At 46.4% G+C, this 141,576-nt stretch overlaps 5 protein-coding genes and 2 long non-coding RNA genes across 19 annotated transcripts in view; 3 read left to right on the top strand and 4 right to left on the bottom strand.

Moving 5' to 3' along the window:
* Positions 1 to 5,011, bottom strand: part of Fetub (fetuin B) — a 16,798-nt gene extending 11,787 nt beyond the window's left edge. Inside the window, exon 1 of one of the 4 annotated variants that reach the window (XM_042259089.2) lies at positions 4,580 to 5,011. The gene's annotated coding sequence lies outside the window, so the exon portion shown is untranslated. Of the gene's footprint in view, positions 1 to 871; positions 891 to 941; positions 1,399 to 4,579 lie in introns of those variants that run through there. The other 3 variants (XM_016003627.3, XM_006985058.4, XM_076548623.1) reach the window with 3 other exon arrangements.
* A 4,264-nt stretch (positions 5,012 to 9,275) lies between these two features.
* On the top strand, positions 9,276 to 17,178 carry LOC121821674 (uncharacterized). 2 transcript variants are annotated; one of them, XR_006062456.2, is made up of 4 exons: positions 9,276 to 9,476; positions 9,890 to 9,971; positions 10,327 to 10,473; positions 14,137 to 17,178. It is a non-coding gene; the product is annotated as an uncharacterized LOC121821674 (long non-coding RNA). The 2 variants fall into 2 exon arrangements; XR_006062455.2 differs by having other exon boundaries at positions 9,827 to 9,971.
* LOC143268094 (uncharacterized) lies at positions 10,217 to 12,070 on the bottom strand. The gene is made up of 2 exons (XR_013043680.1): positions 11,905 to 12,070; positions 10,217 to 10,471 (listed from the first exon to the last, which is right to left on the bottom strand). It is a non-coding gene; the product is annotated as an uncharacterized LOC143268094 (long non-coding RNA).
* A 7,657-nt stretch (positions 17,179 to 24,835) lies between the features above and the next one.
* Positions 24,836 to 31,933, bottom strand: Ahsg (alpha 2-HS glycoprotein). Its single transcript, XM_006985057.4, has 7 exons — positions 31,648 to 31,933; positions 29,953 to 30,063; positions 29,535 to 29,619; positions 29,056 to 29,219; positions 27,834 to 27,935; positions 26,386 to 26,469; positions 24,836 to 25,465 (listed from the first exon to the last, which is right to left on the bottom strand). Exons 1-7 carry the CDS (start codon positions 31,849 to 31,851, stop codon positions 25,187 to 25,189), a joined length of 1,029 nt encoding a protein of 342 aa, XP_006985119.1. The 5' UTR covers positions 31,852 to 31,933; the 3' UTR covers positions 24,836 to 25,186.
* Positions 31,934 to 52,136: 20,203 nt separating this feature from the next.
* On the bottom strand, positions 52,137 to 68,407 carry Dnajb11 (DnaJ heat shock protein family (Hsp40) member B11). The gene is made up of 10 exons (XM_006985053.4): positions 68,029 to 68,407; positions 62,447 to 62,603; positions 59,441 to 59,538; positions 57,966 to 58,098; positions 55,582 to 55,724; positions 55,113 to 55,195; positions 54,847 to 54,904; positions 53,875 to 53,986; positions 53,464 to 53,623; positions 52,137 to 52,817 (listed from the first exon to the last, which is right to left on the bottom strand). Exons 1-10 carry the CDS (start codon positions 68,094 to 68,096, stop codon positions 52,753 to 52,755), a joined length of 1,077 nt encoding a protein of 358 aa, XP_006985115.1. The 5' UTR covers positions 68,097 to 68,407; the 3' UTR covers positions 52,137 to 52,752.
* Positions 68,408 to 68,437: 30 nt separating this feature from the next.
* Positions 68,438 to 119,789, top strand: Tbccd1 (TBCC domain containing 1). Of its 9 annotated transcripts, none has more exons than XM_006985054.4 (8): positions 68,438 to 68,844; positions 90,838 to 91,216; positions 99,789 to 99,944; positions 110,340 to 110,706; positions 113,741 to 113,927; positions 114,236 to 114,733; positions 115,735 to 115,884; positions 119,149 to 119,789. In XM_006985054.4, the coding sequence occupies exons 2-7, from the start codon at positions 90,881 to 90,883 to the stop codon at positions 115,862 to 115,864; spliced, it is 1,674 nt and encodes a 557-aa protein (XP_006985116.1). In that variant the 5' UTR covers positions 68,438 to 68,844; positions 90,838 to 90,880; the 3' UTR covers positions 115,865 to 115,884; positions 119,149 to 119,789. The 9 variants fall into 9 exon arrangements, with proteins under 9 accessions (XP_006985116.1, XP_042115021.1, XP_076404736.1 ...); XM_042259087.2 differs by having other exon boundaries at positions 68,445 to 68,592; XM_076548620.1 differs by lacking the exon at positions 68,438 to 68,844 and adding an exon at positions 87,424 to 87,520.
* A 1,893-nt stretch (positions 119,790 to 121,682) lies between these two features.
* Crygs (crystallin gamma S) lies at positions 121,683 to 127,423 on the top strand. Its single transcript, XM_006985052.4, has 3 exons — positions 121,683 to 121,789; positions 126,188 to 126,430; positions 127,054 to 127,423. Exons 1-3 carry the CDS (start codon positions 121,769 to 121,771, stop codon positions 127,324 to 127,326), a joined length of 537 nt encoding a protein of 178 aa, XP_006985114.1. The 5' UTR covers positions 121,683 to 121,768; the 3' UTR covers positions 127,327 to 127,423.
* The last annotated feature ends 14,153 nt before the right edge of the window (positions 127,424 to 141,576 follow it).

The raw sequence follows: 141,576 nt of genomic DNA, 5'->3' as shown, positions 1-141,576 counted from the left end.
ACTGGAGCATATACAGGAGCTTTTCTGAATAGTGCTTACTTCTAATCCACAAATATACTTTGGGAATGTCTGTGTTCATAAATAAGGATTGCCAGTCTGTAAGGCTTTTTTCATGGGAACTTGGTGAGAGGGACCAAAAATTTTAACTAGGAGTGAGGTCTTCCAAGTGGCTAGACAGAAATGTCCTTCTAGTCTGGATAGAAATCCAACACGTAGTGAGCTGTGGCTGACCATGGTGAACTAAGTAAAAGGAGGCTGTTAATGCTACTCAAGTATCCAAATTCACTTAAAACTTTGATTTCTTACTAAACCTAAATATAACATCCTGACATGTTTTTAACTAACACTACTGTTACTGAGAAAAAATTAATTTTATGATGTTTACCAAATAACTTAAATTTACTATGATAAATTTAATTGCATCATAGTTGAGCAGAAAACAGATTTTTTTTTCCTTTTGATAGCCACCGACAGATAACCAGGTAATGGCATTTGCTCCCTGACTCAGTGGTGGTACAGACAACACTCACTGAACACTCTAGAGACAACTTAGCTAGTCCAGACAGGTGAGAAAATCGGAGTTCAGAACGGGTAAAAGTCCTGACTGAATCAAGGCAAGAACCGACCTCGGAGCCTTCCCTTTTAGCACTTTTTCATCAAGGCTGGTGAGATGATGGCTCAGCCAGGAAGGGTGCTGGCTGCCAAGCCCGATGCCCCGAGTTCAATTCCCGGGACCCTCACGGTGAAAGGAGAGAACTGACTTCTGAAAGTTGCCCTCTGACCTCCCACATGTGAGCATGCATGTGGCGCATGCACCACCCCCGCCATGCACACACACAAACGAAAGAGTGGAAAAGTATTCTTTTCATACCAGTGATGAGAGCAGTGACTGAACTGTACCCTTTCAGTTCCCAACCAGCGGAGGTGGGGAAGCCACTCACCTGCTGTGAGCCAGGCCGGGCGAATCTGTCAAATGTGCTTGCTAATCACGACCCTGCATCAGAAATCATCCGTGCAGGAGGAGGCCAGAACAGTGGCTGGCACGTTGCGAGGCGTTGCGTAATGCGGTTCCTAAGTTCTTATTGTGCCGTTTTGCACAATACCAGGAATTGAGGTAGGCAATTGTTTGCAGTCAAGAGGTGGTAAGACTGACGTGGCTTGAGCACACGTCCCCAAGGCCCAGAGGTGGGAAAAGCAAATCACCTGTTGAACCCAGTGGAGAGGTGGTACCTTTAAGGAGGAGATTAAGTCCCACGGGCTCTGTCCTCGTGAGTGGAAAACGTCCATGTCAAGTGAGTGATTTGTTATTCCGAGAGTCCTCCTCTTGCCTTCCGAGGGAGTGTGACACAGCCAGAGGGCTGTCCCCAGTGGGCGTCCCAGGCTCCAGAATGGTGAGCGGGATTCTGGGACAGTGGCACAGGATGGACCATGCTAATGCCACGCAGAGCCCAATAATTTTTTTTTCTTTCTTTTCTTTTTTTTTTAAGTGAACAAGTTGTTAGTAAAGACTGACTTGCAAAGCCAAATCTGAAGATCACAGTTCTACAGAAATGGGCTCTGGGCTGTGCTTTCAAACAGGAATAACATGAGAAAATGGTTACTTTAAGAAAGGGCAACACAAATTGGGAGCCCATTAGACTGGCGGCGGGGGGGTGGGGTGGGGGGTGGGGGGGTGGGGGGTGGGGTCTGGAATTTAAACCCCTACAAAACAAAAGAGAACAAAACCAAAGGCAAACAAAGCCCAGGGTAAACTCCGGAGACTAGAAAACAACACCTGTACTCTAGGCAGGAACTTTCTACTCTAACCAGAAAAAAATCATTTTGCTTCTCTTGTTTCTGCAATTATCTTTTATAAGTTTACCCTCTCACAGTCCTGGACTCATGAACTGATGAATTTAAAAAAATTGTTTTAAGTTTAAATGTGCTGAAGCTTTCCTTTATCAATTCAAAAATCAGATATTCAAATTCTGAGGTTCAACGACAGAGATTTGGGGTCAGCCAGCAGTGGACACGGGTTTGTGGGGTTCTCTCTGCCGGTGTGTATGAGGCCTGAGGAAATGTCCTCAATACATCCAGTTTAGTGAAAGGCAGATGCAAACACGATGATAAGGCCCTAACCATATGGCAAACGCTGTGTCAGCCCTCGTCTGTATGAGCTGGGCTATTGGGATAACCGTTTTCAAGCCCACTTTTCCTCATCTATGTGGGGCTTTGAACCATGCAATTGCTAAGGGCCCTTTAGGTCCAAAGGGATGGTGTCCTGCCTCTCTCTGCACTGAATGCCGTTCCATCTCCAGCGGCTGCTCTCACCGTCTTTAGGATGGAGCTTGTTTACCACCATCCGGGCTGTGGGTTCCATTATACCTGGCATTATTCCTGGGCCCGACCTCCTTCCAAGTTGCAGCTTATGGAAGCCCTGGGAGGGATAGCATAGGCCAGACTAGTTGTCCTACTTAAGGGTGGTCTCTAGAGCTCATCGATCCGCTCCTTTCTCTCTCTTTCTCACCCTTATCTTTCCTTCCTTCCACAAACACTGAACGAATTCGCTAAATATTGTTTTGTTTTGTTTTTTCTGATCCAGGGACTTAGATGGTACAATGATTCCTATTGTACAGGAAAGGTTAGACAGCTTACCCAAGGTTTACAGTGGGATTACGGAATTTTGAGTTCCGGCTCTTAAGGATCGACACCAGACAAGCACAGGGGAGACCTTCCTGCACCAGGCGGCATTCAGCCAGAGACTGGAGCCACGGTCCAGAGTGTGCCTGATGGGCAAGTGGGGAGGATGTGCCAGGGATGAGGGTCAGGGAAGGGCTGTGTTGCCATGTCCTTGCACTCGAAACCTGCCCTCCTGGAATTTGAAGGGAGGCTTATAAGGCCTGGGAAGCTTAGGAGGCTTAGGAAGTTCACAAAGTTACAAGCCTCACAAGGCCACTCCCCACAGTCACTGCTAAGGTCAGAGGAAACTCTGAAGTGAAGTTTGCTCAGTTTCTGAGGGGAGATGATAGAGCTTTTGTGAGCCAGATCAGAAAGGACAAATGATAGGCCATGAGGAAGAACAGGAGCCCTCAGGCTGGAGTCACCAGCCAGGAAGCAAGAATTTCAACATAATGAACACTTGCTGTGAATGTTGCTAACACAGGGAGAATATTTCTTTCATATATTTCATATCAAAATAGCAATGAACCGGAGGTAAAGCCATGTCCTTGGGCTAGGCCTACTCTGGAAGGTTAACGTTATTTACAGTAGTAACATCTCTCCTTCCTTCAGCTGTAACCTAGACTTTTACCTCACCAGGTGTAATCCTATCAAGTTGCCAGGAACCAGCCCTTGACCTCACCGAGGCTCACTAGCCACCCTTTGAAGACAGCAGCGTCTATATCGACGGAGCCGACTACTGTTAAAACAGTGAAGCGTTTCTGAGAAGTCCACACTCTCTTAGGGACATCTTGCTTTCTTCTCAAATCTTTCCTATTAACCTTTGTATTTAAAAACCGTATCAAATATCTCTATCAAATCCTGGCTGCTTCACAATGGCTTGCTCTGAAATTCTTTTCTGCATCAAAGCCAAGGAACTGGTTCTACCTGAGCCAAGGGATACTTGAACTCTAAAAGACCAGGGGAAGTCCTCAGGTTACTGCAGGAAACAGTGGCCCCCTCCACTGACAATCCCTCATGCTGGGGTGCTGATTTTCAGTGTAGCAGCCTTTGAGTCAGCCATGCTTTAGTGAGTAACTTCCCACCCAGGCATCCTAGACACAAAGAGACCCTGTGAAATGGTTTCTTTGGTCTGTCCTTGATGCACACTATCTGGGGTGAGAATATATTTCTTGATGTCTACGCAGAAATGGTCACACACAAGCAATTAAAGAAAGAAGTGGATCATTATATCTGCAGGAAGATGGACCCATATGGAAATCATTATGAGAAGCAAAACAAGTCAGACTCAGAAAGACAAATACAACATGTTTTCTTTTCAGTGTGGAATCCAGATTTAAAATTGTGTGTCTGTGTGTGTGTGTGTGTCTGTATATGTGTGTGTGTCTGTGTGTGTGTGTGTCTGTATGCATGTGTCTCTGTGTGTGTGTGTTTGTTATGCTTTCCCTAATCCATCTCGGCTTGCTTTCTAGAAACCAGATGCTATTTATTGCCCCCAACCCACCCAGCCCAAGGCCACATCTTGCCATTCTGTCTTAGGTCCCTCCTCCTAGAACTCGGCTCTCTCTAACTTTAATCACATTTAGACACTCTGGAAAAATTGAGACTGTTTAAAGCACATTTTCCTGTCGATGGTGCTTGCAGGGAAAGAATGCCTGCTGCATTGCAAGTGGGATTTCCTGTCAAAGTCCTTGCTGTGGAGAGGCCAGCAGTACAGACACTGTGTTCAATCCGGTGGAGGTTGAATTCCAGTTCCGTACTCGCCAACGGGAACCCAGGAAGTTTTTTCCACACCACCTAGGCTAGGTGTGAGGACCAGTGAAAAACAGTGCTTGGCTATGGGCTTGACCTCTGTAACTTCACCAAAAAAGATCCTAAATAGTAAGGAAAGGGCAGGGAGGTATCCACCCACATCACATACTCACAGTCCTGAAGAGAGATGCCTTCACAGGGAAGCAGCTTTCAAGATGGGGCTCAGTCTTGCAGCTCTCACAGCCAGGCTTTCCTGAAGACCAGGTGGGGTCACTGAGGCCAGGGGACCAACTCACAATGAGCCACTGGTGTGTAAACCAGAAGGCCGTTTGTTAATTTACGAGCCAGAGGGGTCCTCTCCCGGTGTTCCCAATAGAGCTGGAGAGATGCTGGCAGGCTCTCCCTCCGATTGTCTTTTTATAGCCTGCAGAGTGCAGCCATCACTTCAGAACCCAGGGAACAATGCACTGCTTAACCGGGTTTCGGGGCTGGCATACACCCTGGGTACGCACTAGAGGCAAGGTCTTAGACAGAATAGCCTCTAATTAGGTTTCATGTCTGTCTAAGGAACCACCCAGCACTTGTTCCCACCTGGGCTTTTCCCAGTGTGCCTCACCGGCCCTTTTACAATTCCACACACAGGGTGTGGCCGTCTTGCCGACGTCCTTCTCCACCCATAGAGAAGCTGGTTCCCATAGGTCTCACTCAGGAGGTGGCTTTATTGCCAAAATCCACCATAATCAGTACTGTACAAACACTGACCCAGAAAGGCCGGCGGCAGCGGCAGCATGCCAGGCATGGGTAAGTGAGGGCGCTCACATGGAATGGCAAGGCGCGAGTCTGTGTCAAAGGTCTTGTCATCCCCTGGGATGTTACCACGCAGCAGGTGCCTTTTCTAATACATACAGCTGTGAAAGCAGCAGAAGCAAGGTCTGACCTCAGCCCCCTCCCCGCCTCTCATGCTCAAGGAAGTCTCCGGCTCTGGCACACTTCCGGTGGAAGCTCGGCTCATTTGCTTGTTTGGGAAATGAAGAAATGCAAGTATAGGGTAGAGTTTGGGAAATGAAGAAAAGAAAAGTACAGGGTAGAGTTTGGAGAATGAAGAAATGCAAGTATAGGTCAAGCAGAGTTTAGGGAAGGTGGGGAGTTTATGGCCGTGGGAAGCCCAGCAAATCCTGTTGGAGCCGGGTATTCCTAGCAGTGATTCGAAGAAAATTCAAAGCACAAATAAACAAAATCAATTCCTCAAAATATCACTATTTTCAGGGTATTCCTTTCCATATAGTCTTGAACTTTAGGGCACTTGCTAATGTTTTCCATGTCCAGAACTGTAAAATTAACAAACAAAACTGAGTGGGGGGAAGAATGAAATCCAAACGACCAAGAGCGAGCTTGTGTTCCAGATGAGTGCTGGGCATGCAGGGCGGGGGGGGGGGGGGGGGGGGGGGGGGGGGACAGCTGGCCCTGCTGACACAGCTGCTTTTGAGCGCGGTTCTTTGATCCTATAACAGCCTTAAAAGGGAAATGTGAAGTGGACTGGACGTAGCGGGTCTAAAAACTATTTGCATGGATCGTGATGCTGAGAAACTGCACTGGGAACCAAGACTGTGACAGAAGACTCGGAAAGCCTGGGGCTTTGGTTAGGTACCAGAGGCCTCTAGTGAATTCAGATTTTGACACAGACCCTTCTGAGATGATTGATCTCTTCTACCCTGTCAGCTGTAAAGGCCTACAACCAAGGAGACTTTACTTCCAGTCTTTTTCTTTTCTTTCTTCTTTTTCTTTTCTTTTCTTTTTTTTTTTTTTCAAGACAGGGTTTCCCTGGCTGTCCTAGAACTCTCTCTGTAGACCAGGCTGGTCTTGAACTCACAGAGATTTGCCTGTCCCTGCCTCCTGAGTCCTGGGATTAAAGGCGTTTGTCCCCACACCCAGCTCAACCCCAGTCTTTATTAGAAACCCAAGCTCTTTGACACAGTCGATTCCGGGGAAATGGAGAGTGGAAGCCGACCTTACGTAGAAAGTATAACGAACTCAAAGAGAAAGTTTCTGTAAAAGCAAGCATTTGCAGGGAAGCCGTTGTCAACTCTTGGACAACCCGCACATAAAAATAAATAATGACAGTAATCTATTAAACTGACAAAATAGTGACCCATAGATCCTCCAGTATGTAGTCGATGGCATTTCAAAGTCACTGCTTTGCATCCACCGTTGTAATAACCAATCCAGGCAAGCATCATCCACATGTGTAAAACAAAGTGAGCAAAAGCTTGATGTAGAACAGGTTGCCTACAGTCTCCTAAGTATCTCCTCATAGATAAATCCTTTTTTTTTTTTTTTTTTTTTTTTTTTTTTTTTTTTTGTGTGTGTGTGTGTGTGTGTGTGTGTGTGTGTGTGTGAGTATAGTGCCCTTGGAGGCCAGAAGAGGGCATCAGATCTCCTAGAACTGGAGTTACATGCAGTTGCGAGCCGTCCGAAGCAGGGGTTAGGAATGGAACTCTGGTTCTCTGCATTACTTGCTCTTAACTGCTGACTCACACAGATTATAATTTTAATGGGGAAAATGCAATTATAGAACAGAGAAATCTGAAAGATACCACATTAATCAAATGTTAAAATAAGGGCACTGATATTGGGAGAAACTGATTTTATATGCTTCCTCTAAGATAGAACGCATCGACAAGAACATGACATCATTTTTGTGGTACTATGGGAAAGGTGATTGGTTTGAAGGACATTCTATGAAATAAAGATATATTATTGTGCATCCACACATATATGTGGCTTATACATGTACATGCATAAGGGTACATGTATTCATTACCATGTTGCCATGACCAAAAGTGACTTATGGAAGAAAGAGTTTATTTCAGGGGCATAAGAATCCATCATGGGAGGGAGGGAGGAAGCTAAGAGCTCACATCTGCAAACATGAAACAAGACCATGCCTCCTAAACCTCCTCAAACAGTGCCACCAACTGGGGAACAAGTGTTCAAATACACAAGCCTATGCAGGACATTTTATTCAAACTACTATAACACAAGTGTGTGTGTGTGTGTGTGTGTGTGTGTGTGTGTGTGTGTGTGTGTGTTTGAGCTATGTTATGAGAGCGTAGAGGAAAGACAAGAGTAAGTGTAGATGGGAAGATGTAAGGCAAGAGGTAACAACCCAGGGTGGGTTGACAGAGAAGATGAAAAGTGGGAGATTCCTAGACAGAGTGGGTGAGCTCTTTGCATTTCCTGCCCTTCCTTGTCACGGAATATTTCTTTACACTGTAAAGATGTGTCTCTGCCCAAGGAGCCTTCTGATTGGTTTAATAAAGAGCTAAATGGCCAATAGCTAGGCAGAAGAGAATAGGTGGGACTTCCAGGCAGAGAGAGAAAAACTGAGAGGAGGATTCTAGGCACGTGATTTCACCCCCAGACTGGGAGCAAGTTGGATGTGCCGTACTAAGAGCCAAATGGCAGAACATAGATCTGAAAAATACAGGTCAATTAAGTTATAAGAGCCAGTTAGGAAAAGGCCTAAGCTAAGTTCAAGCTTTCATAATTAATAATAAGTCTCTGGGCCATTATTTGCAGACTGGCAGTCCAAAGATAGTATGACAAGAAAATCTACTACACTTCCCTCACCACTATTCAGTAACTTTTAGTTAGTGGAAACCGAGAAACTTTCATTTTTGAAGTTGCAACCTTCCTACTTCTCAATGTTCATGAAATGCGTTTAATATCCTTCACTTTCCTTCACAATTGAGACATACGTTGACGTCCAGATTCTCAGAGCACACAGAGAGTAGAGTCTGTAAGAGATTTGTGGTTGGAGACAGCGCTCTGCAACCCTCAGAGTTTATTTTGGGTGAACTAAATAAAGAATAAGCATCAGGAAACGCTCCTTTCTGGAGCTGGAGAGATGGCTGCGAGCTTAAGAGCACTGACTGCTCTTCCAGAGGGTCTGGGTTCAAGTCTCAGCACCCACATGGTGCCTCACAATTGTCTGCAACTCCAGTTGGAGGGGATCTGACACCCTCTTCTGGCCTCGATGAGCACTGCACACACATGGTACACAGATATATATGCAGGCAAAACATCCATACACATTAAAAAAATAGAAAGAAAATTAAAATAGGAATAAATTAAAGTAGAAAGAAATGCCCCCTTAGGGGCTTTGATTTTTCCAACTCCTGAGCCAGGCTAAAGGCTCTGTAGCCGAGCCAAGCAGACTCCTGTGATTCTGGCCTAGAAGGCAATGTGCCAGCCTTCAGTCTCTTTGTCAGAGAAAGTATTAACTTACCCTTCATAAATTTCCTAGGAAACAGAGATACACTCATCATCGTTTAAAGATATGTGTGGTGGTGGTGGTGGGGAGAGATCATTGAGATTGCATGAAGGAAGCTACTCCAAAGTCTGAGAAATCCTTTCTTTCTGAGAACCAGTGTCCTCCTCTTGGGTATGAGAACATCTGCCTCCCTCTGAAGGTGGGTGGGTGACAGGAGACCTTTGGGACGTTAGACAGGCATGCCTCCAGCCCTCTGACTTCACACCTGCAATCTGATCTACATTGGATCAGAATCATAAGGTTAGAGATCAACAGGCCCCCAGAGAGGCTGTCAACCAAAGCTTTCTGTCTTGAAATGGCACAAAGTTCCGGGAAATCAGACATCTACCTAAGAGCACACACCCAGCCACGAAGTCAGCGAATCCCCAAACTCCCAACCTTGTGTGCTCTCCAGCCAGTACACGATGTTTGTTGTTCTTGGCCATCATGGGTCTCGTTGGGCCAATCCTCAGACAAACACACGATTATCCTTTAACTCCAGGGCAAACTCCCCTCGGCTTTGATCTGATTTCCTGGATGCAGGGATCACTGGCCTCTGGTGGGCTTACATCAGAGGAGGATGAGCTCAGGCTCTGGTTTGTTTTCACCCTTATCGGCACTGGGGCTGGCCTAGACCAGAGGCCCCTCAGTGGGAGGAGGGTACCTGGAGGGGTGCTCTGTTGGGACGGACAGAGCCAGACTTATACATGGTCGACCTGTTGGATGGAATTTGTGACTAGCTGAGTGACTTCAGGTACAGGTATCCCTCCCCCCCCCCCCTTGATATCAGTTTTCTCAATGAAAATGTAGAGGCTGGTGAGACGGTCCAGTGGGTAGAGGTGATGCTCCCAAGTCTGACAGACACATGTTGTCCTCTGAATGACACACCCAGCCATGTGCATGTCCTCTCCCACCCCCAGGCACTCATGCACACTAAACAAATAAGTAAAACTGTAATTTAAGAAAAATTAAGTTAAAAATAAAGATGACATTCATATTTACACGAGACCATGCAGACAGCACATGCCTAGTGAATAGTGATGTTTAATAATTGTTTTTTTTCTTTTTTGTTCTCTGTCCAAAAATATCTATGCCTATGAATAGAGCTGGGCCTAGAGGGCTTAAATAAAATCCACTCCAAGCCATTCAAACTTTTCTTCTCATTAGAAGATTATCCCCAGTGGGAGCCATGTGCTGCCAGAAAACCTGCGAGCAGCTGGGAAACAAGCCTGCTCCATTACCCTGCTTAGTAAGTAATTGTTCAATATCTGAGATTTTCTTCTGTGCATATACCACACCCATTTAATATGAAAGTAATATAATACCATAATTCTACATTGTAGCTTGATTTTAAAATCCAACAGTAGATTGTTAATAACCAACATATAAACAATCCCATTTCTATAGTTTAATTTTTAATTACTACATGGAAGCTTTTGGACAGTTGATGCAGTTATCCAAACCAGAATTCTCTCTGTAAGATGTTTAGATTGTTTCTATTTTTTTTCTTTTTCTTTTTTTGCTATGGTAAGCATTGCTTCAGTTAACATTCCTGTGGGTAAATCTGTTTAATTGTTGTTTCGGTATCTTCATTATTGTCTTAGTATAAATGACTCAAAGGAGGAGCCATTGGGTCCAAGGCAATCTCAGATGTGAACTCTTTTGCTATGAATGCTCACCAGCCACACTGGAATGACGGAGTCTGCAACAGCAGTGAGTGAGTCACCACCAAGGAGCTTCCTGGGAATGCTGTAAGCACAGTAAACAGAAACCTTTCTCATGAAAGGGCAGGGAGGGGCTGGGGAGCCTTGCAGGGCTCATCCTTGGGCGATGGATCTGGATTCTGAGGAATAAGAAGGACATTCCTCCACGTGAGTAATGCCCCAAGCTTTTCTCCAGTTAAGAAAACCCACAGCATTGTGCAGGCACCTAGCTAGGTGCTGAGGATGCAGAACTGGAAAAGCTTATCCAGCTGGCAAGATGGCTCAGTGAGCAGCGCGCTTGCTGCGTGACCTGGATGAACATACACCAAGGTGGCAGGAGAGAAATGATTCTGAAAGTCACTCTCTGACCTTCATGTGCCCTGGCCTGCAGGCCTGCGCTCACACATAGTACACACAAAATAATAATAAGATGGTTTTTGTTTTTTAAAAAGCTTTAGGCTGGGTAGCGGCGCACGCCTTTTATCCCAGCACTTGGGAGGCAGAGGCAGGTGGATCTCTTTGAGTTTGAGGCCAGACTGGTCTATAAAGTGAGTTCCAGGATAGTCAGGGCTACACAGAGAAACCTTGTCTCGAAAAACAAAAACAAAAACGAAGCAGAAATGATAAACTTGGAATCTAACCACAAAAGAAAATCTAAAGGTTAGACCCTGATTCAGACATGGTGGGTAGGGGCTTAGCAAGGACTCCTGGGGGACTTGGAATCTGAGACAAGCTTTGAAGAATGAACAGGAGTTAGTTCCACAAAAGCCCAGGGAGTTCAGACAGATCACATGGTCAAGGCCTCACAGCAAAGACAAGTATTATAGACTCATGAAAACTAGACCCAGAAGTCTGGGAATCCAGATCCAAAACTTCATTCAGAAAGTCTCTTTAGGTTCCAGGAAGATGGCTCAAATGGCTTGTTTTGAAAGCATGAAGAGCCAAGTTCAAATCCTCAACACTCATGTAAGAAACCGGACATGGCTGCAGGTGCCCCTATAATGGGTGTTATGGGGAGGGTGGGGGAGACGGGAGGATCCTGGAAGCTCATTGGCCATCCAGCCAAAAAGCTGGTTCAGTGGGAGACTCTATGAATAAGGTGGAGAGCAATAGAGGCGGATACCCACTTTCTTCTGGTTCCTTCTGCATGCATGCAAGCATGGGCACCTACATACAGCACACACACACAGTCATATACACACATATGCATATAACACACACATACTTACACATGCACATACTCACACACACATATGCACATACTCACACATAGAGCACAAACACTCATATACACATGTACACACACACACACACACACACACACACACACACACACATCCATCCTTCTAAATGGATGCTTGAATTTCAACCCATTCCATGGTAAGAGCTAAAGGTCACTTGCTCCTGTGCCTTGTGGAGCATCACAGACACCACAGGACCACAAATGACCAGTTAGGGATGAAAGAAAAGACAGCCTACCTTGTGAGAACAGGAGGATGCTCTTAGTAATGAGGCCCCTTGTACTGGGGCACCTGGCTTGTAGCATGACTTATGGCAGTTCTTAGCCTCTGTATGTCCAGCAAGTACCAACATCATTTTTAAAGTGTTCTTTTTGGAGTTAAGATACCTACATTTGGAAAAATAAGTAATTGTGACTAATTAGTCTCCAAATAGCATAAGTAATTTTGTTGTTTTGTTACCAGGGGTTAGGACTCAGGGCCTGGCACCAAGTAGGTGAATCACTCCACCCCTAAGCTATAAGCTCGCCGAGATCCAGCCGGATGTTTTCTGTTGTGTTTGTAGAGTTGGGGATTTAATCCAGGGCCTTGCACATGCTCAGTCGGTGCCCTACCGCTGAAACTACTCACTAGCAAAACTGATCGACAGGCAGGAACCTGGGGGCCTTCTGGACTTCAACGATTTGCATAGGCCCATTAGGCTTAAAGGTCACCAAGGTCATGGTCAATGAAACAGGCACAGGTGTCTGTGGAGCCTGTGAACTTCAGCTCACACTCATGGCTTCCAGCCTGCTCTCAATTCCTCTGTTCCATGTGCATCTGTCTGATTGAACGGCCATTCTGGACTTCACATTCCACCATGCGGCCTGGAGGCAGCTTCCCAGTGAGCATACGTCTAGGCCCCACAACTAGATAATGCAGTTCCTTGTAACGCCTCTCACTACATTTGCTAAGTCTGATGGAGCCCTGACGGACACAGCCACGAGGGAGGGAAATCTGTAGCAGAGATGGAAATAACCGTGGGACAGAAGGGATGACTCTGAGCTATTTTGAAGATTCAAGCAATCCAGTCTAAGTGAACAATCCAATATGGCGGCAACGAAGGAGGGCTTGAGAACGACCCCAAACACCTGAGGGTCTGTGACTGTGTCAAGGCCTTTTGTTGCCAATGCCAGAGTGTTACAGAGGGTGGCTGTCTGGACCAACTGTGTCCAATTATTTGATGTCTTAGCCAAAAGACTGGAGATGCACACACAGACTGCATGGTGGCGAGGAAAATGTATTTAGATTCAGCAAAGCGATAGTGTGGATCAGATATGCTGTAAGTGAGCAAGAGGCTCCCTGGGTTAGACTACTCAAGGGCCCCGGGGTTACTGTTTGGGTACTTAATGATGTCTAGGAGGAGGAGCTACTTGCTAAGGGTGTAGCTAGGGTAGTTTTCTAGTCTCCTGAAAGACTTGAGTTACATCAGCAGTTCTGCTGAGCATGTCCTTTTCCCACAATGCATGTGGTTTTAATCAAATGTATGCTGACATATAATCATAGGCATAAGATCATAAATAGATTCACCCTACAAGTTCATTCAGAGGACACAGTTTGCCACATTGCACATGCATCCGGAGCGGCGTTACTGACCTCACTTGTCCATCCCTCACATGGTTTCAGGATGTGATTCAGGATGTGTCCAAATAGAAACAGGAAGTTAGGAGGCTATCAAGGGATTACTAGAAGGAGTAAATTATTTCCATTGTTTAAGTAAGTATGTGCACAGCCTGATACAGGTAAGGGTTCAAGTTGCAAACAGGTTGTTATGTGTATTGCTAGGAAGAGGTTATGTTTATTGCTCAAGCCAAATGAATCCTGGGGGATTAGTGCTAAGCTGTTCCTGTGATTGCCTACCTCAGGAGTTGAACTAAATTAAGAGGGAGAGGTATGAAGATCAGAGTTTTAGGCTTAAGTTTAAAGGGCCTGAGGAATGCCTAAATGGCCTATTTGGAGATTTAGAATTGATGTTGGCTTCATGGATCTGAAGCCTTGTTTGTTTCTGGCAGGATATCATATATCCCAGGCTGGCCTGGAACTCACCATATAGCTGAAGATGACCTGGACCCCCTGATCTTCCAGGTCCTACCCACAGAGAGCTGCCATTGTAGGTGTGCATCACCAGGTCTAGTGTGGAGCTGAAGTTTAATGAGAATGAACAGCAGCAGCAACAGAGTCCTCAGGGACTAGGACATGGGCTCCCTCTGCAGCAACAGAAACAGGACTCTGGGAAAGCTCGTGCTTAAAGGGAAAACAGAGGAAGATGGGCTACTGAAAGATTTAGGATGAAAGGCCCACAGGAAAAAGCCTGGACCCAAAGGCAAGGAGGGATCAGATCCATACAGAAAAGGGGGTGGAAAGGGGTCCGAGGGTGAGATGCCATAGAGAACTAGACCCAAAGCAGGAATTAAAATGTATCCATTGCTTTCAGGGCCCAGGAGGTGCCTGGAGACCGACCCTGGTGGATCTTCAGAGGAGTGGAGAGGGCGAAGGCCAGGTTGTAGTGGGATGGTGAGAGGGAGTTCGGGCCTTGAACAGGTCACGCGTAGACAGTTTCTTTTAAGCCTGGCTGTAAGGAGAGCGACACTCGAGAGGGGATATGAGGCTGGCGAAAGGCTCCAGCACTGAGAAGAGACATGTGCACACTTTACCCACTCCCCACCCTCCACCCCCCCAACCCCCCACCCCCGCTGTGCACGCGGCTCACGTGTGCAGCACGTGGCCTCAGCTGGTGGCACTGTCTTGGGAGGTCATGGAAACTTCAGGAGGTAGGTGTGCCTCTGAAGAGTAGAGCTGGTTCCCTCCCCCCCCCCCCCCTGGATCCTGTCTACCATAAGGGGAGACCACGAATTTCAAGGAGAGTGGGAGGGTTTGAAGGGAAGACTGGGAAGGGAGAGATGTTGTAATTAAATTATAATCTTAAGATTAATGTGTGTGTGTGTGTGTGTGTGTGTGTGTGTGTGTGTGTGTGTGTGTACTCATGGAGGCCAGAAGGGCACACGAGGTTCTTTGGAACTAGAATTACAGGCAGTTGTGAGACATCTAATGTGAGTGCTGGGGTTTGAACTCTGGTCCTCAGCAATAAGCACTCTTAACTGCTGAGCCATCTCTCCAGCCCATATTCTCTATACTTAAAAAAAGCAAACAAGAATGTAGATGTCCTAGTTAGGGATTCCACTGCTGTGATGAACACTATGACCAAAAGCAGCTTGGGGAGGAAAGGGTTTAGTTGACTTACACATCCACAGCACTGTTCATCATGGAAGGAAGTCAGGACAGGAACTCAAACAGGACAGGAACCGGGACACAGGAGCTGATGCAGAGGTCATGGAGGGGTGCTGCTTACTGGCTTGCTCCACATGGCTTGCTCAGCCTGCTTTCTTATAGAACCCAGGACCACCAGCTCAGGGTTGGTACCACACACCATGAGCTGGGTCTCCCCTATAATCAATCACTAATTAAGAAAATGCCCTACAGACTTGCCTACAGTCCAAACTTATGGAGGCAGTTTTTTCAATTGAGGCTCCTCTCTGATGATTATAGCTGTGTCAAACTGATACAAAACTAGCCAGCACAGTAGCATTTATAAAAAAAAAATATTTTTAAAAACATTAAAAAAGAAAGACGTGTTGTCTAAAAGGATGGGGAGGAGCAGGAAATGTGTCCTGAGGGAAAAGCAGGGTCAAGGGAAGAGTAACTTCTCAGGATTGTCAGAAAGTGTTTATAGTAGGTGCAAAGAGAGAGGCTGATAGTAGACAGAAGGGAGATTGGGAAGGAAAAGCAGAATGATAGGATGCACAGATGCTGTGGTCAGTTATGGACCATGTATGACAATAGTCTTTTAAGATGATAGCAGGACAGGTGAGGTAATGGCACACACCTTTAACCCCAGCACTCGGAAGGCAGAGGCAGGTGGATCTCTGTGAGTTCAAGGCCAGTCTTGTCTATAGAGTGAGTTCCAGGACAGCTAGGGCTACACAGGAAAACCCTCTGTTGAAAAATAAAAAATTTAAAAAAAAAAAAAGATTCTAACAGAGCAGAAAAATTTTTTATCACTCAGTGACGTAACAGTTGGCACATCACAGAAATGCATCTCCCATGTTTTGTTGCTGATGCTAAATGGGCCGACAGAAGAGCCAGCCACGGCAGACTGACCCAGCAATAAGGCCCTGCTTGGCAGTGGATAATAAACAAGGGTTAGTTTGTGTATTGACCACACTACGCTTTTGTCATCATTCTAGAGTGCGGTCCTTACGCTCCTTAAGAAGTTTACTGTCAAAGAGAACGAGGCTACACCAGCCACGGCCAATCCGGCTTCTGTTTACTATGTCGCTAGACTGTATCAAGAGGCCTGTCTGAGTGACTGTGGGTTAAGTAACCTCTGTGATGTTTACTCTGTGAATCAGCTTTCTTCTCCAATCTGGACTTGGTAGAACGGCCCTGGCAAAGAAGCAGGGGGAAAGGGTGATGGAAAGAAGGGCCCTTCTGCCATCGATGAGGTGGTACCCCAAGAAAACATCCCCAGCATTCACAAGTGCTCCATAGAGTGGGCTTCAAGAAATATTTCCCTAGCCTGGCCTTTAATCCCAGCACTCAGGAGACAAGTAGATCTCTGTGAGTTCAAGGTCAGCTGGTCTACCTGTGAGTTCCAGGGCAGCCAGGGCTACATAGAGAGACCCTGTCTCAAGAAACCTAGAGATTTGCCATTAAGAAACTGGGCACTTCAGATGGGTGCACTGGTGCCCAGTTCAACCAAGTCCCTGAGCATGCCCCATGTTTTACCCATGTGTGTTTGTCAGGAAACAGACGCAGGATAAGGATTTAATGAACAAGCACTATATTTTGTGTGCTGGCTACTTTTATGTCAACTTGACACAAGCTAGAGTCATTAGGGAAGGGACCCTCAATCGGGAAAATGCCCCCACCAGACTGGCTTGTGGACAAGCCTGTGGGGCATTTTCTGAATTAGTGATTGATGTGGGAGGGTCAGGCTCACTTTGAGCAGAGCCACCCCTGAGCTGGTGGTCCTGGGAGCTATAAAAAAGCAACCTAAGCAAGCGATGGGGAGCAAGCAGTACACAGCAGCACCCCTCCATGGCCTCTGTATCAGTTCCACCTCCAGGTTCCCACCCTGCTTGGGTTACTCCCCTGTAGAAGTGTAAGCAAAGTAAACCTTTTCCTCCTTACCTTGTTTCTGGTCATGTTGGTTTTTGTTTTTTGTTTTGTTTTGTTTTTGCTTGTTTGTTTTGTTTTTGTTGTTGTTTTTGAGACAGAGTTTCTCTGTGTAGCCTTGGCTGTCCTGGAACTAGTTTTGTAGACCACACTGGCCTCAAACTCTCAGAGCTCCACTTTATCTCAGCAATAGAAACCCTAAAACACTTTGTAAGTTATATCTTCATCACCATATTAGAAAACTACATAGCTGGACAGTGGTGGCACATGCCTTTAATCCCGACACTCGGGAGGCAAAGGCAGGCGGATCTCTGTGAGTTCGAGGCCAGCCTGGTCTATAGAGCCGAGATCCAGGAAAGGTGCAAAGCTACACAGAGAAACCCTGTCTCAAAAAGCCAAAAAAAAAAAAAAGAAAGAAAAAAAAGAAAGAAAGAAAGAGAGAAAGAAAGAAAGAAAACTACAGATTGAAAACTACACATCAAGAAGGTGGATGAGAACTACTGAGTGTCAGATAAAGTTAGACAACTGCCAAGGAAGGAAGGAAGGAAGGAAAGAAGGAAGAAAAGAAGGAAGTCTCTGCTCCTCAGAACTCTTACCGCTGTCTGTGATACACAACTGTCATCAGGGAAGGCACAGGGAGAGGGTGCAACCTGAGGCAGATAAGGCTTAGAGCTGCAAAGAAGGCGAGACTGTGTGATTTGCAAACGAACCAGAGAGCGTTCTTAGCTGACAACACTCCATCTGTTGAGGGTTGAGACGTAGGCATGTGATCAGGGACTTGAGAGGGGCAAACATAGGTTAGCCATCCGAGGGACTGGGAGACAGTCACAGAGATGAAGAGCAAGCAGGAGGCCTTCCTGTGGCCCCATCTAAGGACAGGGAGCAACCTGTGTCAGCGCATCAAGAACAGAGGTAGGAAAACCCCACGGCGAGACCCTCAGGCTGGAAGCAGGGACGAGAGAAATTACAGGAAAGGCTGAGACCTGAAGAGGATGCTTGTGTGAGTGTCCCTCAGTAAGTGATGGGGACTGGAGCCCATAGACAAGGCCGTGAGGCCAGGAGGTGTCTAATAGATTGGACAATGTGGGGACAGAGGGACTGGCACTCGCCGTGAGGCTGAAAAACAAGTTGAGCTGATGAAAATGAGTGAGAGATGGACAGAAGGTGGGTGGCGAAAAAAGAAAGAGAGAAAAGTGAAGACAGAGTAAAGGTCAACCTTTGTGAGCAGGATGAGGACATCTGCTCTGTGAGGGTGTGACCGGGAAGAGGGTAGAAGAAGTAAAGCCGAGGTAGAGGAGACAAGATGGCGGGTGAGATTCAGGAGTTGGCTGTAGGCAGGGCATTGCAGGGGGCTGGGTAGGGAAGGAGAGTGGTCAGGGCCACCGGTGAACACCTGAGGATCAGACTCATTGAAGTGAGAATGATTATGGCAGCTGTCTTAGTTAGGAATTTCAATTGCTGTGAAGAGACACCATGACCACGGCAACTCTTATAAAGAACACATTTAATTGGGGTGGCTCGCTTACAGTTTCAGAGGTTCAGTGCATTATCATCTTGACTGAGAGTATGGCTGAGTGCAGGCAGACGTGGTGCTGGAGCAGCTGAGAGTCCTCCATCTTGCAGGCAACAGGAAGTTGGTTGATGTCACACTAAGGGAAGCTTGAGCAAAAGAGACCTCAGAGCCCGCCCCCACAGTGACACACTTCCTCCAATAAGACCACACCTCCTAATAGTGCCACCCCTTTTGGGGGCCATTTTCTTTCAAACCACAGAGGCAGCCTAATGTCAGCATGTGAGAACATGTCCCAGCATACCCCTCCCAGCCTCAGGGAGAATGTACAGACTGTTTCTCCCCTTTGCAAGGTGGAGGGAGAGGAGCATTGTTTTACTGTGGCTTTTTCAACAATTAAAGAAAAATGGAGCTTTTTTCTAAGTATAAGACCACGGGCTGTAGAGATGACTCAGAGGTTAAGAGCACTGGTTGCTCTTCCAGAGGTCCTGAGTTCAATTCCCAGCAACAACATGGTGGCTCACAGCCATCTATAAGAGATCTAGTGCCCTCTTCTGGCCTTCAGGTGTACATGCAGAACACATAATAAATAGATTAAAAAAAAAAAAAAAAAAAAGACCGAATCTTCAAAGAACAAGGAAAAATAACAGGAAGATGAATTAAAATGGATCAGACCAGATGCTGCATGTATGCTCAGAGAAATCAAAACAGGTCTGCAAGGGTTCTGTGCCATCAAACGGGTCCAGAAAAGGGGAAAGCTTTCTGAAGAGAAAGACGGTCTAGGACAGTGGCTCTCAACCTTCCTAATGCTGCCACCCTTTAACACAGTTCCTCATGGTGTGGTGACCCCAACCATGAAATTATTGTCCTTGCTACTTCATAACTGTAATTTTGCTACTGTTGTGAATCATAATATAGAGATCTGGTATTCGGGATGTTTGATATGTGTGATCCCTGTGAAAAGGCCATTCCAGCCCCGAAAGGGTCTCCACCCACAGGTTGAGAACCGCTGGTTTTGAAGTGGATGGGGTTGGAGGGTGGACAGGGCAAAGGAAGTTGCATGGAGACCATGTCTCGGGATGTGTTCAGGAGACTCCCCTGGCTGAATTTTGTTCTAGCGTAGAATGTGCTAGAAATAGAATAGAAAGGGGAACGAAGCCGATTCTGTAAGGACTGGAATGGCAGGATCAGGAGCATAGACTTCATTCATACGTTAAAAATCACCAATTACGCAGCCATAAATAAAATTTTTTTTTGCTTGTTTTCAGCACTGAGGATAGAACTCAGGACCTTGCTCAAGCTGGCGATTCTTCTATGGCTGTGCTACATCCCTAGCTCTAAATTCTTTAATTCACATTGCTAATATATGTATAACTATTACTTAGTTATATACTTGCTTATCAAGAATTTATATGCTGTTACAGCTTGTTGCTAAAGGCCACCAACGGTAATGCAGACAGTGTCATCTATTTAGAGCTGCAGTTCCCAACCTGTGGGTCACGATCCCTTTGAGGGTCAAATGACCCTTTGACAGAGGTCACCTCAGACTGTCAGAAAGCACAGATACTTATGTTATGATTCATAGCAGTAGCAAAATTACAGTTATGAAATAGCAACGAAAATGATTTCACCGTTGGGGGTCACCACTGTTATGGGATATTTTGATTGCACTCTGATACTCCTGAGACTACCAATAAAATTTACCTTGAATCGGAGGGCAGACCTAGCTACTAGCTGACTAAATTAGTCATAGAGGTTTTGGAAGACCCAGGACATATAGAGAGACACAGGAAGTAGTAGGGAGGGGCTTAGAGAGCTGCTTGGCCCTTTTGGATTGAGGAAGGAAAGAGAGGGGAGGTCACTGGTCACTTCTCTGCCACTTCTCAGGTTCTTATCCTGATATCTGAGTCCCGAGGTTTTGTTTGTTTGTTTGTTTTTTCGAGACAGGGTGTCTCTGTGTAGCTTTGTGCCTTTCCTGGAACTCACTCTGTAGACCAGGCTGGTCTCGAACTCACAGAGATCCGCCTGGCTCTGCCTCCCGAGTGCTGGGATTAAAGGTGTGCACCACCACCTGGCGAGCCCCAAGTTTTTATGGATAAAGAATAATTAGATAAACGCTTCACACCACCACATGAGGAACTGTCTTGAAGGGTCACAGCACTAGGAAGGTTGGGAATGACTGATTTAGAGGAAGTAGGAACCTCTTGTCTCTGGTGGACTCGGCTTCCTTTTTCTATTCACTGCCGCTTCTGACCCTCTGATCTCTCCCTCGCTGTTGACGGCCCTTAGCACTTAGCCTGTAGACCTGCCCTCAACTCCACACTGTCTTTATTCATGTGCACTTAGCACCCCACTTAGCACACCCTAGCCTTTGCCTTGTTTGACTGTCTGGACTCCTGAAGCGAGCACCCAGCTTCACAGGAGACTGCCCCAGCCTTTGACTACCCATCTTTCTCCTGACCCCATTTCCCCTTTTCTATGATTTGGGGCCATTTTTGAAAAAGCACCCAAAGGCCAGCTTCAGCTCTGTGCTAATTTTTTTTTTTTTCAAACACAAATCTAGTTGGAACCAGCCACACATTGATTATACCCTGTCCAAGCTGCCTCTATCTCCACAGGACTCAGCTGAACAGCTGAGGTAGAGACCAAGTGGCCTGTGGCCTGCCTGCCTCTGCCTCCTGAGTGCTGGGATTAAAGGTGTGCGCCACCACCGCCCGGCAGGGCATAGTATTTTATCACATGAATGGAAAGCAAACTGTGACAGATCTGTCAGTGTAGGTGATTGGCCGTGGTGGCACAGGCACTTAGAAATACACCTGAAACCCAGTGGAAAACAGTCATGACTACAAGGCCACTAGGAAGGCAAGTGAATGGGCTATATGTAACACTTTAATTTAGGAAGGAGCATTCTGCAAAATACTAGAGATGATGTTAAGAAAATATAAACTCAGTGGGTCACACATGCCTATAAGGCCAGTACTTGGGAGGCTGGGGCAGGAGGATGGAGAATTTGAATCCAGGCTGAGCTTCCTCATGAGTCTCGGGTCAGCCTAGGCTAAATAGTGCCCCCTAACAACAGCATATAGCCGGGAGGTGGTAGTGCACGCCTTTAATTCCAGCACTCGGGAGACAGAGCCAGGTGGATCTTTGTGAGTTCAAGGCCAGCCTGGTCTACAGAGTGAGATCCAGGAAAGGCGCAAAGCTACACAGAGAAACCCTGTCTCGAAGAAAAAAACAAAAACAAAAACAAAACAAAACAAAAAAAACCAGCATATAGAAAGTGCGGGGCCGCTTCTCTATGCAAGGACACTGTGAGAGAAGTGGTTCCGTAGTTTCCTAACTCATCCCCTACTATGGGTTTGTAACTGGGACGAAGTTATACTAAAACAACATACATTTTCAACAATGCTAGGACTCCAGCTAGCATTATTTACAGAGAATAATGGAAGCCTTTCTTGGTAGATTCAAGTGAGGAAATCCCGGAGGCACTGGAGGTGCCATGCTGGGTTCAGGAAGACATCTGAGCTGGAGCAAAACAGTGAAATTTATCTGTGTCTGACTAATAGTCATGAGAGAGGACGCACTTGCCAGATGGACAGCATAGATTTAGAGGAAGTCAAGAACTCAGCCTTCTGAAACCACCAAATTCTAAGCAAAGAAAGAGAAAGGCGAGAAAGCGGGAGGGAGAGAGGGGGAGGGGGAGAGAGAGCGTTTATGGTCTGCAAACCCAGCGGCGTCAGGAAGTACCATGTGTGCATTCATAGCATCCCCTCATCTTCACGCTCTGGTGCACCTGTCCACGTGAGGGCCCAAAGAGAAGGAAGGTGAGCTGTGTGGCCCAGTTCCTGAGGTCCATCTGGCTCTAACACCTCCTTGAAATTCATGAGGTAATTATACGGGTCAGCTAGACAGTAAAACTTCGAGGAGAGAGAATTCGAACTGAGTCAAGTGGAATGAACCACGTTCCCTACCCTGGCCATAGGTCTCCCTACCCAGCCCAATTTGCAAAGACACAGTTCCAGACCTTGTTGTTTTTTCATACTGCCACATCAAGTCCAACAGCAGGATCTGGGGGCCTTCGACCTCCATATTTGTATCATGTCTGCCGCCCACCAAGGCTGTAGTCCTGTGGCTTCAATGTACTTTCCATCAAGCAGCTTTGTAGGGGCCATTGGCACTCGGTTAATGACGAGACATCGATTAATCATTGTCAGGGTTGTTCTGCACGTTTTGGGAATGCTTGGCACCTGACCTCCAAACGGCAATGGCCTCCCAAGAAAATGCCCCCACTTCTGTATGAGTCTCAGAGGGTGTGGGGTGATTCTGCTTCACCGTACTCCATCCCATCCCCAGGCTGAGAGGCCTGGTGTATAAGTGATTTTATATTTTAAGTGTATTTGTATTGTATGTGTAGGGGTTTTTCTGCATATAGGCATTAATACCACATGTGTGCTTCCTACCCACAGAAGCCAGAAGAGGGCGTTGGATCTCTTGGAACTGGAGTGGCAGACCAGTGCTGGAGACTGAACCCAGGTCCTTTGCGAGAACAGCAAATGCCCCTAACTTCTGAACTATCTCTCCAGATACCCCCACCCCCCAATTTTTTAATGCAAAGTCGACGACATCACCCACCTCCGTCTGAAACCATTAGTGTTTTCAACTGGACTAACACCCCAATTCCTTCTGGGGGTGGCAGGGCTGCTCATGGCCTGGCTCTTGTCCCCTCCAGTCTTTCGTCCCTCTTCTTCAGCTCATCCTGTCTCTGTTCTTAACCACACCAATCTACGGCAGCTGCAGAGCCCCGGGGCCTGCTCTTCCGGCCCAGAACTCTCCATCCTTGGATGTCTTGGCTGGTCTTCCATCCAGGAGGGGGGGGTAGATGCAAGGCTGTTGGTGACTGCATTGAAGGGGGTGGAGGCAGGGAGAGAGGGGAGATATGGGGAATAAGTAGGGAAGAACCTGATGACATCCTTTGGACTCCTGGACCCAGCTGTTTCTTAGCAAAGACCAGCTCAATGAATAGCATTCTCCTTTTTACTTAATTCGGGTTGCACACTTGCCACCTGCCCTGGGGAACCTCTCATCCACAACCTTCTCTCTCACAGCCATTCCTATGTGTAGCGAGAGCGGAAAGTGGATAAATCTTCTGCAGTCCTGTGTGAGAAGTGTCGCCTTGGAACCCCTGGCAAGCTTCCTCAAAGACTAGAATTCTTACCTGCTAACACCCATCATCACTGTTCACTTCCTGACTTCTTCCACTGTTTCCCTAATGGCACTCGGAACCATTTTTCTTAGATGAGAAACCTTTCTTCCCATTGCTTACCCTTTTAGGTGATACTTGGTCTCTTGTACCCCTCATAATCTGCTTGACAGAGGGAACCTCGTCTGCCCTCTAGTTCCTCATCATGTCCCATTGGGCAACCTTGGACATTCAGGTTACCCCTCCTAGTGCAACCACACCAGCCAATGGTGACTGTAACCGCTCAGTCTTTATGCCCTCTGCTCTCCCTGTAGCACCCGGCACAGCTGCCCATGCCCTCTTCTTTATATCTGCATGCTGTCAGCCCTGTGATTTTCTTGCTTATCTGGACAGTCCTTCTTTCTCTGTCATGTTGACAAAACTTTGAGGCAGGTGACACGGAGCGTAGCAATGGCTGACCCGGTCTTCCTGGTTCAGTGTGGCCACTCAACTGGCCTTACTGTATTAAAACTCTATCTGGAAAGGCCCAAGAGTGAGGTAGCAGAATGACTTATGACAAATAAAAACTGACGCCGCTTAGGACTCCCCCTGCATGAGGAATGACTTAGCCCATCATGCCATCTGGTGCCTAAGAACGTCCACAGACATTTACAGGTCATCTTCCCAGACTCCCCTTCTGTACCTGTTTAACTGTTCTGACAGCAGACCTTTTATTCTGGTTTTAAAGTGGGTGAACTAGAAAGACCAACCCCTGCCCCCATCATACAATGAAGCGCACACAGTCCACACAGTCTTTGTGGAGGCGGATCTCTTTCCGGCTTCCTGTGGTTTCTGGGGGTTGGGGTCAGGTTACTGGGCTCACACAATGATCACCACCTCAATCAATAGGGACCTTCAACATGCATAATGAACCAATCCAATGAGAGTGAGAACCGTGTGTTAATTACCAGTCCCTCTTTCCCCTAGAGTTGAGAAAAGCCAACTTTGTTTTTACAAAGGCACTGGGACCTCCTTTGAGAATGTTTTCAGTCCTCCGTCAGTTAACAGAATTGTTTTCTCATTGCCTATGGGCTTCAAGCACATCTTGGTCTCATACTTTGCTGATTATGGCAACCCAGTAGATTTTTCTCCTGCGTCTCTGCTTCTATTCCAACGTAGACTTGGTAGAGTGGCATCCGTACACTTGTTGGACTGACAGGCCACACACATAAGGAGACTGGAAGGAGGCAGACAATGACCGTGACCACATTTTGGCTCAGAACCTTCTTATTTAAGAAAGGTCCTTCAGGCACTTTTATTTATGGGTAGATATAAGATTGGCAAGAGCACCTTTCAACGTCACGGTTGCAACCGTTTTTTTTATGAGGTCAGCGAGAAGGCAGAGAAACGACGGCGGCAGTTTGTCGTCACATAGGTGGCCGTGCTGCTGCCGGCCATCCCTTCTCTGCCCCTGTCCTCTGAGGGATGAAGAAAGCTGGAATTCAAGCTGTTAGACGGCACCTGTTCTGTCAGCGGACAAGCTCGCCAGCTTTGGGTCCAGTCTTGGACAAAATGGCGGCCGTGTCCTCTCTGCCAACACCTTACTTCACTGAGTCTAGCCTAGATCTTGAAGTGTCTCACCCTGCCTGGGCACAGCTGGACCGCTGGACCGGCAGCACCCACAATGCTAGGCTGGACCACCTTAGGTGGGCCAACAACTTCTCCTGAGGCTGACTCCACTGAGGCCACAGGTGAGAAGGCATGGCGCAGGTCATGGTGGGTTCCGTGGGCTGGAGGGGCTGCCACCATCATGGGTCCGACCACCAAAGACGAGGGTGGGCCAGCTGGTGGGGCTGCAGGTGCAGGGCCTGCTTCGGCGGCAACACTGGCTGGCTGGGGCTGTAGGGGCACAGGGAGAGAGAGGACCATTTTCTTAGGTAAGATTGTTGCTTCCTCCCAGAGAGGGCTGTCTATGAGTCTGGGTTGCACCCCTTCTCTCTTTCTTTCTTTCTTTCTTTCTTTCTTTCTTTCTTTCTTTCTTTCTTTCTTTCTTTCTTTCTTTCTTTCTTTCTTTCTTCCTCCCTCCCTCCCTCCCTCCCTCCCTCCCTCCCTCCCTCCCTCCCTCTCTGTCTCTCTCTCTCTCTTTCTTTCTTTCTTCAACACAGGGTTTCTCTGTGTAGTTTTGGTGCCTTTCCTGGATCTCGCTCTGTAGACCAGGCTGGCCTCGAACTCACAGAGATCCGCCTGGCTCTGCCTCCCGAGTGCTGGGATTAAAGGCGTGCGCCACCACTGCCCGGCCCCTCTCCATTCCTTCACAGTAATGATTGTTAGGGAAACATTGTTGGGAAGAATGTGGTTTAGAAGAACTGGTAAAATACTAAGGACCCTCGCAGGAAGGGGTGACTGGCCCGTGGGGCCGCAGTACTACCTCCACAAACACAGTCCCATGTACAAGCACCCCACCCACAGAGAGCCTTCCCCCTTTGCCAGGAGTACCTCCGAGCTGCCAGGCAGAGCAGCCCACTTGGTCTCTGTAACTAGGAAAAGCACTTCCATCTTTTGCAAATAACAAGGCGGCTTTGCCAACTCTACATGAGGACTGTTCCCACCCCCGACTCCCCATATCCCCCCCCCCCCCCCGTGAATGGGAGGGGAAGAAAGGCAGGCCTGAAACTCCTTCACCCAGTGGGTGAGTTCACACACGGTAGTGTTACATCCCACTTTGAGGCTTAGGACAAGACGGCCCGGTGTCCCATTATTACTGATCCGTTGCAGAGGTGCGAAGGGGTCACTGTTCTGAAGACGATCCACGGAGTTACCTGTTTCTGGAAGATTCTGCAGGCCACTGAGACCTCTTCCCCACCAAGCTTCTGGACAACACTCGCCTTGCAGAAACCGTATTGCTGTTCCCAGAAAGAAAAGCATCATTTTAAACGATACAAAAGTGCTTCTCCCCCAGTTTTAACTGTAGTATAACATATCGAAGCAAAGAAACTTAAATTTCTAACTCCTTTCTTTTGAATTTACCCCTTTTAAGATTATAATTTCTGGGCAACTCTCTCTTGAGAAGCCACACCCATGTCCTAGGTAATGAAAGTCAGTCCTACCCCCCACCTCTCTCCAGACACATATCCACTTAAATCTAAGATATCGCTTTCTTTTTTTAAAAAAACTTACATCTCACTTAGTAAACCCTAACTTTGCTTCAAATGAAACTTTTGGTTTTTTGCTTATAAAACATATGGCACACAGTTCTCCAAATAGCATTGAATGTACAGAAACGCCGTGAGAGGGAGAGCACTTGCCTGTCATCCCTGAGACGGTGCTGGCGTAGGGAGAGCTAATGCTAACACAGGTGTGGGTTTTTTAATCCTAAATAAGTTCTGCTAAATACAACTTAAACTGCGACTTGAGGTCACCGTGAATATGACTTTGGTGCCCTGTGTCTTCCAGTTACTCTAGAGATGCTTTTCTCACATCCGTCATTATCCCGCACAATTTTCTGTTCGCTCCTGTGCCACACATTGCTCAGTGACTCACTCTCCTTGAACACTGGGATCCCTCCACTGTGTTCCGCCATGAGTTATGGATGGTGCATCATCTTTACAAGTGTTTCTCAGTCCAACACCTCTGACGCCCTCTTGAAGCTAAATCTCCACACATGGATGGGACTGGCTCAAAGACTCCGTGCTTTCAAGTTTCAGAGGCTCATTTGGGAAATCTACTTCACGTGCTCCCAGCAGCCACGCACCCAGACTGCTTCAGGAACTGACCGCTGTCTTTCCCCTTACTTCATGCACTTCTCAGAGGTGAGATAGTTTGGTGACTACACGTGAAGGGGAAGGTGGGGCACCAGAGAAAGATCTGGCATGGCCCAGCCCCACAGCAAGTGGGTAAGTGGAGATGTTAAAAAAATTAAGATTTAATTTTATTATTTTTAATTATGTGTATGTGTGTGTGTGTGTGTGTGTGTGTGTGCATGTGTGTGTGTGCAGGTGCCTGCAAAGGTTAGAAGTGTCAAAACTGGAGTTAAAAGTGAGCCGCCTGACATGGGTGCTGGGAATTGACCTTGGGTCCTCTGGATGAACAGTAGTATGTGCCCTTAACTGCTGAGCCATTTCTCCAGGTTCCCAAGTGAGCATTTCACACTCCCCTCCCCCACCCACACTTTCTTCCTTCAGTCCCAAGAAGTGAACTAGAAAGAGATGTTTGTTCCACACAACCAGGTCTGCCTGGTGACAAGAACCCCAGGGTCTGGGCCACTCACCTTTTCTGCCAGCAGGTTGCATTTGGCTGGATCTGTGACCTCTTGAGCAGCGCAATCAGTAGCGGCTACCACAAACTCCACAAAAGTAGAAATTGGGAGAGGCTGAGAAGAAAAAGGAAAACACACGTGAGGCAAGATGAGCTGGATTTGAGAGGAGCAAGAAGTCGGAGAGAAGGGAGGGAGGGGGGAGAGAGGGGAAGGAGGGAAGGCCATACTCTGGCACACCTGAGAGAACACACATCCCACAGGCCATGTGTGTGGCCCTGGGCAGCTGAGGGGACTGTGTTCTGAATAGTTTGGGCTGTGGAGGTAGGAGCTGAGTCTTCTCGAAGGATTGGAAAGTGTTCATTGTCCATCACTCAGGGGAGAGGGAAGTTTTCAGAGAGGAAACAGGAAGTCAAAAGGCCAACTCTAGATGGGCAGGGATGGGAACCCAGCATCTCCTTGGCCCTCAACCATTGGAACCCGATGTTTGGGCCATTCTCGGCCGAAGGGAGAAGAGAAGAGATGGCCCCACACCGGTTTCATACACCAGGATTGAGTGAGAAACAACCGGGTGAGAGAATGGGAGTCATGACTTATTGCGTCCTTCCTCACAAGGCTTGGAGCCTCGCCAGCACAGCGCGTCTGTTAGTGGGTGTAGTATGGGATGGGTATTTTCCAGGAATTACAGATTTGCCACCTGTATTAATGTATTTGCAATTATGTCCTGGCTTACTTCCAGATTGCCAGCTTTCTAAAACATCACAGTTCTGCTGCAGGCAAACAGTTAAACTTGTGTTGTACAATTAGATGGGTCCCTCTCAACCCCGACATCGCTGGACTTGATGTCCAGATCAGGAAACTTCCATTAGCTGCCTGTCAGTCTGAGTAGCCCCAGACCTTTGTAAGTATTGATTTCCAGACTGCTGTGGATGTGGTGGTGGCGTGGTGATTGGCTGGCGTCCAGTGAATGTACTGTGTGTGAACAGAGAGTCCTCACGTAGTGGGGTGAGTAGAAGCAGGGGTGCCAGGTTCCTGCCTAGCTGCTCCTTATGGCTGATATATTGAAGTGGCTCAGCTCGGGACAGTGTTGCTGAGCGTTTGGGGTTCCTCACAGTCCCAGGAGCCCCCTTGCCAGCCTTTCAACCAATATCCCCTTGTCTTCTGCTTGTCATCCCCAAACATTCCCCAAGGGCCACCAAACTGCCCAAATCTACCAAAAGAGTCTTAGATATTTTACCACGTTTTGAGCGCGGGAAATCTCCACCAGTTTGAAATAGGTTCCGTTATTCTGTGCATTGAAGGCATCCATGGCAACATTGACGGCATGCACCACATTGCTGTCATTGCGTGAAGCCAGGAGTGGGCACTGTGGGCATATCTTACGCACGTCCTCTGCAGAGTCTGGGCAGAAAGATGAATGGGGTCTTAACTGCAGTTCTCCAAGGTACTCAACACCGTTTGCTTATTTAGAAAGGGCTCTGCACGCTCCAACCGTAACATGCCTTTTCTCTAAACCTTCAAGCAGCTGTATGAAGCTTCACCAAGTCATAGCCATAAGGGACAATGTTCACCCATGGGAACAAGCTCCTTTAAAAAAATGTGTTAGAACCCCAATACCCCGAATTCCTTGCCAATGAAGTGAGAACTATTTGAGTTCAAAATTACTGATTCCTTCCTCCTGCTACAAGATAAAAATAAGTAGAAGAACCATCTGACCTGGAGTGGAATGGCACTTTGCGTGTAACACAGAGAACTGGCCATCTTGTTTCAGAATGTGGAAGTCACAGTCTCCCTCCACCGCCTGGAAAAGAAACCCATGCTGAAGCCCAGGAGCACTGCATCATGGTGCAGAGCTGGGGAGCATCCTGGCAGGGCTGTGGGAGGTATCCCCCCAAGGTCATCTTCACAGTCCTTACAATTATAATTTGCCTTCAGGGAGGGCTTCAAGGAGAAAGCTCAAGTGTTGTGAAAATCGGCCTACTGGAAGGCGCCATCCAATAGCAGTTTTCGAAATTGTGCCCTGGCTAGCCAAGATGGCTGCCTTGAGTTGGCTAAGGCAACTGTTCTCTGTTGAACCACGGTGGCCAGGCTCCACCCACCCACCATAAGGTAGCACCCATTAACTGGTACTCACATGCTCGGCCACCTGCCTCACAGAACAGTTGGCCAGGGGAGTGGGGTCCAGAACATGGCAGGTGGTCTCCAGAGTGTCTACTTCCAACTCATACACCTCTCCGAAGGGCCGCTGTGGGGAGGGGAGGAGGAGGTGAGCAAGCGCCAGCCCATCCAATGTGTCCGCTGGCATGAAGCCCTGGTGGAACTTGGGTGAGGGTGAACTTTTGGGAGAAGTGAGAAGAGGCCCCACCGGTCCCAACCTCCTCTCTCTCCACACTGGCTTTTGGTTTTCATCTTTCACTATAGATGGGGCAGGCGTGAAACGGAGAAAGGAGGGTGGAGGGTGTGGCTGGCTGTGCGAGCCACAGTCCTTATTCTGAGCTCTCTTTAGCAAAGCAGAAGTGACACTGAGGGCTACTCTTCATTGTGAGCAGTTCAGTGTCTTGCTCTGTCTTTTCTACCCCTCGCTCCGCTTCACTCTCTCTAGTTGCCCACATCCCTCCTCTCCTTTCAGTTTTCCTTTCCTTAGAGGATTCTCGTGGCTTTTCCTATGGTCTAGCTCATCCGGCCTTGGGTGCACAGCGCGTTCCTGCTTCCTGCCTGTCCATTCTGAGGCTGGGAAACTGTCATCACTGGTATGGAAGCAATCTTGGAGTCTTGCAGGACCCTGTGAGGTTGTTCAGTTACTCTACCGGGTCATGTATCCCTTTTTTCACATCTTGAACCGTCCCAAAGTTTGGAAGAGTCTCAATCCGGCTCAGTTTACCTCTCCTTTCAGCTCTGCCTGAGACCTCAGTGCTGCCATGAGAAGGAGCACTGAGTTTTAGTGCAGGGGTGTCCCAAACGACTCCCTGCTTCCCGCTCCACCTGGGAGTCCTAAGGAAAGCAGCCCCCAATCTCTGCACTTGGTGCACAATGCTCTTTCGTGGCTTTCCCCGCTGACACGTATACTTCGTGTTCATCTGCACAGAGCTGGTCATTACGCCTTTCTGCTGCCGTGCCGTTAAAATGCACCCAGGAAAAGCCTGGTCTCCAATCAGCCGTCCCTTTATAATAACGGCTATCATCCCTCAGTCTGGGCCTCCTGATGTCTGTTTTCCTTTCCCTCCTAAATCACAAGTCTCTTGTGACACAAACATGTCCTTCCCATCTTTACGCTAAGCTGAACCATATGGAATTCCCCACGGTGCATGTCAAAAGCAGCCACCTATGGAGAGTTTGTGGTTTCCACCTGGGAGTGCCCACTGCATCTGCCATCTGCTGGACAACTGCATGGTTGCCATGCAGGGCTGCAACGGGGAAAGGGAGGGCTTCATGACACGATCTGTGCTACCGGGCTGTCGCACATGGGGGCTGGTCAAACGCCGCCGCTTTCCATTTTCATCAGAGACACACAGAAGCCAAAAAAGAGAAGTGATTTTCAAATCGGCAGAGAGGAGCCCAAGTTTTCCCAGCAAGTCCTGCCTTCCAGCTGTGGTCTGTGAACTATCCTTCAGAGTTCTTCCTGCTTCCTACATGGAGCATCGTCTGTGAGATGTGGTACTCTCACAGTACTGATGTGGCTTCTCCTGTTCCCCTCTTTCCCTGTCCTGTTTCTGGGAAGAGACCAGTCTCCGCCGCAGTTTCATCTACACTGGGAGATGCTAGCCTCTGAGGCACTGGGTTGTGCCCCAAACATAGATTCTTTCAGTTCAGTCATGGCAGGCTCACTTACCCGAAGAAACACCTTGACTTTGTCAACCTGATTCAAGGCGTGCCTGAATCCATAAAGCAGATGTTTATTGAGGTAGTCCACGGCCATCAAAGCTACGTGATCTACTTCTGGGTCATCACAAGCCAATTCTCTGAAACCCAGCCCTGGAGCTGATTGGCAGCCCCAGAGCTGAGTAAGACAAAGGAGCAGGACCAGGGACTTCATGGCTGCTCCAGAGAGGCAGTAGAAGATGGGCCGATGTGAGGACTAGCCCAGACGATCAGCTTGGAGAGCTAGACCAACGGAGGGCCAGAGGGCTTTATTTATCTGATAGAGCCTGCCAAAGGAATTGCATAAGGGCGTGGGATGAATTTTGTTCTGGTTCCAAACAATCCCTGCAAATACGAGCTCTGGAAAAGCAAATAGGTTAGGACATCAGACATCCCCAGTAAAATCTGCCAAAGTCAATGCTGCCGTGGGGGAAGATGTTCCAAAGTCTGCTTGGAACACAGTTCGAACAGCAGAGAGAGGAGGCAGCTGAGGGTGAAATGGACATGGCCAGCCCAGAGGGCAGCCGGCGTGACAGCATAGAGAGGGTCGTCTACCCGAATATGAGTATGCCGTGGCACCCATGAGGGGAGGGCGCTATGTAACAATCTGATAAATCTTTTAATGGTGTCGATTGATCCCCTTCAAGAAGAATCCTAGAGGGAGACTAAGGTCCACATACATAACAAAGGCACAGTGAGCCATGGGAAATGACAGTGTTTTGGGGAAGAAGAATGGAGGTGAAAGGAAGGAGTTCATATGGCAGGGAGGTATGACCAGCACAGCTGTGTGGATTTCCCTTCCTCGTTCTCTGTCCTGCAGACCTCACCGCCACCAGGCCCTGCAGGGAACCGCCGCCGTGGCAGGCCCTGCTCTGTGACTTCTGGGTGGCTGTTTGGCACCAGCGGCCCTCTGGTCCCAGCCAGGGCACACGTGCAGTGCAGTGGAGGTCTGGCCTACTGTGTGCCACTTGTTGGACACAGCTCTGGGTTGGGCGCCAGCATTCCGGGCAAGGGCGGCTATGAACACGCTCGTCTGCTCTGCTCTCTTTGCAGCCGCAATGGGACGATGGTGTGGCTGCGGCTTTTGACAGCCCCAGACACAACCTCCAGGGAGTGTGGGCAGGGTAGTGACAGGTTCCAGGAATGTCGTACAAGAACCCAGAGCAAAGCAGCCTCTTCCCATGGAGACCATTTCAAATACTGAAGATCATCGTGTTTGGGTGGATTTGTCCTGTGAATTAATATTGCTTCAAGGGGGAAAAAAGTACTTTATACAAAAAAAGGAGAAGGAGGAGGAAGAGGAGGAGGAGGAGGAGGAGGAGGAGAAGGAGGAGAAACTCCTGAAGGAAATCTTAATGGCATCAATGTGTAGCGGACAGATAGGGTGTGGGTAGTGGGGGAGGTGACGGGGCAGAGACGGTGGCCGCAAAGGCTCATATTTTATATTTTTCTTCCAGCTGTGCATGCATGTACAGAACTGAATGGGAACTCCGGGCTCTCTTGGGGAGGGGTCGTGACTCTCAGAGACAGCCTAGCTGCTCGTCTGGCAGAGTCAACGTCCCATTAACTGTGTGCCAATCCTATTTAAGGGCATGACATAGGAGCTCTTCGGGAGGGCTAAGCTTTTCTTTGAAAGCACTTAATCTGGACATTACTGAGTATTTGGAAACACTCGAGTGCTTCAGAAGTTACACGCTCAGGCATGGAAGCCACAACTTTACCCTTCATGGCTCAACTGAACTTTTGACTTGGAACTGTCTTTTTGAAAACCTAATCTACTCCCTTTCACATAACCCAGTTCTCAGACCCTTGGGTAGAGACCCATCCATCCTGTGTATGTCGCTTACTCCCCATTGGGGTTAGCATAAGCCCGAAGTGAAAAGGAATAATTTACAAGAAGTGCCCCTCGAGTCAAAGGTGGGAAGGTACGTACACCTGTGCTTGCTCTGTAGGAAGGAGCCTGTTCTGGAATCCTCTGCCTGGTAACCCGCATCATCCTTAGCCTGGACTCTCCACCCATGAGCAGCAGACTCCTTGTCTCTGCTTTGTCCCATAGCCAGACAGCCCTCCCGTCAGCTCCAGCTTGCTGGGGCTTCCTATCCCAGCCACGAGAGCCCTTCAGACCTTCTCTCACCTCCTCCTTTAAACCCGGAGGAATGGGGGGCTGCTCTGTCCATATGAAGGACGGGGAGTTCTAGCTACCAGCCTTCGTGCCCATCTCCATGGACACCCCCCAAGTCACAGCCCCTCCAGTGCTCTGGTGCCAGCCTGTCACTCGGGGGCATTGCCCAGGGCTGCACTTGCACAGCACTAAATTCTATTAAAATAAGGTTTTGCATGAAAAAAAAAAAAAGACGAGGTGGCAACGTACCAAACGGTAACACTGTTTTCAGCAGAAGCTGGCCGTTGGCTGTCTGTCACCCAGGGGTGCAGTGAGAGGAGAGAGAAATTGCTCTTAACCACGCACCTCATTTTCCTAGATCAAATAGAGTGGACAGACATTTATTTTTTTTCCATTTAGCACTGTATGAACGACTATTGCTCCATGTTACTAAAGAGACTTAAAACCATGTTTGTGAGGACAACACGTGATTCTGCTGTGTGCCTGTGTTATTTTAATGACTTCTGCGTGTTTCTCCCCCGCTCCTCCAGCACGCGTGTTGCTATGGGGCAGCAGTGCTCTGTACTCACACTAAATACAATGCAGTGTGGTAAAGCTTGCTGAGGGAATCTGGCCCTAAGTCTCAGGATCACAATTCCTAAGGTGGCAGCAGGATAGCAGGCAGAGCTAACGATGTCACAGACCTCAGGACAGAAGTTAGGAATGGCATCAGGGCCTCAGTGTGTCACCAGAGAGTCATTAGACCAGGTGATATGTTTGAATCATTCCAACACAGAGTTTACCATTTAAACTAGGCCTGGTGACCCAAGTCTGTTCATCTTAGTCTCAGCTACTAGGGATGCTGAGGAAGGAGGATCACACATTCAAGGTCAGCCTGGGCTACAGAGTGAGTTAAATGCCGCCCTGGTCAGCTTAATGTGATTCTCAGGGGGGAAGGAAAGGAGGGAGACCGGGCACTGAGTTCAGTGATAGAGCATTTGCTTAGCATGTGCAAGATCCTGGGTTCAGTCCCTTGTTGATAGAAGAGAGGGAGGAGGGAAGGTGAGAAGCATGCATGCTGGGGGGGGGGTAGGGGGGGGAGAGGATGGATGGATGAGAACTCAGTATTTCCAGCTGTGAAATGTGACCCAGGTCAATAGAAATTCGGGGCCAGAGTTTTCAGGGGCGGGCACTCTCTGTGACCCTGCCAGGGCAGCACTAGAAGGGGTGAAATTCCAAGCGAGGCAGGAATGATAGTTAGAAATACAGCTCCTCACAAACCAGAGCAGGAATGTGCGCATGCCAGCAAAAGCCAGAAGCAGATTGGCTGCCGTGGGGGAAGAAGAGCCTCAGTGTTAGGTTAATCACAGCCAGCTACCTGACTCTGCCCTTAGAGTTCCTAAAATGCCAAAGCCCCGGGAAGGCAGGCATTTAACTTCTGATTTATTTAACTTCATTCCTATGTTCAGAGAACAAACATTTTGGGGGGCATCTACTATCTGTGAAGTTAGGTGCCTGGACACAGAGAGAGGAGAAGACATCATGGGTCCTGAGGGCTCTCTCTCTCTTTTCTCTCTCTCTCTCTCTCTCTCTCTCTCTCTCTCTCTCTCTCTCTCTCTCTCTCTCTCTCTCTCTCTCTCATACTGGGCTCAGCAACATCTGATCTGCTAGAAACCCCAGATTATTGTACAAAACCATCGTGCCATTAGTGTACACATTGTCACAACACCCGTGGAGTGAGAGAAAACCTCAAGCAACAGAATGCCAGTTTGCCTTCATCCCAGGGTCCATCAGCCAGCTGGGGAAGGTAATTCCACATCAGCTGCCCCAGAAGACACTGCCCGGTTATGTGAAGAACCCTGTACACTCAGTGTCCGTACACCACAGTTGGATGACGGGCCTGACCACAGAGGCAAAGAGATTAAAGCCAGTGACCTGGTCCTAGTGATCACAGGCTGGTTCTAAATCCAAAAGACGGTGACATGCGGACATGTGAGGGGAAGAGCAGGGTCAGACGGAGCTGAGGCAAAGGAGACGTGAAGGTGCCAGGTTTAAGGAGGCGCCACCTCTGGGCTTGCCTGCCCCCGCCCCCTCCCAGTTCTGAGCTGAAGGCTTTTCCTTCCTGTCTGGCCTTGGTGAAGAGGCAGGAGGTGCACACAGAACAGAAGAAACCCCTGTGGCTCTCAGCAGATCTTCCTTCTTTTTCTCTCTTCTTTCCTCTTTTTCAAGGGACGTCTCCACACTGCTGCTGTTTTTATCCTTCGAGCTGGTGAGACGGGCCCCCCGGGAATACCGTGATTCGTGCAGCTGATTGTACTTGACCTCAGAAGAAACGACAGGAAGCCTTTCTCTTTTGTTTGGAAGAAGGCTTTCTATTAACGTGCTTCTCAGTGTAGCCTTGATGTCTAGCACATGCTCTGACTCGTAGGGGGAAAAAAAAATCAGTTTAGGGTCAGAGAAATGAGGCATGTGGCTGCGGAGGCCGGATTCACCTCCACAGGCAGCCAGCATCCTCTCTTCCCTAGTCTAGGAGATGTAGGAGCGAAGCATTGTTCCCACCCTCTCTCTCTTCTTTACGCCGCCGCCAGAGGGCGCGGAGGCTCAGGGAGGTTCTGGAACCTGACCTTGATGACACAGAGCCTAGATTTAGCCCATTCATGTTGCTTCTCTATTGATCCCAAGCCAGAAAGGCTCTAGAGCCCAAAGGAAGCTAGAACTTTGGTTCCTGGTCACTACTGATCAGCTAGCAACTTGTTAGCCTGGCTCGTTTGGGGGACCGGGGAGGCTAAAGGAATATAAACGTGGAATGAGTTTGGTTAACAGTGGAAAAGAGGTTGGGTTGGCCGGCATCATTTGAGTCAGTTAAAGAAAATGCTTAGAAATCATTTTTATTTCCTGACAAAAGCAGCCTCTGTAAACTTTAGTGATGACTTGGGTGATATTGACGTTATCTCAAATGCAGGTTAAAAAGGTAAATAAAAGGTGAATGATTACACTGTTTCTAGTTACATGTTTCTCAGGGACTTTCTAGCCAGTGAAGAGCATCACCCCCTCCCTCCTTGCTGGCTGCTTCACCAGCCTTGGCCATCTTCAAGGTGAGTGTCACTCTTTAACAGAAGAGAGGTGCGAACGAGCCAGGTCACGGGCTTGCTTGGGGGTTGGACATGAAGACTTCCGGAGGAGCCATGGCTACTGGCGCCAGGTCACCCATGGCACCCCGTTAAGTCTGGACATTGAACAGTCCATCCTGTGGACAGTTGAGGTTGCCACGGGGCTGTTCACCAGTGAGTCGATACTGAGGTTCTGTGAATCTGCTTGCTGACGTGCAGAGGATATTCTCTGGACACACACTAACTGACGTCAGAACTCTTTCTTCCTTCATCTGATGTGCCGTGTGCCAAGGAGACACCGCTGGAAGGTGTGGCCCTTTCTTCCAGTTGTTCCCTGCCGGGTGTGACAGCAAGGCTCTCTGATGCCGCTTGGGAGCCCCCAGAGAACGGGTTCCTGCCCTCAGCCTGAAACTCAGAAAAACACAGTCCCCGGAGTGGGCAGAGTTCGCTCTCCTATCCGGTCCTGTAACCACACAACCTGCCTGGTACCCAGCACAGAGGGGCTGCAGAACGGCCTCCCACCCGGGAGTCCCCTCCGGTGCCGGGACCCCGCTGGAGAAAGTTCAGACACAGGGGCTTCTCTTCCTCTCTGGCAGCCCGTCCTGTTCTGTTTCTAGCTGTGAACAAACAGCTTTTCCCTTTATACCAGCCTGATTTCAAGCCTCACCGGGGCACTCACATTTTCTCCCTCAGCAATTCTACATACTAAATGCCTGGTCTCAACATCGGGCTCTGGAAGATCCATGCTACACTCTGTTCCCCTTTCTAGGCTCCATTATCTCTCTTTTTTCAGTCACTGCTCACCTAAATCTGTGTTGAGAGAATCTGATCATTGGCGATCAGTTGGCAAGACTGACAGCAATGGTTAACAGTGAGATAAGTCATCTTGTGGTTATGAATCAACTAGTTATGTAGCTGAACATGGCTTGTGTCTTTGGAAGTGCATTGTTCAGTAATTAGTGCAGGGAAGCTGGTCAATAGCCATCCCAGAAAGGTTTCTCCTAGAGCCCAGAGCTTTACCTGGACTCTCGAAAGCATTAACAATGAAGTCAAAACAGAGGCATCCTTCTGTATGGATTGCCTTGGTTAGGCTTCTTAAACACGTACAGGGGAGATATAGACTGCAATGCTCGAGCTGTAAGATGGAGGGAGCCTCCACTGGTCTTTAATCTAGCAAGGCTCTAGGCTGGTAGTCTCTGGACGACACTTGGGAAGGTGGACCATCATTGCGGCCTGTGTTCTTATCAGATGCTGAACAGCAGCAGGACTCTGGAGAGACAACTTGTAGTGAAGGTGCAGATCACGGGGCCAGGGCAGCTTTCCCGCGTGCTGAGACTGTCCAACCAGAAGCCCAGTCGTCTGGTGGGCTCCGTGGCAGGCTGAGCCTCGGGACCTGGATTCTGACAGGGCCTCGGGCTGTGGCAGGGGCAGGAAGATGAGGAGGGCGATGGGATGGAGAGAGGGTTAGCTGTGAGAGGCATGGCTATGGGGCAGCTGAGCAGGATCACGAGCCTCCACGAGGAGTCAAAGGCCCAGCAAACTCTAAACCCTTCTGCCACTACCTGTCAGTTGAGCAAGACTAAGTCTTGCCAAGCCCCACTTTCTCCATCACTAAAACGTGGCACTAAAACCAGGCTAGGACAGATGACCCGAGGAGTTTATGAGGTGACATTAGCAGTGTGTTCATTGTGAAGCCTGGCACAGGGTTGGCTACCGACAAACAGCTCTTAATTGTCCCAGTGCTCCAGTGTGGAGAGCGCACAGAGAGCATGTGCGGAATGCTAAAGACAGGAGGTGGCCTTTGCCTTCCTGTAGCCCCTGTCCCAAGCAGGGTGGGCAATGATTACGGGGAAAATACTCTTTGGGTTTTATCCCCTTGGGGTCAAGTTGCTCAAACTTAGAGTCTCACTTTACCCATCTGTAAAAGGGGGTGATTACAGTAGCCCTATAGAAAAGAGATGGTTTTCATAGCACTAAAAAACAAGCATACACTTAGTACTCGTGGCAAGTACCGTCTATATTACCAATAGCAGAGAAGGGATATAATAGGCGAAAGTGATAGGCACTACATACGTGTTTTGTTGTTGTATCCATATGCTGTTCCAGAAGGGCCTTGTGTTGGTAACTTCTGGCAATGGAAGAATCAAGAAAGAAGGAAGACCGTGGTTTTATAAGAAAACAGTTGTTTTCCCACCCGAGGATGCCAGCAACAACGTGTGCAATAGGTGTCAGTGGCTGGTGCGGAGGCCAAAGAAGCAGGTGTTAGTGCCGGAGCCCAGAAACAAGGCATCGTAGGGACTCCCCTGGGAGGGCTGCCAATGGGCACCTAAAAGATGGTTGGCCTGGCGGTGCTCTCAGGTTCCCTTTGGAATCCACGAGTGCACTCAGGTCTGACCTTTCCAGCTGGCTGTCCGCTCTTGGGCACCAGGCCCTGCACTTAGAAGCAATCTGTGCTTGGTGGAATAATACTGCATTTGGGATGCCTTGAAATTTCAAGCATTCTTTTTCTCTAACAAGGGAACCTGGGCTTTTCATTTTCATGGGGCCACGCAAAGCATGTTGTAGCCCTGCCGGCCTCAAGTAGCGCATAAAAGGAACCGAGTGCATCAGGCATCTGTAGAGAAGGAGAGACTCATTTCTAGCAAAGAGAAGCAGGCGAGGGGAGAAGAATGAGGGGGCTGGATCAGACAAATGGAGGTCTGCCTGAGTTCCTCACAGCTTGGGTCCTCCATGCTCAGCTGGCCTTTTGAGGGGTATTTTTTTTTTTCATACACTTTCTTAGTCCTTTCCTCCAGATGCCATCGGCTAGCTGCCTGCACAACTAATAAATCAGTTCTGACCATGTTATTCAAAGCCATCTCCAAAGTAAGTGCCAACAGGGGGAGATAATTTTAAAAGCCAACAGGTTCTTAGTGAAAAATATGGTTACTGAAATAAAAACTAAAAATAATCACAGAAGGGTCAGGAATATAGCTCAGTTGTAGAGTTGCTTATCATGAGTGATGTGCTGAGTCCCATCCCCAGCACTATAAAAAAAATTAGGTTAGTCAAAGAATGGATCAGGCACAGACCAATAGGCAAGAGCCTCCATCCTCTAATTTGATGTCTCAGCTCCTTTCATGGCAATGGTTCCATGTGGGGATTGGCACAGCAGCCAGGTGATAACGGCAGAACTTTGACCGAGCTCTGTGTCCTCTGCCCCACACCGACACGGCTCCACTTCATGCCCAGGTGATGGATTTCCCACACAGAAACCTGGAGTGACCCAGCGGACAGTGTGCGTGTGTCAGCACGTTCACAGTGCCCGAAGTCATCCCCAGAGACTCAGTGAGAGAGAACAGAGATGAGGCAGTTTTCGTGAGAAAAACCTCACCATCCCCATTTTCAACACCTCTGTCCTGATAGTTGCATGTCAAGCACTGTTTGTGTGAAGCCGATCCAGACGCCATCGTTTCCGGTGTTACGACTTGTGACAAATGACAAGCCACAGGCATTTTGTTCTTTCCATGTGATCTGCACAATCATTCAACTTCAGTTATTCTTCAGACTTGGGGGTTTTTCTTGCCCTGTGACTTGTCAAGATTTGAGCTTTCCCCCGAGTGGGCCAGTGGCAGAGATAGCTTGACGTTCTCTGTGCTCTCGGGCCTCCGCCTCGTCTGTTCTCTGTAGACAATAAACAGTCGTATCTCTGGTTTCATAGGAGTGAGTTTATTACGTACGCAGCAAGCAGGTGTAAAATAATAAAACAGCAAGCAGCAAAGCCATAGTAGAGCCCCAGATCAGACCCTCACACCATCAGCAGAAACTGACCTGGGGAGCCCTGGGGGACCAGAACAACCAGCTGGAGCTTTTGATAGCTCGAGGGTCCCAGACAGAACAACCTTTCCAGTGTATGACTTCCAAGTGAAAAAAAAAAGCAAATAGCTACAGATAGAGACATCATCATCAAAGCTGGTGCTCCCAGCATCCAGCAGAAACAGATGGGGGAAGTCTGGGTAATTGTTTGGGCTTCGGGGTTGAGCTTTCTCTCCACAGATGAGTCTCCTGAGGCTGAGCTGTCAACTTCTCCTGCCTGCTGCAGGTGCTTCCTTCCAGTCACAGGATAAACGTTAGGATCCTCTGCTGGGAGTAGTTCTCCAGGGCATGGCTGTTTTTCTGTGTTTTCCTATCACAGGAACTAGGAGGACCAGCCTACCCTCAGATAAGGGATGTTGGAGGACATTTTAAGACAAATATGCTTGGGTCTGAAATAGGGGTAAGGGGTGCAGCCCTGCTCCCGAAGCCAGCTTTTCAGTGAGATCAAACAGGACGTGACAATTTACCAGTATAGTGTACGTGACACTCACCCCAGGCAGCATGGCTGCTTTCTGAGGACCAATGGAACAGACCATCTACTGGAAGGGGTGAGGAGCTGTGGTGTTTTGAATGAGAATGGTCCCCGTAGGTTCGTATTTTTGAATGCTTGGTGGCACTGCTTGGAAGGGATTGGAAGGTGTGGCCTTGTTGGAGTGGGTGTGGCCTTGTTGGAGGAAGTGTGTCACTGGGGGTGGGCTTTGAGGTTTCAGAAGCCCATGCCCGGCCCAGCGCTCTCTCTTTCTTCCTGCTGCCTGTGGGTCCAGATGTAGAACTCACAGCTCCTTCTCCAGGAGGCTCCCTTCTTGGGTAGAACATATCTCCTTGGACTAACAGGCTTATCCTGGTACGGGAGGCTCTGTAAACAACCGGAAAAAACACAACCGTACATGTCGCTTGGATTCATCTTCTGACACAAATATTTGAGTTCTGTTGTAAGAACTGAAGGGACACTGGCTTCAGTGGACTTCAGAAGTCCAAACACCTTCCTTTTGGTGTTCGTTGGCAGCTTGGGACAAAGGAAAACAAAGAGGCATTATCCCACTGTCTTACGATGCTGTGCGGCTCTAGTGTTCAAGACCTCAGCTGGAAGCGGAGCAGGCAAAGCTTCAGGAGAGTGCCTGGGGCAAAGGCCGCCAGGGCTTGGGGTAGGCAGCATGCCCAGCAGCATGCAGTGGCTGTTCAGCACCAGGCAGCAGTGTCCAGAGGCAGGCAGCTGTGCCAGGAAGCGGGGAAGCGCCTAGTTACCGGCAACAGTGCCCCCAGCCCAGCAGTGGTGTTTATGGCAGGCACCAGACTTGAGCAGAAAGTGTTCCGCAAGAGAAAGTGGTACCCAGGGCAGGCAGTAGTGCCCAGGAGATGACAGCCACGGCCGAGGTAGGCCAAAGTACTTTAAAGAGAACAAGCAGGGGTCCCAGGGCAAGCCAAGCGTCAAGAATCAGGCAGCGGTATCCAGGGGAATGCTTCGGTCCCCTATAGGAAGGAGTAGTCCCTAAAACCAAGCAGCAGTCACAGAGGACGATGCCAGGCAGCGGTCCCTGGGTGCAGATAGTGGCAGCCAAGGGATTGAGAAGTGTCCTGAGATAAGCTGTGATATCCACGACGACGAGGCACCAGTCTCCAAACTAAGGAAGAAGTATCTTGAAGAAGGGCAGAGAGCCGAGGGGTGGGCAGCTCTCTGCAGGGGCAGGCAGCAACACCCAGCAACAAGCCGTGGTGGCCGGGGACAGAGAACAATTCCTTAAAAAAGGGCGTGGTTCTCACGCGGACCCTGTGTGACTAGATCACTTTCAAATAATGTCTACTCATATAAATAGCTACTATGTAGCACATTTTGAGAAAGGAGCAGATTATAGGACATTTATCTAAAGAAGTTTGGGGACATCACGTTTCAGAAAGGACAGGAAATGGTTACTGGGAACATTTGAAACCCAGAAACTACATGTAGCAAGGGGATGGCTGCATTATCTCTTCTAGACAGTCCAAACTAACAGTTCAAGGCTAATTTACTTTGTGATGCAATGGAGCGCAAATCCACAGTCAGCTTGTTATTCATGTGTCCCCAAACACAAGGCCAGGGAAAAACTATTGACGCGGGAATCTTGGCAGGGAGTGAGGGTCACAGGTGACCCCAGTGGGTGGGCAGAGGTCAGCACTCTCTTCCTTCACTGTGAGTGAGTAATGTTTTCTCCATCCCATGTGAAATGTACCTTCACCACATCAGCTGTTAACCCATTTCCATCTCCTGTATCTTGACAGGGTAGAGATAACCCAGCAGCATCTCCAAGCCTATGCTTTCCTCCACCAGTGTTAGATGAGTTCTGAGTCTCCCACCACGGTGAGAACATCTATACTCACTGTGGAGAGAACACTCCCTTCCCCCAGACCCCCACGTGCTTTTCCTTTACAGGGAGGACCATCTTGGGATACAGAAAAACAGCACCAGGAGACCTGACACCCTGGAAATGGGCAACCCTCTTTGTCATGCCCTCACGAAGGCCAGATGCCAAGCCCAGAACCACAGAACCAAACATACACATCAGCCGCTCCATGTGCAAGGGTTCCTGTGGTTCTTGGTCTCTAGATAGGAAAATTCAAAGTATACTATGCTAGGATCTGGCTCAGGTCTTGTCAAGGTCTGTCTAGATTCAGTCATTCTAAGTGACCCTGTCCCTACGTACACACACACACACACACACACACACACACACACACACAGCCAATGTTGGTTATCAGACCTGGATTTTTCACTACTCAACTGCTCATTTTTTTCCTCAGCAAAAAGCATTTTTGTTTTGTTTTTGTTTTTTGAGACAGGGTTTCTCTGTGTAGCTTTGTGCCTTTCCTGGAACTCACTCTGTAGACCAGGCTGGTCTCGAACTCATAGAGATCTGCCTGGCTCTGCCTCCCGAGTGCTGGGATTAAGGCGTGCGCCACCACTGCCGGGCCGCAAAAAAGCATTTTGTTAACTATTTAAATAAGTGTGTTTTATAGCTGATTCCATTCTTATGCTTTCTATTCTGATAAATGAATAAATGGAGGTGGGGGTGGGGGTAATCATCTTTCAGAACTCATGTGACATGTTGCAGCAGCCCAGCTGGAACAGGACCTGCTTTTCCTGTCCTGAATGAAGGAGCCGGGATCTGGCTTGGGGCTATATATACCCAGGGGAGGTGCTGTGGACATTGCCAGAGAAGAAGGTGTGTGGAGGAGGAAGAAGGGGAGGAGGGAGGAAATGATAGAACCTAGACTCCAGGGGAGGCACACGACCTAACAACAGACCCAGCATGCCGGCGCGGGACCAGAGTCATCTTCAGCAAGGACTGGACCACATGGCCACATGGATCAGAAAGCCCTCACCCAACTCCATGAGCTGTCCTCTGGGAAGGTGTCCGAGTCCAGAGACCAGCTGTCAAGGGCATGGTGGAGTAAGGCTGCCCTCCACCACTCACTGGCTGGTCTCTGGACATCCTTGGTTCCCTGGTGCCTCTCAGTGATTCACCCAGCAGCAGATTCAAAATGCTCCGTGGATCACTAGAGTACAATGTTTTCATGCCAATTTCCCCAATGAGAAAGGCGTTCTTAGATTTTCCTACTAAAGAGCTAAAACCAGCTGTGCAAGAGAGAGTTCACACACTCACCTTGTCGTGTTTGGACACCCCCGCCCCCCACCACGAGCACGTGCGTGCGTGCATGCGTGTGTGTGTGTGTGTGTGTGTGTGTGTGTGTGTGTGTGTGTGTGTTTGTGCGCGCATATGAATGTGTGCCTGAGACCATGGGCTTTTATCTGCTAGAAAGAACACAGAGAACCCCTACCCGAGTCAAGAGGAAGGCAGGCACACAGACCTGGCTAGCAGAATTGACTTAATAAACATGGGAATGGACTCAAAGCCAGACAGGAAAGTTCCTGCCTGTGGCTGTATCTGCCCGAGTGTGTTAGTCCCTGTCCCCTAACCCTGCCATAGGCACCCTGGCTCCCCCGCCCTGCTCTCAGGAGGGTGGTCTTCATGGCCTAGGAGATGCTTCATGCTTCCAAGTTTCAGCTCCTTTTCCCAGGCTCTGGGCTATGTGGCTTTTCCGTTGCTGCCCTGTTGTCCTGCCTGCACCATCACCTCCTGTGAGAACCTCGGATTAATTTTCTTTTCAAACATGGCCGCAGCTTATGCTTGCAACTGGACATACTCTTTCAAGATTTAAAGGTTTTGGCTTTGTTTTTGTCAAAAGATCAAGCCAAATTTCTCTTCTCTCTGGCAGCCTCTGCGGCAGGATTGTAGCCGAGGAGGTTGCTGTGCGGTTGTGAAGCCAGATCGTGGAAAGGGACAAGGCTTCCTTCCACCCTGGTCTCTCTTCCTTTCGGGGCATGTGTCTTGAGACTGATTCACAGGGACTCTGTTCTAGAATCAGCGGTTGGACATATGAGAAGAGGGCCTTTAGATGACTCCAGTCCCTGGCTCCTGAGCTGCCACACTGACACCCAAGGAGAACAAGGCAGTCTCCATGAAGCCCAGCTGTAGTACGGGCTTAAGCGGGGTGGGGGTGGGTGGGTGGGGGTGGGGTGGGTGTTGCTATTTTTAGTCACTGTGTTGAGTAATTGGGTCCATAGTAACAGCAAGGGGGACACAACCCTGATAGTCTCATCCGCATGTCACCTGGCTCCCTGGAAGACCCTGACCTCTCTTCTATGGCAGCTGCGGAGCAGACTTAGAGGAAGTCCTCTGCTCCAGACTTTACCAAACCACAAATCGTGTGTGTGTGTGTGTGTGTGTGTGTGTGTGTGTGTGTGTGTGTGTGGTTTATTATAATGTGAAGCCTTACAGCTTCTTGTAGCCCCTGGTGTTAGACGTTTGTTCATCTGGCTCCTCGGTGAGTCTGCCCACCCACGCAGGACAAGCTTGCCTTTCACTGTGTCAGCAGACATCGATCCAGGGGAAAACTTGACATTGTTATTAAGCCATGCCTCTTCGCTGGCGCTGCTTGCCAGAGTCGTTTCTCTGCCCTGGAACATCAGACAAGCTTCCCTGGTGAGTGTCGATGGGCTCTGCCTCTCCCTGAGCTCTTTGGACTGGCAAGAGTTGTGAGAACTCCACCGCGTGCGTGTGCAGTCGGCATGAAGCTCTCTTGCTGAGATACTGAGCACCAATAACAATATCGAGCAGATCAGAACACAGCCCCTTTGTGCCGACAGACCCTGCTGCCTTCCTTCTGTGTTGGCTGAGCCAGGCACTTACCACAGCAGGTGCCACTGTAATTAGCAAGGTAGGACTCCAGCCATACGCCTCCCCAGAAACAGCCCAAGATGGATCTTCGCACGCTTCACAGAAAACTTGTCTGCTACATGCATTCCCTGTCCTCCCAGTTTATTTTAACGACCTACCTCAAAGAGGAGGCCACAGTTTTAACTAGTTACCTGCCTGTTCTTGACAACACCTTGGACAGTCCTTCCTAGGACTGTCATTCACCCATTCTCAGAAGTCGTCTGTGCTTTCAATATTATTGTTTTTATATTGGGCAGAATCAAGCTCCAAATGCAAACCCAGGCCATGTTGGGCCAGCAGGATGGCTCAGTGTGTTTAAGGTACTTGCTGCCAAGCCTGATGACCTGTTTCATCTCTGGGACCCACACCGTGGAAGGAGAGAACAGACTCCCACAGGTGGTCCTCTGACCTCCCCACATGTATGGTGGCACTCACACATGCACACAGCATGCACACACAGAAAAATGTATAACTAAACGTTAACAACAAAAAACCCAACCCACGGGGCATCTACCTTCTCTACACTAGCATTAAGGGAGGCGAAGGGGCGGGCAGGCACAGTCAGGGTGCATTATGTATTTGCATTTGCATTTAGATTATTATTTGCTTTGCTGAATAGCTTGATCTTTATTGGCAATCATCGGAAACGACTTGTAAAAAAATCCATTGCCCCAGGGCTGATCGTTACAGAGCCCACACCACTCTTTTAGCGCCATCTGGGGACAAACGATGCTTACTGCAGTGGGAAGAAACAGGAAAAACCAAAGCAAGCCAAACCCCCTCCCCCAAAACAAAAACCAAACTGAATCTTCCAAACAGATACAGACTTACTTCTTCTTGCCTGTCTGTCCCAAGAGAGGGACTCCAGTTGCGAATGTCTAAGTGTTCAGTAATTCTATGAAATGGGTGTTGTTAAGACCACCACTCACGCTACGATGGAGAAGTCAGGGCAGTTTTCGATAAGACTGGAGTGTGAACATACTGAATGTGAGTCTGGATACATACTCTCCCGTGATGGCGTGAAAACTTCCCATTTTACTTGCATCTTCTGTCCAAAGGAACCACGTCAGAAACACCCTCACAGAATGAACACCCGTAGGGAGAGATGCCGACTGGGGAAGCAGTGATCGGTAAGATAGCAGTACCTAACAGGTGGAAGAAAACCGTGTCTTCGGATGAGATCAGCTGTGTTCAGGGTGGAACCATTATCGACAAAGCATGTTGAGAAGGTTGCTAAACATGTCTGTGGCTTAAAGACATTCTGAAGAGAGGGCTGAAGACTGGAGGCGGCTAATCTCTCCTGATCGCCAGAAATTGTGAAGTCCTGACCCCAAGGCCCAACACAAGCTCCCGGGGAGTAAGCAGCTCAGCCAGGCTCATCTCCCGACAGTCTTGTGGTAATGGGATCACAGTGAGCTTTCCCCTACATCACTGACATCAGCGAAGGCGTGACAGAAATATGGCTGGCTGGAAATGACTTATTTTCATGGCAACTTTCTAGTGCTTGTCAATCTGCAGAATTTCCGTGACAAAATCCGTGAGGTGGTTTCAGTTCTTTGGCAGCAATTTCTTTGGTCTTAGATGAAAGTCTCTGCCCCAGCCAATACAGTATTCAGATTACAGTGCGGATGCAGAGATAAAATAATGGATTGCCCAGTTGGAGGACCCCAACAGTGTAACAGCCTGGAATGAGAGCCGCTAGATGTTAACAGCTCTTTCCTCCCCCGTTGACCCGGACAGCCTGGGTACAGACCCACTGTCAACAGAAATAGAGTGTGAACTACAAATGCACTTTACCAATTTGAAGAGTCACATTTCGAAAAGTTTTAAAAGAATCTTAGGGGAATTTTAATAGTGTGTTCTTTTTCATACTGTGTTTTACTTTACCTAATATATTCAAACAGTATATTGTAGTATATTTATAATATAAAAATGGAGATGTTTTACATCTTACAGTTAACTCTTCCAAATCCAGTGTGAAGAAGCAGGGGATATGGCTCATCTGTCAGAGTTCTGTAGCATGCCCAGAACCTGGGTTGACTTCTAGCACTAGAAACCTGGGCATGGTGGCACACACTGAAATCCTAACACTTGGGGGGTGGAAACCAGAGGTTCTTGTTCAAGGCCAGCCTGGGTTACATGGTGAGTTTGATGTCAGCTGGGCTATGTGAGACCCTGTCTCCAAAACAAAACGAAACAAAAAAATCCAGTGCACATGTTGTACATCATCATGGCACCTCTTGGACCACACATGACTCAGGCCTCCGGGGAAACTGTCTTAGTTACGTCATTCTTAGGCAGGCTGCTTTACTAGGGGGCATGTGCATAGTCAGAAGAATTTTGTCTTTCAGTGCTCTGGGGTATCTGCTTATGTCGTGGGGAAGGGTGTGTGCAAGGCTCTGTTGTGATCAGAGGGCAACTCAGAGGAACTGGTCCTCTCCTTCCACGGTGTGGGTCTCAGGGACCGGACTCAGGTTGTCAGGCTTGGCAGCAGGTGCCCATTACCCACTGAGCCATCCTTCTGGCTGGGCCTGGGCTTTTGACATGTAACATCCACACAGGAACTGGACTGATGCTCACTGTAGGCGACTTTATTCAATCCTTGATCACGAGTGCTGGGGCAGTTATGGTGGGGGAAATACTAGAAGCTAAGGAAGTGAACATGAGGGTATTTTTTTTCTTGCTTATTTCCTGGAGTCCTTGAACATATTTGCTTTTCAGGTCATCACTAGAACTAGAACCTAAAAAAAAAAAACAAACAAAAAAACCCAACAAAAACAAAAACAAAAAAACAAAAACAAAAATTTCTATTCCCATTTGTGGTAACACTAAAAACTTTTCAATTGGGGCTTAACTTATAAAAACATTGATTATAATTACTTTATGGTCTCTCTCTCTCTCTCTCTCTCTCTCTCTCTCTCTCTCTCTCTCTCTCTCTCTCTCTCTCTCTCTCTCTCTCTCTCTCTCTGTACACCTGCGTGTGCCATGGCACAGGTCTTGAGGCCAGAGGGCAACTTTTGAAAGTCCACTCTCCTTCCATCTTGTTCTGTCCTGCTTCGTTTTCCAGGGTAGCTGAGCTGCAGCCTTCCCTGGATGATTCTCCGGTCTCGCCTCCCACCTTGCGGTAGGCGTGTGTGAATACGAGAGACAAGCCACAGCAGCTGGCTGTGGAGGTGGGCTTTTGGTGGGCTCCGGAGGTGGAACTCAGGTCATGGGGTCTGTGCAGCAAGGCTTTTTTACCCACTGAGCTATCTCCATGCTTCTGAGCACTCACACCCACCTACATTAGGAATCTCACAGCGTAGCCAACAACTGAGGAGCAGGGAAGAAGTGTCTGAGTAGCCAAACCACATGCTGAGGAATGCATCGAAGCTCGTTAAAAACTCATACTTCTGCCCGGCAGTGGTGGCTTTAATCCCAGCACTCAGGAGGCAGAGACAGGTGGATCTCTGTGAGTTCAAGGCCAGCCTGGTCTACAGAGTTCCAGGACAGCCAGGGCTACACAGAGAAACCCTGTCTCAAAAAACAAAAACAAAACAAACAGCTCACCCTTCTTTCCCTTCATTGTACAGGTAACAAGGTTCACAGGGGTTAGCTGCCTTCCAGCATCCAAGGTAATCTGTTTCCAGGCTCGGTATCCATTCTGCATTCTAGAGCTCCCTCAAATGCCATTTTTCCTTGCAGATCTCAAGACAGCAGTTCTTCTCCCACCATCGTTACCTGGCGTGCATTCCCTGTTCTGGATTTATGATTGTTTATTTATCTTCTGTGTGTATGCACACATGCAACACAGTGCTCATGTGGAGGTCAGAAAACCACCTGCAGAAGTCTGTTCTCGCCGTCCACCATATGGGACCCAGGGATTGAATTCAGGTTGTGGGCTTGGTGGTGCCTTTATCCACTGAGCTGACTCTCCGGCCTCTACCACCTGTTTTCTAACAATATTCCTGTACTCACATAGCCACTGTACTAAGTACATTTTCAGGAGCAAATTGCCTAGATTCAAATTCTCTCCCAATTTAAAGCCATCTCCCAATTTAAAGCCATCTTCCGATTTAAAGCCAAGTCTATCCATATAAACCACTTGGAACACAGCCTAGCCTATGGTAGGCCCTTAACAGGCCTTTTTGCCCATGTCAATGAACAGAACAAGCTTGCACTGTTCATAAACTGTGGCCTGCTGTACAGCAGCTTCTCTCCCTGGTCCCTCCTCCAGAACCCAGGGCTCGAGATAAACAAAAGGCAGGTGTCGGGAGAAGTGGAAACTTGCAAGCTCCTCTCCCCGCCTGAGGAGTGAACAGCTGCTGGCTGGGGTGAGAGGCGGACAGCCTCAGGGTTCTTCCTCCTCAAACCATCCGGTCAAGCTGTCTGCAGGCTGCGCAGGCCTGGGGTTGCAGCTCTCCTGAACTGTCGCCGGTGCTGGGACGGGCTTCTGGTTATGCAGCTGGCTTTTTGGGTCACCCCTGCTGCCGTACCTCCTTACCCACATCCCTTAACACCACCAGTAAGAACTCAGGGGTTCACCAAGCTGGACTTTTGGTGCAATCATTATTTTGGACTGTTCTCTTTCTGGGGTGAGTAGACGTGTTGGTCTCCACAGGAAAGATCTCCCACAGAAGCACATGGAAATTTCTAGTGAAGGAAATTTCCATGTTGACTATTGAAAGGATGGGTCTCGGCTCAGGACCCCCAAGACCAAGTTCTCAGCACAAAGGAAATGTATTTGCCCCAGGGGGACAGAGGGCAGGAATAAGGGACAAAGACAGGAGATAGAGGAAGAGGGAGAAGGGAAAAGGAACAAGGGAGAGGGAAGGGGTATTTATTCCAGAGGCACAAAGGATCGCCTCTGGATAAAGAGGAGACAGACGTGGTCCATAGGAAAATGGCGGTTTATAAAGATATAACAGAAACCCCATGTTAGGATGAGGTGTTTAACTTTAATTAAACTTTAATTAAAAGGCATGTTAATTAGGTGAGCCAAAGGAGGCTTTTGATCGCTGGACTTCAGTACTTTGACAGCTGGACCTTGTATTAGCTTCAGGAGGAGGAAGTGGCCAAATAAGGGAAGAGACCTTGGGAGCTAGCCTTAAGAATGTAATCTAACAGCTTTTTAACAAGGCAGAGGGAATGGGGGAGAAGAGCAAGGCCAGAGCCGTGGTTGTCAGGCTTGGGCCAGCTAGAGTCCCTTCAGCTACTACAATCTCCTAGGCCTGGAGATCCCCTGCAATCTTGAGCAGATGGGTATCTTCATTACAGGTGGGAGCTTGCTGTCTCAGAGACCACAATGCTTTTGGAGCCTGGCATTACGATCTTTTCCACCATTCCCACATGACATATCACTGTAGTTTAACAAAGTCTACAGACCTCTGACATAAACCTTTCCAATGCACTTAAAGTGACCTAAAGCTCGGAGCCCAATGATGGAAGGAACTCCCTAAATCACAAGTCTAGGCAATGAATAAAAAGTGACAAAGACCCCAGTGACATTTCTTCACAGTGAGAGCAAGAGCTGGGTGGGATCTTCTGGCTGAAACCAGTACCTCAGCTCTGGGTGGACTGACTCCTGGAAACAGTACACTTGCAAGTATAAACACGACCAGGGTTCTCCTGGGCTACCATAGGCAGCCTTTGACAGAAAAAGTAGACACCCTACCGAACGTGCATGGTGTATAAATGCGTGTATAGACTGTGAAAGCCCACTGACCTGAATATGTGCTTACAAATGTGAACCAGAGCATGTGTGTACGATGTACAGAAAGCCAGACTGTCCATGCATGTCTCTGTGGTCTGCTGGGTTTCTGAGCGTCTCACATAGCAACGGCTGCTGCACAGCTGAGGGCAGTGAGGTGAACTACACTGTGGTTCAAAAGCAGCTCCCACACACTGCAACAGCAACCGCTCCACTGCCCTGAAACAGAGCAGATGCGGCAAGAAGTCCTAAGTCCTGGAGAAATGGGGGAGATTCACAAGTCAAGTACGCTCAAGCCTGGTAGCATCTGAATCGGGTACCACTAGAAGAAAAAACACTTGCGGTTCTAATATTTATTTTCTAGAGCCAGCCATCTTAGTTCCTAAACTAATAGGTTTCTGGTCATAAGGCCAACCGGGATGGATAGACAAAAGTAGTTTCTAAACAGTAAAATGCTCATATCAGATTTTATTATTATCGAAGAAAACGAGAAACTGTGTTCTCTCAGACAGTAGGTCTTTGTGTGACTTGAATTCGTGTAGCTCAGTCTCTGATCTATTAGGTTTCTTCCAGCTCGTTGCTATGAGACAGATACCGTGTGTTCAGTGGGGCCTGGGGTCATATGCTGTGTGTCCATCTTGCTTGATGGGAAGAACACCCATCCACTCACAGGAAAAAAAAACAGGAGTCCAGGAAAAAATAACAACAAGATGTATTTAAAAACAGACTTCTCCAGTTTGCATTTTGAAATAGCTAACAATTATCTCTAACCCCTCATCTGGTTTCCTGTGCTCTGGCATCCTGAGAGGTTTCTCCTTGGACCTCGGGCAGCAGCACCAGACATTATATCCCCAGAGGGAGAGGTATTAGTTAACCTTCTGCCGGCCATTCTTGTCTGAATGCAATAGACAGATTCTCAAACCTCTTATTCATGACATGACGATCATCAGGGAAAAAAAAAAAAAAGCCGAACTTGCATATTGAAAATAATGAAACACACACAAACCCCCTGCAGATAATAAATACCGCTGATCCACCTATTTCAACCAAAGTCCGATTTCTTTCACTCCTAATAGCCCTGCAGTCCGTTGTACACCTTCTGCACGGATCCTTGCTTGAGCAGATGCTTGACACCTGCAGAAGGATGAGTGAGTGACGAGTCAACAACAACGTGACTTCCCCAGGGTCTGCACAGGTGTCATGGAGAGGCCACACGGCTGGATGACAACCCCCCGTTTCCAACTTCACATGTGCACATCTCAAAACATACACACACACACACACACACACACACACACACACACACACACACACACACACACACACACACACACGAGCACTTGTTTGTCAAGGGCCATCCCCCAACCTCCTGAAGCTCCAGGAAAGGAGAACATGCAAAACAAGGGGACGAAATCCCTCCAGCTAATCTTCAGCTCCTTCTCTCCCGCTCTTCCGTCAGTTTCGCCCTTTACACTCACAGCAGGTGCAGCTTTCAGGTAGCACAGAGCAGCTCACCCCCAGCCTCCAATTCTCCTATATCTATCTCAGCTTCCTTTTTCACCTAAGTGACTGTCTCCCTTCCTTATTACTCCCTCCGTACACAGCCTTTAGTGAACAGTGACAGCAGGCTTTCTTAGAGCCTTTACAGAGCAAGGCCATGTCTCATGCCTCCAGAGGGTGTTGCTATTCTGCTTTCATATATTCAACCCACATGCATATGTGTACACACACACACACACACACACACACACACACACACACACACACACACACACACTACCTTCTTTTGCGTCCTCTGTCAGCTGTTCTTTTGGAAAATCCACATCAAAAGTGATTATCAAAGAGCCCTTGATGTTGTTGTTGTCAAAGTTGGGGAGCCCTTCCCCTTTCTTCCAGAGCTTGGCTCCTGGCCTGGTAATCTTATCCCGGGAAATATGTACCTGGAACGCAGAACGGAACCAAGTGGAGAGGGACAGGCACATCCTCAGTCCGTCACACAACTTCTAGTGAGCACTGGCGACAAGCTAATGTCACAGCTCAGCAGGCACAGAGAGACAGAAACACAGACGCTGCTGCTGACTGGTCAGTAGCAGGGCCAGGGGACAGCGGCAGAGGACCAGAAAGGAGCCTCTGGTTCCAGATAACCTAAACCCACCCCATGACCACAAAGCTGGAAGGCTGGCGTGTTTACCTTGTGACCATCCAAGTGAGTGATGTCCATTTCAAAGCCAACCAGAGCCTCAACTAGTGAGATTGTCACATTTGTGTACAAATCATCCCCTCTCCTCTCAAATATACGGTGCCTGAAGCGGAAAAAGGTAAAAAGTGCTTGAAAAATCTTACAAAAAGATGCACACAGTCAACATTTGACATGCCTTTGCATAGGGCAGTGGCTGAGATGATAGAGTTGTGGAAGTCATATGAACTCAACTTCTAAGGAGTGTACAATCAGCAGAAGTACATGAAGGTGAGGAAAACCATCAACCATTAGGTTATAGAAAAGAAAGACAATGCTTGGCTGGGAACCCAGTGGAAACAATGTTTTAGTCAAGCCTTAAACACAGACCTATCACTGGTTTCCAAGTAGTTAATGAGACAATAATAAACAAGAAAGCCTGAATCCTGGGCACAAGCCTGTTTAAGAAGGGACCACTGAACAGTAATGTGACTGCAGGGCCTTTTACGGAAAACAGCTGCTGCACCCCTCGATTTCCGACTGCCGAATGCCTCTCATTTACAGCTCCTTTCGTCTCTGGTTTTGAGACAAGATCTCGTGTGCCCCAGGCTGGAGGACCTAGAAATCCTGATCTGCCTCTCTACCACTGAACACTGGATTAAAGGAATGTGCCACCCAGCCTGGTTTATACAGTGCCAGGACCAAACCAGGGCTCTGCCCATGCTAGGCAAGTAGTCTACCAATGCCCAGCTCTCTTTCAATTCTTACCAAGTCTTTCTTCCAGCATCTTTTGACTTTTTAAGTCCTAAGGAAACAACTGGGGCTCAAGGCCAGCCCTCCCCTCCTGTCTTCAGGACTGTTGCAGAGTTAGAAATCATTACTTATGGTACAGGACGCATAAAACAGAAGAAAAAGTGTAGACACATTGTCTCATAATCACTCAGGGGAGAAGCAGGGGGAGAGGCGCCTCTCCCAGTGGATACCTACTTGACAACTTTGATTCGGAATCGTAAGTCTCCGGGTTCTCCGTCCACATGAGGCTCACCTAGTCGGAACAGTTCAAAGACCAGAAGTTACGCAAACCCAACATGTATTTATGTGGCACTTGAGTGATTTTTAAATCCACTGCCTCAGGCAGTCCTCTGTCGAGTCTGTCTGGGAAGGCAGTGTCTCCCTCCTCACACATTCCAGGTAGCCATTAAGATATGAGATAAGGCAGAAGTGAGTTAAGATAATAAACACCAGCGTCTCACCTTCTCCAATAAAGGGGTACTCCATGCCATCTCTCACGCCGGGCTCTATTTCTACTTCTAGTGTCCGTTCTTCATTCACTAATCTGAGACAGATGGAATTACAAAGGGAAAAGAAAATATTATCGAAGCCCCAGATGTAATCAGCTTTATCACTGTGCTGGGAGCCTTTTCTTGGACAGCCGCACTGTGCTGTTGGCCAAAGCTCTCTGGGCCTGTTTAGGGCTCCCAGATGCCAGCACTCAGAGCAGAGTCTGCGTCACACAGACATCAGGGTTGCTCTCAGTCAGAGCTGGAGGGAAGCAAACTCTGCCACAGGTAGCTCAGACATGAAAGGTGCTGCCTCGGAGCTTGGAGACATGCACTGCACTGCTCTCTCTTGATAGAACGTGGCGAGGGAGGGGACAGCCAGGTGGAGACAGTCAGAACACTCACGTGTTTGGAGGAGACCCACAGCGGGCCCCTCACTTACTTGACATTGGGGCACTCGTCACACACCACCTCCTGGGTCATCTGGAAGCGCCCCGGTCCCAGCTGTGTGGTTCGCATCTCCTGCCGACAGTTGCATTTCCGTTTGCCAGGAGCCTGCCTGGCTACAGGCTTGTTTCTAACTACCTAAGAATGCATGAAACAGCCTTTAGTTTCCTCAGTGGAGCAGTGCTCTGCACACATGCCTTCTCGGCCAGCTATTCCTCACAGAATCTGGAAGTTCACAGAACTCTGGGGGTACAAATGAAACCCAGCACAAGAACGAAGCAAACATATATTTAACGACTCCAATCTCAACTCAAAGCTGTAGGAGTAGAGAGAGGGTAATAAGAAGAGACTCCAAAACAAGGTAAAACACCAGCATTTCCAAGGCACACCCAGGGCCACTGAATGAAAGCAGCTCATGGGATTACTATGTTATTAAGAAATCTGAGTTGTGTAAAACATACCCCCCTACAGAACAATCACAGTGTTCAAACACTGCTGTGTGGCTACCATCCAGTTCTACGATTAATCTCCCCAAACCACCGTTTTCTGTTTTAGGCAACCTAGTCTAAGGCTAATCCCCAGTGCTATCACCATTCAGACACCAACATATAAGAGACGACAATCATCTCTATGTAGCTGTTTTCAAACATCAATCATATATATAAACATATACATAATATATATGTATATCTATAGGATTTATATATCTATATCTCCTTAACTACATAGGGAGTTTGTGACCTTGTGGCCAGTATGGACTGTGTGATACTTTGTCCCAAAAAAACAAAACCAAAAGGAACCTATTTTGGGGCTGGAGAGATGGTTCAGCAGTTAAAAGCACATATTGTTTCTGTAGAGTTTGATTTCCAGCATCTACATCTGATGCCCTGAACACCTACACTTGTGTGCACATGGCTCCACACAGACATACACCAAACTGAAAATAAAATAAACTTGAAAAAAAAGCCCCGCACTCTTGTGTCTGTGTAATTGCACGGCACTGTGCTCATGTAGCGAGGGGACACATGTCTGGAGAACCCCCTAGCAGTGCCGCAGACCCCTCCAGACATGCGCACACTCATCCCATCCCACAGTCTACAGTAGCTTGTCTTCTCACGCACAGTGAGGAAAGAGCAGCACCATGGTTAAGTAAATGACAGGGTTTCAAAGTATGCAGTCCAGCTGCAAAGTCCATTCCAAACTTCAAAGGAGACAACCTCAGGATGAAGATGGCAAACTTTAACAGAGAATAAAGGACAGCTTTCACGTTTTAGAGTAGATTTTTAAAATAGAAGACTCAAAAATTAACAATTACAGATCAGATTTTTTCACATTAAAATGAACACTTGTATTAATTAAAATAAATCTTAAGTATCGTATAAAGACAAGTTCTATTATAAATGGGTAGATGTATCTGTACTACAGCTAACAAAGACAGTACAAAAATGAAGCGATCTTACAAATCAACAAGAGAAAGAGAAAGCAGGGCATATGCAAAGGGTCACTTCACAGGAGGAACGGACAGGGCCACGAAGGGATGCTTGTCCTAGCTGGTAACTAAGACACACAGACCACAAGGAGATAACATGCCAGACCCATTCTAATAATTCCAAAGATTAGAAAGGGAGCAGGGAATATCCCATACAGGTAGGGTACCTGCCTAGCATGTGGGAAGCCTTAGGTTCAAGTCCCACAGCTCCAGAACTGGAGGGCGGGGGAGCAAATATCTATGAAGCCTCATGCACTGCCATGGCATGCTGAGTGCTGACACAATCTCAAACACACTATGGCATTTTCCTGTAAAGCATGAACATGTGCTAACACAGCCCAGTCTACTCTTACACTTATCTATGTAAGAGACGTCCTTGCTTATGTGTAACTAGACTATGTACTACAGGAATGTCCACGTAGAGGGCTCAGGGAGTTAAAAACCAAACCCAACCAAAGCCTCCTATTGATGGTCACAATGAGATTGTGTTCAGAGCCTGCAGCTGTAAGCAAACGACTCATGGTGACAAAAGTCTGTCTAGAAATGGATGGCATGCCATTTTCACAGACTCACAGACAACAGAAACACACTGGAGAGGTTCTTGTGTGTGTAACAGACCAGAAGAGCAACGGTAAAGTTATCCCTGCAGTGGGGCAGGGGATGGGATACGGAAGCAGCACACAGGCAGGTAAAGCATGGTACTGTGTCGCTGAGTTCTTGGGCTAGATAGTGAGTTCAGTTTGTGACCATTACGAATTAAGGATGATAACTGTGTGTCAGTCACTACCTCTTGTCCTCTAAAAGACAGAAAACACACTAAAATCTCTGACTTTCGGTCAAAAGTACAAGTTCTGCACGTCAGTCTGAGTAGGTGTGTTGTGGGAACTTACTTCCACAAAGTTTCCCGCGTAGACTTCTTCTAAAGTGACTTCTAGATCTACGATGATGTCACTTCCTCTTGGAATATTTCTGTCCTGCTGACGAGGGGTTCCTCCAAACATGAAGCCAAAATCTCCAAAGAAGCTGTAGATACACAGCAAATTCGTCAGCACAAAGAACTCAAATCCTATGTCTCACAATTATTTATTTTCTTCACATTAATAAAATACTGCTTCCTACCAGCACACTATATAAAACAGACATTTTTAATATGCCGGAGTCAAATATCATAAAAATTTTAATTTACATAATATTAGGTTGCCTCCTGCTATAAAAAACACTTACTCTTAATACAATATAATCCATACATAAGAGCAATATAGGAACACACAGTATGTCAGTGGATTCAATGTTGGACTCAATGAAATAATCCATTCAATACTGAGGAAAATCCAGACGTGACAGACTTACTGAAAAAAAGGGTTAATATATAAAATCCTGTGCAATTTGAACTTTCTGGTTAATTTAAGGATTTCTTTTCTTTTCTTTTCTTTTTCAAGACAGGATTTCACTGTGTAGCCCTGGATGTTCTGGAATTCTCTTTGCAGACCAGGCTGGCCTCAAACTCAGAGATGCACCTGCCTCTGCCTGGGATTAAAGGTGTGCACACTATACCTGGGCTAATTTAAGGAATTCGTTAAGGGTAATCCGGAACATTTTGCAGATTGCATGTGTCCACTACACGTGCTCTTAAGAGATTAACCTTGACAAAGAAGCTACCACTCTGTACAAAAGCCTTGGGCACTAGTTTAAAGTTGAAAGGCAAAGCCTCCACAGGAAGTCCTGGCCCGTACAAGGTAAAAATCAGTGCCTGGAGGTAAGAAGAACTACTTGGAGTTGGATAAAACAGTGTTTTTGAGTTGTTCTGGTGCGTGCTCTCCTAAGCCTTCAGCTGAAGAGGAAGGACTGAGTTGGAGAGGGGAGCTTCTCTTTCTGACATCCCCAGCGTCACTTCAGTGGTCAGGGGGAAGAGGCGCTTCCCTGACAGGCTCAACAGACAAGCTACCATCTGTAACTATTCTTACTTGAGGGGCAGGGTCACAGAATCTGAAGAAATGAACCTCACTCCATGCGAGTGCAGACTCAAACATTTTTCTATTTATAATTATAGAGCTGAACTTGGATTAGACCTCCTAGTATAAAACATCATGACATAAGGAGATTCAAATGTCAACAAGGAGGGGTTCAGTGAGGAGAAGTATTTGTTAGCATTCCAGGTATCCTGAATTCCCAGAAAGCCAAGTGCAATAGAAGATCAAGAGACCCTATGAATTCCTTCTCTGATGAGGACTGTCATAGCCACCCCTCTGTTGTCCACAGGATGAGACAGAGGCAACTCTGCCCTCTGCTTCCAAGAATAATTCATTTAGTGCCTAAGTGGTCCAGTCTCAGAGTGTAATACTTTGCAAATGGGCAAATAACTTACTGTGAAAAAATGTCCCCATGGGAGCTCTGGTGGCCATCTTTCAAGCCTTCTTCACCATAAGTGTCATACTGTTTTCGTTTTTCACTATCTGACAGAACCTGGGGATAAAGGCCAGTGGGGAAAGGGTTATACTCTGTACATCAGCTAAGGTATATTCATGTTTACGGCTGCTTTCCACTCTGACCTGGAGTTCCTAAATCTTTCCAGTGAGTGTAATTTTCATTATGTATGCTACTACGGCATATTTAAAGTCGTTATCTTTTGTCTGTTTTGGAGTTTTGAGATAAGGTCTTGCTATGTGTCTCAGGCTGGCCTAGACTTCCAAATGTAGCCCAGGCTGGCCTCAAACTCATGCTCAACCTGACTTAGTCCCTTGAGTTGGACTGCAGACATGTAGCACCACGTCTGGTAAGCTGTTTCAACAGACGGAATTCTTTGGTGCACTGTCTAGTCTACATTGCTCAGTTCATGCTTTTGACCACTAGTTAGCAAATCTGATTTAGTACTTTAAAAATGGTATTTAAGAAATGTGAGCCGGGCGTTGGTGGCGCACGCCTTTAATCCCAGCACTCGGGAGGCAGAGCCAGGTGGATCTCTGTGAGTTCGAGGCCAGCCTGGGCTACCAAGTGAGCTCCAGGAAAGGCGCAAAGCTATACAGAGAAACCCTGTCTCGAAAAACCAAAAAAAAAAAAAAAAAAAAAAGAAATGTGACTGTGAAGGTCGAGAAGGTATCAGGAAAGAGGGGAGATGGACTGCTCAGGCTAATTTTCTAGGCAATTTAATTCCAAGGCTTATTCTGTAAGCTCTGTGCTATACTATGTTGATAAACTGTAAACTAGAATATAACCATGACAGATTATCATGAGTGACAGATGCACTATGTCTTAAAAACACTACCCCACCCTGCAACGTACACTGCATATTAGAAGATTGACATGCCAAGAGAACTGAATCATGGGCCCTGAAGTTAAAATCCATAGCTATATTTTCATGCCTTGGTATGCATAGAAATCCATTTGTAGAAGAATGCTGTCTGCTTTAAAGTGTGTGTGTAAGTTTGTGACATCTTCAGGTCAAGAAATATTATTTGTTGAGAAATATATTGTTGAGAAAATATTAATGAACACTACTCTATGTTCCTTAGAGTCAATTTCACTGCCTGAGAGAACTTTGCTTAATATTTGTATGATCCAAAGGATGTAAGAAAAAAATTGCTTTCTAAGCATATAAAAATTTGCCTTTAACATGCAAGAAAAAAAATGTATATAGGGGATTGATGAAAACTAAGTATAAATATATGAAATTCCCACAATCAAATCCATTACTTTGTATGTTAATTTTAAAAAGGGCTGGAAAGATGGCTCAGCAGTTAATAGCATCTTTTGCTCCTGTAGAGGGCCTGGATTTGGTTCCTAGCACCCACATGGTGGGTCATAGCCATATGTAACTCCAGTTCCAGGGGATTCAATGCCCTCTTCTGATTTCCACAGGCAACAGGCATTCACAAAGTGTACCTACAGACAAGCAGGCAATAAATCCACCCACATAATTTTTTTAAAAGCTTATTAATTAAAAAAAGAAAAAAAGAGGGGGTGCTGAAGAGATAGATGGCTTATGGTTAAGAGCACATGCTGCTTTTGCAGAGGACCCACGTTTGATTCTTAGCAGCCATGCTGGGTGGCTCACAACCGTCACCACGGCTCCAGGGTTATCTGACGCCTCTGGCCTCTGTGGGCATCTTCTGTACTCATACGCACATACACATGTACAAATAATAAAAATAAAGGTTGAAAACAAAATATAAAAAAGGTCTTTCATTTTAGAAACCTGAAGCATATAAACACTTATGTACATTTGAAAATTAAAGAGCTTTAAATCTCCTTGGACACTGTAAACTGCTCACTGTATTGCTCAGGCTGGGCTTAACACCTGAGCTCAAGCGATACATTTAGCTCAGTTTTTAGGTAGCTAGAGTCATCACAGGTGCTTTTCACTATACTCAGCCTATTTTAAGTAAGGGGGTTGGGGGGAGTACTTGATTAGTCAACTAATATTCAGACTCTTAACTAGCTAAAATGCTAATGGTAATCAGCAGAGGGAAAAAAAAAGAACCCTTTGTTTGTTAATGAGTCTTTGAACTGTATTAACATTCTGATTTGTGCTCACTAATTTACCTGGGGGAAAGGCAAACAGGTATGAATGATACAAAGAAAAAGGGAAATCTGCAGTAATACCACAAAGGTTGTTAGGGTCAAATAAACTTCAATTTCACAAGTGAGATAGATATGTACGGCCTGCTCAGGTCATGGATAAAGAACACCGCAGATTCATTATCAAGAGTAGCACGAAGCCAGGTGTGGTGAGGCCAGCCTGGTTTACATAGTTCCAGGACAGCCTGAGCTACATAGCGAGACCTTATTGCAGAAAAAAAAAAGGTGTAAATCCAGCTTTCCTAGGAAGTATTTTTGAGCACTGGGTTCCTAGCAAATAATAATACTATTCCTGGGAGACAGTACAAAATGTGAAGTGTGTGTCTCACAAGAAACAAAACATTATGTGTCATTTTAGGGGTCACCAACCCTCTCAAATTTACACATGGGCCCAGGTTAAGAATTTCTGTCAGAGGGGCTGACAAGATGGTTCAGCCATTAAAAACATTTGATGTCCTTGCAGAGGACCGGAGTTTAGTTCCCAGTACCCACATTGGGCAGCTCACAATCACCTGTAACTCCAGGTCCAGGAGATCTGATACCTCTTCCAGCCTCTATGGGCCCTCACACATACCTGGCATACGTACACACAAACATATACAAATACATAAAAACAAACCTCTAAAAAGGCAGGAAATGGAATCTGTAGATAATGACTACAATCTGGGAGCACATACTATTTTCACTTTTATGTCCTACCTGTTTTCACACAGAAATGACCTGAGGGAGGCCTCTCTGCATTCTGGTCTTTCCCCTATCCACGGGTTCTGTTCTTATTTTTGTTTTCATGACTCACCTCATAAGCAGCACCCAGATCCTGGAATTTCTCCTGGGCTTGGGGGTCATCAGGGTTCCGGTCAGGATGAAGCTGCAGGGCCAGTTTCCTGTAGGCCTTCTTAATGTCCTTTATGGAGGCACTTCGAGGCACCCCCAAGATCTTATAGAAATCTCGCCTGAGAGGACGGGCAGACAAGACGTCACTAGAGAGCTCTGTATTACGTTTAAAAGTTACTTGTTTATTCTTTGACAACTTTATGTGTGTATACAATGTTCTCTGGTCATTCCCACCCGACTTCCTTATCATCTCTCACACCCCTCACTCACACCGAAACCTTCCTTCTTCCCAATAAGCCCCCCTTTTCTACTTTCACATATCTTATTTTTTTGTTTGCTTGTGGCCCACTGAGTTTAGTCAGGGAGACTCACATAAGTGTGGGCAGGGAGTATTTACTGGAGCCTGGGCACCTACCAGAGGCTGCATCCATAAAGAAAAATGACTCCCCTCACCCGGCAACCATTAACTGTCAATAGCTCTTCCCTGGGGGTGGGGTGGATGAATCACATTGTTTGTTTGTTTTTAAATTTATATGTTTGTCTGAGCCATCTCTCTAGCTCTTTATTACATTAAAAATTACGTGTATGTGTGTGTACCTGTCTGTCTATATGTGTACCACATGGAGGTGATGGCAGAGTGCAGAACCTTCACAGTTGTGGGCTGCCTGATGTGGGTGCTGGGAACTGAAACCCAGTCCTCTGTAAGAACAGAACAGCTCTTAATCACTCAATTATCTTTCCAGGCCCAGGGTGTCTTACATTTTTAAAAGTGGAAAGTATTTTTTCTCCCTTTACAGTACGGTCTACTTATAGAAGCATGTGAATATAAAGATGATGGTATATGTGATATGTGCACATACACAAAAAGAATGAATAAGAAAGGAATATGCTAGACTTTGTAGTCTCAGACACTGAAGTAATGGTAATGAGAGGCTATGATTTGAGGCAGCTCGAAAACAGGCAAAGCACTGGTGACATCCTTCTTTTAGAATTACCTTCAGCAGAGAAACTATTTGTGTGTTTTATGGCTCCATGTTACTTCCAGCTAAAAACCAAACAACCCAATTAATTCTCTCTCTATTCCCTACAATGGCTCCAAATGATTGTTTTTAAAGAATTTATTTTATTTTTAATTATGAACATCTCTGTGTGTTCACGTGTGGGTGCAGGTACCCTGGGAGTTGAGAAAAGCTAGATCGCCTGGATCTGGAGTTACAGGTGCCTGTGAACCACCATGTGGGCGCTGGGGTCCTCTGTAGGAGCAGCAAGTGCCCTCAACTGCTGAGCCATCTCTCCAGCCCCACCTCAGAGACTGTTTCCAAAGGTCAAATAATATCAAGAGAGAGTTATCTTTATCCACAAAGATTATGTCATATAAAAGTCCAAACAGTAGCACTTTGGGAACATTAAGTCAGATGGACTGACTTAAGGAGTTAAAATAAAAGGCTAAGCAAAGTCTAAATAATAACTCTGAAGGAAGAATAACACTCATCTGTATGTAAGGATCATAGTGTGTTTTGCTGGAAAATATATATTTCATACATTCATTGCTAGTAACTACACTAATTTGCTGAGATCAAGTCTTTATGTCAGACAGCCTCTAAAGTTCACACACTATATCCTGGTAGTTGAGAATACGCATATAATATGAATTGGGACATAAAGTAGAGAACATTTCCTGGGAGTACAATGGAATCAGCCATAAAAGGGTTCTCTGTAGGAAGTGTTAATGGAAAGCTAGAGTAAGACTATAAAAGACATTGCAGGGAAGGGCCATATCCAGCTCACCAAAGAACCAGTAAATACTCCCTGAATGAGCTGAAGGCATACAAGTGCTCACAGCATCTATTTTTTTTTTTTTTGCCAGAATTTTAGCTACTAGAATTTATTCTGGAAACATTATCTCAATAATAGGCTAGAAAAGTCACACAATGGACACTAACATAGTGTGGATTGTAATCTTAAAATATATGGGCAAAATGAACTGGGGAACCAAGACGTAAGACAGAATCTTAAAAAATGTATTTTATGGCCTGGCATGTGGCTCAGTCACTAGAGTGCTTGCCTCTAATTCATGAAGCCCTGAATTCATGATGGCATACACTTATAACCCAGGCTTTCAGGAGGCTGCGATTAGCTTATACTCTTAGTCACAATGCTTGAAAAGTAATTTAGTTATTTTAATCATTCGGTCAGTGTTTGGGGTTGGTTTTTATAGACAGGGTTTGAACTCACTATGTATCTGAAGGCTGTCTTGAACTCCTGATCCTCCTGCCTCTACCTCCCAATGCCAAGTTTACAGGCATATAAGCCATGTCCAGCTCAACTATATAACTGTTTTCGAGACTAGGTCTTCCTGTAGGCCTGGCTGTCCTGGAACTCACTCTGTAGAGCAGGCTGGCCTCGAACTCACAAAGATCTGTCTGATTCTGCCTCCCGAGTGCTGGGAAAAAAACATGTGCCACCAGGCTCAGCTCAACTTTATCATTTTTAAAACTTATAACACACAGGAAGTCTCTACCTCATCTGTAAAGACTTGACATCTCATGAGAAAGGAATCAGCTATTTAATAACAATGAAAAGGCTAACTATATAGAGAGTGAGGCTTACTTAAGTAATATTCTTAAGAATATGCTTCTGGAGGGGGATGGGGCAAACAAAACTAAGGATGTTAACAAAAACAAACCATGGAAAGCCACTGCTTTGTTAGCTAAGTCAAAAAACATATTACCCCCCTCCCCACCATGATCTTAAAGTGTGTACTACTCTTACAGAGGAGTTGAGTTCAGTTTTCAGCATCCCTGATAGGTGATTTACAGCCACCTTTAACTCCAGGTCTGAGGAATTCAACACCCTTTTCTTGCTTCCGTGGGCACCTGTACTTACATGTTCATGCATGTACATGTACTTAAAAATCAAATCTTAGAGACAGACAGATGGAGGATTCTGAACATAGGTACCCTGCATGTGGACAATGTTTCGCTTAGAAGGCATGGATCATGAAGTGAAAAGTCTCAGTGACGGGTGTGAGAAACTTCCCTATGAGTTATGAGTCAGAGAGGCCCCCCAAACAAGAGACTATTGCCATTGCTCACTAGATGCCCAATTAGATGCCCAAGATGGAAGCCCCTACTTTTGGTGACACACACACTTTGGTTACAGGACATAGAGAAATCAGGCTGGATACGACATGAAAACTTCCTCCCTCCTGGCCAGCTTTCATGACACCAGAAGGTTATTTGGCTGTGTGAGGAGAAAACTTACTAATACTGACCAAAAAGGCAAGATGTACCCACATCAGGTACAATAGTGATGTGAAGATTATGGGGTTAACCTACTGCTTTCTGATTGGATTTGAGGCCTGCTACACAGAAGGGAATTCATATCTGGTAGGGTAAAGCTGTTGGAAAGCCTATGGCTAGGGAGGTTATAGGCCCTGGGGCAAGAAGAGACTATTACCGTTGTTTTGCTAAATAGACATGTGGTTTTTAGGTTATACCTATAATATAATTAATAATATATCTTATAAATATTTAGGTCCTATCTATAGATCCACAGGCTCTCAGCTTTGGTCCCAGAGGCTTCTTTCCATAGGTGGCAGTGTTAATGCATCAACATAATTGGTCAAAGCGTGGAGAATAAATAGGTAATGGACTGCTGAGTGCGCAGTCTTAAATGGAACATCTGTTTAACCTTCCCCGCCTCTCCCCAAGTCCCCAAGGTTCAGGGAACACTGGGAGGTGGGGCAGACAGAATGTAAAAGCAGGGGAAGGGGAGGAGTCTTGTCAAAGCCCACCTTCTGGAAATGGCACTCATGAATTCACGCAAGTTATGGCTACCTGAATAAGACTTTCACAGAGAGCAAGCCAACACCATTAGTCACCACCGTTCCAGCAGGCAGCACCAACTAACTGGACTCAGTCAGTCACACGATGGCGGGGGGGGGGGGGGGGGGGGGGGCATGTTGGGGTGTGCCCAGGGTGTGTGTGTGTGTGTGAGTGAGTGTGTGTGTGTGTGAGATTAGGTAGGTATGATTACATTGTGTGTGTGAAATTGTCAGAGAAATAAGTAAAAGTTTTTTTTTAAAGAGGTAAAAGGTTAAATGACAGCCCCGGAAAATGGCCAGTATAGCTCAGTGTCAACATACTCCCCAGAGGCTACTTTATGAGCCACTAAAGTTTAAAGCTATAATATCAAAAAATATTAGAATTTGCCAGGAATGTCACTCATGCCTGCAATTTTAGCACGTGGGAAGTGGAGGCTGAAGGATGATGAAGGAGTTCAAGGTTGCCCTTAGCTACATACTGAGTTCCTCAACTCCCAACTCCAAAATTTTATGCTGATGTTTTCTTAAATACTTTGGGTACTCACAGCTTAGCCAAACTAAGGGAAAACAATAAAGCATATGTAAGAGATGTTAACTTTTAAAAATTTATAAAGTATTTCACAAGAAAAAAATGACAAAATTTAGGCATATATGCAAAGAGTAAAAAACATAAAGAAAATAACTTTAAAAGCTATTTGAGGTAATGCAACAACCTACACATTATCAGAATCTGACACCTACTAGTCTGGGGTGTGTTTTTATTATTTTTTGTGCTTCCTTATTTACTTGAGATAGGGTGAGATGTAGGCCAGGCAAGCCTGGAACTCACTCTGTAGCTGAAGATGACCTTGAATTCTGATCCACCTGTTTTCACCCGCCAAAAGCTGGGATTAAGGATGCAGGCACTCTAAACACAAGTCTTCTATACCACATCCTGAGTCATCAGAACTCTAGGGTCGTGTGTTTTTAAATGCTGGGAGAACCTCAGAGTCTGCTCTTTTTCCCTGGACGGAGGCACAATGTTTCTCCCCCGGTTTCAGAACATTGATAAAGTTCCTTCAGGCCTGTGTGATTCACAGGAGTGGCGTGAGGCTAGAATCCCAGTTTTTTATTACCTGTTAGTGAACTGCTCTTCCGAGTCATACCTAACCCAGCTCAAGGAGGAACCATGGAGAGAGACAGTGAGGCAAGTTGACAGGTCAGGCTCGCTAGCCCGAGAAGGTGGGAAGGACGAAAGCTCTCTAAAGAGGGTTGTTGCTCCCTCAAGCCAGTGTCCTTCGGTCTGAGCTTGGCCTCCTTCCGTGCATCTGACTTGGCACCACGGCCCACCCACTTTAGTGTCAGACCCTCTGAGGCTTGCTGCAAGCTGGGTGGTTACCTCGAGTCCCGCGCGGGGCAAAGACGTGGTTGTAGCCTCAACCCCAGCTCGGCACTCACTACCTTCCTTCCCCCGAGTCCCGCGACCCTACTTCTGCTCACAGCCACCGAACTCCCCCCAATGCCCCACGTAGTAATGTGGCTCTGCAACCAACTCCCGGGACTCTTCTGGGGAAACCTGGCTCCGCAAGGGCCAGCCTGGCCCGCACTAGCCCTCCTCCGTCCCTCGGCCGGGCAGTGCGGCTCCCTCACTGCCCGGATTCCTCGATGCCACCCGCGTCCCCCCCTTCTCAGCAGAGGCCGCCCCGCGGGCCCCGCGCCGCGCGGAGCCCCTGCCTCACCCGGCCATCACAGCCCCGATGAGGTACAGCAGCAACAGGCAGAAGGTGCTCAGGTTCTGCGGGGCCATGGTGTCGCCCGGTTCCCGCACTCTCAGCCTCCCGCGCCGCTGCGTCCGCGCGACCAGCCCTTCCGGCCCGGAGAGGCCGCCTCAAAGGCCGGGTCTCTCTTGGCCCCGGCCACCGAGACAGCTAGCGCGCCCCCTCCTCTTCGGCTGCCACTTCCCGGGAGCCCCGGAGCCGGCGAGCAGCCAGGCGTGGGCCAATCGCCGCCGGGGACATCACACGCGGCCGCCGCCCCGCAGCCAATCGGCGCGGTACACTTCACCTCCGAGGCGGCGCGGGCAGCCAGTCAGCGCACGGGACCGCAGCCGCCGCCGCCGGCCAATGGGGGGCGGAGACGTCAGAGGCGCGCGCCGCCCGGAAGTGCCTGCGACGCGGGGGAAGAAACTTAGAGGCGGAGAGGGGCGCGCCGCGAGGGGAACCCCGAGGGTCCAGCCAATCGCGGGACGCCTTTCTGAGCCTGACCAATTGCTGGCCAGAGGTCCTAACTCGGTTACTTACCAGGTCTGGAAACTGCGTAGTGTGCGCACGGGACGCGCGCGCGATTGCCGAGGTTGCAGCCACGGTCGGGTGGGCGTTGCAGCTGCTCGGGGCCGACGTGTGTATGTGGGGGCGCCTTGCCTAGGGGTAGGATCGCCCAGTCCAACCTTGTTAACCAATAGTCTCGAGTCCGTAGAAAAGAGGCCTGGTACCTTAGAGAGAAGCCGCCGCGGAGACCGACTTAAGTTCAGATTCGGCTTCCAGCGCTTCGTAGCGGTGAGACACCCCCACCCCACTTCTGAGCCTGTTTTCGACAAAACTTAAGGCAAAACGTTCACTGGCGGTGTTGGGAATTTTTGGTTGGTTGTGAGCCTAGCCTTTAACGGCTGAGCCATCTCTCCAGCCCGGTGTTGGGAATTTTTAATGGAAACATTTTCTGTAAGTTTCCCAACAGAGTTGCACGTAGTAAGCATGCAATCAATAAAAGCCGTTCTTATAGTTCGGAGCAGAGCTTGTTCGTTGGTTGTTCTTTTCTCCAGTTTTGTTTACCGCAGGAAACTAGTTGTGGAGCGAAGCTGCTCTGCTTAGCCTTGCTCCCTGCATAAGTTATCCAGATCTTTACCCATGAACGGTATCTTGATTGTGTCCACTACAGCTCCACTTCTTGTACAAGTCACAGTTATCTCTTGCCTGCAAAGGTCTCCTAACCGATCTTCTCCCTCCAAACTTTATGTCTCGATACAATATTTTAAAATACTCCCGCTCTCCACCCTATGATTGTGAGCACGCACGAGCGCACTAGGGACCTGGCGATCACACATTAGGCTGGTGGACCCGGGAGCCCAAGGTTCCATCTCTGTCTCTGTCTCCCCAGCTCTGGGATTTCAGGCCATTGTTGGCCGCAGTTGCTACTGTGGGTGGAATTCAAGGCCTCCTGCTTGTACAACAAGTAACTGGCAAGCTTTCTGACTGAACTGTCTTCCCTGCGCCCTCGTGATTTTTTAAAAGTGTGTCAGGTCGTGTCACTCTCTGGCATAAAAGCTTCTAATGGCTTTTCATTGCACTCAATGTAAAATACCAACTCTATGGTAACTTACAAAGCTGTCTAATTTAATGTTCAGTATCCCTACCCCCCTATTAAATATCTTAAAATCTTTCAGAATAATCAGCTCCCTCCTTTTTAAAAGTTTTCATTGTATATGGTACTTTCTTGCACAAGCAAATTATACAAGTGTACAATGCCCATGGAGCATATTCTCCCTCTTATATGCCCTCTTGCCTTTCTTCTTCTCTCCGATCTGTTATTCCCTTTGTTTCTCTAGACAGTGTTCCCTCTACTCTCATGCCGTCTGTATATGTCATTTTAAGTACCTATATAAACCAAGGAACCACAGATGAGGGAAAACATGTATTTGTCTCGCTGAGACTGGCTTACGTCCCTTAAGACAAATACTTCCAGTAGTATCCATTTTCCTGTAGACAGCATAACTGCATTCTTTATGATTAGACAAATGAACAAACAAAACCATTGTGTACATAACGCACATGTCCTTTATTCTACTGTCGTTGAACTCCTGGGTTAGTTCTGTAACTTAGCTGTTGTGCACAGTGCCGGAACAAACATGGATGTTTTGTCAACACACTGCTTTGCCTGCATGTAAGCCAGTGCGTGCTGTTGCTCAGGGAGGCCCGAAGAGGGTGGAGGGTCCCCTGGAACTGGACTTGGAGATGGATGTGAGCAGCCATGTTGGTGCTAGGAATCAAACCCAGGTCCTCTAGAAGAACAGTATATGTTCTTAACCCCTGAGCCTGGCTTGCAAGTGTTGTATTGAGAATTTTTACGTCTGTGTTCATGAGAGAGATAGGTCTATAATTTTCTTTTCTTTGTAGTGTCTTTGGTGCTAGTAGTAGGGCAAACTGGGTTTATTTTTAAAAAGTTGTTTTATGGAATCCTTTGAGAAATGTTGGGAGTTTTTCCTAAAGGTTTGGTAGAATTTTGCAGTGAATCTATCTGGGATCTGGGTTTGAGCTTGTCTTAGTCACTGTTCTCTTGCTGTGAAGAGACACCATGGCCAAAGCAACTCTTACAAAATAAAGCACTTAACTGGGCCTTGCTGACAGTTTGGAGGCTTAGGTCATTACCATAATGGCCGAGAGCATGGCGGCATGCAGGCAGATGCAGGAGCCGTAGCTGAGAGTGCTACATCCTGATTCACAAGCCTAGGCCTGTCACTCCCTAGTGACAGACACTCTTCCACCAACAAGACCACACCTGCTCCAATAAGGACATACTTAATCCTTCCAGCCCTCTCAAAGAGTTCCATTCCTTGTTGACTAAGCATTCACATATGTGAGCCTATGGGGCCCATTCTTCAAACCACCAGAGGACTCTTTTTAGTTGGGAGATTTTTGTTGTTGTTTTCAATTATTTTTACTGCTTCAGTATTGATGCTTGTTACATAGTTGTTTAAATTATTTATCTCCTTTTCATGTAACTGGCTAGTTGTATACTTCTAGAAAGTTATCCATTTCTTTTAGGTTTTGCTGGTGATGGGAATTTCATTGGTGTCTTGTAATGGTTCCTTTTGGTCTCTGATATTGTTGATTCAGGGTTTCTCTCAGTGTGTTGGTTGGTTTTGGTAAGGATTTGTTGATCCTGTCATTTCATGGATTCTTTATATTTTTCATTTCAGTTTATTCACTTCTGTGCCCCTTCCATTTCATATTTGTGTGTGTGTGTGTGTGTGTGTGTGTGTGTGCACATGCCTGTGCCACAGTGTGCATGTGGAGGCCAGAGGACAAACTTGTGGTCTGCTCTTCCGCCATGCTGGTCCTAAGTGTTGAATTTAGGTGGTCAAGCTTGGCGGCAAGTGCCTTTACCCGCTGAGCTGTGTCCTGGTTCCATTTCTGTTGCTCTGATAAAAATATCCTGAAGAAGGACGACATAGGGGAGTGAAATGTTTCTTTGGCTTACAATTCCAGGTTACATAAAAAGTCCAGTCATTGCAGAGAAGTCTCAGGGCAGGAGTTTGAAATGGCTGGTCACACCACATCCACAATCGGGCAGAAACCAAAGTACAGTAAGTGTTATGGTCCTGAAGGGAAAGGGATCCTGGATGTTGGAAAAGCCAAGCCATACCTACAGCTCTGTTCTGGTTGGGGGATGGTTTCCCCACAGGAACGTAGCAATCCTGCCCCTCTCCTCTGCTCCACTCTGCTAAGAGGCTTTCCCTGCAGAGATGTGCGTTGCTTCTCTGCTCTAGGAAAAGTTGTTACTCTTCTGCTTCACTCTGCTAAGGGAGAAACCCCTGCAGAGAAAACCTGCTCAGTTGAAAATTGTTACTTCTCTACCCTGGCCAACTCCTAGGAAAGAAGGTCTTCATCCAGAACTCATTCAAGAGATTTATTGGGAGGGAAGTGTCCAGGGTGGAAAAATGCAGCTCCCAACTGAACAGGTACAGGGTTTATATAGGGCTTTTTAGGGGCAGAGATTTTCAGGGTGGGAATTGGTCAGATTTCAATCCCTGAGCTTGAACAAGCACAGAGATAGGCTGGTTTCATGCTCAGGAATTGGTTGGTTTTCCTGCTCAGGGTTTGGTTGGTTTTCATGCTAAATTGGTCAGGGGCAGAGTGTGTTTCTTTAGCTCAGGTTTCAGCACCAAAGTGTGTTTCTTTCACTGGCCCTTTTTAACATTTTGGTTCTGGTTTCAGGGCCAGGGTTTGTTTCTTTCATTTGTTCTGGTTTTAGGCCAAAGTGTTTTTTTTTTTTTTTTTTTTTTTGGCTCTGTTTCAGGGTCAGGGTATGTTTCTTTGGCTCTAGTTTCAGGGCCAAAGTGTGTTTCTTTCACTTACTTTCCACCCAGTTATCTGAGGTTCGTCTTATTCTTGTTTTTCCAAGACCTTAAGGTGAATTTTAAAATCATTTGTGATGTCTCTGAATTTTTAAAATGTAGGTGTGCAGTTCCCTCTTAGAACTGATTTCATGGTTACAGGGAGATGGCTCGGTAGGGAAATGCACTTAGCACGCGAACCTAACGACCTGAGTTCAATTCTTGAAACCCTCATCAAAAGCTAGATGTGGTAGTCCACATCTGTAATCTCGACATTGTCCCATCAAGATGGGAGGCTGAGAAAGGGAATCAGGCCAAGCTTGAAGGCTAAGCTGGCCTGTAGCACAAGACAGAGACAAACAGGAAAGGCTCGGTGAGGTGGCCCGGTGAGCAAAGAGGGTGCTGTCAGTTTGTGTACCGAGTTCAGTCTTTGCACCCAAGTGATGGAAAGAGAGAACTGACTCCCTCATGCTGTCCTCTGGCACACACACACACAGAGACACACACACACAATGATGTACATTCAAGTTTTGAGTAAGTAAGAGAAACTGCCTCAACAAGGTGGAAGGAGAATACTGACTCCTGGTGGTTACTCGGCCCCCACCCCCACCTTGACAATGCCTTCATGTGTCATAGGTTTGGGTATATTATATTTATGTTATTCTAGTCTAGTAATTTAAAAATTTGGGTTATGTATAAGATTTTTATGCTGTGTCTGTATGTGTGTGTCTCTGTATGGGTATGTGAATATGTGGGTACAAGGGTCGTCAGAGGTCAGAAGAGGCCATTGGATCTCTTGGAGCTGGAGTTAGAGTTGGTGGTGAGCCACCCCCATGGGTTCTGGGAACCAAACTTTGGTGCTCTGAAAGCGCAGTCAGTGCTCAGATCAGCTGAGCCATAGCTCCAGGACCACCTCCTCCTGTTGTTGTTCAGTCTCCTTCAGTTAGTGTGTGCTCTGTGGTTTCTCTTGCTGTTGGCTCTAGTTTTATCCAACGATGACAGGTAATATACATGAGATTATTTCACTTTCCCTGTATCTGTTAAGACTTGCTTTGTGTCCTATTAAGTGATGTATTTTAGAGAAAGTTCTGTGGGATGTTGAGAAGACTGTGTTGGATGGGAAGCTGTGTAGATGTTGGTTAGGTCTGTTTGATCTAGGATGCTGTTGAATTCGGGTGTTTATTTGTTGTCAGGGTAGCCTGTGTGTTGGTGGGGGTGGGGTACTGAAGGTACTGGTTATGACGTTGGGGCTAACCTGTGTTTGTTTCTAGAGGTATCTGTTTTATATGATTGGGTGACTTGTGTTTGGGGAATAGTGACATCTTCCTAATTGGCTGTTCCCTTAATCAGTGTGAAGTGACCTTGTCTTTTCTGAATAGATTTGGTTTGAAGTGTATTTGTCAGCTATTAGAACAGCAACACTCATTTGCTTCCTAGGTTAATTTTCTTGGAATAGCCATACCCTATTGGAATAGGGAGGGCTATTTCACCCCAAGGTAGTTAGTATCTGTCCTTGATGGTGAGGCACATTTCTTGGAGGCAACAAAAATATGTAGATCCTTTTTTTTTTTTTTTTTTTTTTAAATATCCAGTCTGCTAGTCCGTGTCTTTTGATTGTGGAATTAAGATAATTAAGATTTGCTCTGGAACAGGACATGGTGGCCCTTAATCCTAGCACTCAGGAGGCAGAGGCAGGTGGATCTCTGTGAGTTTGAAGCTAGCCTGGTCTACAAAGTGAGTTTCAGGACAGCCAGGGCTACATAGAAAAACCCTGTCTCAAAAACCAAAACCAAAAAAACAAAAACAAAAAACACCCCCCCCCCATTAAAAAAAGATAAAGATTCAGTTGTGAATGAGAAGCAGGCACTAGTCCCGTCAGTTTGTTGGTCTGTAGTGTTAGGAGCCTCTGCTCTTGCTTACTTAGTTTCTGTTCTGTTGTGACTATTCTTCCCTTTGGTCTTGTGGATGTTTATCTCTCTCTCCGCTGTGAAGGAGTCCTTAGATATCTTCTGTAGACCGGCCTATTGGTCAGGAGCGCCGTTAGTCTTTTTTTTAATCACAGAAAGGCCTCCTTTCTCCTTCAGTCATGACAGACAGCTTGGGTATGATAGTGTGGGCTGGAAGTTGTTATCTTTCAGAGTTTAAAATGACTCCAAGGCTTCTTGCCCTTTGAAGTGTATGTTCAGAAATTTGTTTTTATTCTGATAGCCTGCTTTTATACGCAACTTGGTCTCTTTGCGACTTCCAATATACGTTCTTTGTTCTGTATACTTAGTGCTTTAACTGTGATATTATGTGCTGTGGCTGCAGGTCAGGTTCAGGTCCTGGGAGAGGGAAGGGGCACCGGTGCAGATAAATGTTGTGTCTGACCACTGGATGAATTTCACACAAGTGGCCCTCGAACTGTCTTTATTTATACTACTAAAACAAGCATGTTTTTTTCATATTTACAAACATGCTTTTCCTACCCTCCAGTGTTAACCTCCGACAAAAACATATATGTCAAATATGTTTTTTCTCAACTTTTACATCAAAACATTTTTAAACCAAAAACAACACTTATCATTTTGGCCAAATATTGAGCCAGGTACATCCTGTCTTACAAAACTAAAAGGTTTTAAACATAGGCACCTATCTTCAAGAACAACAGTCTTGTTCAAACATACTTACAGAAACAGGGATGATGTGCCTTTGATCTTATCAGCACTGAGTCAGGACAGCTCCAGGGGGCTGGAGTGACAGCTGGCCTTCCTAGACAAGAAGCCTGACAAGCGTCAGCTCCCAGAGAATTTTAGGGAAAGATATTTGAGAAAAAAGGGGTTTCCGGGAATGATCACATCTGTCCCATGCGTGACTGACAAAGTGACACTGGAAACCGCCAGGAGAACCATCATTATTATGAGAGAGAAGGAGGATGCAGGCTGTGCGGTCCCAGCTGTGTTCTGCGCTGTCCCAAAGTGCTCTGGTCCTTGCCGAGAGACTGTCCCTGTGGGCTTTGCCTCGGCTGGAGGCCATTGACAAGCACTCATAGACTGGTCCAAAACCAGGCCGCACGGCTCCCAACAATCACGTGAGTTCTTTTCTATCTCTTTTTAGAATTTAAAGTTTTGGGAGAACTTCACACATGAGCATTCTATCTGCATCACTCCTACCCCACCCTCCCCTCTCCAACTCCTTTCATTGCCTCAGTTTACCGCTCTAAAGGCAGTTAGACCTGGGAGAATAGAGCCTAAACATGAGGCGGACTAAAGTCTCAGGCAGTGACCAACTTTATTCAGAGCATCACACAGTCTATACTCTGAGGGTTAAGAATCACATGAGTTCTCCCTCCAGTCACCACCAGGGTATGAAAAAAAAAAAATCCACGAAGGTGGCGAGGGCTTAGGAAAAATTCTTACCTATCTGAGGGCTAGACCTTTTCTATTTGAGGGGGAAAATAAGGAAACACACACGCTTTCTGATGGTAACTTTCTCTTTTACTTCATTAAAAAAAATCCTCTTTGAAAATCTTTCTTGTTCTCTCTCCTGCCTAACTACTCATCCTCTCTTCTCGGCTCCCTCTGCACACCCACACCCACACCCTAATACACACACGCACAGCTAGCTCTTTCCACAGCTCCTCTACATAGCAGCAGCTCCTTCACACAGTGCTCTCCCCTTGACACACACACACTTATTCTACAACATTCACTCACTCTTTACTCATTCTCTCACTCACCTTACTCGCCTACGTCTCCATATTCAGCTACATCACACACACACACACACACACACACACACACACACACACACACACATTCACTCACACACTCGCTCACTCTTCCTTCTCTTCTCATAGCTGAACTCTGGACAATTCCATGTTACGTTTTCAGCATCCGACCCATTCTCCTAACACATGATAAGTCACACAGTTTTTCTCAGGCTAGCAATGCCACACTGACCAGCCAGTGAGTAACGCTTGGCTGTGAGCATAGTTCTTTCCCAGACAGAGAGGGACATTGAAATTCAGGACTTAACAACAACAGTGGTTGGCTGAACCTTGAATGGTTGGGGTACGTGAAGAGAGAGAATTGCTGCAGAGGGTTATGTCTACTAAAGTTGTTTCAGTTCTGACCTTGATTTAGCTAGAAACACCTGGAACTTACGTTTGTGTATTCTCTGCAGGGGCAGCTAGTCTGTATTGAATTTGTTCTGAAATCTAAAATTAGCTGTCTTTGTGACTGAGAATGCTGTTGGTTTCCTGTGTCAGTTATGAAAAAGATCCTAGTATTCTAATCATCAGAATTGCACAGCTCAAGCAGAAATCATCTTCCTGACCACCCACAGCTATAAGTGTGCCCAAAGATGAAATATTTTTATGACTTAAACACACAAGCAGTGGGGAAAAAACCCATAACTGTTATTAGAAAAGAAATAAAGTGGCACATGAGAAAAATTACAGACAGAAACAACGGGTCAGTGACTCCACAGCCTTGCCAGGTAGAGCTCCCCATCAGGTGGGTCTGGTGGGTTGACCTGTTAAATACTAGTTGTCACCTGCTGTATACTTCCACAACCTCCTGCATTCACTCTTATTGGAGACCTTACTATTAGATTAATAATTTTTGGAGGAATCCTGTTCACCATTTTCTTACGTTTCTTACGTTTGCCTTGGGACGTGGTATTGGAGTTAGGTTCGTTGGTTGCCCCCCTCCCATTCTATCAGTAGATGCATTTGCACGGTTCCAGAAGGACAAGGTTGTGGTAGGGTTAAGGTGTCATTTTTCTCTGCCATACTGGGGTCCTACTTTGGAAGTTAGACCCTCGACCCATTGGCCCATGTGTTTGGGGTACTAGGTACAATACCCAAACTCCCCTGATAATAGAATGGCGTCTGTAAAAACAATCATTATTAAAGTGTCAGTCCACTATGAAAATACAGAAACAGTCAAAAACAGAACGAAACCCAAACCATCCCTTGAGCCCCAGTCATTCTGGATGCAAAGGAACATTCATAGTACTGTGTTCATTCTGTGGGCATGAATGGAAGGAAAAAAAGCAGAGTAAGATTAGTGTTGTGTGAGTTTTATCTGGGGGTCCTTTCACCCCACCAAAGAATCAATTCTATCCAAGTCTAGCTTTTAATTAGAATTACTCATAGGCTCATGGGCAGTTTAGCACCGGCAACACCTAAGGAAAGTTTCTCCTAGCGGTATTGATTGCCTACAGGTCCTCTGGGAGGCACACAGCCTTGTGAGCCCCTCCACTAGCAACCGTTAACTGCCTGTATCCTCAGAGGGGCAGCCTCCTGAGCCCCTGCTCCAATACTGAACACGAATGGGCAAGTGTGTGACAGATAATCACAGGGTGTGTAGATCTCCTGCAGTTACTCATAGTTGTCCAGAGTTCAAGAGCTCAATGGCCATGTCATGCTTGGAAGACAGCATTCTACAACATAATGGTCCTTTCCTCCTCTCTTATAGTCTTCTCCCTCGCCTGCATTCTTGGGTGAATGAATAGGTGATATAGATGATACAGATATAGGTAATAGAGATGGCCCATTTAGGGCTGAGCTTACAGCAGTCACACTTTTCTACTTTGGCCATTATTAAGTTTCTACAGAACTGTTGCCCACAGCTAAAAGAAGCGTTGTGGTCCAAAGATGAGAGCAGCAATAATCTGAGAATAAACACAAACATGTAAAAGGCGGTTTGACCAGCACATCATGTTCATTTAGTAAACCAAGCCCAGTGGCTTCCCCACTAGGGCCCATGATCTCCCTGCCACAAGCTTTTGCCAGCCTTTAAGCACTGGGTTTATAGCACCAGACGTGGATGTCTTCCTTTTCTTTCTGTGGAGCGGGCCTTAAATCTAATGAAAAGTGGTTGGTTTTATCTACAACAGTCATGCTACTACCCTACCAGAAGGCGTGTTGATAGGTAAGACAGTTGGTAGTAACTTTCAGCTTAACACAGCGCCTTTCAGCACTGTGAAAACTAGCCACTGAGGAGGAAGCTTCCAGCTTAATCCCAGCTTGTTTTCTCCATGTCCTGCAACCACAGTGATGTCTTCTCCAATAGGGTTTTTTATGTCTGGTTCTGCAGGCAACCGGTAGCAATGGTGATAGCTTGTATTGTTTGTGGCGGTCCTCCGGGGCTCCTTGGCCAACATCTCTTAGGAAGGTGGTCTATCCCTGGTTTTAGAATTTTCATTAATAGGCATCTGGGGATATCTTTTCCCACCAATACAGGGCACTTTATTCAAACTCTTTATTGCCTTAGTACAGGCACAGGCTTGTTGGAGAATTCTCTCATTCACTTGTGTGTGCTCTGTAACTTTATCCAATTGTAAAGTTCCCAAGAATTTCACAGCTGTGTCTAGCCAGGCATCCTATGTGAGCTCATTTCCTGTTTTCCTCTCGGTGTGCATGTGTCTTTCAGGTTCTTTTCTAAGTTGGTAAACACTCAGAGGCTAGCATTGAATTACCTGTGAAATGAAATCTTTTTGCAAAGGGTAGTCAAGATCACTGAAGGCCCACCACCCATGATCCAAGCAATGCCTGTTGATTTCAGGGGTCAGCAGCTAAGGGGACACTAGAGAAAAATGTTAGCAAGGTCCAATACAGCGTAAAAATAGTTCAATCTTTATACTAATTCTTTCTTCAAAATATTGGGTACAGTAGTCTGGATGGGAAGTCATACCTCAGTTTGTCTCCCACAATCCACATTCATACTCCACAAGCCCTCTGTCCTCTTTCTGGTGCACTGTCTTAGAGCCACCATGCATCTCCCTATCTCCTGCAGGCATGGGGGGATGGGGCTCAGACTGGCTCTAAGGCCAAGGGGGAGTATGGTCATATTCCCTCTTGGTGTGATGGCAATTCTTGGTTGTCAACTGGCTGTGTCTGGAATTAATTTAAAACTCAAGCAGCACCTCTAAGGGATTTTTTTTTTCTTGATTGGATCATTTGAAGTAGGAAAACCCACTCTAAATCTAGGCTATATCTTCTATATAAAAGACATGGAAAGAAGTTTTGCCTTTTGCCTGCTTGTCCTCATTCTCACTGGCAAGTTCCTATGACCTGCTGAGGCATTCCTTGATGGCTTTAGAATAGTGGTTCTCGACATGTGAGTCGTGACCCCTGGGGATCTTATATGTCTCTCATATCAGATACTAACATTATAATTCAAAACAGTAGCAAAATTAGTTATGAAGTAGCAACAAAAATAACTTTAAGGTTGGGGAATCACCAGAACATGAGGAAGTGTATTAAAAGGTCACAGCATTAGGAAGGTTGAGAACCAGTGCACTGGAACCTGTTTCTTCAAGGTTCCAACATATGCTGAAGACCAGCTGAGCATCCATCTTCATGGACTGAATAACTGTGGGATTCTTGGACTTTGAGTCAGGAGTCGGCCATTGTTGTAGTAGCTGGAACACAGCCTTTCGGCCACCCTAATAAGTCCCAAACACTCTCTCTCTCTCTCTCTCTCTCTCTCTCTCTCTCTCTCTCTCTCTCTCTCTCTCTCTCTCTCTCTCTCAGTTCCTTTCCTCTAGAGAACCCTGATTTTCCTGGGCACTAGTTGTGACTTACTGCTGCTTTTCTATTGGCCACATATGGCTGCTGAAAGGGCCTTGGGCTGGATGAACAATTTCTGTCCGTAGGATACTTGTTGCAGTGGAGAAATATGTACTGATTGCTGGGAATAGGCATGAGGTAGGGACTAAAATCCCAGGTCAAGGATAGTCTTTTCACTTGTACTGTTGTAGCATTTACACACTGTACAGTTTTGTCCTGGGGAAGTTAAAAGCTTTCCAGAGGCTCACAAGCACTGGATTTGGCTATTTTGTCCTTACAAAATTTGTCAATACAAATACACATTTTCTTTTGAGTTATCCAGTGTCTTTGTTTGATTTGTGTTGTGATGAGCACCATGACCAAAAGCAACTCGGAGCAAAGGGCTTATTTGACATACAGTTAACAGTCCATTATGGAAGGAAGCCAAGGGATAACTCAGGCAGGAACCTGGAGGCAGACAGGAACTGAATCAGAGACCATGGAGAAACGCTGATTACTAACTTGCCTAGCCTGCTTTCTTATACAACCCAGCACCACCTGCCCAAAGTGGCATCGCCCATAGGGAACTGGATCGTCGCACATCAATCATCAATCAAGAAAATGCACCCATAGACCTGCCTACAGGCCAGGCTGATGGAGGCAGTTCTTCAATTGAGATTCCCCTTTTCCAGATATAGGCAGAGTTTTCCTGTCCCAACTTCCTGCTCCAAAATAATCACTCAGAGACTTAGTATAAATTATAAATGCTCGGCTAATAGCTCAGGCTTGTTACCAGCTAACTCTTACATTTAAATTAACCCATTTCTATTAATCTATGTATTGCCATGTGGTTCATGGCGTACCTGTCCTCTAGCATGTCTTGCTTCCTGGGCAGCTGGTTGGTATCTCTCCTGACTCCATACTCCTTTTTGCCATCATTCTCTATTTGGCTTTCCTGCCTAACTTCTTGCCCCGCTACCAGCCTGTCAGCTTTTTATTAACCAATGAGAATAATATGTAGATGTAACTTTGTTTTTGTTTCTTATTTTAATAAGACGGTTGGTTACATCGACAGTAATACATATTCACAGTGTACAGAAGGATTATTCCACAGCATCCAGATATGTCTAGGTTTGTGTTATGTTGACCGAGACCAATCGGCACATGCAGACAGGCTCCTTCATCTAGTTTTTCTTATCCCCTCTTGATGGTTTTAGCATTTTACAAACTTAATTTACACACTAGTCTCAATAATTCAGTCTGTTAGAGCCTCTCTTCCCTTGTAAAGATTATGTCAACTTTAACACCATGTGAACACAGTTCTGCCTGGTTCAGTGAAGTGGGCACTGTGATAAAATACTCGGACAAGAAGCAAGTTAGGGGAGAAAGGTGTACTTTGAATTAAATCCCCAAAGGACAGAGCCCATCATGGTCACGAAGACATGGCAATAGGCAGAGAAAGTATGGTATCAGGAGAACAAAACAGGCTGATCACATGGCATCTGTGCTCAGAAAGTGGGGAGAAAACAAGTGTGGCCAGCTTGTAGAACTCCAAGGCCCACCCCTTGTGATGTATTTCCTCCAGCAAGGCTCCATATCCTGAAAGTTCCATAACTTTCCTAGACAGCTCCACCATTTGAGGACCAATGTTTAGACCTATGAGCCTATGTAGCCATTCATATTCAAATCATAGTATTCCACCCTTGGTCCCCATAGGCTCATGGCCATCTCGAGATGCAAAAAGCATTTAGTCCAACTTTCAGAGTTCCCACAGTCTTTTTAAGAACACCAACTGCTCTAAAGTCCAGAGTCTCTTCTGAGACTCAAGGCAATCTTTGAACTATGTAACCCACTGAACAACAGAAAACAGATTACATACTTCCAACATACACAGGGACGGAGTAAACATTCCTATTCCAAAAGGAAGAAATGGGGCATAGTGATGGATGCTCAGGCCAAAACATTACTAAAATCCAGCAGAGCAAATAACAAATCCTTTAGCACCATTTCTGGTACCTGGGACTTCAGTTTCCAAGGCCTAACTCGGCTTCCTTCTCTCTCTCTCTCTCTCTCTCTCTCTCTCTCTCTCTCTCTCTCTCTCTCTCTCTCTCTTTTCTTTTTTTTTTTCAGCTTTGCTGCCTGCAACATACATTTCTCGTGGGCTGGCTCCACTCTGTGTGCAGCCCTCCTTGGCAGATGTCCCACCACGATGGCATCTCAAACGTCTTGGGGGTCTCCATCACAACCCAGGCTTTATCTTTACAGCTTCAAGCACAGTGGCTTTGCAGGGACTCCCAGCCTGCACCAACACCCACCCCAACTCTCTCTCTCTCTCTCTCTCTCTCTCTCTCTCTCTCTCTCTCTCTCTCTCTCTCTCTCTCTCTCTCTGCCTGGACTCAGGTGCTCTCTGAAACTCATGGAAAAAAAAATGGATATCCTCATCAGTCTTACATCTTTCATGCATCCAAGCCAGTATGATGTGGACCATATTACCCATTTCTGCTTCCAGCTCAAGATGGAGCCCAAGCACCTTGGACCACTGTTACAACAACTTCAGTGTGCTACAGCTGGCAGAAACTTACCTAGGTGTTTGCTAGTATGGAGTGGAGGCCATGCCAGGGCTCTGCTTTCCTGGGTTTGTCCTCAGGACTCCTTTCCTTTTGTTTCTGTGCAGAGCAAGAAGCTTCTCTTAACAATTACCCCTTTTCCAGGACTTGTCCTAGAGTCAGGGTTAAGCCTGTTACTGCCTTTTTCTTCTCCAGGCTGCACATTTCATTTTTTCAGCCCCACTTGTTTTTTTATTATAGGCCCGCATCCAAGTAATCAGTAATAACCGTGCAACAGGTTCAGTGTTACGCTGTCTTGACATTTTAGTCTATTTTAGAGTCAGGCTTCCTCAAATTCTTAGGAAAGGAGAAGAAGGCAGCCAGGGTCTGTGGCAAACCATCACCCCAACACCCCCAGTCCAGGTCCTGACAGAAGCTTTGTTCCTCATGAGCGTCACGAACAAGGCTCCACTGTCTTGATCTCTCAGCGTTGCTTTCTTCCGGCCTCCACTCGAATGGCTTACTCCATTCTCTTTCCAGCATTCAGTGCTTTTCCAGCCTGGAGTTCTGAAACTTTAACATTCCACAAAACGAAAGCCTAAAGGCCACGTGGTCAGGTTACTGCAGCAATGACTGTACTTCTTGGTACCATTTCCTGTGTTACTTTCTTTTCTGTTATTGTGATAAAAATACCCTGCAAACAAAACAAAACAAAACAAACAAAAAACAATGGAGGGAGAAAGGGTTTATTTTGGCTCACAGTTCCAAAGGGATCGTCTGTCATATCCAGGAAGGCATGGCAGCAGGACAGGGAGGTGGCTGACCACATTGCATCTATACTCAGGAAGCAGTATTGTGAAACAGCAGGCGCCATACCTGTACACACACACACACACACACACACACACACACACACACACACTCACTTAAAAAGCCATTCCCAGTTCAAACAGTTCAGTGACAGACTATTCCCTGATTATCATAGTTTCTTGTATTGGACCATTACTAAGGCCTCCATCTGTATACCATACTATGAATTTTCCTTTCAGTATTAAAGGCTGGACCTGATAGTCAGGTATCTATCACTTCTTCCTCATCCTCAGTGTTCACTTACTGTGGGTAATTGGAACCCCATGAGGGGCTGTGTGGGACTAAGTCAGAAGTTGTTACCTGGGAGCTGGGTACTGCCTAGGTACAGGCCTGACCCTGATGCATGTTGTCAGAATGTGGACTTGGGATTAGGAAAGCAGTTGAGTGTGTTTTGGGGGGGGGGGGATTTAATGGGCCATCATGGTTGGAGCATGGAAGACAGTGCTGAGGGAGATTTGAACTGGGGTGGGGGGATCCAGCCCAAGAAGTTTCAGAGGAGAAGACTATTAGGAAGTGGCCTAGAAATCATTCTTGTGATATTTCGGCAAAGAATGTGGCTGCCTTTTTTGACCTTGTCCAGAGAATCTGCCTGAGGCTAAATTGAAGAGTTTTGGATTAATGGCACTGGCAGAGATTTCAAGACAGCCTCGTATTGACTGTTGTATGGTTGTTAGTGGTCACATTTATGCAGGTCCATAATGAAAAGGAGCAAGCTGAGCAAGGAAAAACACAAAATGTACAGTTCAAGTGGAAAGGAGCACCAGGATGTGTAATGGAGCTAAGTTCAGCGCTCAAGAAGGTGGTTTAAAGAAAAGCCTGTTGTTCAATGGAATAAAGGGAATGATGGCCTCAGGGCAAGACCCCACCCAGCTAAGCTTCTGACTTGTGGGAAGGAATTAAAGAAGAGCTTAAGAAGTGAAGGAAACGTCAAAAACAGCAGAAAGCTGATGAAAATGTAATTGAAGGAAGGGGCTATGTTCCAGCCCCAGCAGAACTTGGCAGCTTCGGCCATGTGGTTCTGGCTTTAGAATCAATGGTACAAGAAGCGGGTTGTGGACTGTACCTATGTGACTAAGGAAAGCTGCTGAGGTCAGACATGTCAGGGTGTCCCTGCATGGAGGCCCAGAGAGGCCATTGTGTGAAGCTGTGAAGGTGAAGCCTGGATGGCCTTGGAGAACCGAAGACATTGGAGACAGATGCCAGAGTCTGGGATACTTGCCGAGGAGAGCTGCTAACAGGGAGTGGAACCAGCTCAAGAGAAAGAAGTGTGTTGCAGTCAGCAAAGCTGAATGGAGTTGGAGATCAGACAGGGAAATGGAGATTTTGGAGTTTGCCTTGCTGGTTTTCGGTCTTGCTTTGGTCCAGTATCTCCTCAGTGTGCTCCCTTTCCTCCATTTTGGAACGGTAATGTATATCCTGTGCCACACATGTGTATGTTGAAGTTTATGCGGGAAGCAGAATGTTAAGTGGCACCTTTCACCCTCTTTCCTTCAGTTAGGAGACTGCCATGAGTCTCAGAAGAGACTTTGAACTTTTAAACATTATTGAGACTGATGGACTATGGGGACTTTTGAAGTTGGACTGAATGCATTTTTGCATTGTGATATGGCTACAGGCTGATGGGGGGAGGTCAGGGAGTGGAATGTGGTGGTTTGAAGAAGAATGGCCCCCATAGGCTCCTAGGTTTGAGTACTTAGTCATCAAGGGAATGGCACTACATGGGAGGGATAAGGAGGTGTGTCCTTTTTGGAATAAGTGTGGACTTGTTTGCAGGGAATGTGTCACTGAGGATGGGTTTTGAAACCAAGCCAGGACCAGCAGCTCTCTTCCTGCTGCCCGTGGTTCTGGATGTAGAATTCTCAGCTCCTTCTCCAGCACCATGTCTGCCTGTGTGGTGCTATTCTCCCTACCATGACAGTGGACTAAACCTCTGAAACTGTAAGCAAGCCCCAGTTAAACGCTTTCCGTTATAGGAGTTACCATAGTTCACAGCAATAGAACACCGACTAAGGCAGCTATTTACTACAGATTTAATATGTACTCTACCCCTCCCCCTGCCACCATAAGAAATGTCAAGGCAACACCTCCATCTCGTCAGCTCTCACTGCCCCCTTTCCTGCCAGTTCAGAGGGGAGTGTGGATATCCTCTGCATGCCTTTTTCTTGTAATTCTTTTGATGACAATTTTTCTGGGAAGACAGCTCAACCCCAGTTCATGTCTTATTGTCTAGATAAGGGGCTAGGCTACAGTTTGCTTTAAAGCCCTGTCCCATACATGCAACATGGAGGGATTGTAGTATATTCCCTAACCCATCAGCCATTTTGGGATTGTCTCCATACATAAGTGGACCCCATGTGTCAAGATGGCATGCCACTTCATACATCATCAAGGAAGATGGCCACCTTGAGATCCACCCTGCCCATCCATCAGACACAGCAGATTTAGTGGTATGTCTTTTACCCACAGCATATATACTGGAAGACATGCCATCCTGTGCCACATTTGGAAGGGTTGTCCAGGTGGAGTCTCCACCCTCAAAGAGCCAGCTTCAAAGACAGTGCAAATGCTCCTCACAATGTCATCTTTAGTTCCGTTGTGCCGAAGGTTTGGGCAACAAGTATTGTGTGAACTTTTCTGGGAGCATGAATAGATGTCTGTTTATGCCGGATAGGGTACCAACAGTAGACCACCACCACCACCACCACCACCACCACCAATGACACAAAACAACTGTATACAAGTCTAGCATGATAACCAATACATTTATGGGAACATGAGTGAGGGGTTTGAACAGGAGCACGGGCAACTTATAAAAGACTGCATCTTGAGGAAAATCTCTCTCCCTCTCAGCAAGTGTTCACTGCCTGTCTGTCTTCAGAGAGGACTAGACTTGAGCCTTTCCATGCTTTCCAACCATTAACTGCCTATCCTCAGGGAGGGGCAGGCCTCAGGAGCCTCTGCACCCTCCATTGGAGAACACCTGTGGACCCGACCTTGTACAGGTCTTCTGCAAATGAACTCTGCTGACGTGAGTTTAGAGACCACCAGCCACACCATGCTTAGAGGACAGCAGTCCACAACTGGTAGTTATGATTAGTGCTGGGTTGACTAAAAAAAATAGAGGGGGAAAAAGTAAATAGAATGAGTGAGCAGTGGGTACAAGAGGGAAGAGGATGCTGTTTAGGCTAAAGATGGAATGAAAAGAGAGAGGTAAAGAAATGTAGTCACATAACCTTAAATAGTCTGCACTCTCAGGAGATTCAGGGACCCCACAAACAGGCCAGCCTGTGTTCTTTGAGAAAGTGTATCAAAATAAAAGTGGGAAAGAAAGAGAGAGAGGAAAAAAAAGACAGGACAGGAACAAAGAACACTGGGTATTGAATAAAGTGATAAATGTAAATGGGGGAGGGGGAGCTGGGCGAGGTGCCCACCTAATGTAGTCTCTTGACTATTGCTGTTGTCAGCCTGGACTCTGTGTCCCTTCCTAGGCTCTCAGATGCCAGGCACACCTGTAGACAGTCATTTGCACGGTTGGGCCACAACTGATCCTGTCAGTTGGCTGTCTGTCCTTCCCGGGAGGAGTCACAGATAGGGGCAGACTTCTGGGCAGTCCTGAATTCAGAGGTCATGTGAATGCTGTTCTTATCACAGAGTTGGGTCTATCCTCATGAAGCAAGTGGCAGATACTGGCAGGTCCTTCCTGATGCTGGACACTGCTTGAAACCAGGCCGACTCTGGCTCCGCCTAAGTTTGCCATTTGCTGAATAGGCATTGTTGAAAAGTTCCTTCCCAGCAGTCTAGAGGAACTCTGCTGTTGAGGTTCAGCATAGTCTTAGGGCATTTTTTCCAGGTTCTGAGAGTGTTTGGGACAGAGTTGCTTTGGTAAATAAACACTGTGACTTAAGACAACTTGGGGAGGAAGGGCTTATATGACTTACAGGTAAAGGTCCATTGTATGGATGGAACACAACGGATGACGCAAGCCAAGAACCGAAGCAGAGACCATGGAGGACGCTTACAGGCTTGCTTCCAATGGCTTGCTCAGCCTGCTTTCTTATTCCATCCAGGTCCACCTGTCCGGGGATGGCACCGCTCACTTTGGGCTGGACCCTCATGTATCAGTCATTAGTCAAGAAAATGCCCCCATGGACATGTCCAGTGTGATGGAGGTAGTTCTTCAATTTAGATACCCTCTTCCTAGATGGCCTCAGTTTGTGTCAAGTTGACAAAAATTAACTACCACACACGGTATATCCCTTCCCCTTAAAAAATGTTTCCTTCTGAGAGTACTGTACGGTTTGTACTGTACTGTACCCTCTGTTTCAGGCTGTGGCCCCTCTCTCCCTGGGAGGAGAGGACTTACCTAAGAGGGACTATTGCTTTTTGTTGGTTTGTTTTTGTTTTTGAGACAGGGTTTGTCTGTAGCCCTGGCTGTCCTGGAACTCATTCTGTAGACCAGGCTGGCCTCAAACTCAGAGATCCTCCTGCTTCTGCCTCTGGAGTGCTGGGATTAAAGCCGTGCAGCGCCAGTGCCCAGCAGGACTATTATTTTTTATGGTCTAAGATCACACCTAGAGAAGCTGCAAAGAACTAGGAAAAGCAGGAGTATTAAAAGCCAAGTAATAGGAAGTTTTCTTCCTTGCCTGCCTTCTGGGTGGAATCTAAAAAGCTTCCTGAAGGCTGTAGCTTGGCTGGAAGGTTAGCAGAATTAAGGAGTTCAAGCCACGGCTCTGCTTCATTCCCAAAGGATCTGACGCTCCTTCAGCTTCTGGCTGGGTAATACTGCTGAGTTCTCCTTTGCACGCCTGGATTTAGTTTACGGGAGCTCTTGAGAGGACACGTCTCCGCCCCTGAGCAGCTCAAAGTGCCCTAAGCAGTGTAATTACCCAGCACAGCGCGTTAACTTCACCGGCCGCAGGGGAGGACCACAGTTCCCACCCCCCGGGCTCAAGGGGCTCGAGGGCGCAGCGCCAGAAAGTTCCCAGCCCCGGGAGCCAGGTGGCCGCGGTCGCTCTAGCCGCGGTCCGCCCGCCGGGGCTCTGTGGTGGGAGGCCCGGCGCTTGCGCAGTGCGCGGCGCTGGCGGCGGGGCGCGGAGAGGGCTTGGTGGTGAGTGCTGCGCGGGTAACTGTCCAGCGGCCTCCGGGGAGGGTGGCTTGGCTGCCCCGGAGCCCGGCTCGGCCTGCGCCCTCGGCTAGTCCGCCGCCTCCACGCGGGCCCTCGGCGCGGGCGGCGGACCTCGGGGAGCGTCCCGGGCCCTTGCCCGCCCTGCCCGCCCGCCCGCGCGAGGCAGCGCCGCCCAGGTAGCAGCCCCCCACCCCCACCTCCACCCCCACCCCCCGGGTTTGTGCCCACCAACCGCCCCCGGTGAGCCCAGCCACGGTAACGGGTCGGCAGCATCCGGCACCTGTTGCCCTGAAGACACCCTCTTTCCGTTCCGGAGAAAACCCAGGGTTTCCTCACAGTGCTGTACTCAGTCATCGCTGGATCGGAGCGGACCGCCATAGCCGTTACTTCCCGGTAGCCGTGGACCCCTTTGTGGTGGTTAAAGGCCTCTGTCTAAGGGTGTCGTTCTCTTCTAGACTAAGTTTTAGAATTTCCCAAAGTTGTAGCCATGACGTTCTCAAAGCAGACCAGAACCCCAAACCAGAGTGTGCCAACTAAACATGATTCTAGACAAGTCCTCTAACTTGTCAATGATTCTTGTCCGAAGTGAGGGAAATTGTGTGAATGAAAACGCAGGTGATTGTGTGAATGAAAGGAGGTGAAAGATGCTGCTTTTAGCTTCCTGCTTCCCACATAAACTCCCTGCAGGGTACATAAGTACTCCGTCAAATATATATATTCATATACATACATATATATGTTTATTTTATGTGTATGGATGTCTTGTTTGCGTGTATGACTATGCACCATGTGACCATGTGCGTGTAGTGCCCTCAGAGGAGGGTGTTGGATCCTCTAGGCCTGGAGTTACAGATGGTTGTGAGCCGCCATATGGATGCTGGGAATTGAACCCGGGTCCTTTGGAAGAGCAGTCAGTGCTCTTCACCACTGAGCCACTTCTGCTGCCCAGTTACTTCCTTTTTAAAGCGAAAATACACCGTTTTTCATTGGTCATAAGGAGAGTTCTTTTCAGGTGATGTTGATTCCAAGGCGTGCTCAGTGAGATGGATGTTTTGGCTAGACGATGAGGCAGTTTGAGAGTTGCCCTGGGAAGGGCTATATGTCAGAAATTCCAGAAATGCCATTTTTAGTGCACATCTAAAAATCCCTGGGAAGCAATTCATAGTGCATAATATGCAGAGAGAGATAATCAGGACATTAAATGTAATAGTTGAAACGTCTGAACTTTTTAAAATAGGAATTTTAAAAATAAAGGAGAGTAAGAGGTAGATGGGTCCCTCTGTCCATCACTGTCAGCAATCATCAGTATTTTGCCATCTTTTTATGAAAATTGGAAACTGTTAAGTGTTGAAAACTAAACTGTAGTACATTTGGAATGCTGAGATACCTTGAGAACACTTCAGAATTGTATATATGGACCACAGCCATGAATATTCAAAGCCAAAGTAGCATGCAGTCCAGAAAAAAGACAAGGAAGCACCGTAAGACATCAGCTAATTTCCCTTTCGTGGTGGGAACCTGAGTGACCCTCACTGGTGTTATATTGCCGTGTTTAACAACTCTGGAAGTGCTGTGACTGATCTTCACAGCAGCATGGCAGAGCCAGTTCACAGCGACAGAGAATTCATTCATTAATGCTTTCACTTACCTTGACTGTGTTTGCAGCCACATTCTTGACTGCACCTGGAATTAGTGTTTGGTGTTGGGCCTTATGGTCAGTCTTCATATTCAAATCTTTAAGGATAGTTTTTAATTTTAATTACTTTTATTTAGTTAGTTGGAGTGAGGGGAGGTGTAGGGATTAGAAGATAAACTTCAGAAATGGGTTTCCCTCTTCAACAGTCCTGGTGGTTGAACTCAGGTCGCCAGGCTTGGTGGCAAGAGCCTTTGTCCCTGAGCCATCTTGCTGGCCCTGTATTTCCAAATCGTTACTAGCCAACTGTCTTCAAGGTGTAATTGATATTTCTGTAAACATTCATTCCACTTATTTCTACCGATGTTTCCCAGCAGGGTACAGCATAGTACCCTATGACAGGATGACACCCCCCCCCCCCACACACACACACATCATTCCTTTTCCTCATTGTCCAGGCAGGAATATAGCCCAGACTGTGTGCATTTACATACTTTCCTAAAACAACCATTTCAAACAATTGAAATGATGATGAACTCAGTTTTGTTTTTTTCTCAAATAGATTGCAATGGACTTTGACCAAAAGTCCATTTTGCTTTTGGTGAGGGCCAGAGCTTCTGTTAAACCGAGGATACACACATTTAAAGATGGTTAAGGGGGGAATCACTCTCCAAGACAAGGGGTGAATGAGCTTTGTTCCATGTCTATAAAGAAACCTTATTTCGTAGGTATGCAAAGAAGCCGCTTTGTCCTGATGACTTCAGAGATACTATGGATCAGTCCGGAGTTCTCCTCTGGGTAAAAGCAGAACCGTTTATAGTGGGTGCCCTGCAAGCCCCACCCCCCTCCAAATTCAGCCTTCACTACCTTAGGAAGATAGCCTCCTATGTGCGGACTCGGGCCACAGAAGGCGCCTACCCACGCCTGTACTGGTCCACATGGAGGCGCATTGCATGCGGAAAGCTGCAGCTGGCCAAGGAACTAGCGTGGCTGTACTTTGAGATATTCGATAATCTTTCGGTGAGGACACCGGAGGAGCGCCTGGAGTGGTCTGAAGTTCTGTCCAACTGCACGACCGAAGAAGAAGTGGAAAAGAAAAGAAATCAGGTATGGCTGATGTGTGTGTAGCCACTCTGAGAAGGAATCCATTCTTAAATCAGGTATGGATGATGTGTGTGTAGCCACTCTGAGAAGGAATCCATCTAGTTTGAGGTTTTAGGTTGTTAGCCATTGTGATTTTAAAGTGCCATTTGAATGTTAACATTTCCAGCTGTGATCAGTGAATTAGTCCTTTTACTTACTAGTCCATAGTTACCCACTCCTGAAGGAACCATGAATTGGCAGCTCTTCCATTGACTTTAAACATATTTTGGGCCAGTGAACTGCTGCTGTTACAGGTAGAGGCCCCTGAGTCTGCTGTGTGCAAGAATTAAATAATTATTATGACTGTATTTATTAATTTGCGCACTTTCTGTTGCTAATATGATAATGCCACAGACTGTTTTAAAAGAGCTTTATTGTGGCTCATAGTTCTGGAGATCCAAGGTCAAGAGGCCACTACAGCAGTGGTTCTCAAACCTGTGGGTCTCAACCCCTTTGGAGTCAGATAACCCTTTAACAGGGGTCACCTAAGATCATTGGGAAACACAGATACGATTCATACAGTAGCAAAATTACAGTTACAATGTAGCAATGAAAATAATTTTCTGGTTGTGTGTCACCATGAGGAACTGTATTAAAGGGTCGCAGCATCAGGAAGGTTGAGGACTACTGGGCTGTACCATTCTTGCTAGTAGAGAGCTGAAGTAGTACAGGAGGGCATCACATGGTGAGAGACATTTTTTCCCTGTGTGTGTACAATAGTCTCGCTTCCTCTTACAAAGCTTCCAGTATTGAATCTCAGGGCTCTGATCTGATTGTTTAATCCTAATCACCTCCTAAGTTCCTCCCGACACTATAGTCACATTGTTTTTACCCTCTTAGTGCCTCACCATGAGGATGAATTTCAACATGAATTTTCAGAATGGACAAATCATATTCAAGCCGTAGCATTCTGCTCTGTCTCTTGCTCCACACAGCCCATATGCTCACAGAATCATCTTCCGTAAATAGTCCCACAGTCTTAACTTATTCCAGCCTCAGTTAAGAACTCTAGCGTCTCATTTGAGATTCAAGGCAAACTCTTCAGTTGTGAGGCTGTAAAATCAAGTTATCTACTCAGAATATATAGTGGGACAGGCTATGGAGTAGGTAAATACTTTCATCCCCAAGGGAAAGTAGTAACTGGCCAGGTGTGGTAGCACAGGCCTTTAATTAATTCCAGCACTCAGGAGGCAGAGGCAGGTGATCTCTTTAGGTTTGTGGCCAGCTGGGTTGACAGAGCAAGTTCCAGGACAGCCAGGGCTATTAATACAGAGAAACCCTGTCTCGAAAAACAAAAAAAAAAAAAAAAAGAAAGAAAGAAAAAGAAAAGTAGTATTGGCCCAGAGCACATCCTTACACCATCAGGGCAGGGCAGACACAAGTTGTTAAAACTCCAAACTCTCTTGTCTTGGGTTGGAGTTGCACCCCTAAAGCCTCACGTAGCTCTTCCTCTGTGTCTTTGCTAGGCTCAGCCCATACTTCAGCTCTCAGTTTAGGGTCTCATGACTGCAGCTTTCTCAGGTTGGCACTGTAGATTGGTAGTTCCCAGTTACAGAGTCTTGGTGGTAGTCTCATGCTTCCGGTTTCATTGGGCATTGACCCTCTTTAGCAGGACCCCAAAGACAGGCCTCAGTGTGGCCTCTTAAGTTTTGCTTTGAAATCTGGGTGGAAGCTGCCATGCCTCCGTAGCTCTTGCATTGTGCATGCCTACAGTATGTGTTACACTAAGAGCTGACGTTAATGTTATCAGCTGTACCTGGGCTTCCTTGAACTTAGCCGAGGTGGCCAACGAGTGCTCTTCTGGAAAGCAGGGAGCAGAAAGTGAGAACTTAGGGAGCACGCTCTGAAACAGTTCTTTCCTGTAAGCCCCTGGCCTGTGTTGGAGAAGTAGCCCCACAGACTTCTGCGGTCCCTCTCCTATTGTCCTGATGCATCTGGCTTCATTTTATCCAGGCTGATCTCTTTTGCAAGGTTACTGGATGCACCCCTGCATGATTTTTCTTTGCTCTTTTGCGGATGACCTGCAAATCTTTCACATCCTTTTGCTTTGTTTCCTTTGAAATTTTGCATTCTATTCTTAGATGGTGCTTCTACACCCGTCTTGGTGCAGTTAATAGGTAACCCGGGGACAGCTTGACTGCTGTGTTGTGTCAGTATTTCTTCTGCCAGACACCCCGGTTCATCACTTGTAAATTCTGTCATCCATAAATCTCTAGGTGGGTACAGACACAGCCCTCTCACAAGAGCTAACTCAAGAGTCCTGGGAGAACTGTGTCTCCTCCAAGGACAGTACTCTCAGCAAGGCCTCCTGCTAGACCCCATCTCCTACAGGTCCTCCATCTTCTCACGTTTCCACCCTGGGGTCCAGCTTCAACTCACGACTCACTGGAGGACAAACTACATCCAAACCATAGCAGCATCTCTGCCGCCAGGCACTCCATAAGCTAGTAGGAACGACTGGTGTGTATAACGGCCACACGTTAAAGTTCAGAAATGGACTTGAACGTGATTCATTCTTGTGTAGGAATGACTTCACAGACTATATTAGTTATGTACAGCAGTTTAATTATAGTAACAGCAGCCTAGGCCAGTGACAGCTTGTTTCTCATTTGTCCCACACTCCTACGCGGCTGTACGTGATAGGGTGAGTCTCTGGCCCTTGTCCAAGCAATGGCGCAAGGAACCATGTTTCTCTATTTTGGAGTCACTTAGTGTTAAATGGCCTTGCTGAGGGGACAATGAAATAAAACAATGAAATGCAACGGCCTAGGGTCACAACAGTTGACTTCTTACTTCTTTACCCAGAGGCCGCATGAGCTGTGGCTCTCTTCCAGGTTGTGGTTGGCCGTGGGAAGAATTGCTTCTTTGTAGACCATGCCTGTTCTTATCACAGATGGGGAGAGCAACAGAGTGGGAGGAAGTGGATGCCTTTCCCCCCTCAGGATGAGATTGAGAAATAGGTCTTTACTGCGAAGCAGTCACCGCTGTAAAGGCCACAGACATATCTGTCACCTTCCTAAATCCCTCCTACAGCCATCATTAGTATTTTACTACTGCATATATTAAGCACACATAAGTTCTAACTCCTTAGAAAACTGTGTATTTATTGCAGTATTGTTAGCTGGGGGCATGGTGCTGTATTACAGACCTGAAGAACTAAATTACCTGTGCAGTTGAGACTTGGTTAGCTTTTGACCATTGTCTAGTTCCCTCTTCTAGCATTCGACAGTCACTGTGCTTCTGTGGACTTAACTCTTTAGATTTCACGTGTGCTGTGATTTGGGTGTGGTTGGAGTGTCTTCCACAGAATCCCATGTTGGATTTTAATGCTCATTGTGAGAGATTAAGAGGGCACAGACTTAGCCTGAGCAAGATTTGATGGCACAGGCCTGTTATCCCAGCTGTTAAACAGGCAGGAGGATCACAGGTTCAGGGCAGCCTGGGCTACAGAGTGAGTTTAAGTCTAGCCTGGGTAGCTTAGTCTCAAAATAAAAAATAAATAAAATACATATATAGTATGTATAAAAAGATTCTAATGACTCCACCAGACAAACATTCTCAGAAAAGTAGCAAGACAGAAGGACAGTGTGTACAATGAATAGTTTTTCTGTATACTAAGAACAAGCTTGCTGAAAAAGAAGTAAGGGGAAAAACCCAAGCAAACAACCTTGGATAAACTTACCAGAGGACGTGAAGGACTTCTACAATGACCATTTTTAACACTGAAAAAGGAAATGGAAGAAGACACAGAGAATAGAAAGGGCACCAATGCTCACAGATTAACAGGAGTAATATTGTAAAAAATGGCAATATTACCAAAAGGGATCTACAAGTTCTATACACTCAAAGTTTTGTGATGTTCTTTATAACACTAGGAAAAAATTCATATAGAAGCACAAAAGACCCTGAATAGCTGAAGCAGTTCTGTGGTGAAGGAGCAAGGCTGGAGATGCCACAATGGCTGATCTCAAATTCTAGTAAGGAACCATAGTAACAAGAACAAACGTGTAGACTAATAGACAGACAGAGGACCCAGAGAAAAGCCAAGCACGGCTACAGCCACCTGATCTCCAACAGAGGCGTCAGAAGCACAGGGAGAAATGGTATCATCTTCAGTTAGTGGTACCCGGAAACTGGATATCCGTGTGTGGAAAAATAACAGTGGGCCCTGTTTTCTGAATAAAACCAGTGAAAAATGCATCAAATGCCTGAAACTCTAGGAGTGTCAGAGGAGGCCAGCGTCAGGTGTAGACACAGACAAGGACTTGCTGAAAAGGACTCAGAACACAGGACATAAGCTCAAGAATTGATGCTGGGGATGTGTGAGGTTTAACACTACACAGTAGGGAAGGAAATACTCAGAAGAGCGAGGAGACCGTCACAGACGGAGAAATGCAGACCACACAGCTAGCTCATGGGGTTGATCACTACAAAGAACTGAGGAAATTCAACCAAATGAACAACACAGCCAATACATGAGTAAAGGAATTGGATAACAAGTCCCAAAAAAATGTAAGGGGCAATAAATATATGAGGAAAATGTTGTGTCTTTAGCCATTGGGGAAATGCAAATTCACAGTGCTTTGAGAATCCAGCTTACCACAGTCGGAATGGCTGTAGTAATGACAAGTGACAAGGAGCACTGATGAGGACATGGGAAAAGAGGAATCCTCACGTCCTGCTGATGGAATGGAAACAAGCCGCCATGGAAACCAGCAGGAAAGTGCGTACCCAAGGGTGTCTTAAGTGGGCATACCAAGAGAGGGTAAACACTACTTAGTAGTCAGGATACAGAATCTATCTAGTTGTCCACCAATAGATAAATGAATAAAGAAAATGTATATATACCTAATGGAATTTTATTCAACTGTAAAAGAATGAAAGTCTATAGTTATTACTAGTACGTATGATTCATGTGTAAGATAGTGTCATAACAAAGCCTGTTGCTTCATATAATGAGTATGCACTAATAAAATTAAAAAATCACACTCTAAAACCTAATCTAACTACAGTGTTTAGAGATGGGGGCCTTTGGAAAGTGATTAGGATTAGATAAGATCATTAGCGTAGACTTAATATTGATGGATTTGTGAGAGAGATAGAACAGACAGATAACATTCCACTCCCACTCTGGCCATCTGATACTCCCAGGCCACTTTGTGACTCTGGCCGAAGAAGACCACTACCGGATGGATTCCTTGTACTTGCAGAACTGTGAGCCAAAGTAACTTCCCTTTTTACAAAGTAGGTTGCCATGCATATTTCATTATACTACCAAAAGTAGACTAATACTCCATACAAAGGAAGTCATGTTTATCTTTCTGTGTCTGCCTTACTTTGCATGTGTTTTGTTCCTATCCATGGGTAGGGCTCTATAGGTCTCTGGAAAGATGGAACTCAGACAGAGAGAAGTACAGTTGCCCTGGCCCTGCCAAATAGGACCCGAATCTTTGGTTTCTGTTTCTTCAGTTTTGTGGGCCAGTCTTGAAGTGGCAAGTATGAATTCATCTTCATTCCATTGACTGTTACTCATAGTAACTCCTAATATTAGCTGCAGCAGAGACTGGGAAATGAATGGCGCCTGTATGTGTGCCCTGGGAGCAGAGAAGGACTTAGCATCTATCCAGTGTCAGTGTCGGCACCATGGGCTAATAGCTAAAGACAGTTTTGGAAACTGGAGTTTTCCCCACAACCACTAGGTGGAGGTACTGCAGTGGTTAGATGCTAGGTAGAGTAGTAGTGCCTGGACATGAAGGTGAAGAAAATGTTAAGAACCATCCACATTTTCTGAGTACTTCTTCTGGTTGCTATGGATATTAAAGTAGAAAAGGAAGACTCTACTGTCTCATGGGAGACTGCCTGAAGCTGTAATGATTGTTAAACTAGCTGTATAAAATAAAGGAATTTATGCTGTGAAGAAGGCAATCTATGAAAATAATTGTTACTGGTGATCAGGGCCCAGCTTGGGTGTTTCTTTATCCAAGAATTGAAAATAAGGCTCCTGCAGGTTTACAAAAGAAGCAAGGTAATTTTATTTGGAGCAGAACAGTAGTGTGGATCAGGAGGGATACATTGTCAAGACTGACAGCAGGCCACAGGACTGAAGACATTGAACGGCCCTGGGCTGTAGCCTAGGCCTTCTTATGGAGTATGAGAGAAGGAAGGGCTGGAAATAGGGTGGGTCTCCGTTTTGATTGATAGATTGGATCCTGTATTCATTTTTCCTACTGCATGTGAACTTCCCCACAGTGCATCAGATTTTAATCCAGTGCATCTGATTTACTATCCAATTATGCATAGGCATAAGATGGTAAATAGAGGATTCTCCCTTAAGGGTTTCTAGAGATCACAATTTTATCTTATTCTGCATATATCCAAAACCAGTTCAGGCTGGATCAGCCCTTCTAGTCCTTATACCTATATACATTGGGGCCATGCTTGAACAGAAACTGTAGATTTCATTGTTACTGGGGCAGGGAAGCACACCGTGTTATTCAGATATGGAGTGTGAGTAACCTGGTACAGGTGGGGGTTGAGTCCTGAGGTCGCTAGGCACAGTGTTTAGAGAAGGGCTGTGCGTGCATAGTGTGTCAGGTGAAGGAATGTTTGGAGAAGGCTGTGAGTGCATAGTGTGTCAGGTGAAGGAATGTTTGGAGAAGGCTGTGAGTGCATAGTGTGTCAGGTGAAGGAATGTTTGGAGAAGGCTGTGTGTGTATAGTGTGTCAGGTGAAGGAATGTTTGGAGAAGGTGGTGTGTGCATAGTGTGTCAGGTGAAGGAATTAGGCTCTAAGTGTGCTGTTACATGATGGAGGTACCCACAACCTCATGGGGGCCCCAAGCTGCATTAGTTCCTGTGCTTGCCTGCCTCAGTGTGATTCCTCATGTGTAATCTTCTTAAAACACTGAGATGAAGAATTGTTAATGGATGCCAGGAGGCAGGGGAGAGGTGAAAGGTGGTAAGAAGGAGATCTTCTGGTTGATGTTCTCTTCCTGCACAGTTTCAGTGTAGAGATCCTAGCTGGGATCCTGGTCTAGTTTAAAGATGGGAAGCTGGGTGAAGCATGTGGGGGATCGGTGTTGTTTCTTACATCTCTGCAGAAAGTTTAAGAATGTAAAGAAAGGGGTAGTTTAGCGGGTAGAGTGCTTGCCTCGCATTGCCACATCCCTGGGTTCACTCCCTGACACTGAATGAACTGGATGTGGTAGTACATGCCTCTAACCGCAGCACCAAGGAGATGGGGGCAGGAGGGTCAGAAGTTCAAGATCGTCTTTGGCTGCATAGCAAATTAGAGGCCAGCCTTGGATACATAAAACCCTTTCTAACTTTGTAAATGTATTGACTTCACAGTTGATGCTCGGTTAACTGGATTTGGGTGATCTGGGAATCTGTTTTTCAGCTTCTTGGGTATGGGTTGCTCTCTATTGCTATGTTAAAACACAGGCCAAAACCAATGTGGAGAGGAAAGGACTTGTTGGCTTAGAGGTTACAGTCCATCCAGGAAAGCCAGGGCAGGAACTCAAGCAGGCGCCTAGAGACAGGAGCTGAAGCAGAGACCAGAGAGGGTGGTGCTTGCTGGTGTGCTCCTCCAGCTTGCTCAGCGTGTGCTTTCTTACTCAACCTAGGACCACCTTCCCAGGGCGGACGCGACTCAGGGTGGGCTGGGCTGTCTTCTGTCAATCATTAATCAAAAAGATGTCCCACAGGCATGGCCACAGGTTACAATCTCAGGGTCCTCTAGCTCTTGTCAAGTTGACAAAAGACTAACTAGCACACTGGGTTAGAAATCTTAGCCAGAGATTTCGGAGGGTCTGAGTATGGACCCAGGCACGTCACTTCACTGTTTCACTCCTGTGTGTATTGGGATGGGAATGTGAAACTCGTGAGCTTCGAACCACACCCTTCCTCAAACAGGATGACAGAGAATAGTAGTGACTTTTGGTTTTGGTTGTATGTAGTTTTGTTTATTTTAAACGATCTCACTGTGTAGCCCAGGATGGACTCAGACTCACGATCCTTCCTCCTTAGCTTGCTGAGTGCCAGGATTATAGATGTGCAGCCAGACCAGCATTTTCTTTAAGTCAAACGTTTTAAGAATTTTACAAGAGCCGGAGGCCCATTTGCCTCCAAAATGCACATGCATAAGGAACTGAGCAGCTCTGGTGGCCGCACGGATACCGGCTTCAGTTACTAGATTGGTGTCCTGGATTTTCTTGGTCAGCCTATGAACCTCATGCTTTATTGAACTTCCTTCTTTTCTCCTTGCATCTGTTCATTTACTGTTGGAATTACTGAGGCTGCTTTTTCACCTGTACTTTTGGAAAGGACATTGGTTTTCAGAACAATTTCCTATAATTTCCTATGAAGTGACTCCAGTTACGTAGTTTAGAAATTCCTCTGTCTGGGCATCAAATGATAGCCATTTCTAAATTTGATGTTTTTAAGATCAAGAAGCCATGTAACCCTAGTTTACTATATACTGAATTGTAAGTGATACGTGTATTTTTAAGGTGTGTTCATCTTTTATTTCCTGGACAGCTTTCAGTGGATACCCTGCAGTTTCTGCTCTTCCTGTACATCCAACAGTTAAACAAAATCTCCCTGCGGACATCGTTGATTGGGGAAGAGTGGCCCAGTCCCAGAAGCAGACCGCAGTCTCCTAGCCTAACTGAAAGGACCAGTTGTCACAATAAGGTATTGCTCATATCTTGTAAAGGAAATGCTTCCCCTTCATTGCAAAGTATTTTGGAATGAAGCCAGGCATCATAGAGTATGCTTGTAACTCTAGCTCCTGGGAGGCTGAGCCAGGAGGGTTATGAGTTCAAGGCCAACCTGGGCTATTCAATGAGACTCTAGCTCAAAAACATACAAACAAACAAATAAACAAAAACAACTTTTGCCCCCTCTCCCCCCCTTAATTGCTTAAGTAATTTTTATGTGTTTTAACAACTGTCTCACATAATTAACTCTTCACATAATGAGTCTTCGAAAGGTCTTACTGCTTTTTCTTTTCCATTTTAAAGAAAAACAAGTATTTCCATCTGCTTTCTTGGTGTGGGAAGTGTGTTGAAAGCTATAAAGTGTAAACCATAGAACCATATGAAGGCTCTTTTTTAGTGTGGATGTGCCATAGCATGGCTGGAGGTCAGAGGACAACTTACAAAGGCCGGTTCTCCTCTTTCGCCATGTGGCTCCCAGGGCCTGAACGTGGGTCACCAGGCTTGGCAGCAAGCATCTTTATCTGTGGAGCCATCTTGCTGGCCCCAGGCACATCATCTTGTCTAGCCAATCAGTATTTCAGTATTAGGGTTGGGTTCACTGAAGTCTTTTCTTTCCCAGCTGCCTACTCAGTTCCTTTAGGCACTTGAAGCCAGCCATCAGGGAGGCAGTTTTCGGTCAGGTTGAGATGGGTTTCTCTGTCACTGAGCCAGAGTCCAGTGTCTTCAGCAATAGGATCTTCCCATGTAGTTATGGTGAGTAACCAGGGTCAAGGACAATAGCTTGTGTTGCTTGGGAGGCTTCTGAGGCCTCTGAGACCTGAGGTGAGATGAAATCTTCATGTAGTTTTCATCTGCATTCCCTTAGGACTTTTTAAAGTGTTTCCTAGCCATTTTCCTATCTCTTTGGAACTATTTTGTTGAATCCCATTACCTGTTTTTAATTGGGTTCTTTATTTTCTTTTTTTTTTTTTTTTTGGTTTTTTCGAGACAGGGTTTCTTGGTGTAGCTTTGCGCCTTTCCTGGGACTCACTTGGTAGCCCAGGCTGGCCTCGAACTCACAAAGATCCGCCTGCCTCTGCCTCCCGAGTGCTGGGATTAAAGGCGTGCGCCACCACCGCCCGGCGGGTTCTTTATTTTCTTAATATTTAATTTTTTGATTTCTCGGTATACTGTCGACCTTAATCCTCTGTCAGATAAGTAGCTGGCAAAGGTCTCCTCCTATTCTGAGAGGAGGAAATCTTTGCTTTCCTGTCAATTTCCTTTGCTAGACTTTTTATTTTCCTGGGATCCTGTTTGTTGATTGTTGGTCTTATTTCCTGGGCTATGGTAGTAGTATGCAACTTTAATCTTTAATAAACAGTAAAATTGCATGTATTCTGAAGGATTGTTCTAAAATTTTTTTATCAGTACAAGTCAACCCATTTTTTTTCCACAAAGAAATTGTATATTTGCTAAAAATACCTTAATTTTTAAGTTTGACAGTTCCTTAAAAGGGAGGATTTTGTCACACATTTCTTTCACTCTGGAAAATGGGAAGTGAACATAACAGTGTCCGCCAGTCACTTCCCTCGGTGTCCTCCAGCATGGCAGGCGCAGGCGGCCGGGCCGGCGTAGTGTACACCCCACACAACTGGAGACTTCACAAAGCAGCCTCAGTCAACAGGACAAAGTACTTCGGAGTTAGTTTTTCAGAAACAGCTATTATTATTACTCTCATTCCACAAAACTCTTGAAAACAATAGAAAAGAAGGGAAAATGTTGTATGAATAGGAAGGAAATCAGTTCCTAGCATTTGCCTTCTGAACTTTCTCATTCTTTTTTCTTAATAGTAATAATGTTTGGAATTCAAATTTCTGTCTGTCTGTCTGTCTCTGTATTTAAGGGGTGCACCATCTACACAGGGCATCTCATTGAGCCTAGGGCTTACTGCTTTGGGACTGGCCTGGCAGCCAGAAAGCCACAGTGACCCTCCTGTCTGCCCTGCTCCCCCCTCCCAGGGGCTCTACACTTCACAGTGAGTGCTGGGGGCCACATTCAGGTCCTCATGGTGTAGAGCAAGCCTCCGTTCACACTGGGCCGTCTCCACAGCCCTCTTCTGGTTCTCGCGTGTGTGGGTCTGTGTGGCGGCTTCTGTATCGGAGCACGCTGTGTCTCCAGCACTAGACACTGGAATTTTCTTCTTCTGTTTTTCCGCTTTCTTGGTACTGATTTTGCTTTCAAACCTCCTTTCATTCCCACGGCACAGAGTCCAGTGCCGTCATCCTTGCTTCCAATGGCTTTAGTCTTGGTGAAAGAATATTGCGTACATTTTGATGAAGATTGTTTTCAATATTAATTTCACAGTTTCCATTTACTCAACAATTTCATCTTGCTTAGCCCCCTACCTTTGAAAACATTTCTCCATCAAACCTGTAATGTTTTCTCTGTATCTAAGCTTGGGATTTCTTAATGTAGTTAGAATTTTTAAGTTCTCCTTCTAAGGAAGGTGTAGCAGCCACTGGAGCATATGATAACCCATCTTGATGGGCCACACCATTGTGTGCACCAACACTTGTGAGTGCAAGAGTGTATCACAGCAGCTTCTGAAGCCCATCTGGACAGTAAGCAAGACCATATTGTTCCAAATAGACCTGCCAAAATTCTGGTTGCTCAGAACAGTTGAGGCCCTGCTATTGCTCAACACTTGTGGAGATATCCCAGAATACCCAGAATTCTTAGGCTTAATTAAAGAGTGGTTCTGTTTCATATATTTTCTGAAGATCATTCTTTTTGTTTATTTGTTTGTTTGTTTTCCCCCTGAGCCAGAGTTTCTCTTTGTAGCAGTCCTGGAAGTTCTGAAACTCTCTTTGTAGACCAGGTTGGCCTCGAACTCACAGAGATCTGCCTGAGTTCTGGGATTAAGGGCATGTACCACCACTGCCTGACTCTGAAGGTCATTCTTAAAGGGATCCTTTATTATAAACCTGTAACTTTTCCCATTTTTAGTGTAGGTCAGACCATCTAATATGTAAGATCAAAATACTTCCCTTTATGGGAATAAATCCATTTCTGAATTTGTTCAGGTTGAACAGCTCACTGGTAGAACCATTCAGTAGAAGGAAGTCCGTTGTTACTGGGTTCCACTTTACAACACAGGTTGTGCGTATTAGTCAGGGTTCTCAAGGAGCAGTACCGATATTAAAAGGGATGTATTAGACTGCTTACCGGATGTAGTCCAGGTAGTCCAGCAATGGCTGTCTCACAGTAGAAAGGCCTAGAATCTGGTAATTATTGAGTCCATAAGTGCCACGGACTGGCCCATCAGGGGTACCACGACCATAAGGGACCAGGGCTTGGGTAGTCAGGAAGGCAAGGATTCGGCGAATGACAAACAGACAACACACTCAGAAGTGGTTTGAATCTGCTGCAATTTTACTTCTGCAAATCAGTAGTTTATATACAGAAAAGAAAACTATCAAGTCATACAGGGAACAACAAGAGCTTGGCAATAATTCCATTACATCATCTTTTAAAAAACAGCAAGCACACAATTATTAATCGGCACTAGACATATCTCTTCACCCACAAGAACTTTATGACCCAAAGAGCAGTCTGTGTTCTTTAAACTTAGTACATTTCCTAGACTTGTGTAGGCTTCTAGCAGCTGTGTCCTTCATCTTTATCTCAGCCGCTCGCTAGTTTATTATTCATTTTTACTTTTCTGGTTCTCATGACCCATTTAGCCAATTTGGATGCTGCAGATCCTCCCTAAGTCTTTCTTTAGTTCTTTTATCACATATCTCTTTTAATATAAAACCTTTTTACCTGCTGGAATATGAACTCTTGTACTTTTACACCTGTAAGGGGAGGGGGTTCTGCTGTAGTCCTTAAGTTTCCCATGCTGAACTTCCTCAACAGAGGGGTCCACCATCTGCCTCCTATGAGATAACATCTTTTGTCATAAATCACTTTAGTTGGGATTCCTAAAGGATCCTAGTGGGTGAGTGTTCATTCCCTAGAAGTGCCGGAACTATTATACTTTCTCTATCTAGCGGCTTGGGGTCTTTAAGGAATAGCTCATTCTGCTATTCCTAAATAAGGTCCATGTCCAGCTTCCCCTTTCCTCCATAGTTCACAACCCAAGCATTCATTAATTTTGGCTGTGCTTCATAGATTAATTAGAACATTATCAGAAAAGCAGTTATACAGAACCCAAAGCACAGAGAGCTCATGATCTGTGAAGCACATCTTATTTGAAAAGGAGGCATAACACGGGCACTCTGCCAGGGACCTCCAGGGAGCTTAGTCCTGTGGGACACGTATCTCCCGTCCGCTATTATTGACATAATTGTTTATGTCACACAGACGACACTGGAGTTGGTGTGGCACATAAGGCTGCATGTCTCTGCAGTCCCATTCTGGTGCTGTATCCTGGAGGATTCCCGGAGAGCTGCTGGTCTTTAGTCTGTGCTGGAATCCTGAAGAAGTTATATTTAATCCCAGCCTCAGCCAGGGTCGAGTGAGGGTAAGCAGGCACAAAGCAAAGCTTCCTTCTAGGTCCTCTATTTGGATTGCCACCAGAAGGAGTGACCCAGATTTAGGGTGGACCTTCCTACTGCAAATAATTAATTAAGAAAATCCCTTAGAGATGTGCCCAACCGCTTGGGTTTTAGTTGATTCCAGATGTAGTCAGGCTGATTCCAGATGTTGTTAAGCAGCTATGATAGTATGTCATTGCCATGCGATTTGGAAGAATTTCTATCAGTAAGATGTTATAGCCTTGCCCTCTGTGACCAGTAGGCAACTCTAGTTTCTATACCATTTTTGATATATTGTTTATTCTCTCTAGGTGCAAATTGTTCTGCAAGATGTCTGCTTGCAGAGTTGTCTTTCAGCCTCAGCTGCTTTTAAAGAGGTGTTCTTCACACAAGTAGCTGACCCTCCATCTTCTGCCCAGTGCAAACTTCTGCTTTCACCTTAAAATAAATTTCTTACTTCTGTATTGTCAGTAAATGTTTGATTGTGCACCTAAGTTTATATATCTATATATCTGGGGTTATGTAAAAATTTCTCAGACAAATAAGTAGGAATAGAAAAAGTTTAAGAAGCACTGTGTTAGGGAGAGATGACTCAGCAGTTAAGAGCACAGGACCTAGGTTTGTTTTCTAGCACCCACATGACAACTCATCACTGTCTATAACTTGAGTTCTATAGCATCCAACACTCTTTTCTGGCCTCCACAGGCACCAGGCATGTACACGATGCACAGACATACATGCAGGCAAATACCCATGCACTCGGGAGGCAGAGCCAGGTGGATCTCTGTGAGTTCGAGGCCAGCCTGGTCTCCAAAGCGAGTTCCAGGAAAGGCGCAAAGCTACACCGAGAAACCCTGTCTCGAAAAACCAAAAAAAAAAAAATAATAATAATAATAATAATAATAATATTTTTTATAAAAAGAAGAAAAAGGTCCTTTGTTGAATTGTTGTCTTGCTGGCTTCTAGCCTAGCTGAGGAAATAGTGAGCTCCAGGTTCATAGAGAGTTGCTGCCGCAAAACAAATGGATAGAAATAATAGAGGACATGTGACGTGCTCTTTGGACCAGCACACACATGCGCGTACGCTCATGCACAAAGACATATATATGAATAAATAAGTAAGTAAATCCTTTTTTAAAGTCCTATGTAATAGCATGAGTGGGCTTTTAAAATTTAATTATCTTTCCTTTTTTTGGGGGGGGGAATTTTGTACACGAATTCTATATTTACATGAGTTCCACCTCTCCCTCTTGTCCCCCAACGCCTCCCACTATGCCCCTTTGGATTCATGGTCTCTTTGTAATTATTGTTGTTACGTGTGTGTGTGTGTGTGTGTGTGTGTGTGTGTGTGTGTGTATCCATTTAGTGTTGTTCATATACACACACACATATACACACATACACTCATGTGTGTGTGTGCACATACATTGTGTGTGTGTTTAGGGCTGACTACTTAGGGTTGGATAACCTCTCTCAAGAGGGCTTGTCTCTAGAGAAAAATGACTCTCAGCAGCTCTTTGATTACCTGTACCTTTTTAATCTATGGGTGAGGCCTTGTGAAATTTTCTCCACCCACATTGGTATTTCAACTGGTATCATTTTGCAGGTCTTTTTTGTTTTTGTTTTTGTTTTTTGAGACAAGGTTTCTCTATGTAACAGCCCTGGCTATCCTGGAACTTACTCTGTAAACCAGGCTAGCCTCGAACTCACAAAGGTCCACTTGCCTCTGCCTCCCAAGTGCTGAGTTTAAAGGCATGTGCCACCACCACCTGGCTGCAGGTCTTTTTTAATGCAACTGTGTTGTTAATATTTCATAGATAAAACTTCTCTATCATGTCTAGAAGATAATATCTTGCAACAGACATCCTGGTCCTCTGAATTACAATTGTTCTGCTCATTTTGCCACAATGTAAAGCCTACAGACCACGACAGTGTTTGGCCTGGCAGGATATCTCCAGAGGTACAATAGTGGCACTAATCTAGGAGGAAACCAACAACTGGATTAAGGGAAAGAATTCCTCCTTGGTAAATAGCCAACTAACTCCCTGTAGTTAGAGCAGTCACAGACCTTAGAGGAGAGCCCACTCCTGCCATTATCCTAATCGGGATAGTTTAACTGTGTTCTCAACACTAATCTTTATATTCTCAGATAAGTGTATCTCTTACCCCTCATCAAAGCAGCTTCTTTGAACAGCAGAAGCAGGCTATTGCAGAAATTCGTAAGTGGTCAGAATTCAGGGGATAAGTGATTGTGGAGTGAGTACCCAGCTCCAGATGGGACATCTGTGACATAGTCCCTACACCTAAGGCTCAAGGGACATCGAAAAATGGACTCTTGAGCAGAGTAGCTTATTCACTGTTACACCTTTGACTTTGTTTGTTGAAACAGAATCTCATTAATAAAGTTGGTCCCAAGCTCCTGGGTATATGTGATCCTCCAGCCTGAGTGTCCCAAGAAATTGAAATGGCAACCTGTGCTTCCATGCCTGACTCTTATTGGTCCGATTTGAAATGATGACTTAGAGCTATCAGTCCTTTAGACTGAAGAACTTACTAGCTGATGGTGGGTACTTATGTAACATTGGGGCCTGTTAGAATAGCCGTGAGGCCCATGAGTGACCTGCAGATTAGAGACTTAAAGTGCAGACCTTTTATGCAAGGACCAGGTGTATTGGGAGACTGTGGCCTCTGAAAGAGGAGCAGATGACTTGCCAGTTCCTGCTCTGTAATGAGCTGATTCTGCTTTGGCTTGGGAGATGAACGTGTGTCCCCACAGTCCAGTCTACCTTTATTTGTTCCCTGTAGGCCGGGGGAAACTACTGCCTGCCCTGTGAGCATACTCTAGTTGTAGCTGTATCTAGTAGCTGTCAGCTGTCACTGCCTGCCTCAGAAGAGCACTCTACATCCTGCTCGCTCCCCTCTGACCTACACTTCTTGTTCTTGCTTGGATTCCATCCTCAGATCCTAGCTGGCCACGCTGCTTTTAGTCTACAGTCAGCATGGACTCTTGTGGACTTGAGAAGAACTCTGTCAATGATTCCTTATTATCATGGTTTTCATATTGCTTGCCATGGGCATAATAAGAATGAGAATTGTCAATTGAACCTTAAAACAGCTCTCTTCCTTGACCTGTTTTCATTGGAATCCAAAGGAGAATTTATTTAAAAGAAAAAACATGGTAATCAGCTGTAGGAGTTCAACATCCTTAGCCATCAGGGAAATGTAAATCAAAACAACTCTGAGATTCCATCTTATACCTGTTAGAATGGCTAAGATCAAAAATCTAATAACATATTTAATAACACTGATAACTAATAATAATATGTTGGAGAGGGTGTGAAGTATGGGGAACACTCCTCCACTGCTGGTGGGAGTACAAACTTGTACAGCCACTTTGGAAATTAATATAATGGTTTCACAGAAAATTGGGAATCACTCTACCTTAAGACCCAGCTAAGCCGGGCGTCGGTGGCGCACGCCTTTAATCCCAGCACTCGGGAGGCAGAGCCAGGCGGATCTCTGTGAGTTCGAGGCCAGCCTGGGCTACCAAGTGAGCTCCAGGAAAGGCGCAAAGCTACACAGAGAAACCCTGTCTCGAAAAACCAAAAAAAAAAAAAAAAAAAAAAAAAAAGACCCAGCTATACCAGTTTGGGGCATATACCCCATACCTAAAGGATGCTCAATCATACCACAAGGACACTTGCTCAACTATGTTCATAGCAGCATTATTTGTCATAGTCAGAAACTGGAAACAACCTAGATGTCCCTCAACCAAAGAATGGATAAAGAAAATGTGGTACATTTACATAATAGAGTATTACTTAGCTGTTAAAAAACATGACATCAGGAAATTTGAAGGCAAATGAATGGAACTAGAAAAAAATCATCCTGTGAGATAACCCAGACCTAGAAAAACAAACATGGTGTGTACTCACTCATAAGTGGGTATTAGCTATAAAGAATAACCATGTTACAATCTACAGCCAGAGAAGATAGGTAACAAGGAGGACCCAAAGAGGGACACATGGATTTCTCTGGAAAGAGGAAATAGAAGAGATCTCCTGGATAAACTAGGCATGGGTGGGGGATGGGAACATAAGGGATTGGGTTGAGGACTGGATAGAGGTGGAGAGTAATGAAAGAGATATCTTGATGGGGGGTGGCATTTTGGGGTAAGGTGTAAGGGAAACTCCTACCAATCTACAAGGATTAGATTGGCTAAGACTTCTAGCAATAGTGGAGAGGGTGCCTGAGCTGGCCTTTTCCTGCCATCAGAGTGATGACTACCTTAATTGTCATCAGAGAGCCTTTGTCCAGTAACTGATGGAAGCTGATGTGGCAGAGATCCACAGCCAAGCACTGGGCCAAGCTTAGGGAATCCCGCTGAAGAGAGGGAAAAGGATGGTACAAGTCAGGGGTGGGGTCAAGGGGGACAAAGGAACCCACAGAAACAACTGACTTAGGCTCATAGGAGCTCACAGACACTGGACCAACAGCCAGGGAGCCTGCATGGGACCAACCTAGGCCCTCTACATATGTGTGACAGTTGTATATCTTGGTCTACCCATGAGACTCATAGCAGTGGGATTGGGACCTGATGCTTTGGTAGTCTTTTGGGAACCTATTCCTCATACTGGGTTGCCTTACCAAGTCTTAATATGAGGGGGGAGCTTGGTCCTACCTCAACTTGATAAGCCATACTTTGCTGACACCCATGGGAGGCCTGCACCTTTCTGAATAGAAACAGAAGAGGAGTGGATTGGGCGGGGGGTGGGGGTGTGGGGGGGGTAGGGGTAGGGAATGAGAGGAGAGGAGGGAGGGGAGACTATGGTGGGGATGTAAAATAAATGAATAAATTGAATAAAAAAAAAAGAAAAATTAAAAAAACGAAAAGAAATGTATAGTTCAAATGTCTCTGACCTGGCAAGTACAGGCCACATGTTTTAGTAGCTGTCCGAGGCCCTCTGTGATTGGCCCTGCCTGCCATTGTAGTTCCTGTTCCCAGTTGGCTCCTGTACCCCAGCCAGAACTTCCTTTTCTGGACAGAGCTGTAGTCTTGGCCTTTTGTTCATAGTTGTTCCCTTCACTGTCGGCGTCCATCAGGAATTTACTCCGATAACACTCCGCCATGATTTTTTTCCCTCAGATGAGGGAGTTCTCTCATGCTTGTAGAATGCTCCTACAGATGTCTGTAAGAGCTCTTTTGCGGATGTCTGTTATAGCTCTATTGATAGTCTTCTCACCATGGACTCCTGAGTTCCTTGAGGACAGAACTATCTTACTCGGTTTACATAGTCAACGCACAGTCCAGGCCAGACAGAGGTTCCAAATGTATTTCACACAAATGAGGTAGATAACAGGGATACTCGCCCACTCAAACCTTATTCCCAAGGTGGTCATTTCTGTTAAATCTAGGTGCCATAAAACTGTAACTGTAAATCAAGAAACCCAGTGGTTTGTGGGAAGAGTGCCCACCATACTTACTTTTATGTTAATCAGATTGCAGCCAAATGCTTACTAAAAATATGTGTAAAACTACCTTCAGGCTGTGTGTGTAAGGTGTGATGATTTGGTCTCACCCTTAAGATAGCTCCTTGGGTAAAAATGTAAATTTTACAAAATCTGAAAAAATCCTAAACAGTCTGGTCTCAACATACTTTACAAGGGTTGTTGAATCTGTAGTGCTTTTGCATTAGTTAACAAATACTCTATACTCAAGGGTCACTTTTACCTAGCTACCTACATTCTTTTGAGAGAATGAGACGGCATATAAACACAATATAATTAAATACAGAGTTTTTTCTTACAGAATGTCTTTGTTCTGTTGAGTGGTTTTCCTTTGTTTGTTTTAGAACTGGAATGACTACAGTCACCAGGCTTTTGTCTGTGACCATCTGTTGGATCTCCTCGAGCTGCTTCTAGACCCAGGACAACTTACTGCATCCTTCCACTCAACCCACACTAGTATGCTCTCTCAAGATGCCATCCTGGCGCTCAGTTTCCTCATCGAAGGCACTGTGAGCAGAACCAGGAAGGTCTATCCCCTTCATGAACTTGCACTGTGGCAGCCGCTGCATGCAGAAAGTGGCTTCTCGAAGATCTCGAAGACGTTCTCTTTGTACAAGCTGGAAGCCTGGTTGAGAGCCTGTTTGACTGAAAATCCATATGGTCCATCTGCTTGCCTCAAGTCTGGAAAGAAATTGGCTTGGGCTCACCAAGGTATTTTTTTCAAATACATTTTACCTAATATTAAATTGACCAACCAAGAACCCACTGTTTTCTGCTGTATTAACGGTCAGATGTCTGCTAGCCTGGTGCAGTGGCACACACCTGTAATCGAGCATTCGGAAGACGGGGCAGAAGAATCACAAGTACAAGGCTAAATTGGGCTACATGGTGAACCCTGTCTCTGCACTGCATGCATGTGGTACACAGCACACATGCAGGCAAAACACCCACACACATAAGATAAACATAAAGGGAAAAAACAATTAAGTAAGTAAATAAGAAATACCCCATATAAAAGAGGACCCACTGTAAGAATGATAAGCGGCGCTGGTTACCGCAAAAGGTCAGGACAAACCCCAGTGTCAGTATCAGAGCTTTATTAGGAGGAAGAGGGGTAGGGTGGGGGGACGAGAGAACCAGGCCTGGGGAAGGAGAACGTGCAGAGAGAGAGAGAAAGATGGTGGGGGGAAAAGAGAACAGAACAGAGAGAGGAGGTGGGGGTCTGAGTCACGGCTCTTTAAGGTGCAGGTGGGCTTACAGAGCTACGCCACACATGTGCAGATTACATGACCACACCGTGCACGTAATCACCAGCGTACACTGATGACGTAAGACGCAAGACCCCTTGTCAAGCTCCTGAACTGGCATGTGCGATCATGCGGCTGGAACACGGCAGAATCCCCACACCCACCTTGTGTGTGTGATTTGCACCGTGGAGCAGGACCCTCAGTGTTGACTGGGGTTTGTCAGGATTCACATGACTGTAATCCGTCCTCCCTGGAATCTCCTTCCCCCTTGCAGCCAGGTGCTTATTTGCTTGAGACTTTTTTATTTCCTACTTAGCAGCAGAATTTGGCCAGCCAGTAGACATTGCCTCAGAGTTGGCATAGAGATGAGGGGCTTTTAGCTGCATAGACACAGGCAAGGAATATGTTTCTAAAGTAGAAATCGTATGAGCAGTAGTGAGAGTCCCGTGTTTGCTGTGTCAGTGTCTATCCCTGGCTCTCCATTGTGCCTAACAGATAGGTTCTAGTGTTGTGGACTCTTGAGAAGAACCAGGAAGACATGTCTGCAGATACCTGTGCTGCTAAGTCAGGTGCCAGGCCAAGTTGTTGAGAAAAAACAATAGAGTAAGCTATGTTTCCACACTCTCAGAATTTCAAAGATAGGCACACAAATGGCTTCCTTATAGATGTTTAAAATATATTAGCCAGGCATGATGGCACTTGCCTTTAATGCCAGCACTCAGGAGGCAGAGGCAGGCGGATCTCTGTGAGTTCGAGGCCAGCAAAGACTATATTAAAATGCTAACAGAGGTAGCAGGATAACACAATTGTTTAAACACTTTTTTACTGCTCTTTTTCTACATAACCATGTCCCATGTATATGGTATATGTGCAATTAAAAACTAAGTCTTTTAAAAGAAGAATTTCAGCATATTTGTATATCATTTCCACATTGGCCCAGTATGGGTTGATTTCATAAAATGTTGGAGGTACAGGCAGAGAAGCAAGTCTCAAACTATGTGTCAGAAGGGACCCTGTGAGGGAAGATGTGCTCTCAAGTAGTAGTGATCTTGGGGTGAAGGCGTGAACTCAAGTAGAATTTGTGGAATGATGCTGTTGGTAAGTTCAGAGGGCTGCGGACTTGATAGTAGGACATTCTGAGAAGTCCATTAGGATCGGGAGGACACAGTGAGGCCTCCTGGAGGGAAAGCTGTGTGGATCTGTCGCTAGTTTAGGACCTTGGGCACATTACTTAACTTAAAAGGTAGCCAAGAAAACGCATCTTAGCTTTATTAGAAATCTTGAATGTGTTATAGGTTTTGTTGCTGGAGAGCTTCTCTCCAGGTTCCACCAAGCCCCACAGTCCCACAATCCACGTATAAAATAATCACAGCAGGGCTCTGAGCTATGGTGGAGCAGTGAGAGCGTGTGCTTGTTATGGCAACAACATGTCTCCACCTCTCTCAGGAGCGTTGGCTCCTTCAGGAGCCGAACCTGGGAGCCTCCATCAGACTTGTGTTCTCTGCACATGTCTGTGCATACGCCTGTGCATGTTCTGTGCATACGCCTGCGTGGTCACTAGCCGCTTGGCTGTGTGTCTTCACACAGGCCCATGAGCCACCAAAATATAGAAACACAGTGTTCCATGGGACACAGCTGAGAGAGCAGGTAAAATGGCTGAAGAAGCTTCCAAAAACTCTAGAGATTAAGCGGCCCTTTAATCCAGGCAGGCGGGTACTGGTTTGCTGTGGGAAGAAAGTCATTAAAAGGCATTTCGAATACTCAGTAAAGAAAGGCCTGACCTGGGAGTCCACTAACTGGTGTTTAGGGGGAACAATTGTGTGCCTGGCATTATGCTAGGGCGGGGAGTAACAGAAGGTGAATTTGACTGGAACATGTAGCTAGAGTTTTCCTGCCTTGCCCACAGTTAGGACAAATCTCTGTCACCCGCCAGTCCCACAGCTGCTCAGACCCAACCAAGTAAACACAGAGACTTATATTGCTCACAAACTGTATGGCCGTGGCAGGCTTCTTGCTAACTGTTCTTTTATCTTAAATTAATCCATTTCTATAAATCTATACCTTGCCATGTGGCTGGTGGCTTACCGGCGTCTTTACATGCTGCTTGTCTTGGCGGTGGCTGCAGTGTCTCTCCCTCCTTCTTCCTGTTTCCCCAATTCTCCTCTCTCCTTGTCCCGCCTATACTTCCTGTCTGGTCACTGGCCATCAGTGTTTTATTTATATAGAGTGATATCCACAGCACTTCCCCTTTTCTTTTTTTTTTTAAAAAAGGAAAGTTACATTTTTAATAAGAATTTTGAAAGATTGCAGATATATAGAAAAGAACAGTAAACACCACTTTGCCATTAACTCTTAAGTCTAATATATTTTTCTTTGCATGTATTTTGAGTTTAGCATGGATACATGTAAACATGTGTAATGTCATGGTCACATGTTTTTGGTGTTTTTTTTTTTTTTGATTTGCAGACATCTTATTATTTGTGTGTTTCCTTAAATAGTTGAAGGTGCGACCAGAAGAGCGAAGATTGCTTGCAATGTTCACGTGGCCCCTCGAATGCACCGCATTGTGGTGATGAGCCAGGTATACAGGCAAACACTGGCCAGGAGCTCAGACACCCTAGTAGGAGCACATGTCAGAGTTCATCGCTGCAATGAGTCTTTCATATATTTGCTCTCCCCCTTGCGGTAAGCATTTTCATATTTTCTTTGGACAGGGTTCATTTTTTTAAAAAAATTTATTTTATTTATTATACAGTGTTCTGTCTGCATGTTTGCCTGCAGGCCAGAAGAGGGCACCAGATCTCATTACAGATGGTTGTGAGCCACCATGTGGTTGCTGGGAATTGAACTCAGGATCTCTGAAAGAGCAGTCAGTGCTCTTAACCTCTGAGTCATCTCTCCAGCCCCGGGATTATTCTTTTTTTTTTTTTTAAGTCAGAATTTTACTCTAGGTAATTCATTCAGTAGAATTTAATTCCTTTAACATTTTTCAGATCTGTGACAATTGAAAAATGCAGGAATAGTACCTTTGTGCTGGGTCCTGTGGAGACGGCTCTTCACCTGCATGACTGTGAGAATCTAAATGTCATTGCTGTCTGCCACCGGCTGTCTATCTCCTTTACAACTGGCTGCACCTTCCACATAATGACACCGTCACGTCCACTCATTCTCTCTGGGAACCAGAGAGTAACTCTGGCCCCGTTCCATACCCATTACCCAATGCTGGAGGACCATATGGCCAGGACCGGCCTTGCTACGGTCCCCAACTACTGGGATGACCCGATTGTTGTGTGCAGAGAAAGCAGTGACGCAGCAGTCTTCCGGCTCCTGCCACCTTGCGAGTTCTACGTGTTTGTTACTCCCTTTGAGATGGAAGGGGACACGGTGGAGATCCCCGGGGGTCTCCCCTCGGAGTACCAGAAAGCGCTGGCTCAGAGAGAACAGAAGATTCAGATCTGGCAGAAAACTGTGAAGGAGGCTCGTCTGACAAAGTGAGTGTTTTCTCGTGTCAGTGTCTGCTGTGGGTGTGAAACTGGATGGGACTTTATAGTCTCCAGCCAGCCACACTAATTAAACGACACCGGCATGTTTTCTCAGGACTTGAATCCCAGGTTAGCATTTTATGCGCTGTGTTACTGGGCGGGTTGATATTCTAGCCTAGTGATTTTATCTGTAAGACAGTTGGGATGGGTAGAGCCAGAGCAACAGAGCATCAGCAGCCACCCGTCCAGGAGAGCAGGGGTCATTTTTATGGTCTCACCACATTTGCTTCCCTTTGGACTTCAGTGGGACTGTGGAGTGTCTGGTTCTTGCTTTGGGCTGTAGTCATTCCCGGGGGCCCTGTCTGCCTTGGTGTCCTGTGGGATTGTGTCCCGCAGAAACAACACAGCACAGCCAGGCTGATGGGTGAGCTGTCCCTGGCCGTGGTCTACTCTTGTCTTCTTACCCACACCAGGCTGTCACGTGAGGCCTTTATTGTTTCCGTTTCTTCTGTCTGGTAGTCGGTCCACATCCTTTTGCTTCTTCCATCATTTCATGTCGACGTCTTACTGGACAGACATCTTCTGTCCACCCTCCGTCTACAGCAGCCCTCCGGGTAATGCCACACTGTCACCTGATGCCCACTGTGCTCCAACAAGCAGTCCTTAGAAGTACTTGACTGCATGCTGTGTGTTTATCTTGCCTCTTTCCTGTATTCCCTATGAGGGTATACAGTTGACAGGGACGTATACACAGATCACAGCTGCCAGCCTGGACAGGGCCAGTCTCTTTTCTTTATGATCTATTCCCATCAGTCAGAACACTGCCTCATGCATTTTGTCCTCAGTAGGAATCTGCCAGCGAACAGACCTGTAGACACTCTCTCCCTGTGCTCTAACTGTCTAGACTGTCTAGAAATAGTCGTTCAGTTGTGTTGAGATCTTCGGTAATCACGGGAGTAAATCTGTTGGGGTTGTCTTCTTAAATGCTTTCGTTCTCAATCACAATTCAGGGAGCAGAGGAAGCAGTTCCAGGCCTTTGTGGAGAACAAGTTCTACGAATGGTTGGTTAAGACAGGACATCGGCACCAGCTGGACAGCCTCATTCCACACACAGCGGCCTCCAAACAAGAGCCCAGATAGGACCCCACACGGGACTGCTGGTAGGCACTTAGAACTCAGAGCACTTAAGGAGCTCTTGGGAAATCTTCCACGGCATACAAAGCAGAAAAGCAAGGACTTTGGAGCATGTTCTCCTTGCCAGTGTTCTCTTCTACCCCACCCGCCTGTAGACACATACTCACGTTTTATTTGATGAGAAAACTAAACTATTCAAGTGGTGCCTAGAGAAATTTGGGCAAATATAACAACCGAGTTTTATCTTTTTTTTTACAGTTTCTGTAGCACCAAAATATTATTTTCCCATTAATAGCATTAGGTTTTTGTTTTGCCTTTTGTTTTTAATATTTATTTTATTTTATTTGTAAGTATGGGTATGTGTGTATGTCTGTGTGGGGGTGGGTGAAGGTGCCCAGAGAAGGTCAAAGGTGTTGGATCCCGTGGAGCCACAGTCTCAGGTGATTGTGGGCTGACTGACGCTGGTTTTGGGAGTTGAACTCAGGTCCTCTGGGAAGGCAGTGTATGCCCTTAATTGCTAAGATGTCACTCCAAGCCCAGGCGTTAAGTTCTGTTTCTCCTCACTACTTTGTGTTTTCCCATCCCCCCAAACTATTTCATAAAACTGGTCTTTAATAATCACACATAGAGCATTATCAATAGGTTAGTTAGAATTAATCCAAATAAATATTTTATTACTGAACACTAGAAGAAGGTCATGAATTAAATATGTAGATGAGACTATAGATAGGAATACATTTATTGAGAATTACTTAATTTAAATTCTGTTTTTCCAGCATTTTTTAGACTTTTTAAAAACTTTTTATTTTTCCTCCATACATTATGCACCTTGGTCGCATTCATTTCCCTGTCCCTTTATATCTGCTCTCTGCCCTTGCACCCCCCACCACAATAAAATAAGAAAAAAAAAAAAGGAAAAATTTCATCATGGAAGCAGTAGTGTGACACAGTGAGTCACGCAGTAAACTTTTATCTGTACATCTTTATTGCAAGTGTTCATTGCAAAGAGTCATTGGTCTGGTTCCAGGCCTCTGGTTTCTGCTACACTATCCGTGCTGGGCCCTCCAGAGTTTGATCTCCAGAACCCATGTAAAGATGAAAGGAGAAAAGTGACTCCACAAAGGTGGCCTCTGTCCTCCCCAGGCACACTGTGGCCTGGATGTGTGTGCACACAAACCCACATCATGAACCCTTGCGTCATAATTAATAAGGATTCATTATTCCTCCCTTCCTGTGGGTCTGTGGGCAGTTAATAGAGGGTGTCACTTTCTTCAGTGATCTAGCCGCTGATAAGCTGCATCTGGACCAGTTAATAGCCTTCTGTGCTCCAGAACAAGGCCTCCCCTGCATAGTGCAGTAACTGGAAAATAAGGGGAGGAAACAGAGTGTTGGCTGCTGATTTAAATAATCATTCCCATTAGAAATCCAGCCAGAACAGTGAGATTTTTATTTACACACTTAAAGAAATAAAGAATTTCTCAAAGAGTATAAAAATATAAACAACATTTGTCTTTCAGAGATGAAGCTAGGGATCCAAGATAGGAGAAAGCTTATTTTTAGAGAGATATAATTCACATAACATGAGATTCACCTGTTTGTTTAGGGCCTTATTTTCTTTTTCTTTTTTTCTCTTCTTTTGGAGGTACTGAGGGTGGAAGCCAGGGCCTCACACATGCTATATAATCATTCTACCACTGAGTTGTATCTACAGCTCTCTTTGTACTTGTTTGTGAGACCAGATCTTGCTAAATTGCTTAGATTTTGGCCTTGAACAAAGCAGACCTTGAGTTTGCAATTCTCTTGCCTTACTTTCCCAAATTGCTGGAATTGTAGGTGTGTACCATCTAGCCTGGCAACTCACCTTTCTAAGGTGAAGAATTCATTGCATTTTACTAAGTTCGCAAATTTATGCAACAGCCACCTTTTAAAAAACAGAACGTTTCATAGTGCCTAGTTAGAATGCCCTCTCCCCATTAGTGGTCATTTGCTATGCCGTTAACTCCTCAGCTTCTCTTACCTCCAGGCCCCAGCAAACAAGCATTTGCCTTGTTTATTCTGGACAGTCTTATAAATGGAAGCAGTCAGCTTGTCAAGATTCATCCCTGCTGTATCAAGAGTGTTCCTTCTTACAGTAGGGTAGCAGTCCATCGAGAGGACTTGAAGATTCTTTCCACTTGGCAGCTGCTTCAAATCACACTGCTTCATGTTTACAGCGTGTGCTTCCGTCTCATGCATTTATACCCAGGAGTGGGCTGCACCACATGTGCTCACCTATTTAGGGGATTGCAGGTTTCCAAACAAAGCTGCAAACAAAATGATTCCCTTCCCAAAGTGTGTCTTCCTTTCTTTTGTTTTGTTCAGGACACAGAGTCTTTCTACGTAGTCAGGCTGGCTTTGAACTTCTAGCAGTCCCCCTGCCTTGGCATCCCGAGTGCTGGGATTGTGGGTATGGTGCTAGTCTTTTTAAGAAGCATGACTTTGGGCTGAAGAGACGGCTCAGTGGTTTAGAGCACTTGCTGCTCTTTTAGAGGACCTGGGTTCAATCCCCAGTACTTACAGGGAAATTCTTAACTGTCTGTAATAACAGTTCCAAAGGATCTGATGCCCTCTTCTGCCCTCCAAGGGCACTGTGGGCATGTGGGTGCATACACACACATGCAGGCAAAATATCCAGGCACATAAATAAAAATAAATCTCAAAAAAAAAAAAAAAAAAAAAAAAAAAGAAGCAGCAGCAGCAGCAGCCGCCCATGCCTTTAATCCCAGCATTCAGGAGGCAGAAGCAGGTGTATCTCTGTGAGTTTAAGGCCAGTCTGGTCTACAAAGTGAGTTCCAGGACAGCCAGGGCTGTTATACAGAGAAACTCTGTCTCAAAAAACCAAAAAAAAGAAAGAGAGAGAGAGAGAGAGAGAGAGAGAGAGAGAGAGAGAGAAAAGAAAAAAGAAAGAATTTCACAATATGTAGTTAATAAATGCTGGGTTGAGACTGTACCAAGAAACAGGAACTGGAAGGCATAGGGATTGGCACTCCTGTTAGTCTCCAGGCGGAATTTATGTCAGGCATAGGGATTGGTGTTCCTGTTTACCGCCTGTCTACCAATTTTGGGTTCGTAATATTTTCTTTCTGTTATAAAGTAACTAACACCATAGAGGAATACAAAGCTAATTTTCTCATGATAAATTGTCATGCTCTTCCTAATTTATATGAGTTTGTAAATGAAAGTAGTTTTCATATTTGCATGGACTGTGAAAATTGATTTATATACATTACATTCTCTTTGCTCACCTGCAGGGCTCTGGAAACATGAGGAAGGATGGAGACTGGTGCCCACTGAAGACTGTTGGAAAGACACCCTTGCTGCCCGAGAGACCTCAGGCTTTCCCTCCAGTTCACTCCTTTGTTGGTTCCTGTCTATACTCTCTTGGGTTGAATTTGAGTTTCTGACTTACCTGTTGAAAATGGAACACTGGGCAAGGCAGATGGATGTATGCATTAGTGTCTAAGTGACCGGGTGAAGGTTCACAAACTGACTTCATATTTTAATGTGTATGATGGAAGGGTTTTGTCCTAGCTGAAAAAGTTAGCCAGGTGTGGTGGCACATGCCTGATTCCAGGGCTCAGGAGGCAGAGTCAGGTAGAGCTCTGTGAGTTCCAGGCTAGCCTAGTCTACATGGTGAGGACCCAGTATCTCAAAAAACAAAACAAAACAAAACAAAACAAAAAGTTGTGTGGTTCTTTGTAACTATTTAAAAGGAAATTGCTACTCCTTTTTTAAAAAGAGTGACAGTATGGTCAGTTGGTATATAAGTACAGCAGAGATAGTTTTATAAAATGGTATTTTAGGCCTTAAAGTATAAAACACATGAAATTGTGTAAAATTTTTTATTTTTATTTTCTGCTTCAAATTTCAATAAACAAATTCTAAAAAGTAATTTTCCCCTTTTGTTAAGAAGATAAGTTTTACATTTAATTTTAATAAAAGGTTTTGTTTTTCCTCTGTTACTGTACCAGAGTTGGGTTTACATGTGGCTAGGAAGCCCTGTTCTTCCAGACAAGTGAGTGACATGATTCTAATCACTAACCCGAGTTACTTACTGAATAGTTACCATCACGGAGAGCCACTCTTAGAGTTCTCAGATAAAATTAGCCCTCTTCATACTTGTTAAGTCCTTGAAGCCTTGATAGTTCTTACTCTAACATGAAATTCGGGTAAGCACGGGATGACGGAATGAAGAGGCATTGGCGTGACACTAACAGACCCCGTGGGTTGATCTGACTCTTTGACAGCCGAAAGTTAAGACGCAAATACATTCCGTGGTGTGTTGTTTGCTTCTCGGTGATCTGCATATCAAGGCATATCTGCCACATCTTTAGAGATTTATTTTTATTATGATGAATGTGTGTATGTCTGTCTCTGGGTATGCATGTGTGAGTGCAGGTACCGGAGGAGACCAGATGAGTCAGTTTCCCAGAGCTGCACCTGTGAGGCTGCTGGGAACTGAAGTCCAGGCTTCTGCAAAAGCAGCAAATGCCTCTCCAGCCCCCAAATTTCCCTTTTCAGTTGAATGCTGTTGTGGGGATCCCATTTATAAAGGTATTTGTTGGACATGGTAGAAAGGTGAAATTGGACTTTGAGGAAGACTGTGCTCTGCTGGAAAAATTAAAGGGAGAAGGATTGGCTTATTGTTTCTCTGAGTTTGTAGAAAGTATTAACCCCATTCCTAACATTAGAGACAGATTCCAGGGTCAAGGGCAGAGTGAGCATTTAGCTTGGAAAATTCTGCAGTCTCAAGGCAGCTTTCTCTCCCTGTGTACTCACTCCTCTTGTGAGTAACAGCACTTTTTAATTTGTGTCTGGGAAAAAATTCAAACCCGAATGACATTTGCAAGAATAGGTGAGCTGACCTGTGGCAAGCCTGTAATTCCTGAATTGGGAAACAGGATTGCCAAAGCCCTTGAAGCCAGCCTCAACTACCCAGCGAATTCCAGGCCAGCCAGAGATACATAACATAGTAAGGCTCTGAAAACAACAACAAAAAACGAAAGGTCACTGAACACCTAGATACTCTCTGACTAGAGTACCCAGATGTTAACATTTTGTCACATTGACTCATCTCTTCTGTCATTAATTTTAAAGCTGGTAAGTAGATTGCAGACATCATTCTACTCCAAACACATTAGCATACATTTACCAAAATCAAAGACATATTCCTACCTACTTAAAGGGCAGAATAAAATTCAAGAGCCAAACATATATAACATATAGTTATATCTCTAATATATAGCCAATATTAAAAGCTTTTAGATTGCCAATTTTTTTTCTTTTTGAGCTGAGGACCGAACCCAGGGCTTTGCGTTTGCTAGGCAAGCGCTCTACCACTGAGCTAAATCCCCAACCCCGCCAATTTTTTTTTGTAATGACTCCCAACACCCCAAAGACAAGAGCATTCATGACTTTTAGGTACACGTTTCTTTGCCCTTGAAAACTCACCTTTGCCCTGAAGTAGAGGGTGGTCTTTGGATTCTTCTGTGTGTTCTCTGTTGAAGAACAAAAAGACATTAGGAATGTCCAATAGGTCATTGGATAAAACAAACTGCACAGAAAAAAAAACTTGTTTTGAAGTTTTAAAACTTTGGCTGGGTTTTGGTGCCTTGATTCAGCAAAGTCAACAATGCAGCAGGGCTGTGTGAGCATTAGATGGGCAATAAAGCCTTCCTTTATTTCATAATCCCAATTGTTTATCTAGCAAACACCGATAGACTGTAAACGACTGACTCAAATTTTGGATTCAGTTCTCACTACTAAGCAAATTGATTTGAAACCAGCCTGGTATAAATGTCCCTGTGCCTGTAGCCCCGGAAGCTGCTCTGGATTTCTTTCAGTTGTGCGGAATCAACCTCTGCACTTAGAATGTCTCAAACAGGAGCCAAGGTAAGTAAAGGCCATGCAGACGTCTCCCTCCCCTGCTTTTCTTCTAAAGATAGGTTGAAAGAGGAATACAGAACGGCTCCTGCTTTGTTGCCTGGAGGGGGATAACCTAGTGCTTGAAGGACAGGGATGGGCAGGGGATGGAGGAGGGCTTGTTTTCTAGTCTAACAGCATCGTCTAACACAACACTGAAGATTTACATTTAGTGATGGTGCTGTGCTAAGTACTATATGGGTAAGCAATACCAAAACCATCATGATGGCTGGCTCCCAGCAACATGGATGATTTCAATCTCATAGGGATAGGACATGATGAAGACTGTAATAGAAAACTTAAGTAGTCAACATTCCGTTGTGTGTAATTTAGCCTCAGTCCTTATTGTTCCAGAAGGCCAGTGGCCAGGCCAGGCCAGTGAACTCAGTCAGACAGTACTTCTTCATTCAAGCAGTTGTTGGTTCCAGAGAGGGTCCTCACCAACCTTTGACTCGACTGCTTGTCTGGAAGTGAATGCTCAGGCAAGGCTTGGGGAAGGAAGGGATTCTCTGGTTAGTTAGCTTTTGTAGCCCTCAGCGAGGCTAAAGGGTGGAGTCAGTGTGTGGTTCCTGATCCCTCCCTCCTCTGACTCTTGGTTTGAAAACTTTCAGACTTACTAATCTTGAAAGAATAAGAAAGATGTGCAGCAAATTCTTGCCTTTCACCGATATTCTCCAATTGTTAACGTTTGGTTATATTTGCTCTCTTTATTATGCCATTGAAGAGTATCTAACTGTATTGCACTGTTGATTGGGGTATTTAGATATATATCTCCTAAAAAACAAAAACAAAAAAATTTTACCGTGAATAAACATACCTCCAAAATTCATCCTAAATCTAACACCCAACATTCAGACCATGCAGTTGACTGCAGACATGATAGAGCATGTTAATGTCATGTGATACATTAGTTATTTGATTATTTTTCTTTGCTTACATTCTCTCCCCCCCTCCTCCCCTCCCCTCCCTCCCTCCCTCCCTCCCCTCCCTCCCTCCCTCCCTCCCTCCCTCCCTCCCTCCCTCCCTCCCTCCCTCCCTCCCTCCCACTCTCTGCCTGTAGAGCAGTTCCTTCAGTTTTTGTTGTTATTGAGACATGGACAGTTTTCAAAGCTCAGGCCAGGTATATTGAAGAAGCTCCATCTAGATTCACATCAGTTTCTTCATCTTTAGACTGAGACTAGCAAGAAGTTAGGCAGGCAATAGCATATGCTTACCAGTGTATGTATGTATGTTATCTGGAGGCAGCTGTTAGCTTGTTCTGTGATTGGTTAGATGCTCTTTCTCCTCATTTGACAAATAGAACTAACAACTGTCCAGATGTTGCAGGGAAGACTGTCTAGTGTAAAATACACCACTTAAATCCCACTGGAAATCTGAAGAGCCTTGAGGGAAGCTATTGCATAAACATCGTGTAAATAGATACCTAGTCTTTCTCCCTTCCGTTCTCACTGTCTGTTACCGCTTAACTCAGAGGCACATTGGCTCAGCAAGAGCAACAGATTTTATTAAGCATGCTTTTTGTTAACCTCAGCGATAATCTTGCTTAGACTAGTAGGCTACTTTTCAAAAATAAACTCCAGTGTGACAGGAATTTTGTGGTGATTTCTAGGAAAACCAGCACTAGTTTACTCTTCTCTACAAGTTTTATGTCCAAAGGCCACAATCTCTCCATTAGCAATAGAGTGGTTAAATTTCACATTCCAGCCTTCATTCACTCAGCAGATAGATAGGGCGGAGCTCCATGAAAAACTAATGCATGCTTGGTTCAGCGTGGGATGACCGGCTGGCCTCAGGGCAGACAATGTGGTGACCCCATTATAGATGTCGTTCCCAGATGCTGCTACAAGGCAGATATGCAGAGGACTGTGAATGTGAGAACCAATGAATTAAAATACACAAGCAGTATTCCCCATAGCATAACTCCCACAAAGTCATCTTTGGTAAGTCACGGCTCAAAAGTAAACTCAGCATATGAATGAAGGCGGGTGGAACCTGTCCATTCTTAAGGAAGTTACTCGATTTCTCATCACAGGTCACAATAAAAAGGCTCTGGGGTGCAGGGTCAGTCCTGCTGAGCGTTTAGAGTGTAAATGCTGCTATGTGAGTCATGTGGGGGTAGGAAGATGGAGTGGAAAAAAAAATGGCCCACATAAGAAGCAAGGGGTCTACACTGCAGCAGCCCACAGGCTTCTAGCTATCCTTGGAAAGCTAGTGATCTTTGGAAGTCAATCTCCTTGTCCATAACAAGAAAAGCAGCTTACTATCTTGAACGATTTCTCTTGGGTTTCCTAACCTGCACAAGGATGACAGTGAGGGGCACGCTAAGGTGCAAAGAGGAAAGCTCGTGAAACTTCCGCCTCGCACAAAGAACTACAGGCGACTAAGGCAGGCTGCAGGGTGGGAGAAAAAATTGTCCTCCCCGGGGCAGATCACACCAATTGGCTACCAAATACCAAATGGTCAGCCCCGAACGTACACACAAGTAACACACAGACTGAGACAGTTGTATTTTAGTTTGTAAGATGTGCTTAACAGTTTTACACATGTATATAAGGCACTTTAATCATGTGCATCCCCATTATTCTCCCATTTCCCTCCCACTACACCAACCCCCTTCCCTGTAATCCCCTTGCTAGTTTCGTGGTGTGCGTGCGTGCTCGTGCGTGTGCGTGTGTGTGAGTGTGTATGTGTGTGTGTGTGTGTGTGTGTGTGTGTGTGTGTGTGTGTGTCCCATTGCATTTAATTGCAGTTGCTTGCTTGAGCTCGGGTGTGGGCTATTTGAGCAGGACAGCTTAGAGCAGCAGTTCTCAACCTGTGGGTCTGAACCCCACTGTGGGTCACGTATCAGACATTTACGTTACCATTCATAACAGCAAAATTACAGTTATGAAGTAGTAGCCAAATAATGTTATGGTTGGGGTCACCGCGGCATGAACTGTATTAAAGGGCTGCAGCATTAGGAAGGTTGAGAGTGACTGCTTTTAGAGTGTCTACACCACCAAGGAATGTGAGACTCACTCTCCCAACAACTTTTAATTGCCTATGGCTTCGCAGGCAGGGGTGCGGCCCCTTCTACTTCACTGGCAATTTTGAGTCAAACTTTATACTTGATTACCATTATTTCCATTCTACCCTCAGACCACCCCTCTGTAGGACACACTTTCACCTTGAGCTCTGAAGAAAGGCTCAATGCTCGTTCGTCACATGGCTAGCTAGTAAGCTGTGCTGGATTTTTTTCCTTCAGGTCTGTAAACAGGCACTTCTAGATCTGCTATGCTGAAATAAGAGAGGGATCAGAAAAACAAATTTGAAGAGGAGGGAATGAAATAAATGATGTGTGTGTGTGTGTGTGTGTGTGTGTGTGTGTGTGTGTGTGTGTGTGTGTAAGAAAAAATAGGGAACAGGAAATAGAGGTGAGAGAATTGGGATGTTGGGGGGGGGGGTAAGGCAGAATGGAACAGGGTGTGTCACCTGGGGAAGAATCTGAAAGAGAAAGGCTCTTTGTGTGAGTCCATTCTCTCCATCCAATGAGTCACCAAGACCTGACTGAACCTCTTCAGGGTGCTTCCTGTCGCAGCTACCCGTGTGACCTCCTTGTCTTGTTCACAGTCACTGAGGGAACAAACTCCAGCTCGGTCACACTCACTGCACACTCACTCACTATACACTGGTTCCTGTGACAGGCTGTGCTCTTCACCAACTTTATTCGTTTGGACAGGCTTGTCCCCTTTCCTTTCCTTCCAGAAAACTACTCACCTTTCTACCCTCACTCAAAAAAAACGAAGACTCCCCACCTCTGCTCCTTATGACAGAGCTTTTCTGTTAATAAATCAGCCACAAGGTGGCGGCACAATGCCAAGAAATTAACCACTTCAACCACAACTCACTGTTGTTTCCTTACAGCCCAGCGTTTTTATGGTTGTGGAATAACGGTGCACAAGTGTGTGTGTGTGTGTGTGTGTGTGTGTGTGTGTGTGTGTGTGTGTGTGTGTATTTTGGGGTTTCATGGTGATAGTTAGAAATAATTGATGAACTCCCAGGGTCCCAATCAGGTGTTCCCTATTTCAACCAGAAAAACTGAGGTCTGTTTTGCATCATCACTTCCGGTCTGTTTGAGTAGAGGGCTGTAGAAATGTAAATGCCCGGTTTGGTCTTGGTCGGAGACTGCTGTCCTCCATCAGAACATTCTTTATCGTGCTCCATTTTAAGAAAGTCCCGATCGCATTTGTTGACAAAATCCCCAGAAGTCAACGTGAGGTCAGTAGAAGAGTGCGTTTCTCTTCCCGTAGAAGGGACAGTGAGCTTTTCTCTCCCGTCTGTGTGCAAAGCCGCCCAGCCCCTCAGCTCTCTAACTGCTCTGTGCTTCAGATTAGTTTCTATGAAGACAAAAATTTTCAAGGCCGCCGCTATGACTGCGACTGTGACTGTGCCGACTTCTACTCGTACTTAAGTCGCTGCAACTCCATCAGAGTAGAAGGAGGCACCTGGGCTGTGTACGAAAGGCCCAACTTCGCGGGACACATGTACATCTTACCTCAGGGCGAGTACCCTGAGTACCAGCGTTGGATGGGCCTCAATGACCGCCTGGGCTCTTGCAGGGCTGTTCATCTGGTGAGTCTGGGAGCTTGCTGTGGCCACCACCCCACACCTTTTCGAAGATTTTACTTTTATGAGCGTGTGTGTGTGTGTGTGTGTGTGTGTGTGTGTGTGTGTGTGTGTGAGCACATTTGCATGCAGGTGCCTTCAGAGGCCAGAAGAAGGTGTTGGGTCCCCTAGAGCTGGAGTTACAGGTGGATATGAGCTGCCTGATGTAGATTTTGGGAACTGAGCTGACTCCTTTGGTAGAGCAAAGGGCACTCTTTTTGCTGAGCCATCTCTCCAGCCCCCTCTCCCCCCCCCACACCTTCTGCTAAGTCTTTCTAGAGGTTTTGTTGACTGAAATAAAAATCATAGTTTACTTCTTCACTAGACTGAATGTCATTACTTCCCAGCCTTTTGGCTGAGATCAAGTGAAGACTAATTGTTCTATGACCCTCTTTCTACCTCATACATATTTATAGAAATTATACTTTAAAAAACGAAGTCAGCCTTTTCAGTATTTCACGGTAGAGACAGTTCTGATGGCCCTCCTTTCAGGGGGACAGGCTGTGAACCTGCTGTCATCTGAGTTCCTGAAGCGCTAGTGATTTCTCTAATGATGGCTGTCCATTGCCGTTTGTTGCTGTTGTCCGCAGTCTAGTGGAGGCCAGTATAAGATCCAGATCTTCGAGAAGGGTGATTTTAATGGCCAGATGTATGAAACCACAGAAGACTGCCCTTCCACCATGGAGCAGTTCCACATGCGAGAGATCCACTCCTGTAAGGTACTAGACGGCACCTGGGTTTTCTACGAGCTGCCCAACTACCGCGGCAGGCAGTATCTTCTGGACAAGAAGGAGTACCGAAAGCCCATCGACTGGGGCGCAACGTCCCCCGCGGTCCAGTCACTGCGCCGCATCGTAGAGTGACGGCGTGAACGGGCCATAGAGTTCTCCCTGAGGGCTGAATGCTGGCCGGCTTGTGCTCCACATAGCATCATAAATAAAAGAATTGGCATGCATCCCACCGCCGCCGACTCTAGTGCCTCTTAATTGCTTTTAGGGAGCAACAATCTAGAACCTGCCATGTTACACAGGGCAGTTCATCTATCAGATAACTAGTCTAGACCTTTGTGCAAAAGCAAGTAAGAGTGCATTGAAGGCTGGGAAATCACACTCTCACGGAGTGACTCTTTCTGCCTGTGTTTTGCATTCAACAAAAACAATAATCAGATCTGCCATTTGCGGGAGTTCCTGTACTCATGGCTTGTTTCTTCCCAACCCACTCTATAAGAGTAGTGCTCTGTCTACACTTTACAAGTAAGAAAACCTACACGTCAGAAAAACATTTTAAATGGACCACGTTGACAGGTGGTGAGTAGAAGAGGTAGAATTTTCCAAGGACGTTTAAGCTTCTGAAAGCCTTTGTTCGATTTCCAGCTCATGCCTTCAGCTCATCATAGCTGGAGATCTGTGTGCAGTGTGAGTACAGGACCCTGAAAGGTGTAGAAAGCGACCCAAGTAGGGTTCCACTGCAAATTCTCTCAGGAGACAGGATCTTTATTGAGAACAGGAATGAAACCAGGGCTCTCACTTGCAAGTAGCCAAGCTACCTGCGGCCTAATGGCCTCACTTAAGATCCACAGTTCTGGGTTTGCATGAGAAGGACACGTCATGGCTTGTCTCTACCCTATGACGGTATTTAAAAGGGAGCTGGACTGAGTCTGGATGCTCTGAGCAGCTCCCAAGGCTTCACTTAGCTCATTCTGAGGAAGACACAGCATCACTGAGAGTGTTAGGGGTGTCTGGGGATTTGGGGGATGCTAAAAGCACCTGTCTTCAAAAGAGGTGGCAAAGCTCATGTCTTCTAGGGTCTTTCCCCCAAGACGATACACGAGAACCCTAAATTCCAGGGCCTACTACACGCCTATAATTCATTTATTACCTCCTCCCGCCCCCGCCCTTTTTTCATTTTGTCAGTGAGGGCTATGAGAAAAGTGGGAGGAATTAAGGGAGACTCACCCTGAGAAAAGGGATAGGATGTTGCCCATGGAGCTGCAGAGGGCCCCGCCCATGAGCTGCCTGTGTGTCAGTTCTGGACCTTACCACACTGCCAAGAAGCTAACTTGCCTCCTCTCCAACACAAGAGCCCCAAAGCAAGTGCTCTCCATTCTTGAACACAGTAGAATTTTCCAAGGGCCAGAAAGGACATGGGAAAAAGTGGCCAATAGCCAAGATCATTGTCAAGGCTTCTAAAAGCGCAATTTCTTGACGTGACCTCAGAGATCTTACCAGTCATGTTCCACTGGGGAAACTGAGGCTGAGACAGCCTCTCCTCTCATAGCAACTAGTGCTTTGCTCCTTAGGCGTTCATCACAGTGTGCGCGAGGCCACCAGAAAGGCAGTTCTGGCAGCAACACAGGAGAATGGTGTCAGGATGGCTATGCGTAGTCTGACAGAGGCAAACAATGGCTGCTGAAACGGAAAACAGCAGGCTTGTCAGTTTCTGCCCTGGTTCAGAAAGGCCGCTGTCACTCTCCAGGCCACAGATGCACCTCTTAGCTCTGCTTAAAAGGAGTTTCTCAAGCATTGGATACTAAAGGCCAGAAACTATTTTGTCCTCCATTCAAAAATTCCAGACCTTTGGGGTGGAGAAGATGGTTCGCTCTGCTGTGAGAGCCAAGGGCTGGCATCCCACCTGTCAGCCATACTCCAAACATCAAGGTTATTATCCTGAGTTTACTCTCTCTACTCTTGTTTTCTCTGAAACAGCATCTCAGGAAAGCAAAGGCCAAGGTATACTAAAACCATGTTAGCTTTCCTTTTCTATCCCAAGCATTCCTCTGAGTACTTCCCAGATGTGGAGCCCACTTCCTCAACATGCTAGGTCAAAGGCTCCCCTGTCAAGCCTCCAGGGTGAAGCTGAAAGATGAAACACAGAACAGTATTAGTAAATACCAAATGCTGGGATATAAATCTAAATGCGACCTAAGTTCTATATGGGACATGCTAGAAATGATCATCTGTCTGAAATCGTGACTTCATCCTTACCTGCATTTGCTATACCCAGCCGCTCTATTACAAGAGTAAGGTAAATCACAACACGTTATGTTGGGCTGAAAGCACATGGGATGCTGCAGGCTTCTGAAACAGCGGTGCAGGCCCCACAAAGGACATTTAAATGCATTGTTTTAAGAAAGCGTAGTAACCTGGTGTCCCCGGTGGATGGACCCGTGGACCACTGGCTTCCAATCTTGGCTATCAAAGGGCTCTGAATGACACAAAACCTCCCCTACACAAACCCAGCATGTATGCCTCTAGCTTCCAGTCTGCAGTCTGAGCTCTGATCCATCTGGGTCTCCATCCACAAGGCTTAAGGAGGCCTCTGTTTCCCTTCACACTGTCGTTTGCACACTCGGCAGCGCCTTTTCTTCCACTGTTCTCTTAGTGTATGCTAAATGCAATTCGCCTCTTCCTTGTGTGTTCCCGGTGGTCCGATCCATGCAAACGACATCTGATGATCATGTTCTGTTTTTGTTTGTTTCCTTTGACTTGGGTGTGTGTGGTGGAAGGGGCTGCATGTGTTTTGTTTCGGCTAAGTGTCTTAGTTACTTTTCTGTTGTGGTGATAGAACACCATGATCGAGACAATTTATAAAAGGAAGGGTCTGTTTGGACGCATGGTTCCAGAGGGGTAGAGTCCATGATGTTTGTAAAGGCATGGTGGAAGGAAAAGAAAGCTGAAAACTCACCCCTTGGAGTACAATCACAAAGCAGAGAGAGAAAACTAGAAACGTCAAGAGTCTTTAAACTCTTGAAGCCTGCCACCAGGGATATACATTCTCCAGCAAGACCACACCTCCTAAACCTCCCCAAACAGTGCTACCAGCTGGGGACCAAGCGTTTAAACGCCTGAGCCGCCAAGGGACAGTTATAGTTCGAACCATAACACTAAGGCTGCCTCTCCTGTCAGAGAGCTCTGAAGACCACAGTCCCTCCTTCACATAAAGTCAGCATCTGCCCCTTCAGCTTCCAGTCTGCTGTCTTAGCTCTGCCCCACCTAGGTCTCCATCCACAAGCCTTGATCCCTCTTAATGATCTATCAGTTTTGCTATGGGATCATCTACATTTCCCTAAGAACTGGCAGTCTGGTACAAAAGTTAGAGTCCTGTTCCTCTCTGGGAGTGGATTCAAATCCTGCCATCTGACACCATCAGTTTAGAGTCACATAGTCTAACGTGGATAACTTCAACTCTCTCACCCATAGAGCAGCAATATATAAAAACATGTAACATGCATGCTTTGTTATCATCGTCTTCAGTAGTTACACAGATACCACAAGCACTGAACAGCACGAGCTGAATTGTTGCTCTGAGAGGAGATGTAAGATCAGGTTCCTGTGAGCCTCTGGCTCAAGTACTTTTGTCAATGAGCAACACTAAACCTCTCCTCCTGGGCGCTTCTGTTTCAAGACACTTTAAGCATATTGTTGACTCAGGAACATGGAACTCATAGCCAGGGGCTCTAGAACTCATGCCAGATGGATGATTATCCAGCGCATGCTTTCTCTGGGAAGGTCTGTCCCAGCTTTCTCGTCCTTTAGATACCACATTGGTACTGTCATTAGGGGGCATCTGAAAACAGTGAAACAATCGACGAAAAGCAGGAACGCAAAGAGTACGACATTAGGTGTGCCTGGAACGATGTGTGAGAGTTTGTTCCTCTCCAGCTGGGATCACGTGCACTGGGTCACTGGTCTTGGCTCTTCTTTGCTCACCTCCATGAGTTAGCCTCAAAACCACGGTGATTTGTGCTGGATGATTCCAAAGGGACTGGGGGTTAGGATTTGCAAATGCAGACTCTGACATAGTGAGGATAACCGGACTGCAGTGGTTACTGTGTTCCCGCTCCTTTCTAGTACTAAGGATCTGTTGCCAAGTTGTTTGGATTTCTCCCACAGTCTTCTACATGGTTAGCCAGCTTTAGACCTTTTTACTTTATCCCATAAATGTTCAGAAGTGTGCCTATGACATGTGGGTACAGATGTGTGTTCATATGTGTGGGTAGATGTATACATGTGTGTGCATGCTTACCGAGGCTCCAGATTGATGTCCCCTCTCCACCTGATATATTTTGAAACAGGGTCTTTTGCTCACCATTTATCTCGCTAGTCAGCTTGGCCCGGAGACTCCCTGTCTCTGCCCCCTTGAGTGCTGAGATCATAGGTTAGGCTGCCCAAACTGCCTGGCTTTTATGTGGGTCCTGGGAATCCAGAGTCTGGCCCTCCTGCCTGCCTGGCATTACCTTACCCACAAGCCACCCTCACGGTCAATGTCTGTAATTTTGGCAGATGCTTCGTAGTTGGGAACTATGTCGAACCATCTAAGCCAGTCCATAACCTTGACAAAAGCCACACTTCGTGGTCACAGGAGTCCAGCCTTCTCTAGGCTGTCCCATTAGTCTCCTCCCTGGCTCTAGCTCCCCGAGGTTTCCTAAGCCAACTAGGTTGTCTCTAGAGATCACACAGGTTAGAGGTTTTCAAACCTGTCCTTTCCTTCATATACAACATGATACAAGTTCTGTTGATATTAGATAAGACAATAACGAGAAAAACCTTGAGTCTATAACTCGAAGGGCATATGCTACCCTAAAACCTAAAACCTTCCAGATATGAGGTCCCGGAAGGACAGTCATAGGAGGAGGCCTTTGGTAGTGACGGGGTTCAGGACCCTTGGGCTTCAGTGATACCGGCTCAGCTGTCTACTGGGGATTTTATGAGATCCTTTCTGGAGTGGAGGTGGAGGGGAGAAGGCAAGAAGGGGGAGTGTGGGGAGCCCGGTGAAAGGAGGAGCCAAGGGGGTAGAGGGGAGTTTGGAGGGCTCTGGTCACATGACAGGGTGACTGCTTGCTCAGAAAGGGAAGTTAATCTCCCTCATTTTTTTCCCCTGCCGGGCTCTGAAGCACCCCTTGGCCTCACCTTGGCTCTTTCTACTTTAGTCCCATTTCCCCAGTACCTGTGGTCTCCTTTGTGAGTCAGCAGCCATAACACAGCGGGGTGACTGTGGAATGACTAGCTTTCTGGGAGAATCCTGCCAGCATTTGTCTCTTGGGAGCAGAGTACACAGCAGGCCGGGATTTGTCCCCATTGTTCAGCGAACAGCCACATCAGCCTGCACACTGAAGCATGGGGCCAGAACAATGGTGGGTCCCACCGGTAATGCTGACCAGGATGGTTTCCTAATACACACTGACTGGTTTGCCCAGGCTCACAGTAAGCCTGGTGGCCCTGGCCAGGCTGGTACGACAGGGCCCAGTGCTAAGTACAGAAAGATAAATCTTTATACTTTGTTCCTATGAGTGGGAGTCGGGTAGGGGGGAGAGCCAGGAGGGAGCTGCCTGTGAGGGGATCATGAACCAGACTCAACCACAGCTCCTGAAGACTCCTCTAAAGGCCAGGTGTCCCGGCAGTTGTGAGGGAGTCACAGGTTTCTGCCTGCTCAGTGTCCCATGGTTCCTTGGCAACAGCTACACTCACACTGTCTGGGTGATTCTCTTGACGCACAGGACTTTGGCTCTCACCATGATTATGTGAAAAGAAAAGACAGCTAGATTCCCACTTGATGAGTGAATAGGCTGAGTCACAGAAAGACTATGCACCTGTAGAGATGACTTCAGACTTCCTAGGCCCCAGAATCAAGAAGAGCCCTTTGATGTGACTAGGGTCCATGCCAACCGGTTCCCTGTGTATGAGAATTTTAAGAAGACTGTTATCCTCATGTTTGCTATCATCATAACCATGCTTTCAGTTGTCGATGACCCTTAAGATATAAGTGAATGTAAGTGGGAATTAGCGTGCTGGCCTCGGAGGGAATTGGGAAGTGAGCACGTGCTGGGCAGACAAGCTAATGCATTGTTGGTTGTATCAGATCTCCCCCTGTCCTCTGCCCACCACTTCTTGTCCTGTTCTTCCATGATGAAAAGAAACACAGCAGATCTGCCTGAAAAAGAGGGGGCTTGATGGCCTGGCTTTGGGGTGTATCCTCTTTTCAGAAAAGAAATCTCAAGATTGGAAAACAAGAGAAGTAGGAGGAAATATTCGCTTTGAAATGACTGCCCGTGGGGCTCTTTAAAAGGTAACACTTAGAATTCGGACAAAAATTCAACATTCCTAAAACTCTCCATCTCAAGGAGCTGTTAAAAGCGAGAAAACAGAGCTGGGCGGTGGTGGTGCACGCCTTTAATCCCAGCATTCGGGAGGCAGAGGCAGGCTGATCTCTGTGAGTTTGAGGCCAGCCTGGTTTCCAAAGCGAGTTCCAGGAAAGGCACAAAGCTACACAGAGAAACCCTGTCTCGAAAAACCAAAAAAAAAAAAAAAAAAAAAGCAAGAAAACAGTTCCAGGATGTGAGAGTTTGGACAATCGGATTGTCCGTCTGCGACCTTCTCATGCTGGTCTTAGGTCCTGGAGAGAAGACCCCTTTGCTTGAAAGGGGTCCTGTGTCCTCATGAGCCACAGCAGGAAAGCACCTTCACCCCACGCACCCCACCAGTGCTCAGCTGAGTAAAGAGAAATGAGGAATTAGAGGATTTAGCATAATTTTAAACTTACCCCTTCCCTCTGAAGATTTGATCACTTCAGTCTATGAAGTAAATTTACTGGAGACAGGTAACAGGAAAAGGCCAGACACTTCAAACGATGCCCAAGGCACAGGAGTATTTGGCTCAAAGTGGGAAGTGGTTGACATATAGGACCTAAAGAGATGAGGTCCAGACGTTAGGGAGGATGTGCTTGGAAAGTGTTACCTCAGCCACATGGGTTCCCCAGGCAACAGGGACTCTGTAATCTGTCAAACCCACTATCTCTTCTTTTTTTTTTTTGTTTTTTTTTTTTTTTGTTTTGTTTTTTGTTTTTTTGTTTTTTTTGTTTTTGTTTTTCGAGACAGGGTTTCTTTGTGTAGCTTTGCGCCTTTCCTGGAACTCACTTGGTAGACCAGGCTGGCCTCGAACTCACAGAAATCCACCTGGCTCTGCCTCCCGAGTGCTGGGATTAAAGGCGTGCGCCACCACCGCCCGGCTCCACTATCTCTTCTTCTGTTCAAAGTTTCTCTCAGGCAGAGCAGAGGTATCAGAAACACCGTAGTCGGTTACTAACGCCGGAAAAAAAGGTATCTATTTCCTTGTTTAAAAAGATAGCTTTCCGAGCCAGTCTCAGGTCTACAAAGATCTATGGAGTTTCTGAAAAGCCAGAGGAACATTTAGGGTGGGCTAGACCACTCTCCCACACAGGCAGCTCCGGCAGGAACGGCCGCCCCGGGACTAGTGAATGAGGGAGGGGTCACGGAGAAAGTTACGGGCTTTGCCTAGGAATTGAGGAGGTTCTGATTAATGGCTTTGGAGGGTGAGTTCATCCAGACATCCTTCAGGCATCCTAAAATCCACTTTTTAAAGTGTTTGATATGATGACTTTTTACAAATGCACAGTTGGGTAAACACCAACAAAATTAGGACCGAGCATTGTCATGCCCAGTCCAATGCCTCTGTGTCCCTGAGGGTCACTGCTTGAAGCCTGTGCTGACATACCCCTCTTGGGCTGGAGCCACTGGCCTTCCCTCGGCTCACCTTCTCCACATGTCCTGGAGTGGAATCGGGCAGTGTGGTGGTTTGTGCCCGGCTTCTTCCACACAGATGATGCTTGGGGATGCATCTGTGGTGTAGCACACATCAGTAGTTCTTTTCTATGATGAGTAACCATCTATTTTATAGATGTACCCTTTTTATTTTTAATAATTCAGGAGGGAAGGGAATGGTCTTGTTTCCAGACACTCGGCTTTTGTTTATAGTGTCTTTAAAGTCTCCAGAACTGTGTGTCTAGCCGGTCTAATTTCCACAAAATAACTATGCTTTCCCTCTCTCTCTTTTAGGGTGACGCACGGAGACCTGCCTGGAGATCTTGAGGTGGCACCCTGACACATTCATACCTTCCTGCCTTGTTTCATAAAGAGCTTGCTAGCTGTATCCCTGTCCTGGGTTCAGAGGGCAGCAGCTAGGAGCTCTAGCCTAGATCTAGCCTCCTTCCCATCTTGAGAGAGAGAGAGAGAGAGAGAGAGAGAGAGAGAGAGAGAGAGAGAGAGAGAGAGAGAGAGAGAGAGAGGGGAGAGGGGAGAGGGGAGAGAGGAGAGAGGAGAGAGGAGAGAGGAGAGAGGAGAGAGGAGAGAGGAGAGAGGAGAGAGGAGAGAGGAGAGAGGAGAGAGGAGAGAGGGAGAGGAGAGTGCTTAACTCCTGGGGCCCTGGGTTGTGAGGTGATCCTGGAATGGTAGGGTCCGGTGGATAGTAGGATACCAGCTGGGAATACAGGCCTCCAGTGAGAGCATCTCAATTCATAGTGCTCAGATGTTCAGACATCTGATCTATGGACCTCCATTTTTCCTCTCTTTCCCCAGAGCCACATTATAAAGAGGTTTGCCCTGGCTGTCACTGGGGAAGGCATCCGAGTTTCGTTTCATGCTCCCATGAGCAAATCACCCCATCAGCACCAATGGCTCTCTGCTGGTTCAGAAGAATAATTCTTTTAGTACCTAGGGTACCTTGCTTCATTAATAGGGTGGTTTCTGTGCTGGGAGAGTCTTACCTCATCCTTCCATCTGGTCCCCTGACTGATGACAGCTGTCAGTGCAGAAGAAAACAATCTGTGCTTGGCAGTCCTTCTCTGTGTCCCCAGTCAACTCCTTCATGCACTCCCCACAAGCAACTGTTTCCGCCTCAAAACCCCATCACATGACCTGGCCTCTACAGATACCTCCTACTCAACAGAGAAGATGGAGGGCAGTATTCGTCTGCACATCTACCTTCCCATTCCTGTCTCTAAGGCATCAGAGTTCACTGACATTTTGTTCTCGGTTCTCTTCACAGTCCATTCTCACCTCTATGACTCCAGAGTCCCCTGTCTCTCCTCCTTTGTTCTCCCTTCTCTTATTCTCCCCTTCCCTCCTCCCTCTCCTCTCCTCTCCTCTCCTCTCCTCTCCTCTCCTCTCCTCTCCTCTCCTCTCCTCTCCTCTCCTCTCCTCTCTCTGCTCTCTTCTTCTCCTTCTCTCCATCCTGCTCCAGATGATCTGAGCATTCCTGGGGTATAGGTGACAGGGCTGGCCTCTCCTCCTCCTCCCTCCTCCCCCTCCCTCCTCTCCTCTCCTCCTGGAATTAGCATGTAGCCATCACACTGTCCTCATCCCTTTTTCTCCCATTCCACCCTACAAGGATGTTTCAAAACCATCCTTTGTCCCCTACTTCCCTGACTTGGGTGTCGACTGCAGACCTGGATGTGGCATCTCAGCCTGCTCTTTTACGTCTCATTAATCTACCAAGCTCAGGCACTCTTCCTAAAACGTGTGCCATGTCATCTCCTTGGTAAATCCTTCTGATCTTTTGGGTCATGTGTGTGCAAGAAAGAATTGCAACTCTCAGAGTCAAGACACATGTTGTGGAGTTAGAGACCACCAGGAAAAGAGCCCCAGAAGCAATTCAAATTATAATTGAGCAAATTAATTAAAGCTGCTAGCAGGGCCACAGTCTCTAACTCAAATTAGAGACATGTGTCCAGAGGCAGGTGAAGAAAGGGATTTTAAAGTCAAAATCCACAAGAGCTGTTCTGCTCTGCCAAGATTAGATGGTCAAGGTAAACTCAAAATAGTCCTTGAATGTCTCCATAAGCAACTAAGCCAAAAATCAGCAACTAGTCATATCATAACAAGCATACAGTCATGGCTATACATTTATAGGTGGGGGAGGTCAAGGAGTCAGGGTTTCTGGGACTTATCTTCCAGGACTTGAGTCAGAGACAAAAGGCTATTAGGTACCAAGAGGGATGTCTAGCACAAAATGGAATTTCTTTAACCATCACAGTGTAAGACACTGTACCAGCACCACAGTTCACAGCACGAACACAGAGTAATCCAGCCAAAGGGAGTACTGGAGGTGGTGGTGGTGGGGTTCAGAAAGCCCAGGTCCAAGTGAGACACCTTCACTCTAATTGACCCAGGGACTCATCTCACACAGCACCCTCACCCCCCACCTCCAATGTTCTGCGCTTAGGGAATTGTTGGTAACTTTTCAAGGGAGTTGTGGTAGGAGCTAGCTTTCGATAGGCAGTAAGGGCAAGGCCTATGGTAAAAACTACAAGCTAGTCATGCAAATGTAAAGACTGAGAGAGCAGTTTAATAGACATCAAGGCAATAACCAAGGTTAAAGACCAGCAATACTCACAGAGTCAGCCCCTAGCTAGTTAATGGTCAGCAGGGGGGCAAGGTCAGCAGTGTCAGAGTCAGAGCAGAAATCAGAGGACAGATGTAGTCGGAAGTTTTCCTGTGTCCTGCCCGATCCACAGCCACTCAGACCCAAGTAAACACGCAGAAGCTTCTATTACTTAATAACTGCATGGTCTATGGCAGGTCTCTTGCTAGCTAGCGCTTATATCTTAAATTAACCCATTTCTATTAATCTATGTTTTGCCACGTGTTCCATGCTCTCTTAGCAGAGTGGAGTGGAGCCGGGCTGTAATGGCTGTCTCTCAGAGAAGATCAAGATTGCTACAGAGGCGCATTTCAACCACCCTTGCCTGGTGAACCACAGGTGACCATCTCTCTGGTTGGGCCAGAAGAGCATGCAGAATTGGGGGCAGTTGATGGGCTTTTCCAGCGATATGTTCCCAAAACTAGCTAATCTTATAGAAATTACCTCAGTCTTTGTCCAATCCCTACCAACATTCTTGCAAAAATTCTCTACAGGGCCAGAAAGATGGCTTTAGCAAGTAAAGCCAGTTGCTGCCAAGCCTGGTATAACACGAGTTTGATCCCTGAAGCTCACAATGGAAAAAGATAATCATCTCCTGCAAGTTGTCTCCTGACCTCCTCACATGCACTCACAATTCAATATAATTTTGAAAGTTTTTTTTTTTTTTTGTTTTTTGTTTTTCTTTGAGACAGGGTTTCTCTGCGTAGCTTTGTGCCTTTCCTGGAGCTCACTCGGTAGCCCAGGCTGGCCTCGAACTCACAGAGATCCACCTGGCTCTGCCTCCCGAGAGCTGGGATTAAAGGCGTGCGCCACCACTGCCCGGCTATAATTTTGAAAGTTTTAAAAACACTGTACAAGACCCCCCGCCCCCATGGCAACCTTCTTGGGAGCTGACCTACTGACGATGAATGGTCTTGTGTCTTTCCTTCATCTTCCCTCTGTAAAGCCTGCTTCGGTTTGCTTAGCCCTGTGTGTCCACATCTTTAATTGGCATGAGACACAGTGTCTCAGTTTCTATTGCTGTGACAAAATACCATGACTGAAAGCAAATTGGCTGGGAAAGGGTTTATTTCATCTTACAACTCTCAGGTCATTCTCCATCACTGAGGGAAGCCAGGCCAGGAACTCAAGCAGAAACCTAGAAGCAGGAACAGAAACAGGGACCATGGAGTAATATTGCTCACTGGCTTGCCCCCCATGGCTTGCTCAACCTGCTTTCTTATAGCACCCAGGATCACCAGCCCAGGGGCACCACCTCCCACAGTGAGCTGGGCTGTCCCGCATTAATCATTAGTCAAGAAACTGTATCACAAGCTTGCCTACAGGCCGATGTGGCAGGATCATTTTCTCAATTGAGGGTCTGTCTGCCAAAAATGACTACACAAAACTAGCCAGCATACGTAGTCTCAGGCTGATTTTTGATGGCCACTGAAAGTCCGGCATCCTAAGTCCCCGGGTCACACACATCTGGGGTGAGAAAGCTCTTGCTATTTTCGAGGATTCACATGGGAGTCACACTCTTTCCTGTGGTGCATACCCTCCCCCACTTTTTTTTTTTTTTTTTTTTGCCCCTGACTCTTCTTGTTTGCAACCACTCAAATGCTCCCTCGGGAGCCCATGTGACACGACTTTTCTTCCACACCCCATGCCACTTCACCTTCACATCTCTCTTTTGTGTCCTGAGTCACTGCTATCCAAGTACATCTCTCGTTTTTTTCCTCAGAATACCAGCTCGCAGGAGTCAAAGGCTATGTCATCTCCATCACAGGGTGGATGCTTGTGACATAGACATTCCTCTCGTGCCTCGTATGCATCACCTCTGTAAGCTGCCGGTCTTGATGAACTAAGATTTCTGTCGACCTAAGCTCCTTGCCAAGGTTTGGAGTAGAGTCCCAGGCCATCTTAGGGAGACAGAGAGACCCCCCGCATCCTCTCAGTCTCTCTGTATCCTCACAGAACACTCCTGCAAGAAAGACGTTAACCAACGGGAGCAGTTTAGTCACGGGGTCTGAGGAAAGGCCAGTCCCAGGCACACATTTTGAGTGAGTAGGGGAATATGACCAAATGCTGGCCGGAGAAAGGGAAGAAGCGTTGACCAGAACCTCCAGGTTCGTTAGCCTGCTGCCGAGTCGTACCTCCTGCAGCTGGGTTGGAACTCCTGGCTATAATATTTGAGCCCTGGGATCTGTGCCTCCTGAGTCCATGAATTAGGCAGACTTACCCATTTGGACTCCCTGAAATTAAGACAGGTTCACCACAATGAAAGACAGGCTTCAGGAAATGAGCCACAGATGAGAGGGTGGTCGCCGTCGAAGTCATCGGTCTCCTCCTCTTCCTCTTCCTCCTCCTTCTCTCCTTTTTTTTTTCTTTATTTTTATTCAGAAAACTATCCTAGTATAATCGTTATTCATGCCAGACAACTCGGCTGTTGACAAAGCCTGGTTTTACCACTTACCAGCCCTATAACGTAAGCAAGTTACCCTTTCTGGGCCTGGAAGTGGTAATAGAAAAACAAATTATCTTCTCAAAATCCTTACACCCATTCAGGTCCTCTAGCAAATTCCCAGGCTGTGCATGAGGATGTTCAGCAATGCTAAGTCATTCATGCCCCAGGAACATCCCCGACCAATGGCTGTGCAAGTTAGTGGACATATACCTTTTCTTCATAGCAACAGGATTGAGCTCCCCCAGCTTGGCTGTGGTGACCTGCTGAGTGACAGAAGTTTCCTGTCCCACTTCCCTACTCTCTTACCAGGGCTGCCCGGGGCCATCTCCCAAATATTTTCCTTATACTCAAAGGCTTGTCTTGGGCTGTGCTTCCATGTAGAGGAAACCCAAGCCATGCCTCTTAAGGATGAGGAGACAAATGCTGGGGGGAGAGAGAGAGAGAGAGAGAGAGAGAGAGAGAGAGAGAGAGAGAGAGAGAGAGAGAGAGAGAGACTGGACTAGCTCACAGCACCTCGCTGACAAAGCCCAGATTCGAACTCTGTCCACCTTGCCCCACAAGGCCCGCGGCTCCCCTCTCGAGTTCGGTAGCTTCTGCTCGCAGCTGCCGCATTCATTCACCTGGTGACAACCCCCACTAGCAAATGGAAGCTCCCCAAAGGCAGCTGGGCAGCTCCCAGTCAGTCCCTCAGCTGTTCCCTTCAGAGTAGCGCATGGTGCACGGTCCCCTTTGCCACCTTTGCGTGGGCGTTGGCCTAGAGTTCCCCGGTTTAAAACCAGTAGTCAATATTTTAATAAACTTAAACACGGGATAAAAAAAAAAATCCCATGAAAGGCGGACGACAGCCTGAGGTGTAACTCCCCAGGGTGCTATTAGCAATTTGGCATGTCCTGTCCAATGGGAGCGTCAACGGAACTGATTAAGAAACTGTAACTGTGTAACTATAGAGACAGAGGTGTGAAGTGCAGCACACAAACAGATGTCCCAGCAGGTCCTGCTGTGCCATCGCCAGCCTCCTGGCTGCCTCAGGAGGACCTCAGCAGGCTTGCTGGGATCCTATGGTGACTGAACTGCTGGGCATACGAACCCATCTGGTCGGCTACTCTTGCAGACAGGGAACCCGGAGAGGAGAGGATGCAAGTGTGGCCATGGAGGGCAGAACTAGGAACAGGATCCAGGTCTCTTTACTCACAGACAAGTGCTTCCTCCTAAACCATGGTGACTCAGGGTTCCCGTCTCTGAGTTTTCACCTCCGTAAAAACGTCAACTTAAGGGAATTCGTGGATGGTCAAGGTTCTGAGGATTAGACGAGACCACGTGTGGAAGTTTTGTCCGTTGTAAATGTGCAAATGTAAGAAAGTAGAGTGGAGAGGGCTATAAAGTCTCAGTGTCCACGGTTCTCAACCCTCCTAATGCTGCGACCCTTTAATACAGTTCCTCACGTTGTGGCGACC

Source organism: Peromyscus maniculatus, chromosome 12 (assembly GCF_049852395.1).
Source record: "Peromyscus maniculatus bairdii isolate BWxNUB_F1_BW_parent chromosome 12, HU_Pman_BW_mat_3.1, whole genome shotgun sequence".
In the NCBI taxonomy this organism is placed as follows: domain Eukaryota; kingdom Metazoa; phylum Chordata; class Mammalia; order Rodentia; family Cricetidae; genus Peromyscus; species Peromyscus maniculatus.
The sequence above is the reverse complement of the archived record's forward strand: the minus strand, read 5'-3'. Positions and strand labels throughout refer to the sequence as shown.

Coding starts and splice junctions, on each gene's coding strand:
- Ahsg (XM_006985057.4), bottom strand. CDS start 31,851: ATGAAGTCCCTGGTCCTGCTCCTTTGTCTTACTCAGCTCTGGGGCTGC. Junction 29,620..29,952: donor TGAGGCAGGTGGCCGAGCAT/GTGAGTACCAGT, acceptor TTTCTTTTCCAG/GCGGTGGAGGGAGACTGTGA. Junction 27,936..29,055: donor TTTCCCGCGCTCAAAACGTG/GTAAAATATCTA, acceptor TTTTCTTCTCAG/CCTCTCCCAATTTCTACTTT.
- Dnajb11 (XM_006985053.4), bottom strand. CDS start 68,096: ATGGCCCCGCAGAACCTGAGCACCTTCTGCCTGTTGCTGCTGTACCTC. Junction 62,604..68,028: donor ATCGGGGCTGTGATGGCCGG/GTGAGGCAGGGG, acceptor CCGTCCTCTCAG/GCGAGATTTCTATAAGATCT. Junction 52,818..53,463: donor GACAGAGGACGCAAAAGAAG/GTAGTGTGTGTG, acceptor ATCCTTCTGCAG/GTGTCAAGCATCTGCTCAAG.
- Tbccd1 (XM_006985054.4), top strand. CDS start 90,881: ATGGATCAGTCCGGAGTTCTCCTCTGGGTAAAAGCAGAACCGTTTATA. Junction 110,707..113,740: donor ATTGGCTTGGGCTCACCAAG/GTATTTTTTTCA, acceptor TTCCTTAAATAG/TTGAAGGTGCGACCAGAAGA. Junction 113,928..114,235: donor TATTTGCTCTCCCCCTTGCG/GTAAGCATTTTC, acceptor AACATTTTTCAG/ATCTGTGACAATTGAAAAAT.
- Crygs (XM_006985052.4), top strand. CDS start 121,769: ATGTCTCAAACAGGAGCCAAG. Junction 121,790..126,187: donor TGTCTCAAACAGGAGCCAAG/GTAAGTAAAGGC, acceptor TCTGTGCTTCAG/ATTAGTTTCTATGAAGACAA. Junction 126,431..127,053: donor CTTGCAGGGCTGTTCATCTG/GTGAGTCTGGGA, acceptor TGTTGTCCGCAG/TCTAGTGGAGGCCAGTATAA.